At 37.2% G+C, this 144,179-nt stretch overlaps 6 protein-coding genes across 9 annotated transcripts in view; 4 read left to right on the forward strand and 2 right to left on the reverse strand.

The window, feature by feature from the left end:
• The first annotated feature begins 6,316 nt into the window (after positions 1-6,316).
• Positions 6,317-7,726, forward strand: LOC129739172 (protein hemingway-like). The gene is made up of 4 exons (XM_055730588.1): positions 6,317-6,541; positions 6,607-7,160; positions 7,227-7,307; positions 7,366-7,726. Exons 2-4 carry the CDS (start codon positions 6,639-6,641, stop codon positions 7,417-7,419), a joined length of 657 nt encoding a protein of 218 aa, XP_055586563.1. The 5' UTR covers positions 6,317-6,541; positions 6,607-6,638; the 3' UTR covers positions 7,420-7,726.
• A 29,049-nt stretch (positions 7,727-36,775) lies between these two features.
• LOC129748399 (NADP-dependent malic enzyme) lies at positions 36,776-92,787 on the forward strand. Of its 3 annotated transcripts, none has more exons than XM_055743025.1 (4): positions 36,776-36,955; positions 69,372-69,696; positions 90,512-91,445; positions 91,506-92,787. In XM_055743025.1, the coding sequence occupies exons 1-4, from the start codon at positions 36,906-36,908 to the stop codon at positions 92,183-92,185; spliced, it is 1,989 nt and encodes a 662-aa protein (XP_055599000.1). In that variant the 5' UTR covers positions 36,776-36,905; the 3' UTR covers positions 92,186-92,787. The 3 variants fall into 3 exon arrangements, with proteins under 3 accessions (XP_055599000.1, XP_055598987.1, XP_055598995.1); XM_055743012.1 differs by lacking the exon at positions 36,776-36,955 and adding an exon at positions 56,152-56,363 and having other exon boundaries at positions 69,369-69,696; XM_055743020.1 differs by lacking the exon at positions 36,776-36,955 and adding an exon at positions 56,152-56,363.
• Positions 92,788-99,171: 6,384 nt separating this feature from the next.
• LOC129739658 (uncharacterized) lies at positions 99,172-101,731 on the reverse strand. The gene has a single exon (XM_055731137.1). It carries the CDS (start codon positions 100,991-100,993, stop codon positions 99,209-99,211), a length of 1,785 nt encoding a protein of 594 aa, XP_055587112.1. The 5' UTR covers positions 100,994-101,731; the 3' UTR covers positions 99,172-99,208.
• Positions 101,732-109,499: 7,768 nt separating this feature from the next.
• LOC129751059 (uncharacterized) lies at positions 109,500-111,730 on the reverse strand. The gene is made up of 3 exons (XM_055746327.1): positions 111,551-111,730; positions 110,615-111,238; positions 109,500-110,559 (listed from the first exon to the last, which is right to left on the reverse strand). The coding sequence occupies exons 1-3, from the start codon at positions 111,584-111,586 to the stop codon at positions 109,543-109,545; spliced, it is 1,677 nt and encodes a 558-aa protein (XP_055602302.1). The 5' UTR covers positions 111,587-111,730; the 3' UTR covers positions 109,500-109,542.
• A 1,412-nt stretch (positions 111,731-113,142) lies between these two features.
• LOC129751068 (transmembrane emp24 domain-containing protein bai) lies at positions 113,143-132,264 on the forward strand. Its single transcript, XM_055746338.1, has 5 exons — positions 113,143-113,583; positions 113,666-113,786; positions 113,859-113,929; positions 131,442-131,568; positions 131,641-132,264. The coding sequence occupies exons 1-5, from the start codon at positions 113,401-113,403 to the stop codon at positions 131,757-131,759; spliced, it is 621 nt and encodes a 206-aa protein (XP_055602313.1). The 5' UTR covers positions 113,143-113,400; the 3' UTR covers positions 131,760-132,264.
• Positions 132,265-143,615: 11,351 nt separating this feature from the next.
• Positions 143,616-144,179, forward strand: part of LOC129756672 (uncharacterized) — a 1,493-nt gene continuing 929 nt past the window's right edge. Inside the window, exon 1 of one of the 2 annotated variants that reach the window (XM_055753614.1) lies at positions 143,616-144,179. This exon is cut by the window's right edge and continues 14 nt beyond it. In XM_055753614.1, coding sequence (XP_055609589.1) covers positions 144,064-144,179 — 116 coding nt within the window. In that variant the 5' untranslated portion in view covers positions 143,616-144,063. The other variant, XM_055753604.1, reaches the window with a different exon arrangement.

Here is a 144,179-nt window from a genome sequence, read left to right on the forward strand (position 1 = left end):
GAAATTTTACTATGGCATGGTAAATTTTTCATAGTTACTAGTGCTGGTAACTATTACTAGTGGCTAGAATATTTTTAACATTCATTTTAACAATCCTTGTGTAAAGCTCTTTCATTTGGCGTTTTTCGCGAAATTTTACTATTGCATGGTAAATTTTTCATAGTTACTAGTGCTAGTTACTATTACTAGTATGTATTTTAAAACTTCTAACATTGATTATTATAACCCTCCTCCCAAGGCTATTGCGTGCTTCTATCTGTTTTACCATATCTATTGATTTAATTATTCGCACAGATTATGCCGTCGGCCCTCAATAACGAAAACACGGCGAACACTCCGTGTGCAAAAGAGAGCCGCGCGCGCTGTCCGGTGAGCCGCCGTGTCCTCTCGGTAGATGCTCGGTGTTCCTACATGCACGCGGCAGAAAAACGCAAACGCAGTTTCCGAACCGCTCGCGCTCTCGAATAGGCGCGCGCGAATTCACTCTGCTCAAAAATTTTCAATCTGCGTTTTGGTCGCAAATTTCTCGAGAGAATTTCGAGCAATCAAATGTGCCCGTGAACCGAGAACGAAAGAGCTGCGTTTTATTTGCTCTTTCTCAATCGACGCACTCCTGCGTGTTGAACCCTGAGGCTACCATACACTTGAATGAGCGAAACATACCTACACTGCAAAAATTCCACATATTAGGAGTATGTGTCGGACTATATAGATTTTTGCAATTTGTCTCCCATTTAAAAACTATATGCCACACATAGATTTAGGAAATATTTCAGTGCTATATGCGATATATGAACATTATAAATTTCCACACATATATGTTATATGTGTGAAATATTCGTTTCAAAAACGCCCAAAAATAGGCAGGAATTGTTACCTATATATATTAGGAGTCTACTTTCCGGCGTTTAAAAACTATGGAAACAATTGTACACTTTTTCGTTTGCTAAATCTCATGTTTAAACTAAATTTATTTAAAAAAAATTAAATTGTAACCTATTTTTTTAATTGCTGTCTTAGGTAGAAAATCGTCAGAGATCTCTGTTTCAAAGTTTTGGTCCGTCTCCATGCCAGAAGTTTGATATTTGGATCTGAAAGCGTATGAACAGATAATTTACAGAAAATAAAAAATAACCAGTATAGAATTCAAAACTCACCTTCATAAATACCCTTTACAAGTAATTTTCGTTCCATCATCATGTTATTGTTGAAGAGGCGACCACTATTGCAATGGTGCATTTTGTGCAATATAGCTCACATACTGTGGGGGAGATATAAAAGTTAATATGCGCTTTGTGTTCTTTGCATAATGAAAAATGCAATTGAACTTTTAAACAAAAATTACTCACCATATAATGCCTTTATTCCTTTTGAAGTAAACAAACTTATACTTCTTCGGCAACACGTGTTTTTTTCCAATTGCAGCCATGTTTAATATGTGAAATATTTCAAAGATGAAAATCATAGTACACACTACGAAAAAAAACTGTAAAATCACATCACATATGATGTAAATAAAAAGAAGCATCATATATGACGGAATTTTCAGTGCTAGTTGGAAATTACACGTCAGTAAAATTTTGCAACGTGTAAAATAAAAAAATGATGTAAAATTGGCAACGTGTAAAATAAAAATGATGTAAATTATAAAATCACTGAATATTGGAAGAGAAACTTTCCAATTGGAATTTGTTTTGTTTTATTTTATGTTTATATGATTCAATAATGGAATTTTCTCAGCTCTCTTCATAAAAATTAAACCTTTTTATACCTAAATTAATTTACTTTATTTAGCGACAGAAATTTTTTTCAGCTCACATTTTTTTTTTAAGAATTCACTTCAACCTTTCGTTTTCTTCCCCGAATCCTAAGTTGAGTAACATCACAGAGAACAACATGGTGGTAAAATGGAGCCGCTTCCGGAACCGCATCCCTACATCATGAGATCTCCGGGAACCTCACTCGCGGGAAAGCTGCTTAAAACAAATACTTTGGTGCACGACTGGACTTGACACTTTGTTTACATTTGTCTATGGTTCTGTTCTTGACAGTCTGTATTTTTACATGACATCATCGCGTTCAGTGTATTGTAATATTAATTAAATTCAAATTCAATGTCCTATAACTTTCCATGTCGTGTAATTTTAAGATTTCAGTGCTGTTAAGAATTTTTTGTGACCAGAAAAATGTTATAAAATTACATCACATATGATGTAACGAAAAAGAAGCATCACATATGATGGAATTTTCAGTGCGAGTTGAATATTACACGTCTGCCAACTTCAACAGACGTGTAAATATGAAAGACATGTAAAATATTTAAGAAATGTAATGTTTAATTCGCACTGAAAATTCCGTCATATATGATGCTTCTTTTTATTTACATCATATGTGATGTAAATTTACATCAAATAATCGCGTTCCATGTCAAGTAATGTTTGTGTCATACGAATTCAGTGCTGTTAAGGATTCAACTTTTTTTATTTTGTAAATTCACATTAATAAATCGCGTTCCACGTCATGTAATGATAAAGGTTTTCTATTTCAGTGTTGTTATGGATTCAGATTCTCTTTCTGTGTAGCTATGTGTCAACTAATTAACTTCATATTATTTTCCCAATACAATCTAAAAATCAAACATAAATTTTATTTGTGTCATATAGTAGAAGAAATCAAAGAACGTATGTGTAAAGAAACATATACCATAAGTGTTGATTTGGTTGAGTGTATAATTCGCTCCCAACCTCCACTCAAGATAAAATCTAAGTTTGTGATCGAAATGTACAAAAACACCCCAGTTTGATCCCAAATCTTATGTTTGATTCTAAACACTTTCATGAAACGTTGTCAATATGTGTAGAACAACAGTGAAAATTAATTGGACACATGTTTAAGACATTAAGTTCTTTTGGAATCAAACTGAAAACAAATTTCAATAAAGCGTTGTGGTAATCTATTTAATACACATTCAGATCTTCCTATCAAAATGTATACTTAGCTTTTGTGTGTTCAATCCGTGTGGGTTCCATGGGCAGAAGCTCTTTGTTCAGCCATACCTTCGCTCGATTGTTATCCCATCTTGTTGGCCAGATTCACGCTTCCTCTAATTTCGCCATCCCTTTCTTTCTTTCACGTATCACCAACTTGCGATGAACACTGTCCATATTAACCCCATGTTTTCTTTTATTTCTATCTCACTTACTCTAACTATACACATGCGCAATAATGCTTCAACTCGATTCACTTTTTTTTCTTTCTTTCGCGCTAATTGATTAGAACGACGCCTTCGCCTAAGTTGGCCATGAACTTTTTCGATTCACCAACGCACAAATTTTGCCAAAGATTTCAATGATGCTTTGGAGGATTTTCACTTTTAATTTTCACAATCCACTCGCTGCCATTACACCATTTTTAAACATGATATCCTGTATCTACTCCCAATCAATTAAGAACCACACCTGGACTATACAAACCCCTTCCATTTACGGTAAACAAAATTGAAACGCGAACGAAGAACGCCGACAAAAACGATGCTTCTCCCATCATGGCTCGGTTGGAACTCCCACTCTGTTTCTATGATTATTTGGTATCCTCCTTTAATTTCCATGATGTAAAGCTTAGTTCTTTTAGAAATGGGACAGTTTCTTTTGCTAATAGCTCGGTTACTAGTAATCGGACATTCAAAATTTTGACAGCATTTTGTTGCCTGTAAAAAGTACTATTCGACCTATTTTTTTCAAAATTTAAAATTAACGCGTTTTTGAGATATTTACGATGCAAGATAAAAAGGAAAAAATAATTTTGCACAGTTTCATTCAAAATCCATCATTATCAAATTGATAGCCGACAAAACCGTTGATTATTCAAAGAACTATTGTGTGCAAGTGGTGGAAAAGTATGGAAATACTGTCAAAAATGTCCACAAAGTTCAAATCAACCATTGGAGTGAAGCATATGATCGGCAACTTCGGCTAAGGGTCATCAGGGAAGTCAAGCCTCATACCAGCATTTTTTAATTTTCAATAAGCGAAAAACTAAGGGTAGATCGCTGAAATTTCCATAAAAAATTTTCTCCGATAAGCTGAAAGTGTTGCCTCTTAATGAGTCATTCAAACATAACCTCAAACAAAAATTTTTTGCTTGATCCACAGCTCGTAAGCTGTATATCTGGTTCCGAGGCTATGGGACAGATGATTTTTGATGAACGACAAAACTCATGAAATACCCTATTTTAAACAAATTCCAGCGTTTGAATCCTATACCACTTCTGCTCGTGGGAAGGTCCCGAGTATATTAAAGTATGTATTTGCTGGTTATTTTGTATAAAATATAATGATTTGCTGAAATTCTGCTCCTGTGGAAAATCAACAATTTTCAAAACGAAAACTATTGATTTCAAAAGCATAAAAAGAGTAATCTTTTATGTACCCTTCATAACCTACGATCTAAACTAACCGATTATACTTTAAGTTCAATCTCCTCATGGTTTTACTTCGTTATTGCCAGATTTTGCCAGCAGAAATTCCATTAAAAACGCTCAAAAATTGGCTCAAAAATAATCAAACTTGTTAATTTCGAAACAGCTGTATCCACTAAAGTGGCCTCACTTTCTTTTAAAAGAGAAGTATTGGTCCGAAAAGTATCAGAAATTGAAGGAGGGGAATGTAGCCACCTTAAATACAGATTTGACGAAGTATTAGTTTGAAAAACTGATCATTATCATGACTGGAAAAAATGTGCGCTGGGCGAAGGGAGGTACCAAGAATAAAGTAGAATTTATTCTTAAAAAAACACGATAAATAATTTTTTTCAATTTTTTTCATAAATTATCATAAGATTACCTTCATTTCCTTCTTAGAAAGTATTTAGATCAAACGAAAGGTTTTTGAGATAAACGCATTCGTAACTGTCCCATTTCTAAAAGAACTAAGCTTTAATAGGAAGAAAAAAGGAGGACTCACATAATTTTTTTAAATAACTCGAGAGCTTATTTAGTAAATTGAACAACGGAGACGGACTTACATATATTTCGATTTCCAACCAAATCAGGAAAAGAAGGGTATTTGAGTAGAAAAAGATATTTTATGATTATTTGGCACCCCCTCTCTATCCTACTTTTAGTCGGAACATACAAAAGGGAGAGAGCGAATCCGAGAACTAATCAAGCAATTCAATTTGGCATGGGAATGTTTTTCGGGTAGAGTTTTTATGATTATTCAAGACTCTCCTTCACTTTTCCAGTGGGAAGAAGGAACATACATTTTTTGTCATATCTCGAGAACTCATAAAGAACATGAAATCAAATTTGGAATCATTTGAGGCCCATCAGCCTCACAGTGCACAGTGGTTTTAAACTCGAAAAACGTGATCATGGACTTTTTGATGCCTTAGATGTCAAAATAGCAACATGACATGTTCTGCAATGTTTCATTATTTTTAATTGCGCATATTTTGCCATTATTTTTTTTCTGATCGATCCACCTTAAAGTGAGATTTTTTTTTATTTTTTTGAGTTTGTCATCCAATCGAAATGATGTGTTCAAAAAACTTGTAGACAATAAAATTTTAAAAAAACTTTGTAAAAGACTTTAAAACTCCATCTTTTAAAACAACAGATTTATAGACATTTTTCTAAAAACTAACCTCCAAAAACGAAATTTTCGTTTAACTTTTTTCAAAGCGACTTTCGAGTCTCACTTTATATGAGAGAGTCGTAACAATTGTAAAAGTACATAACTTCATTCCAGGTGTCAAGTTTATATCTTGACGTTAAATGGTACTTTTTGTGTAATTACGTTTTAAAATTGCTTATTTTCAATGTTCCATATCTCTAAAAGTTGCAAACTTATGAAAACAAAAATTATATGCATTTGAAAGGCACATTTTTAAGCTTTAATGAACATATAATTTTATTTGTATGTATCAGGTTTTACTACTGAAATCATTGGAGTTGGAGTTCTTTAACATACTTATTTTTTGTACCTTTATTTATTATCAACGTTCTTCAATCACTTCGGTTATCGTAAAACCGATCAATTAATCGATTTCTTGTAATGCAAAACGAATCCCCCATTACCTACACCAGTAAATTGGCTATTAAGTAACCTTCTTTTGTAGAAATAAAAATGGCGCGAAACCCAAACAACCCACGTGTCCTGCCTCAGCCTACTAGGTGCGGTACTCATTCCACCCAAAACGGGGTTGATATCTGTCCTGCTTCGCACGTTCCCATGATTACCATTAGCGCCACAACAAAAAACCAGTAGCCATATGACTTGGATCGGTTTTGGGTACCCTTGGAAACACAACAATCAGTACCTCATTCTCGAATCTGCTCCTAGGAACTGGTGCTGCTGCTGGAAAGAGTTGATTGAAGTTCACGTTTCACAGGGCTCAAAAGTTTCAGGAAAATTTTCACCTTTAGCAGACTAGACAACAAGGATAGGCTTTCTCCTCCTGTCTTATCAGAGCAGACGAATCTCTCCCCGGGACGGAAGACGAGCGGAGGCGTCCTGATTTTTATTGTGTCGATTAGTTCAAGGTAGGTCAGAGCAATATAAACTTGTTTACGGATTGGCTATCAGCTGATGGATTTCTTTTTTCAAGTTTACGGTGATTAATTGAAGACCATAATCATAATGGCAGCGAAAGGCAAAAAGGGGAAAGCTAACTTGGTAACCACGGTCCAGGAACTTCCGGTTTCAAGGTCCCCTTCCGGTGAAAGCTCTTCCAGCAGTTGGGATAAGTCGCCACCAATTATGAACTCAATCAGGTTGAAGCCACGGAAGCAACTGTTGGGTCGTTCCGAGCTCGGCGGACTAAGTTCCCGATCATCCTCTTCCTGTTCCGGTCAAGAGGATCGTTATCGGCTGCATGGATCGGATGGCTTTGAGGTGGAATTGCTCAGTTCCGAACCGGAAGATTACGACGAAAGTGGCCATCTGTTCCACATGGATATTATGAAAAGCAGCTTGAGCGACATTTCTTATTCGTCAACCCAACGGCTCAGCTCTGGACGACCGAAGGCTCGGAATCAGAACATTTCCTTCTCGAGGGAACGGGTTCGAGAAATCGAGAGGCACAACCAAATTTTGCTGCAGCGGATCATGAGCAGTAAGCCCACGCTGAGAACCAAACCTGTGGTTCAACCGGTTGTTGTGGTGGGTCAATTCTTATTTTAAAAAAGAGTCTTTTAAAAAGTAACTTCATCTATAATTTTGTTTTAGCCAACTACCAACAATTCTCGTATAACAAGTGCCGCCGTGAACCGGAAGAAAAAGCAACGCCAAATCGAAATTGACAACCAGGTACTCTACCTTAAAAATTTTCTTGTTAAAAAGTTCACTAATATATTTTTTTCCTAAGATCCTCCGCAAGAAGCTGGAGAAAATTGAACGATCTCGTAGGAACGTTTGGTAGTAGCCGGGAGACCGAATCGTGTAGCCAAAACATCAACATCAACTAGTTGAAGCCGGGCACCTAGAATAGTTTATATCTCGTACTACATGAAGTCAGCAGTTTTTCATATAGTAAATGCTTTTAAGACTATCACAAACTAACTCCATCACAAACAGCATCGATCGTTGCCACCACATAGCGCCAAACATGTGGGATTGGATTTTCTTTTTTTTTTTAATCTGCAATTACCTAGAGACTTTATTCGAGCGAATCAAATTTACGGAACAATCAAAATTTTGCTAATAAATTATTGTATACTTCTAGAAAATGGGATGTGTTTCAATTGGTTGAAGTGAAGTGATTTAGAGTTAATAAACTTATGTTAAAAGACATACAACGTCTTAGCCGATTTAGGCATTACAGACTGAAAAAACGTGGACAATTTAAGATTTACATTTAACACCCAGTATCGAGATGGCCTATACGTGTTCACCACATGTAAACTTCGGACCAACCAGATTTCATTCTCCTCAATAATGAAATGTTGCGGGGTTGCGGTTAATAAGTTTTCCTCGCAAAAATGCTTTGTCGCTCTTTTCAACATCTGTAAATTTTCTCCTCACTTTTCTATCCATCTTAATCAATTTTTATTTCTGTTATCCTTTCTCCAAGAATATAAATTTCACCGATATGCCGAAAAATAAATTTACAAAAATCAATTAACGGTGGTTAACTTATCTTTAAAAAAAGAGCTTAATAATTTTACACAAATCATTTTTTTATGTTTTGGAAGAGCTTAATGAATCCCACCAAAACATTAGAGGAAAACCAAAAGATTTGATATCCCCGCTGTGACTAGATCCAACAGCTATATCTCATAGCCGGAGTTTTGGACAATGATAGAGTGTTTAAAAAAAAGTGCCAAATGAAGTAGAACAACTATTGGCGATTTGCAGCAGAACTTTTTGACATGCAGCGCCAACTGATTTTCACTTCTGGAACTAACAAAAGAATGATGATAGTTGTTTTTTAACATGGCAGTAAAGGGTGATACGGTCAAAATTTGGTCAATATCAACTTGACGTATTTCTTTCAATTTTGCATTTAAAAAACCTGAATACCCCTCATTTTGAAGGTGTGTGTGTGTAGAATGTTGCTCCTATTTTGATTTTGGAATTCACTAATCGGTTTTCAAAATGCCGTACAAGAAAGAAGAGCTGTTTATCAAAATTTTGCTCGCGCATCGCGAAAATCCGGCAAAATCGCTAAAAGTTGTCAAATCAACCGTTACAAATGTAATTAAAGTGTTTGGGGAACGTTTGTCAACAGCCAGAAAGTCGTGAACGGGAGCAAATCGAAAACCGGAAGCCACTGAGACGACAAAGAGAGTTGCCGGTAGTTTCAAGCGAAACCCTAACCTCTCTCTCCGAGATGCCGCAAATAAGCTGGGTGTATCGTCTACAACCGTGCATCGAGCCAAAAAACGAGCCGGACTATCGACTTACAAGAAGGAAGTGACTCCAAATCGCGATGATAAACAAAATACGACGGCCAAAGCGCAATCCCGGAGGCTATACAGGACGAAGTTTGACTGCGTGGTAATGGACGACGAAACCTACGTCAAAGCCGACTACTAGCAGCTTCCGGGACAGGAGTTTTATACGGCAAAAGGAAGGGGAAAGGTAGCAGATATTTTCAAGCACATGAAACTGTCAAAGTTCACGAAAAAAAATCTGGTTTGGCAAGCCATCTGTACCTGTGGCTTGAAAAGCAGTATTTTCATAGGTTCCGGGACTGTCAACCGAGAAATTTTCGTGAAAGAGTGTTTGAATAAACGTCTTCTGCCTTTCCTGAAGAAACACGGTTGTTCCGTACTGTTTTGGCCGGATTTGGCATCTTGCCATTACGGTAAAAAGGCCAAGGAGTGGTACGCCGCCAACAACGTGCAGGTGGTTCCCAAGGACAAGAACCCTCCCAACACGCCAGAGCTCCACCCAATTGAGAAATACTGGGCTATTGTAGGGTTACCATCCGTCCCGCAAAAGCGGGACATATCCCGCTTTTTTGGAAAATGTTCCGTCGTCCCGCTTTTTACTCAAAATGTCCCGCTTTTTTTGATTAATTTTGCTTTATCAATATTGTACGTCACACAAATAAGATGCTTGCTTTTGCTTTGATCCCTTATTTCTGTGGGAATGATCTTTCAAAATTTTCTACGCAAGTCCTTTCATTGTCAGATTTCTGAGACATTGAATTTAAATTTGTGAGAAGAACTGATTTTCCATTAAAAATATGTCATTTGCTTTGCATTTTTTCTTTGTCAAGCTCATTTGAGTATATGACAGTGACACATTGGGACACGCCTTATGATTCATACTATTTTTCTATTTTTGAAACTGGTGAAAATCACATGTAAATCAATGTAAAAAAAGCATTTTCTTTATTCAAAATAACATTTATGCAGTTCAGTGTTCAAAATTGAAAATTTGTACACTGAAAACAGTATCGAAAAGTGCTACATTTCAGCACGAACAAATTTATGTTGAGTTGTTTTTTAATAAATGAATTTTCAAGGGATCGTTGTGAATTTGCATAAAATTGTGTATGCAACTCGTTGCAAAACTCGTTTTTTTAGCACTCGACGTAATTATCCGACTCAGTAACCCTCGTTGGATAAATTTACGACTCGTACTGAAAAACCACTTTTTGCAACTTGTTGTATGGCAAAACTTATTTTCAGTATATAGACAAATTTCTTAAAAGATCTCATTTTGAGTAATGCCAGTGATAGATTAGTGAAAAATGACACACTGATTTCGCACTTAAAATAGATTCTGGAGAATTATATAATATAATTTTGAAATCTTCTCAATCTTGAAACGAAGCTGATGTGACTTTCAAAGTGAAAAAAAAATTGTGCTACTAAATATAGTGGAACTCTTTTCACAAACCAGAAATTTCAAGCTTATGAACATATCATAATCAATCAGTGAATGCCTACATTTAACAAATACAAAAATTGATTTCTTTGTATAAATCGTTAGCTGAATTTTCACCTAATAAGAGCCTTATCAAAGCATTTGTTTAGTCATGACATTCAATAGCAAGTATGTTAATTATCAAGAAAATATCTTGACATTTTGTAAAACAAAAAAAAACCGCTTGTAATGCTGTAAATTTGTTCACCATTTATTTAATTATTGTTTCAATCAATGTTGTTTTAACGTCTTTGTGTCGTTCGCAATTTTTTTACCAACGCAAAGGCACTGAAATGTTTCAACTTTGTTCTATGTTTACGACAGGTTGTGAAATCATAGACGTTGGTTCGGAAGACAGATGTTGTATTGACTGAAATATGCCTCCATTATCGATTTATAGAATTTTATACTTAAGTAAAAAAGCACCGCACTTTTAGAGAAGGAAAAAAACATATCACATATGTTACATACATTTCATGACTTTTTTAAACAAATTTTTAAAATGTCCCGCTTTTTTCGGCTATGTCCCGCTTTTTCCCTCAAAATGTCCCGCTTTTTTCAAAACCATCTGGCAAGCCTAAGCTATTGTCAAGCGGAACCTAAAGAAAACCAAAAAAACTGCTATGGACGAGTAGCAGTCCAAGGCAAACTGGCTTTCTGCGGCGAAGAAGTTGGACAAGGTGGCTGTACAAAATCTGATGGCAGGGGTTAAGCGTAAGGCCCGGCAATTCGGATTTGGAAAAGCGGGAGCCTAACTGAATATTTTTCTGAATTTTATACTAATTAAACTTGAAAAAGAAATTTAATTTGATTTTTTGAATAAACAGTTTCACCGATTTACACGCGTTTTCCCTTGACCAAATTTTGACCGTATCACCCTTTAAATACAAATTTTTTAGAAAATTTAGATTTCTAAGGAAACTCTCAAATTTGAAACAATGATGACAATAATGACTGAATCTGTTAAGAAAATCTCTAAGTACCGCAAACTGGGGGAACATTGATCTCCTTTTTAATTGATTTTGGAATATTTTGAAAGGGGTTACCTTTTTGCAATACTCAAAATTTTTAAAATAATTAGAGCAAGTTCACTTGTGTTGGGAAAAAGTGCTTGAAATTTTGACACTTGTTGCACATTTTGAAAATTATACAATGCAAAAACATTTTCAAGATCTGCGACCTTCAAGTTTTCTTGCAACACGTGTTCTATTTTCGCATGCTGTGATGCAAAAATAGCTCGATTTCTATCACATACGGCTGAAATAGAAACAGTGTTGTGAAAAAATTCATCGCCCAAAGATCTTGAAAACATTTTTGCATTGTAAAATTTTGTAAATGTGCTACAAGTGTCAAAATTTCTACCACTTTTTCCCAACACGAGTGAACTTGTTCTTACCCATTGATTGCAGAATATTCAAACGACATTAGAGCAAGTTCACTGGTGTTGGGAAAAAGTGGTAGAAATTTTGACACTTACGGCACATTTTGAAAATTTTGCCATGCAAAATATTTTCAAGATCGGTGGCCTTCTAGTTTTTTTACAACACGTGTTGTATTTTCGCATGCTGTGATGCAAAAATAGCAATATTTCTATCACATACGGCTGAAATAGAAACAGTGTTGTAAAAAAATACAACGCCACACGATCTTGAAAACATTTTTGCATGGTAAAATTTTCAAAATGTCAAAGTTTCTACCACTTTATCCCAACACCAGTGAACTTGCTCTTAGTGGCTATAACTGAATGTCTGTTACAATACCAGATTTCATGTTTCAGGGTAACTTTGATCACTATGGTTTTAACGTAAATATCTCAACATCTTCAAAATTATTTTTTTGATGCCATTAAAGGCTTTAAACATCAATAACAGTAATTTTTTGTTTGGACTCAATTGATTTTTTCAACGTTTTCTTTCAAATACAAATATCCTCAAAAGATAATGCTGCTGCATAAATTTAGGGACAAAAATAATAAACATTTCTCAATGTTTTTTGGTCTAAAAACGAATGAAATTTTACCTTCATGCAATTTTCTAGGTCATCCCACTGTTCCCATGTTTTTTTTTTCTTCGAACTTAACAATTTGATAGGGTTTTTAGCTATTTGCTCTATACAGGCTTTCTCATATAACCAAAAAATATCACAGAATTACCATAAAAATAACACTAAAACTATACCTATACACAGGAAAAAAGATAACTTTCACATAAACAACATATTTACTTCTTAATGTTATCATTTTATCAGGAAAGGTGTTTGATATTTTAAAACTTTAAAATTACATCTTAAGTTATATGAAAAATCTCCACTCACAAACCAAATTTAGCCTAATGAAAACTCAATTTATAGGCTTTCCAACGTAGAAAACAGTTTTCAAATTTTTTTACTTCAGAGTTAGTTAATGATGATTATCAGAAAAAAAATGCAAACCCTGGTGATCAAAGTTCCCTCAGCTTACGGTACTTATTTCTTTGCCATTCCTATGAGAAAGTAACGTTTTTCATGGTTTTCCAGGCAAAATTCAATTTTCAAAATTTAGGATTCAAACCGCGAATAAGCTGTATCGCTTGAAATCGATTTTGGTGACATCCTTATATGATTACATTACAAAACATAGGTTGAAAGCACACAATTAGTCCAAAGCTAAACTATTTACATCTCGAACTATTCAGTCCTCTGATCAGAAGATAAGTGCATATGGTTACGAGTATTCAACCTGAGCTGAATTTCGAAAGCAACAAACTATCGACAAATAAAAAGAATTAGTTGAATAACGATCGTCTGGTGCAATTCCTAATATTGCTTCATGAATCTTTAATTTCAAACAGTGATTCTTGAAGTTTGAGAATACAAAACTTATGATATAGAATTTGAAATACAAACCAAATAAAAAAAATTGAATAAATAAAATCATGAGCTTCTCGCATGATGTGTTTTTAAGTTTCCTACTCTGGGGAAATTTTTCCCTTTTTTTTCTTCGTTGCCATAAAATTTTAATTCATTCTTATTCCATTTTACCTTGCAAAATCCCTTTGCATGAAGTATACGTCAATTTACTAGCCTTGGTATCGAAGTTTGATACTCCAACAATCTGTTAAATTTCCTCAATAAAATAAAATGGTCGAGATTTCCATTTCAGCAATGATTCCATCATCTTAATTGATTGATTTGTTTTATTTTCAAATCTTGAATTTTTAATCAAACGTTTTACATTTTAACTCGGATACAATTTTTAATTTTGCAATTTTTATGACTTTAGACGAAATTCTTAAATTTTAATAAGTAGCATAACATTTGGTTTTTTGGTTGGTGAACACGTGCTTGTTTTCTGTTGCTGTTTAGTAGTAACTGACGAATGTTCTTATGAAAAAAATAAATTTGAAACGACATTCTCTCATATTTTTTTCTCTAGCATTTATGATCTGAATGCTCGTTGGTACGGCGTTTAGTCCAGAGTTGTATTTTTTCAAACTCGACGCGAATAGAAATATGTTATTCCTTTAAATTCTTCAGTATACTTATCAAAATGGTACGAGTGGTTTCTTGATAAGAATGAAAACTAAACTAAAAATAAACGCACATACAGAAACAGCTACTTTATATCAGCGAAGGTTAACGCAACAAATTTTTATAATTATTTTCCCATTTACCAATTATACTTTCGAAAAAGCTGATATTTGAAATATGTGTTCGGGCTCGGCCGATGGGGGGGTTCGGATTTCGGGGTATTTCTTCCCGTCTCTCGTCGACGGCATCCACCAGCAGCAAGAACTCAAGTAAGTCGCCTATTTTTCCACACAACAGCTGATCGCCCGCTCGGGGGGAAGATTTCGTTTGCACTTTCGGCGTTTGTTGTACGGAGTGCCACTGCGCGATTCGATTGCGCTTTCTTAGCCAACACTTAATTACCCGTTTTTAATTGTACTAACTGATTATTCCCGATTTCGGAGATAGTAAAAAGTCGCTTGATTGGACTTAACTTTGATTTATTGCGAAGAAGTAAAACCCGTGCGGTTCGTTCAACTCTAGATTCTATTCTAACTTAAAAATGGCTAACCTAAACTATTGTCTGAGTCTCTCTCGGCGAAAGTTTTTTATGCTGCGAGAGAGTACATCTTATGCTAGGGTACATACACAAGTAATGGTGTTTGCGAACAAATTTTTTTTTTTTTTTTTTTTTTTTTTTAAAGACATACACCGTCTTAGCCGATTTAGGCTTTACAGACTGAATTAAATGACGTGGACAACTTAAGATTAACATTTAACACCCAGTACCGAGATAGGAATCGAACCCATGCCATCAGTGGACCAGCGATTAACATCTTACCACGCTAACCACTCGACCACCGAGACGTACATTACATTGAGACGTACAAATTGATTAAAGTGTCAAGTGAAAATAAAAAGGACACATTACAAACAGGAATCAATTAAAATTCCTGATCGCTTTAGTATCGATCAATATGCTTTGAATTTAAAACTGATTCGAAAACTCTGGTTTTTTGTTCTTCTGTTATATTTTTCTGAACAGTGATTCGGAAATATCGTGATTATTTTATCCATTCTGAAATTCATTTATCATTGTGAAATATGTCAGAAGAATTTCAATTCAAAATCTAAATTTAATTCTGTAATAAAATAGGGAAATATGATTCTGAACTCTGGAGCTTTCGGAACTCTACTTTGATTGATTTGCCTTTGAATTTCAAACTCTCGTCATAGATTTTCAACTTTATTTAATCAGAAACGAACTAAATAAAATTCAAACCCCTCGGTTCAAAAAGTTAAAAACTTGCAACAAAAAAAGTATGATTAAAATAAAATATGGCTTTTCAATCCTTCAAAGGCACTTTAGATATTTCCAGATTTATAAAACGATTATGAGAAATAACTTTGAAAAATTACAAAATGAAGAATCAATTTCTGATAGCACAAAACAACAAAACTCACATTTTGCCAGGTGCAAAAAAATTAAGTGCTTATTTTGACTGATTTAGAAATACTGAATCCAAATATTCATTCAATTTCATTATGTCAGCTTCGTTTCTGAGATTCGAAGCAAGCATTTGAAAAAGGTAAAAATCCATTTGAATAATTTTAGCACTTTTTTCTGAGGAAAAAGTTAAATGGTTTTTTTCCAATTCTGACGAAAAATTTCACAAAATTTAAAAGAAAATTTGAAATAAAAATGACATCAACAGGCTTAAAGTTGTTAAATAAACTAAATTCTTGAATATTAAAACTTTAAAACGTCCTCTTGTGAAGTCAAAAATTGTTGATTTGTTTTCGATTAAATTACACTAGGGAACAGCATTTTTGTGCTTATGTATTAATAATTGTTTTTGGAAGATTTTAGCATTGCAGCAGTGTGGAAATTTTGAAATTGATCGATTTTGAGTTGAACCGGTTATTGATAACTGATCAACCAACAAAACCACATGAAAAACAATAACTGATTTTGAATCTACTTAATATCCTCTATTCAATCAAGGATTCAGATTTAGCTTTGCATGAAATTTAAATAGGATAACAGATAACATTACAACTATTTCTGGCTTAAGAAAGTCTGCGAGTATTTAATATTAAACATTTCAATTCATTCAACAACTTTGTTGAAGACTGGAAAACGATTGGACTTTTGACAAATCAATGATTCTATTTGGGTTAAAATTTCTTAAAAATTTCGTTCAAATTGCCTAAATTTTCAAAACTGCAAAAAATAAATAAAAATAAAACTTCTATAAAAAAATTTTATAACAGAAGTCAAAAATATTCGCGATCTTCGGAAAAGCTGATCATTGATTTAAAAATCCTTTAATTTCCAAATCATTGTAATCTTCTACAGTTTTACCAAAAAGTGCACACATTAACTAAATGAGTTTACTACACATTTTTCAAAGTTTTTTTGAAAACAAGAGCTTCTAGAAAAGTACTAATAGCATATTATGAATCAACGCCCTAAAATTAGTCTACATCAGTTCTTAAGTTCTTTGCACGTCGGAAAAATGTAGTGTTGTTGACTTGTGTTATCTTAAAATTTATGAATCACATTTAATTTATAAAGCATTGTATCTTTGAAACTAAAAAGTCTAGGAAAAACCTTGGAACGGATTTGAGTAGCGGATTTGAGTAGCGAGTTTGAGTAGCGGATTTGAGTAGCGAGTTTGAGTAGCGAGCTTGAGTAGCAAATTTCAGTAACGGAGTAGAATTGTCGAGTGAAGAATTGTCGAGTTTATTCGAATCGCACAGGGGACTTCGACAAGGTGATGGTCTATCCTGCATGATAACAAAGAGAATCAACTGCCCAATTCCCAAGAGTGAACTATATGTACTCATTTATGAACTTGAAAATTGCAAAAGTGATTTATATGTACGTTGTAAGAGACTTAAGTCACACAAAGGACACAAAAGTGCATTGAGGTGCTTTCAAAATCTCATCACAACTTCGAGTTTTAGTGTCAGTTAGAACATCATCGATTCTCACCACGAAGGAAGGGGTTCGATCCTCAATCCGGGCAAGCTTTTTTTCAATAAGTAATTTGGTACTTAAGTGACCATTCTGATGCGATATATCCGGCGCGTGGCGTCATGGGGGCACCATGTAGGGGAGAACTGTACAAGACGCACCAGCGAGGTAAAATGGCCCATGCCTTTCTTTCTCAAAAATACAATAACCTTTGGCTCCGAATGGTGTTTTTCTTCATTTTCATTGTAGCAAAGGAGCTTTTTCATCATTTTTTAGATGAAAAGTTCACAAAAACGACTTTAATTCTAAGAAACAGAAGGATTAATGGATTCTGCCTAAAACTTGTTATTTTTTTGGTTAACATATAAGGTTTTATGGTAAACCAGTCTGCGCTATCTCATCCAACTGCAGCTTTTCGTTATAACACTCGTATGCACTTTCGAATGACTTTTAATATTTTATTATATTCCACTAACTTCCCACAAATTTTAACAAAAATCAATCATATCAAAATTGGGGCAGAATGCCCGCAAAACCACGTGTTTTAAGCACAAATTTTGAACGCAGTTAACTTTTCAGAAAAACCAAATGTCGAAACAAAATGTCTTTCTGTTGATTTGCTGACTCCCAAATTACGATAAGAATGCATAATTATAACAAATTTCGTCCTTGTTTGAGTTTAAAAGGTGCACCAATATTTGACTCGAAGAAGTTATCTGCCGCCATGTTTGCCGCGATATCAGTCAAGAAATTGAATTCCGTTGCCTACCTGAAGGCGTTTTACCTATAAGGATATAAAAAAGTGAATTTTGAACAGCAACATTTTCGTTAAATTAAGCAATAATAAATGATTTTTTGCCAAAGTATGGTTAGTTTGCAAAAATACGATGAACATGTAATAAAAAATTTGATGTTTTAATTACTATATTCCGTATAATCATTGTTCCATTTCTCACCACTCAACCGGTATGGTGCTTTCTGTCCACTAGTTTTGGCGTTCTACCCCGCGGCTTGTTTTCTGGCTGTTTAAGATTTTCACAAAAATATTACCAAAATCGTGTTTTTAACATATTATTTCTTTTTGATAAGATGTAAATGTGATCACTGAATCGTCGTGAACTTTCAATTTAGTTCATAGATGATGGGTATCGTTGTAAATAGCGATTATGCTTAACTGGTGCGTCTTGTACAGTTCTCCCCTACTGAGCGTAGTAAATAATCTAGAGAAGGTGATATGAACCGATGCCAAGGTTGCAATTGAGATAGAGAGAGAGTTTTTTGCTCATTTTACGATTTTTTGAAAGCTCAATAGAAGATCATTAAGACTTGTATTGGAACTTGAAAGTATCAATAAGAACTTAAATTTTGAGCTGCATAGAACGTACTTCATATCAATGATGGGTCTGAGTAAGCTTTTTTGTACCTGTTTTACGGGGCTTTTGGTTGCTTGGGTATACCTTAGACTGCCCCAAATTTGTATGGGAAATTCAAAACCTGTGGAATGTTATGCGCTGCAGGCTGAAATTGATCCTAGTCCTAGTACAAGATCTCATGCCAAATTTGGGCCAGATCGGATCACGGGAAGGGGTCGCTCAACGAGCCTGAAGTTTGCATGGGATTTTGAGACATTTTGTTCGGGAGAAACATGAAAAACCAATTTTTCATCAATAACTTTGGTTTCCTTCGGCCGATTTAATCAAGCTAAGCTAAGCTAATAACTTTGGTTTCCTTCGGCCGATTTCTTTCAAAAACGGGTTTTCTTAAAGCCTAAATTATGAAAAATATTTCTTCCGAAGACTGCCTTTCAATTAGAGTTAAGATAAAAAAGTTATAAGGCTTCAAAAATGGGCTAACTTTTCTAAGGATGGTATTCATCACTGTTAATGAGTCGAGGTGGTCGAACATATTGACGCCTCATTAACACGTTCGTCGCCACGCTCATTTTGGTAGTTTTGCTTGCAGGGCCCAAAGAAATTATCGGAGAGAGAAAGCAAAGAGGGAGAACTCCCATATTTGAAACGTGTGGCGAAACTGAGCGGTAAACTCAAGTAAGAGAGCGTCACACGCTTTTTGATGTGACGGGGCCCCCCAGGAAATACACCCGTCACCCGAATATGGGTGCCGTGGCGACGAACGTGTTAACAGTGCTGAATACCACCGTTAAAAAAGTTAGCCCATTTTTGAAGCCTTATAACTTTTTTATCTTAACTCTTATCGAAATGCAGTCTTCGAATGAAATATTTGTCATAGTTTAGGTTTTAAGAAAACCCGTTTTTGAAAGAAATCGGCCGAAGGAAACCAAAGTTATTGAAGAAAAACCGGTTTTTCATGTTTCTCCCGAACAAAATGTCTCAAAATCCCATACAAACTTCAGGCTCGTTGAGCGACCCCTTCCCGTGATCCGATCTCGCCCAAATTTGGCATGAGATCTTGTACTAGGCCAAGGATTAGTTTTAACCTGCAGCGCATAACTTTTTCAATAGTCGGGTCATTTGGGGCACTCTAGTATACCTCCTTTGTTCTTCAAATGGAATTCGTAGAGCATGTGCCTCAAAGTTGGTGCCAAAAGAGAAAATATTACAGGTGTCAAAATGCCAAACAAACTTGGGGCTCGTTTAGCGACCCTTTAGAAAGTTAACCGAATGCGCTGGAATTCGGAATGGAGTCTTCTGGAAGTCAAGGAACGATTTCAGCTCCCGCGAATTTGTAACCCTATTTATGGATCACACTAGTATACATGCTTTGCTAAACTCCCTTCCCTGCACATTTCCCATTATAAGTATCTTTCGAAACTCTTTTATTACAAATCATAACCATTTCCTACCGTTACACAATGAATGTCTTCGTTTTTTTTTGGTTTTATAGAACAATTCATGTCCAAACCCAAAAATTTGGAATCTGACCGATTTCTTTTGAATTTGGGATTTTGTAAAGCCTGAACAACCCTGAACTATGACAAATATTTCATCTCAAGATTGGTGCTGAAAGTAATTTAACGAGACTTTTTTTTTTCAAGAGTTAATTTTTCGAATAGTTTTTTGAGTTATCTTGCAGAGTGATATTTTTTCAAAAACGTTTATTGTGCAAGATTTTCTTCACGAAATGTGACCTGTAAGACCGGTTGTTCTCTACGGGCACGAGACATGGATATTGCTCGAGAACGACCTGCGTACACTCGGAGTATTCGAGCGACGAGTGTTAAGAACCATCTTCGGCGGCGTGCAGGAGAACGGAGTGTGGAGACGAAGGATGAACCACGAACTCGCGCGTCTCTACGGCGAAACTAAATAGTATCCATAAGATGGTGAAGGCTGGCCGGATACGCTGGCAGGACATGTTGCGAAGTGCAAAAAGGTGTTTGCTACAAATCCGGTAGGAAAGAGACGAGCAGGGGCGCAACGAGCGAGGAGGTTAGACCAAGTGGAGCGTGATCTGGCGAATGTGGGATGTCCGAGAAATTGGAGAACGGTTGCCATGGACCGAGTGAATTTTAGGAATTATTTTTTTTTTTTTTAACTTTGTTTATTTGAAACGGCTCATACTGAAGGTTTTAAAGAGCCAAACCCTTGTTTTTGTATTTACAATTCATACATTGTGTAGTTAAAGAAAAAGAATAAAGAAAAGGGAAAAAGAATTTATACACGAAGATCTATAGATTTAAAGAAAAGGTATAATTCGAACATGTAATCTAGGTCCACCGCAGCCAACACATCCCTCACTGGAACATTAGGTGGTTTCCCTCGGGCCCGAAGGGAGTCTATTAAGTTCGCTCTGGCGATAAGGTGGTCCTCACAAGACCAAACAAGATGCTCGACATCATGGTAACCCTGGCCACAACCACACAAATTGCTGCTAGCGAGATTTACACGAAAGAGTAACGCGTCTAAGGAACAATGATTGGACATGAGACGGGAAAATGTTTTAATAAAATCCCGACTCAGGTCCAATCTATTGAACCAGGGTTTAAGGCTTACCTTTGGGAAAATCGAGTGGAGCCACCGACCCAACTCATCTTCGTTCCATTTGCGCTGCCAGTTGACAATAGCGTTTCTCCGGACTAAAAAGTAGAATTCGTTGTAGGCGACTTGACGCTGATAAGTGTCGCCTTCAACCGCACCCACCTTTGCAAGAGAGTCTGCCCTCTCATTGCCCGGTATCGAGCAATGTGAGGGGACCCAAACAAATGTGATTGCAGAACAGCGTCTAGATAAAGCACTCAACGTTACCCGTATCTTCTCAAGAAAGTACGGAGAGTGCTTTCCGGGCCTTATTGAACGAATAGCCTCAATAGAGCTAAGACTATCCGTTACAATATAGTAGTGTTCAACGGGACGTGTCATTATACAATCAAGTGCACAATGAATAGCTGCCAATTCCGCGATGTATACTGAGCATGGAGATTGAAGACTGTAAGAGGCACTAAAATTTTGGTTGAACACTCCAAACCCGGTATATTCGTCTATCAGGGATCCATCAGTAAAGTACATTTTATCAGCATCGACGTGTCCATACTTTGCATCAAAAAGCCTAGGAACAATAAGACAACGATGTTGTTCCGGTATTCCACGGATTTCCTGCTGCATGGACAAATCAAACTGGACAGAGGAAGAGTCGTAGTCAGAGTGAAAAACACGAACGGGAGAGAACGACGAAGGATTAACCTGCATAGACATGAATTCATGATATATAGTCATATACCTGGTTTGAAGATTGTGCTCCAGTAGCTTTTCAAAATTTGCAATCACCAATGGGTTCATGATCTCACACCTGATGAGGAACCGGAGAGATAATGAATAAAATCGATCTCTCAGTGGGAGTACGCCTGCCAAAACTTCAAGACTCATTGTGTGCGTTGAGGGCATACAACCCAGGGCTATTCGTAAACAACGATATTGAATACGCTCGAGTTTAATGAGGTGTGTTTTGGCAGCTGATTGGAAACAGAAACTGCCATACTCCATTACTGAGAGAATAGTTGTTCTAAAGAGTTTTATTAGATCTTCTGGATGGGCTCCCCACCAGGTGCCGGTAATTGTTCGGAGAAAATTAATTCTTTGCTGACATTTTCCTTTCAGATACTCAATATGAGCTCGCCAGGTGCACTTGGAATCAAACCAAACCCCAAGATACTTAAAACACCTCGATTGAGTGATCGTTCTGCCTAGGAGTTGAAGCTTAGGTTGAGCAGGTCTACGTTTCTTAGTGAAAACTACCATCTCCGTTTTCTGTGGAGAGAACTCAATCCCAAGCCCCAATGCCCAGGATGACAATCTGTCTAAAGTATCTTCTAAAGGCCTGTGCAGATTAAACTCTGTAGATCCTGTTACAGATACTACACTGTCATCTGCAAGTTGTCTCAGTGTGCAGCCTTCAGAGATACAACTGTCGATGTCACTTACGTAGAAGTTATACAAAAGAGGACTCAAACATGAACCTTGAGGTAGGCCCATGTATGAAGTCCTTCTTATTGCAATATCTCCTTGCGCAAAGTTAAGGTGTTTCTCACAAAGCAAACTGTATAAGATGTTGTTCAATAGAGGAGGCAGACCCCGGGAGTGCAATTTTTCTGACAAAACCTCTATTGAGACTGCATCAAAAGCTCCATTTATGTCTAGAAATACCGAAGCCATTTGCTTACGTTTTGCATACGCTATTTGTATCTCTGAAGACAGCAGAGCAAGACAATCGTTTGTCCCTTTACCCCTACGAAACCCAAATTGAGTATCTGATAGGAGGCCATTTGTTTCCACCCATTTATCCAATCGGAACAAAATCATTTTCTCCATCAATTTCCGTATACAAGACAACATCGCTATTGGACGATACGAATTAAAATCGGATGCAGGTTTACCAGGCTTTTGGATTGCAATAACTCTCACTTGTCTCCAATCTTCAGGAACAATGTAATGTTCCAAAAATTGATTAAATAAATTTAACAAGCGAAATTTTGCAATGTCCGGGAGATTTTTTAACAAGTTAAACTTAATTTGATCAATTCCTGGAGCCGAATTGTTACAGGAGAGAAGAGCAAGTGAGAATTCTACCATGGAAAAGCGAGAGCACTTTTTCCTGGAGGCACATTTCGAATTATTTTTTGCACAGGTGTGGAATCTGGACAGATTTTTCGTGCAAAGTTAAAGATCCAACTATGGTTATATTCTTCGCTCTCATTAGTTGAAGTACGGTTACGCATGCGTCGTGCCACTTTCCACAATGTACTTAAGGACGTTTCTCGTGACAAACCTCCCACAAAATTACGCCAATACGCCAGTTTTTTTCCTTTGATCAACTTTTTGAATTGATTTTCAAGGGAAGAGTACAGTTGGAAGTTGTCAAGTGTACCATGCTTTCGGAAGGCTTTAAATGCATTCGATTTTTCGGCATGCAATTGGGAACACTGGTTGTCCCACCATGCATTGGGAGGTGTTCGACGAATCGATGAGTTTAGGATGGGTTTCGTTTGAGATTGAACCGCACTTTCATAAATCAAGCGAGCAAGGAAGTTATATTCCTCCATGGGTGGTAAGCCAATTACACGATCTAGGACTGTCGTAATCGTATCTGCATATTTCTTCCAGTCGATGTGTCTTGTAAGGTCATATGTCAAATTTATTGTGTTTGAAGAGTTGACCCCATTGGTGATTGTAATTTCGATAGGCAAGTGATCACTACCATTGGGATCATGGACCACCTTCCACTGGCAATCCAATGATAGTGAATTTGAGCAGAGTGAGAGGTCAATTGCACTTTGTCTTGCAGGAGGTTTAGGCACTCGTGTTTTTTCACCCGTGTTCAATACAGTTAAATTGAATCTGTCGCAAATGTCATAGATAAGAGTGGAACGACTATCGTCAACTTGCTCTCCCCAGACAGTTCCATGTGAATTGAAATCACCAAGGATCAACCTTGGCTCAGGGAGCACTGAGCATAGGTCCTCTAGGTGACTCGGATCCACTGCAACTCTCTGAGGCCAGTACAAACTGACAACACATAAGTCCTTACCTCTTATAGTTGTATGGCAAGCAACCGCTTCAATTCCGCCTGATAAAGGAAGGTGGATTCTGTAAAAGGAGTGGCGCTTATTGATCCCCAAAAGCACCCCTCCATAAGAATCGTCACGATCTAGACGGACAACATTAAAATCGTGGAATAAGATGTTAGATTGAGAAGAAAGCCAAGTTTCGGACAAAGCAAAAATATCGCAATTAGTTCTATGAATCAAAAAGTTGAACGCATCCATTTTTGGAATAAGACTACGACAATTCCACTGTAAAACAGTGATATCTCTGACCTCTCGGACTTGATTAGTCATCGAGAGAAATAAACACTGAAAGAAGGGGCCAAGTTTGCATCAATTGCTGAAAAAATGTCTTTACCATGGGGAGCATTGAAGTAACAATACTTCTAACGGAATCAGAAACATTAAAGGACGAGAATATTCCGTTAATAATGTCAGATAGTTTAAAAATCCCGGATAGATTAGGTGTTGCCGACGAAACCACGTTCGATGTTGGAGTTTTTGATGTTCCGGCGACAGCTGGGTTATTTGGTGTCGAAATTGTCGCACGGAATCCAGGTGGAATTTCTTCTGGTTCATTTTTTTTAGTTGGTTTATTGGCAAAACTGAAGGCTGGGGAAACCGCGGGGGTTCGTCTTGGAATTTTAGCAGAAGAAGCTTTGGTACGCTTCCTGGAGTACCCTGATAGAACGAATGGGCGCCCTTCATCAGCCGAATCTGAATCCACTACATCAACTGGCAGAGCAGCAAAAACATTGTTAGATCGAGTGGGGGTCGGAGGAGAGGCGTTCTTTAAAATGGCTGCATAAGAACGATTGGATCGTTCTTTTAAAGAACGTCTCTGTTTATCCCAGCGGCTTTTGAATGCCTCGCACAAGGAGATATCATGAGGTGAGTCTCCGCAATATACACATTTCTGCTCTATTGCTGAGCAAGCTCCAACTTCATGACTCTCCCCACACTTGGGACAACGCGTCTTGTGACAGCAATGAGACGCTGTGAGCCCCAATTTAATGCAATTTTTGCATTCCATTGGACGACGCACAAAAAGCCGCACAGGAAGCCTTAAAATCCCGTCTATCAAAACATAGTGAGGGAGGGCGGTACCCTCGAAGGTAACACGAAATGAGGCTGACGGTGTATATTTTTTGACTCCATTTTCGGTGGTAGCAATCGAGAGTTGACGGCAGTCCAGGATTTTAACCGAGGTCGAATCGAGGCTCTTGAATTTGCCCATCCCTTTAGCCAAAATATATTCATACGTCAGGCTCATTTCAGTGATCACGCCCTCAATCTCTACATTTCGAGACGGGATGAAAACGTGATACTCTAGCCTGAAAAAGTCGCTAGCAACAATTTCATTTGCGGCCTTTAAGCTAGCCACAATGACACGCAATTTATTTGGTCTTATCCGAGACACTTCGGTTACGGAGGACCACCTTGCCAGATCTTTTGTGATCTGAATAAAATTTAAAGGTTTCGATTTGGGCCGGAAATAAACCACCCATGGACCAGAAAAAGACGAGCCCTCTGGGTAGACCCTGAGTCGGGAAGACTTCCCAGCAGTTTCGACAGAATTCACATCCATCAAAACTGCCTGGCGTGACCCCCCGCCTTCGGTCATAATTTATAACGAAGACTAAAAAGTCCACCGTAATAAAAAATGTACGAAGCTACACAATTCGAATAAAAGATAAAAGAAAGTAATAAAGGAAAAGGGAAATGAAATACCTGTAGATACAATTATGAATTGAACCAATTTGTTGTGGTTTGGGTTCCAGCTATGCCTCTGGTGATGTGACTTCAACCAATGCTATGGCAGCTACCTCGTTGCTCGTTGGCAGTGTCGATAGTGCTTCCGATCAGCAAAACACGATTTCCAATCGGATCTAGGCGTCCTCCGTCTTCGTAACCCGCTTGCGGCAACCAATTCCGAATCCTTCAGGTGTCCCGACGGTTTACACTCCCGGACGAGTGGGGCGAACAACCAGCACGTTTTGGGGGATGATTGCTTTGGAGAAGTTGTTGATGGCAACAAATAAATTTCTGCTCCGAGTGCCGTTGCTGTTCGGCAATTGACGACCGAACCAGAAGATAATTAACCACACTTTGTGGAAATTGCAGCGTTTATTGAAAACAAACTTAACTTCAAAGTTTTGCTACGGTAGCGAGAAAAAATGCGTCCGTACAAGTCGACCTACTGCGATCGAATGATTTTAGGAATTATGTTCGTTAAGTTATGTCGTGAGACTAAATACTACTAAAATAAAATAAAATGTTAGTCTTCAAAATAATCAGTCAAATAAAAGGTATCTAGGGGAGATGAGGGCATAACGAGCACCCGAGGCATAATGAGAACTACGCTTTTCTACGAAAGTGCGTATTTTCTTAAATAAATTTTCATGAGGATTTGTTTCGTACTTCCTATAGTATTAATTTTTCACAAAAAAAGGAATCTCCTTATCATCTTTACAGAGATATTTAAAAAAAACTAGCTTGGTTCTCATGTTACGAAAATATTATAATTTTTGAGCACCACGAAATAAGCTCTTATGATCTTAAAATAACCTTGATCTATAATGTACGCACTACAACATGATGTACACATTGTTTCTCAATTTTTACCATCATAAAATTTTTGATTTTTCACTTTTATCAATTTTAAAACACGTTTTTACTTAAATTTGTTGACTAGGGGCATATAGAGCACCATATTATCGAGGCATATTGAGCATTTTCTGCCGTAGAATCTAGCAGCGAATTAAAATTGATTTATAGCGCCACACCTTGACTAGTTTTCATCCGACAATTTAGCCTATTGGTAAGGTGTCGGAGAGGTAATCAAAAGACTAGAGTTAGATTTCTGTTCGAGGTGATTTTTTTCCATTCACAATTCATGATCGATTTTTTTTATTGTTACACTATACGGCTAGTAGCATCATCCTCCGAACAAAGCACCTAATGTATGAGCGTGCGTGAATTGTTTGTATTCTACAAACAGACCTAGATTATTTTGTTATTGCTTTGTTTGATGAATCTACGACTCACCTGACTTCATCGAATTGAATTCGCTGCTAGATTCCCCGGCAAAAACGCACATATTGCTCTGATTAATGGTGCTCATACTGCCTCAGGGGGGGTTCTCATTATGCCTCCACAGTGGCTGGTTTTCAGCTTTTGGCAAAATTTTTTAAAATGCATTTTTTAACGTTTTCATCTAGTTTTTCACGTTTCAGCCCGTTAGGGAATAGGCTTTTCAAGTGTCTGAACACGAAACAATAATGTAACCTCCATATTATAGCTATTTTCTATGGTTAAATAACCGTTTTCCTTAAGGTGGCCATTATGCCCCCATCTCCCCTACAGACCCCGTTCGATTTTGACAACATGCCCGTACATTTTGTGTTGCCAAAATCGAATGTTGCCAAAATCGAATGTTACCAAAATCGAATGATGCCAAAAACGAACGGGGTCTGCTATAAGACTTAAGAGACTCAAATTATTTATCTTGTCTTAAAAATTTATTTTATGAAGTTGAAAGCAAATTTAAGGAATCCTCGTTTATAAATCGTGACATGAAAAGCAATATGGCAAAAAGCGTCAATAATAAAGGACCATCGTGTCCCCAAAAAATAAATTATGTTTACATACTTGCAGTGGTCTCAAACTGTCATTAAACTTGTGGCCAGTAGTTTTGACTATTAAAGATCCCCAAATGTATGCAAAAATTTTTTTTTCCTTCTAAGTTTACCCAAACAACCTACCAGTATTGGAATTGTCTTAAAACACCACTGAACACTTTTACTAAGCAACTTAAATCAAATGTTTTATTAAAGTTTTAGACTTGCTTGTCTGAGAAACCAAATGATGAGGTTCCTTATGAAATTTTGCTCCAAACCTTAGAAAATAACGTTAAAATCAGATTAAGAGCTTTCAAAACGTCATATTGCACCCCGTGACCCTTTGTATATTTTCCTACTGAACAAGTCGCTTAATCATCAACTTCATCACTGAGGATAACAACATCAACAACAACAATAACAAGAGTTCGCTTTCCGCTTACCGATCGGAATAACACTCCGTGTGATGCAGCCGCTTACAAACTAAACCAGACGCAACGACGCGTTGTCAACGTCAGCTTCAAGTTCAACTGAGAACCTAATAGGTAATTTATTGTTTTGAAGCTTAGGGGTACCAACTTATAGGATTGGCTCTCTCTTGTTTTGTTTTTCCTTAGCTCTTCAGTCGAACAGACAGACACAGAGGTTCGATGATGATTGCTGCTGTGTTGATTTTCTTAACATTTTAGCTTCTTTTCCTGTTGTTGCTTCTGTTGCTAGAAACAGTAAGGTGGAATAACCCAGAAGTTTTATAAACTTCTTAAGACTTCTCAGATCTTACTGACTTCACCCGAGCTTAACGGATAGGTTACACTTGACACAACTACCCTAAAGCTCCGGCAGGTTGCCGCATCAGTGCTAGCTAAGGGTAGGTTAACTATTATTATTGGGGGCACGACAACGGAATAACGACTACCACAACACAACAACAACGGGGTGAACGCAACAATTCAACCTCACCAGCAGCAGCAACGGAACAACAAATCGGCAGCAAGCAACAAACAAACAGACAGGTTGAACCTCAAGCGAATCTTTGCCTCTAGTCAGTCCATCGTGTGAAGTCGCGTGTGTGATATGTGCGAGTTTGTTTGTCTACAACCTAGTGATCTGTATCGGTGAAGAAAATTGAATGCGTTTTTTTTTATATTTTATTTTTGTACCAGTGACCGTAAAGTGGAGTAGTAAATCAGTTACCAACTCATACCTGGTGGCAATTGAAACTGAAAGTGCGTAAACTTAAGTGGTAGGTAGCTCAAGATTTTTATATCTTTCCCTTTTCCGAGTATCATGTTTTTAGAGGATTACTAAACTAACAATCGACGAAGTTTACCGCGAGTGCAAGAAATACAATTTGTGGGGTTACATTGCCAGGGTATCAGTTTTGTTTATTGCACACCAACACGACAGGGAGCGGCTCACGTGGTAGACTCTAACCAAACTAGGACTTTGTTTGAAAACAAATTTGTTCAACGGTTACCACTGATTTGAAGCAGTGTTTTTAACATGTTTCGCAATTGTAAATAAGACAAAAATAATAGAAGCGTTTTAAAAGCAATTATCATTTATGGAAAGTTTTTTTTTCTGAATGTTTCCTATTTAAAGTTATACCTAAGCAACACAAAAATTCATTTGTTTGCAAAAAAAAAAGTTCATAGATACCCAAGTTTCAGAAGAGTACTAAACTCTTCATAACTTCCTTGATTCTTAATAATCATGCCAATGGCACGAAGAAAAAAGGAATCAGCTTAAAACTTTTCAGTTCAGAATATGCTGCATTTACAAAAAAAAATGGTGACAATCACTTGTCAATTGATTGGTATTATACCGTTTTTATCGTATTTAATGATTAATTATTCCAAACACTAATTGATAGGTACTATTTTTTTAATACATATCATGAATGTTGTGATATGGATATTTGAAATACAATCAACTGAAAAAAAACGACTAAATCTATATGCTAACCAGCTTTAAAAGAGTCATTTTATTAATCGTAAATGCCTCATAACTTGAAAAAAAAAACAAAAACAAATAGGTAATGGTAATCCGTTTTCACAAAAGATACGCATTATAGTCAGCTTAAATCTTGCTCGATAAACGTTATTGAAAAAATATCACCCTGCAAGATAACACAAAAAACTATTTGAAAAATGAACTCTTGGAAAAAAAAAATAATTTACCTAAGTTTCGTTAAATTACTTTTAGAACCAATCTTGGGATGAAATATTTGTCATAGTTCAGGGTGGTTCAGGTTTTAAGAAATCCCATATTCAAAAGAAATCGGTCAGATTTAAAATTTTTGGGTTTGGATATGAATTGTTCTATAAATCCAAGAAAATCGAAGACATTCATTGTGTAACGGCAGGAAATGGGTAGGCTTTGTAATAAAAGAGTTTCGAAAGATACTTATCATGGGAAATGTGGGGGAAGGGAGTTTAGCTAAGCATGTATACTAGAGTGGTCCATAAATAGGGTTAGCAAACCCGCGGGGGCTGAAATCGTTCCTTGACCTGCCAGAAAACTCCATTCCGAATTTCAACGCATTCGATCAACTTCCTAAAGGGTCGCTAAACGAGCCCCAGTTTGTTTGGCATTTTGACACCTGCTTACTCAGACCCATCATTGATATGAAGTACGTTCTATGCAGCTCAAAATTTAAGTTTTTATTGATACTTTCAAGTTCCAAAACAAGTCTTAACGATCTTCTATTGAGCTTCCAGCAGCCTTCGGCTTCCAAAAAATCGTAAAATGAGCAAAAAACTCTCTCTCTATCTCAATTGCAACCTTGGCATCGGTTCATATCACCTTCTCTGGATTATTTACTATGCTCAGTACATGGTGCCGCCATGATGCCACGCGCCGGATACATAGCATCAGAATGGTCACTCAAGTACCAAATTACTTATTGAAAACCTTCTTACTCCGTTGTGAGAATCGATGTTGTTCTAACTGAAACTAAAACTTGAAGTGGTGATGGGATTTTGAAAGCACCTCAATGCGCTTTTTGTGACTTAGTAAATTATGTGACTTAAGTCCATTACAACGTACATATAAATCGCTTTTGCAACTTTCAAGTTCATTAATGAGTACATATTTACAATCATTATACACTATACATTATACACTCATGGGAATTGCACAGTTGGTTTTCTTTGTCAGCCGATATGTAACTTTCAAAGCCTTCATTCAAGTAAATATATGACATTTGGCTGCATAGGATATCTATCTATAAGGTATGCAGAGCACTTTGGGCATGTTCATAAAAATTAGAGCCAGAAAAAGTGGATTTTTACATTTCGCTGGAACAAATGGTATCAATTTTCTATACATACTTGCTATACATACTCGGCATGGCTCATTATGGCTTGCCAACGAAGAATTTTAGCCCCTAAGACTTTGATTCCGGAACATACCCCTGTTTTTTGACCACTCTAGTGTGTAAAAAAGGCGATCGCAAAGTAAACGTACAATTGCGATAACCCTTTAGGCTGTAGTTTTTTTAAAACATTTATTGTAATTTATTCAAAACTTCGAAGAGGTTGAACAGATTTGCCAATGTGAGATTTTTTTATTAAACTTTATCTAGCAATTGTTTACTCTACATTCTGATACTTATTTTCCCTATCCCGGATAATGATCCTGAATCCTGCTCCTGAATCCTGATTCTGATTCTTATTCATGATTTTTTTTTTCTGAATTTTGGATTCTGAACCTCGAGCTCTGATCAAGAAACTTGATCCTGATGACCTGGATCCTGGAAGTCCAGATTTGATCTTGAAGACAAATTCTGATTGGATTGTCGTGGAAATTTATTCAAAATATTTAAATTATTAAATTATTAGTAAAATTTTTATCGACTGGTTGGGTAATGAATAAATTGATTTTCGGCGATTTCAGTCACGAAAAAATCTTAAAACGATTTTTATTTCTTCATCTTCATCATTAACAAAATTAATGATGTATATAAAAAGGTGTTACAATAAATGGTGTACTTACTGAAATTTCTCGTTTTAATTGTCCAAAAAGTTTTTTTAATCTGCTTAACTGTCTAATCGGGAAATGTAAGTCCAGTTGTTTTTGTCTGGTTGAGATGGATATAACACTTTGCAAGTTTTGATTGATTTTGATGATTTGCAATATTTTGGATTTTGTTTTCCACTTAGCCACTACTGATGTTTGTTGTATTTTGTGTGTTTGTTGTATTTTGTATATTTGGTGTATTATTATGTGTATTGGTGTGTTTTGGTGTGTTTTGGTTTGTTTTGGATGGAGTTGAAAATGCCGGCGTAGATGACACTAAGCCCTTCAGTATCAGTCTTCTTATTGACCGTGTTGCCATTCCTCGCGATGTGACACATTTCTAATGTTTGTAGACCGGAAGTGAAATTGTGACGATAAATTATTCTCGTGCCGTTCAAATCAAAAGAGTGATCGTGTTTTATGCTGTGATGAAGTAATGCAGTTTGTCCATTCAAATTTGCCATTCGGGGGTCCTCTTTATCCACTCCTTCGCTTCGCAGTTTGTCTAACGCCGTTTTGTTCGATTTGTGTCCGCCAATCCGCTCCTTAAGTGTGTTTGTTGTCATTCCAATGTATTGAGAATCGCAGCCATTGCAAGGTATCTTGTAAACGACGTTCGAAAAATCGTCCTTGCGTACCGGATCCTTTACTTTCGTAAAAATCTGCTTTATTTTAGAAATCGTTTTCGTAGCTAACTTAATCGATGAATAGTCTGTTTTTAGAAATTTTCCGATTTTGTCGGTTAATCCAGGAATGTACGAGATAGATTTGTATTTGTATTGTTCAGTTTCAATCAAATCCACTGTCTTTTTACATTTTCGACTGATAATTAGGTAAAATTTACTGAGATAGCAAGGTGGACGCTCGTGAAAGCCGAAAAGGTAACTTCTACCTCTACGAGGCGAAACTCACCTCACAGCGAGGTAAAGTTTACCTGAATCGAGCTGGAAAAAAAAGGTATAATTCACCGAGAAAAAAAAGTTAAAATTAAAAAAGGTAAATCTTAACTCGTAGTGAGGTGAAGTTCACCCGAATTTAGCTGAATAAGAAGGTACAAAGGTAAAACTTACCTCGTAGCGAGGTGAAGTTGACCTGGATTTAGCTATACAAAACGGTACAACTCAACTCGAAAAAAGGTAACAATTAGCCGAACCCCTTTTTTTTTTATTTTTTTTTGTAGCGGCCCACCACACTCCCCCACACCAAAAAGCTCATTAGAGCCCCCTGGTAATGGACGCTACTGTTCTCAGCATTTATTGAGGTTAAGCTATTTTGTCATTCAGGAACGAGTTTTGCTTCGTGCCCAATATGTGGAAATCGGAACAGAACGGTAGATTTTTTAAGTTGTGCTGGTTCTCGTCATAATACTTTGCTTTTGTTTCAGATTGGCCGACAGAGCTCCCAAGTGTTTACAACTTCATTCTGGAACATCCCTGGACCGGATTTATCGAAGTACATGAATGAGTCGAATTGCCACGAGCCTGGGGAAGAAAGTTAGCCTGGACTTGGCTCAACAATATTTTTTTATAAACACGGTGATGCATTCCAACATCATCATTGTTTTTGTTTTTATTTTTAATGAAGAAACCACCATACCAGCTAACATAATATACCTTTTAAATCAGAGAATGGGAAAACGGTATTATTTACTATTTTGCTAGGTAAATGCGAAAAAGGTTAATTTTACCTTTTTTTATTTTCCGTGCAACGATCACAAACCCCACTACACTAAGGAAGAATACCGCCAACTAAACACTGCACAGTGGTCCAGGACGGAACTTTATCGTGACAAAATTAATTTCGAAGATACTACAAAAGATAGACAAATGGTATCTTCAGCAAAAATGCTCATCAAACAATGGGCTTTAATAATCTTAAATCAAATACAAGGGTGATTCATTTTGCATGATTTACACATAAAACCTTGTGTGTGAACAGATAGAGCCAAACTGTCTTTTACAAAGTTGTAGCCATTGGTTTTTGAGGCAACTTTACCGAAGACTTTACATATATATGACGTTTTGTAAGCGAGTTATGATATTTTTAATATTTAAATGTTAAGGTGGTTCGAAAAAACAGTATTTTGGCTATAACTTTTGTGAATGAATTCATACAATAAAATTATGTTCTGGGCATTTGTATGAAATAAAAATTCACACAATATTTTTCTCAAAGCGCAAACTTGTATCTGGGGTCGTTCATTACTTCTACGGGATTTTTTAGCATATCTGGCATATCTCGGATTTATGCAAACCATACAATTATTTCATAACGGCATTATTCAGTTCAAATATGTATGAAAAATCAACGCACTTTCACTCTTTGTGTTTTAAAATATGTTTCCAGTATGCTAGAAAGCTCAGAATTTCAGGAATTGTAGTTCAAACAATGACAAATAAGTTTGTAGAAAATTGTGAAACGATACGAGTTGTCTGTGATGAGTTGCAATTGAATGTGTGATTTTTTTCGCATTTCATTGATAAACCGTGAACGGTGTATAGGTGGATTATTAGTATTGATCGACAGTCAACTCGTATCGACAGTCAACTCGTATCGCGTTACAATCTTCTACAAACTTGTTTGTCATTGTTTGAACTTTCTAGTATACTGGAAACATATTTTAGAACACAAAGAGTGAAAGTATGTTGATTTTTCATACATTTTGCCGAAAATCTCCATACAAATTTCAATTCCTTTGCCCCAGCTCGTGCTTCTGCCAAATGACCTGAAACCTTCAGAAAGTCATTTTTTCACCTAAAGGCACCAATCTCGGGCGTGCCGCGTGGAATATATCTAAGGATTTTTTTTGTTATGGGCCAGTGTTGTATATATATAATCCACCATGGGTGCACAGACTCACCGCAGTTTCGCCAACGTATTGCATTGTAATTGCATTCTTGAGATCATTAGTTCGGCAAATCTATAATGCAAATCACCACATACCCAACACCCTGGCTTCGTTTGATCGGTTATGGAATGAATGTATAACGCGTATGTGTTATATGGAAGAATGAGCCAATCACTTAGAGTTTGCTAAAGCCAAAAACTTAATAAACAATAAAAGAAATTTAGTTATTTTCAACTTGTTTTTTTTTTTAAATTTGAATAGATATGCTAAATCGCTTATTTAAGCATTGCAATGAACTCAGACAATACCAAAACGATGAAAATTGCTCGAGAAATGCGAATGAAAATTTATAAATATTGGATTTTTTTCCTTGAGTTTAAAAAATAACTTATCACCCATAATTTTACATTCAAATATTTGATATTTGAACTAAATAATGCCTTTATAAAATAATTTTATGGTTTACACCAATTCGAGACATTATAATTTGAAAAGTACAAGTGACGCCTCCAGATACAAGTTTGTGGTTTGAGAAAAAAAATGTGCGAATTTTTATTTCATGCTAATGTCTAGAAGACATTTTTATTGTATGAATTCATTCACTAAAGTCGTTGTAAGAATAGTGTTTCGGCACACCCTAACATTTTCATAATAAAAAAAAAATCATAACTCGCTTTCAAACGGTGTCTTCGGCAAAGTTGCCTCAAAAATCGATTGGCTCTATCTGTGCACTGTAGAAAGTTTTTAAAGGGTGATACGGTCAAAATTTGATCAATATCAACTTTACGTATTTCTTTCAATTTTGCATTTAAAAGGTAGTGACTCCAAATCACGATGATAAACAAAATACGACGGCCAAAGCGCGATCCCGGAGGCTGTACACGACGATGCTGACGAAGCTTGACTGCGTGGTAATGGACGACGAAACCTACGTCAAAGCCGACTACAAGCAGCTTCCGGGACAGGAGTTTTATACGGCAAAAGGAAGGGGAAAGGTAGCAGATATTTTAAAGCACATGAAACTGTCAAAGTTCGCGAAGAAATATCTGGTTTAGCAAGCCATCTGTACCTGTGGCTTGAAAAGCAGCATTTTCATAGCTTTCGGGACTGTCAACCAAGAAATTTACGTGAAAGAGTGTTTGAATAAACGTCTGCTGGCTTTTCTGAAGAAACACGATTGTCCGTACTGTTTTGGCCAGATTTGGCATTTTGCCATTACGGTAAAAAGGCCATAGAGTGGTACGCCGCCAACAACGTGCAGGTGGTTCCCAAGGACAAGAACCCTCCCAACACGGCAGAGCTCCGCCCAATTGAGAAATACTGGGCTATTGTCAAGCGGAACCTAAAGAAGACCAAAAAAACTGCTAAGGGCGAGCAGCAGTTCAAGGCAAACTGGCTTTCTGCGCCGAAGAAGGTGGACAAGGTGGCTGTACAAAATCTGATGGCAGGGGTTGAGCGTAAGGCCCGGCAATTCGGATTTGGAAAAGCGGAAGCCTAACTGAATATTTTCCTGAATTTTATAGTAATTAAACTTAAAAAAGAAATTTAATTTGATTTTTTAAATAAACGATTTAACCGATTTACACGCGTTTTCCCTTGACCAAATTTTGACCGTATCATCCTTTAGACATGTTTTTTAGGGATTTCATCCCTTTTTTTCACAGATAAAACCAAAAATAACTTCCAATATTCGCAAAACAAATTGCAAAATGATCAGATGAGAGATCCTTCCCTATGGCGCACAAAAAACATGAATAAAAACCTCTTTTGGATTTTTTTTTTTCAACTCCTCTTAAATTTTCTCGTCAAAATTTATCATTTTATACAGCCGCTGTCGTTGCAACTTTGCCTGCTGCTCTTCAATATTCAATGTTAAAATTTTGGGAAGGTGTGGTCTGATGCATAAATCTTAGTAAAAAGCCTGGTTTTGCCAGATTTTTTTTTTAATTTTGTTTCCGAAACCATACAAAAAAACTGGAGTTCAGTTGTTATAATCTTAAGGTCAAACGACAATCTTGAAAACTTTGCCTTGGACACTCAAAGTGTTCCTCAATCCAAGCCTATATTCGATCTACAGCGCTTAGATTAATATCCTAAATAGATGTCAGTTACTCAAGCTCCTCAAAACGACTTATCTTGAACAACCAAAGATGGCATATGGCAAGATTGCGCTGCGTGCTTTCATCGAGCAACGTTATCATCATGGAATCACTTTATTTCGCATTTTTGTGGGAGCAATAATAGGTGTTAAATTCTCTACCGAGCTGATTTTTGTTGAACTTTAATATCAATTTGTTTCGGTTTTGTGAGCTTAGTTTTCAATGGAACGAGCATAGATAAATGATTATTTTGTAAAGCCAAACTAACGTTGGATTTTCTGTTTCTCTTTTCAGATATTTTATATAAGTTAAGGTGAAATTACAAAAGTGCTATAGTGATAAAGTGTGATCAAAAAAACACAAACCCTTCAGCAGCCAAAGCCAGCTCTGGCCCAGCGTGACGCGTTGCGTTTGTGAGAAGAAGTAGAAAAAAAAACAGGTGAACCGACTGCTTAATCATGGGCAACGCTTGCTCCGATCACTCCAAAGTTCACTCACAGCTACCCGGGTAAGTCGCCGTTTTAAAGCCTTTCTAGACACCAATATGGGTGCGCATTTACCTACATCAGACAGATACCTATCAATTTGTCCGTTTTTGAATTTGCTTTGTCTAGGAACCGAGTGACTCTGTTCGGTCTCAATCCAGACACTTCCGGATGCCGATGATTTGTGACGTTTCTGATTTTACCTTGTAAATATAACTGCTGCTGATTCAAGAATGCTTCCGATTTCGGAGACTGGCATAATTTAGTGGTTCTCAAGATATTCAAGCTAATCTTTTGAAAAATCGTTATTATTTCGACAAAAAAAAATCATAATGCAACCACCGTTTTGAACTATGAAAATTGTTCAAATAACTTCAGCATGTTGAGCATCCCTATCAAGTAAGATTGAGAAGGGCCACGATTTCCACCTGTGTATGCAACCTTTAGTGAGAAAAGAAACAGATCAGGTAAAAAAACGAGAAAAAACAATACAAAACAAACTACGCGATCTACTAATTTGTGTTGACTCAGCCTTATTCTTGCGCCTTAGTAGCGCCAATTATTCTTCAAAGTTCAGGTATTTGGAGCCGAAGATTTGTTGCTGCGCCGAAAAAATTGGTTACGCATCAAAAATTTTGGCACGCCACACTCCTAATGGTGTTCATCCTACTGAAAAACTCATCAACGCATATTACGAATTTAAATTCAATTTCAACGCTTCCTGTAAGATAATTTGCAACATTTTAGTTGGGTTCTTTAAAATGGCAGGTCTATAACGGAGACAAAATCGAGATATACCGACAGTTGATTCCATTTATCAAAATGACTTCGATGATAATGTTTTATGTATTAAATTAAATTTTTCATCCTCGTCTGACTTCTGACATTTTTGTTACTTAAATCCTAAGTATTCTTTAAAAAAATTCTAACCTAGACAAAAAATTGTATTTTGAAAGCAAGTGAACGCTTCTGTTGAACCAGCAAAGGAAATAACGTTTATTGATTTAAGTCCAGCGTGGATTTTGATCATGCTGAGCCGGTTGAGGTCTTTCGGCTTATGGACAGGCCCGGACACCAATCCTTTCCATAATTAGGACTGTGATTCACAACGAGACCTAAATCTAGAGAGTGGTGTCATGGTGGGATGAAAAAAAAAATCAATTTGTCAAGAACGAACTTATGAACGAGAAGCATTAAATATGTGCAACAAATGGCCGGTTTTTTCCAATGAACTTGGCAATGCAGCTGCACAGCTGATTTATAGAACATTGTTCGTCTTGCCTTTTGAATCCACCTTTTGAAGTAAAAAATAAGAAATATAAGCCAATCTTGAAGGTTCCCTCAACAACAGACTCCACTCCTTAAGAATGCAGTAAAGCTTTGTAATTTATTTACGTATTCAAAAGTCGAGGAGAAAAAAAATGTTCCCATTGCAGATAACTTTGTTCATTTCATAAAAACTATCCAGTTTAGAAGCGAGTTTTGTCCAGGCAAAAATATACATTATATTTTAATGTAAAACTATGTGAACTGATGGTCAGAAGTGTTTGACATAAGTTTACTCATCACGTTAAAATAAAATTACTCTTAATAATTTGTAATATTATTATAATTTTTATGTGAGTAGTTTCTATGGAATGTTCTCTATCTAAGCTTTCACTAATAATCTTTCTCATTGAAAACCAGCAGCTCTTCACTCACTTTTGGAGGATTTATTTATAAGTTTTTTTTTCTGAAAGAGCTCTGTGAGTTTCTGTTTCGTGGTTCGTGGTTTTACTTTTTCCACTTTAGTTTTGATTCTCATTCATTGTTTGTTATCAGATTTTAAAAATCTCTGAGTCAAGCTTCGTACTTGAATTTGGAAAAAAATAAGAATTAGGAAAAATGATAAAATACAATATTAAATAATGAAATTTGGAATTTTTCTCATAATAGCGAAGAAAAAAATCTTTTCAAAATCAAAGGATTTTGGATAATTGTCTCATAAAAATTATGATTTGTAAATATTTGTCGAAAGTTTGATGGTATGAAACGTTACTTTAACATTTTACCGATTGCTTAACCCATATAAGGCCTTCTGAACCAAAGAGGTAAAAGTACAAAAATGGTCTATTTTGAGTTTGTAATGCATAACGAGTTTTCATGTTCCAAATTATATTTGGTGGTTTTTTATAGGTTTAGAAAATTTTTCCTTCATACTTTTTCGATCGAACGAAAGTTACAACTTTTTGAAAAATGTATGAAAACCGAGAACGAGAAGAACGAGAAGAACGAGAGTAGCGACCGTAGTACTATCTAATGTGAATTTAAATGTTATCCCCAGTGTTTTGCTTCTTAATATTTTAGAACTTAGTAAAATTCGTATATGTTTCTTTAGTAAGTTATGGAGGCATCTGAGGAAAACGTTATTAAAAATTTATGTAATACCATCGAGTCGTGGACCATACGGTTAGTTACAAATCCTGAATTAATATATATTTGGGGGGGGGGGGCCCATCCTAGTTTAAGATTTCATAAATTTTGGACTTTTAATATAGTTTTCTAGTTTTGCTAACTGTTTAGAGCAAAACTTTTAGATTTTTTCTACACGAGGAGCCCGGAGCAATTGCCCCCCATTGCCCCCCCCCCCCCTTAATTTGGCCTTGACTGCTAGGTGTAATCCTCTTGAAAAGGCTACTTAAGTTTGTAAATAGTTGTCACAGATCGAAGCATTTTGGAATTTCCGACAAATTTTACAGATACAGAAATTTTGCACACATTTTCAAAATTTCAATGTATGGTGCCTCTATTAAATTTTATTTTCTGTTCCTGAATCATGAAACTGTTATAAAATTGATAATTTCTACCCGTTTTAAAAGTAAAATGTAGGTAAAAATAAGCCGATTTGTGACATGTATGAAATGCATGAAAAAAGCGTCACAGGGTTAAGGAAACCGTAACAGAATTCATGGGTAAAATCACAAAATTATAGAGTTCTGTTGGTAAAATTGATAGTTTTTTATAATGTAGCAGCCTTGCTCGATACTTATGCAATACATGGATGCCAAAAGCGACTAACATCGATTAGTATTGTTCGGTTTTCAGGAAAAGATCGATCTCCTAGATCGATTCAGACGAACGATCGTAGAATCGTCCCACCTAAAAAAATCTGAGCTGGAGGATCGATCTCTGATGGATCGATCTTTTCCATTTTTAATAAGGGACGTTTCAATGCACTCAACCCCATTGTATCGAAATCTGCAAACAAAAATTTCGCAAAAGAAAATCTGATTTTAAGTACCAATATTGACTATATTTAGGGGGCCAGATTTTTTCCCATGGGTATCCGAGCCGGGCAAATCCAGGCAATAGTGATTTCAAAATTTTGAACTCAAAATCTGGGCAAATTTAAGCAAAACCCATGAGTTAATAATTATTTTTTATTTATTTTTTATTTATTTGATCATTGGGATTTTAACAGCTATAGGGTCATTCATCCCTCCTTAATAATTAATAAACAGCAACACTTGAAAAATACATCAGAAGATTTCGGATCGTACTTTATGTGGTAGATCTTGGATCAATCCTTGGAAGATCGATCTTCTCAACTGAGATTTTCGATTTTTTGGATAGATTCTATGGCCCGGAAAAAATCGATTAGATCGGTTTATTCTCGAATTGGTCTTTCGATCATTTTTCATGTTGATCTGGAGATATTTAGATACGAGTATTTGGAGTAGGTACCGTCAAACGGGACATCATGCAACAGCGGGGTTAGATGCAACATTTGTATATCTCAGCACTGATATATTTTTTTTTATTCTATATCACGTGATCGAGTTATCTTTTAATGAATACAAGATAATGATGACATAATTTTCCACATCTTAAGCTACTATTTTAAAGTTTTTTATTTTATAGAGAGAGATTTGTAGCGACTCATACGCACTCACCCATACCAAAAAACTCATTTGAGCCTTCTGTTAATGGATGCTACTGTTTTTATTCGAAATTTTATAAAATCCATCAATTAATGTACCTACAAATTTTAACATTTTTCGACGCCGTTTACCCAGTATGACGGATTGGCTTAATGATATCATCTACAAACCTTTTACTGGTTTAATCGTCCTATTCCAACACTGTTGGTGTTAAAAAAAAATTCCGAACAATCACCAAATTTTTATATAAAATTTTTTTGTTTGCATCACGCATTTGTTAACATTGAAATTTCATTCATCCAAAAATTTATTTTTATAATTTCAGCCAGTAAAAATTTTCGTAGTATTTTTTCCCCCCTAAATGTATGCAATATCTTATGTACAGAAAAATGTAAAAATTAGTTTCAACAGAACCAGAAATTATTGCAATTGTTGTTTTTATGCGTTATGGTTATTATGGCATCAACTATTTATCAAAAACTATACATTAACTCACATACGTTTTCATTAGATTTTTCATAAAAATCAAAGATTGTTGCAAGTTACCCCTTTTTTCTAAATATACCTATCTTTAGTGAATTGGATCCCTGCCGTCGGGGCTCTGCACAGCAAATCTTAAATTGCTAAATATGAATTTCTGGACACAATCAGCAAACTCAATTGCTGAAAAAACAGCATTATGAAAAATATGCTTTTCTGGAAACCTACAAATGATCGGCAGAAATTGATTTATTTTAATGCTTTATAATTGTTTTTTCCCAAAATAAGGAATGTCTGCATTGTTTTGTTACCAAATATTAATTTTGCTGATTGCTGATTTTTCAGCAATACGGATCGTTTGCTGAAAAAACCAGCTAAATAAATAATGTAGCTGGATGTTATAGGGAATAGGACTGTAATAGAAAAAAGTATTAGTTAACAAGAGAAAACTAGATGCTTATTCTTCGAAGTGTGTAATAACGATTGACTTGACGAAGAGAGATTGAGTAGGTATTGTCGTGATTTTACGAATCTCAATTCAGAGATTCACTTACACACGTCTGTCGCTCGCAAGAATAGATCAATGACTGACTTCGTTTTGTTTGTTTGTCAAGTGCTGCCAAAATAGCAAATGTTGTCATAGAAATTTATTTTATTTTATTCATCTACAGTGTTGCCGAATACAACTATTATTTTATTTTATTCCTAATTAAATTTGATTCATTTTCTGTATATTCTTCATCTCATCCCTACATTCCTTCTCACCTCTATTCTTAATTAAAACTTTTCACACTTCAACATTTGTTTTTTTTCTCTTTAGAGCAAAATTTCATTTACCAAATATCCTCAATTTTTATTCCATATTCCACATCTTTATTCTCCATCCTAAATATTTTATTTAATTTCTGCTTATCCTTCATCATATTTCTACATTCCTTCTCAACTCTATTCCTAATAGATTCTTAATTTACCGACTTTTGTTTTTCTAAAATACAAAATTTTATATCCCAAATATCCCTCATCTCAATTCTACATTCCATTCTCTGTAAAAGCTTTTCAAATCTTTTTTTTTTGGCATATTCTTCATTTCATCCGAAAATATTCTTCACAAAAGCCTTCCCAATTTGTGCTTTCTCTGTCGCTCTGCTTTTATTTACCAGAGCCGGAACAATCCGTAAAAAAAACATTCTTAGCAACAGCTTTCTCGAACTGTGCTTTCCTTGTTACTCTGTCTCTGTTTACCAGAGCCGGAATAATTCGATAGTATTCTAAGAAACAGCCTGCCCAACCAGAAGGCTTATTAAAAAAAAAACAATCAGCAGCTGCAGCCTTAAATATCTGCGCTTTCAACGCCAATTCCGTCTTATTTCCACCGGAAGGCCAAATCAAAACAATCAGCAGCAGCAGCCTTAAATATCTGCGCTTCTAACGGCAATTCCGTCTTATTTCCACCGGAAGACCAAATCAAAACAATCAGCAGAAGCAGCCTTAAATATCTGCGCTTCTAACGGCAATTCCGTCTTATTTCCACCGGAAGGCCAAATCAAAACAATCAGCATTCCGTTTTATTTCCACCGGAAGGCCAAATCAAAACAATCAGCAGCAGCAGCCTTAAATATCTGCGCTTCTAACGGCAATTCCGTCTTATTTCCACCGAAAGGCCAAATCAAAACAATCAGCAGAAGCAGCCTTAAATATCTGCGCTTCTAACGGCAATTCCGTCTTATTTCCACCGGAAGGCCTTGCTAAAGTGAGACCACCATATCTAGATCTCATCATGGTTAGAGCTATCAGGTATCAGGTATCAGAAAAGGGGTAGGCTTGATAGCGGCACGTTATCCAAACAAACGGGAAAATTGTGCCTAGCCTTTTTTTTTTACAGATTTCATCATATACCTGAGAAACCTGAAAACCATAAAAGGATTAGAAAATAAATAAATATTTAGGGCATAAAGCCGATCCACGTAGGAATTTTGAAGCATTGAAGCTTATAACCACATTGGGTGAAAAATGACAGATTGTTATTTTAGTTTAAATTCTTAGAATGAGATACACTTATATCAGGATAGGCGAGAGTACATAAAAGCTTTCTAGCAATCGAATAACAGGCATATATGAGCTAAAAGAGTCATACATTATTGATTCACAACTACAAAATTCAGGAGATTTGAGTTTACAATGATCAGAAAATGTTCTAACCAGGATGCTACAATGAGGGCAAATAAACGATTTTAGAATGGCAAAGTTGGCATTTAGCCTGTCCACATAGGGATTTTTAAGCAATGAAGCTTTTTTTTTTTTAATCAAAATATTGGAAATAAGGACTTTTTTAACTTCCTTTGTTAAATTCTGACATACATTAAAAAGAATGAAGTCGGGCAAAAGAGGGACATGTACACACTAAGTGGAAGGTAAATATAGGTACAATAGTACCTCTGAATCATAGCTTAACCATACAGGAGATTCAGAACACAAAGTCTTGATTTTATATATTTTTATTTTACTGACCAGTTAGACTGGTTAGACGACTACAATGAGCTTCTGTGACGCCAAATTTGATACAAGCGATATTAACACTGCACGAAGCTGTAGCAGTGGATTCCAGAACCAGGATTGACGTATGATACGAAATATCAGAGTACGATATTAAAGGAGCTTTGACTCTTCTTAACACTATAACCATTCTAAAGCTAAGGGAACATGTGTCAATACAAGAGAAGTGACATATATTAGGTGAAACAGATATGACTGTCGACATGCGATACAAGTTTTGATCAAAAACTTGATTTAATAGGGAATATTGAAGCCTTTTGGCAACCCTAAAAAAAAAATATATATATATTTTTTTTTTTGAATTTTTTTTTTTTTCACGGAAACGATATTTGTACGGCTCAATGATTGAATAACCATGATGCAATTTTTACAATTAAATATCTTTATATGAACGGACATTTACCTCCACAAAATTCTGTTGCCAATCCAAAGATAGAAGGGACTGAATACTTGTCCATTATAAGGAAAATACACTTATTTTGCGCTTGACGTAACAGATATAACTGATGTAATTTAGATCATATTCTTCTATGATTTCAGAAGCAATGGGACCGTAAGCGATGCGTTTGCGATTCACATTTGAACACTTGTGAAGAGATTTTATTGAATGGAGTTACTAGGAGAGCAAAGAGATTTGTTAAATGAAAAATCATATTCCAATTTGGTAAAACGAGAAAATATGGAAGAATACAGCTTGTGCAAATGCATATACTACATATGCACTATTGGCATACCCTTCTCGAGAGAAAATACGTACAAAGGTCAAAAAATACTAGCAAGAATTTAAAACTGATTCAGATTCAAAACATTTCCTTCCAATGTTTTGAACTTGAAAAACTTCTAAACTCTGCATGCAATAATTGACCTTGACCTATTTTCTCCCCCGCCCAGATACAGCCTCATTGATTTCCAATAGACAGAAATATGAGATAAACGTATCTGGGAAGTACTGGATAAGTCGCCTCTTACGACATGGACCAGTATCCCAGTGGCAGTATTCTTTAGGCCACTGCCACACAGCACCGCGCTTCTGCGCTTCTAACGGCAATTCCGTCTTATTTCCACCGGAAGGCCTTGCTAAAGTGAGACCACCATATCTAGGTCTCATCATGGTTAGAGCTAATACTCTCACAAAAAATATCCTCAAGAATCGCCATTTTTATGGGTCATACTGTAGAGGCAGGGAGAAATGACAAATGATAGAATGATTCAAACTTTCGCTCGATCTGATTTCCGTCATACAGCTTTAGCATTCTCTATATTGTGAAATAGATAAATGATGGCATTCAGAACAAAACAACTATGTTTCACAGTTTCATTTCTTAGGCTCACCGCATTTCCTGCAAAAGCGAAATATGTTGTATTTGAGGCTCTTGGAGCAAAATGGGTATAAGTGCATGAAAGCTGATTTCGAGAAAAAAGCAATTTAAGTTTGTTGTGTTTCAACAAACTCCATAGATATTTTTTATGAAATTTTTCAATGAGTTTGATCTTTTAAAATTAAAACAAATCATTTGGCATCAATTTTTAGAAAAACAGCGTTTGTTTGACGTTAATTGAGGCGACACTTGATTTTTGATTTTTGCACTTATACACCTTTGGCTCCAAACACATGCACTTATACCCCTTTGCCACCAACAAATTTCCATTTTCAGGTGATTTTGTCTTGTTGATATGATTCAGAAAACAAAGGGATTTAACAAGGTGAAAGTCAAATAATTTATTAACATATTAATTTTTTACTGTTATGATGGGCAATGTACCCTGGGGTAATTAATCGAGAGATTTCATGTCTAAAGATCAACCTTGTTTTGTCAGTTGGAGTAAATCTCTTCAAACAACATTTTTTTCATCAGAATAATTATAAAAATAATTCATGAAAGATATTTCTCTATGAATTTCCAATCATTGCATTTTCCTGCCACTTTTCCTGATAAATTGGACATTAGAAATGGACTTCCGCTTCTTATGAGTTGATGTTTACCAGTACACTTACGACTAGCGCGTCAACGTCAACCCAATCATCTCATACAAATACATATTGAGCCAAGCCCCAAATTGTTGGCATACTCCATAGAATTATGACCAGAAATCAGGGATTTGAAATTCATTTATTGGAGTTAGAATAGATAAAATACAAAATTTGATAATATTTTGTTCACTAGAGTTATCACTAAAAGCATTGAAATGATTTACGTTGATGGTAAATTTTTAAAAATGATTTACTTTTCAAAATCAAATAAAATTTCCCTTTTTTTAATTTTTTGTTCTAATGAAAAAAAACGCTTCTTACTGGAAATGACATTTGGGTTTGTGGCAAAGGGGTATAAGTAAATTACTTGGTGGCAAAGGGGTATAAGTGCTGCGCTTTGGAAAGGAAATTTCAGTTAGCAGGATTTTTTCAACGAGATCATAACGAGAACATAACAAAATGGTGAAATAAAATTATGATTAAAATAGCATATGATTATTATTTTAAGAGGAGAAATCACCGTGAATTTGTTTTTTTATGAAATGAATTTGCGGCTTTATCGGTGAGGGTTAAAGAGTTGAAATGAAAGACGGATAGAAGATCAGAAGAAAATTCTAAGGTGGTGAAAAGAGCGAAGAGCATTTGAAATAGAAGCTTGACCACATGCTAAATTCTTTGTCCCGCATCAATTAACTGTATTGAAGAAGTAGTACCCAATAGAGAAGGCACTACATTTTTCGATACAGTTAATTATGGATGGTTCGACCGCCATGTGAGTGTGCACATGTGCCGAACGGACGTCCGTTCGGGACAAAGAATTTAGCATGTGGTCAAGCTTCTATTTCAAATGCTCTTCGCTCTTTTCACCACCTTAGAATTTTCTTCTGATCTTCTATCCGTCTTTCATTTCAACTCTTTAACCCTCACCGATAAAGCCGCAAATTCATTTTATAAAAATAGCATATGATGTTTGATAGTCAAGGATTCGTTCTAGATGGTTATCTCGATTTTTTTCATTTTGTCAGTTATACCCCTTTGGCTCCAAGAGCCTCGTTTTATATTAGAGGCTCGAACTCTTAAGTATGAGTTGTTTATTGTAACAGAACTGATAATGTATCGCATTCAATTCACATGCATTGGAAGCGAAAAAAAACTTTCCATACCGATAGGGGAGAGTGGGGATACTTGATCCCCTTTTCTTATTTTCACCATATCTTTTTGGAAAAATTTAGCAACTCACCGTCTTTTACATTATCTGACAGCTTGTAACTTCAAGTTTCTATGCTCCAAAAATTAGAACCCGTTGATGAACTAGAAGCATTTTCGTGGGAGTAAAAAAATGCGATTTTTCTAAAGTTAGGGGAGACTTGATCTCCTATTGAAGGAGACTTGATCTTTTATTCAGGAAGCCCTAATCCTTGTATAAAAATCAAACAAAACCCCAAGATAGAATGTTAATTGACTATATTGTCATGTTTGTTCTCATTTCACAATTTATAGCAGACATGAGAAGAAAATTCTATAAGTTTGTCTCAACGCTAATAACATTGCATAATTAAAGGCGCTATTTTTTTATAATTAAGGGGCCGTTCACATACCACGTGGACAACTTAGGGGGAGGAGGGGGGTATGGAAATGTCCACGCTTGTCCACGGAGAGGGGGGTAGGGGTTTGGGTCATGTCCACGTGGACAAATTTACTCTCAAAATATTTTCTAAAGGTGAATTAATATTCAGATTTTTAAAACAAAATTTTAAAATGGCATACCTTTCCAGTTTAAGTTTAAACAAAAAGTAGCTACTCAAAAGCAAGTGATAAATATGATAACTAACAAGTTTAAATTTTTATTATATCAGTAAATTCTTATTCGGTTTTACAAAATCAGCCATTTTCATAACAAAAAGGCAAAAAAATGGTGTTTTCTAACTGTCAAATTATAGGTATTTAAATAAAATCTTTTCCAAATCTGTCCACGTGGACATCCGGGGAGGGGGGTAGGGGTTTGCCAAATGTCCACGCTTGTCCACGGAGGGGGAGGAGGGGGTCAAAAATCTAATTTTTCTGTCCACGTGGTATCTGAACGGCCCCTTAAGAGAAAATTAATTATTTTTGCTCTTTTCTTCAGACAATTATTTGATAAATATTAGTTTTTGGATAAATATTAGTATTTTCGTAATCAGCAATCATAACGATCAATTCAGAAGAAGAATATGCCGTTTGGAAGAGGGATCAATTGTACCCAACTCTAGGGGATCAATTGTACCCATAATCAACATTTTAGAAAACTTTTTCTGAAAAAAGTTGAGAGTTTTCCATTACTTTGAAAATATGGCAATATGAAGTTCATTTTACGCTCGAACGATTGATACATTGGAACAAATATATTTTCATGATTTCCCATGTAAGGAACATTTTAAAGTGATGAAAAAAGATCTTCAAGTTATATTTTGTGACATTTTTCAAACAAAGTTCAATTACTCAAACAATTATTTTGTTAAAAAAATTTAAACTACAAACATTGTTATTTTGCTCATTTTGGCACATTTTTTTAGAACATTTGATCTTTGTAAGACAATCCAGTTTCGAGATATAGCTAAGGAATCAAGTATCCCCAGGAATCAAGTATCCTCATTCTCCCCTACTGTTTGGAACCTAGCCGGACTAGACATGATGTACTGGCTTCCTCCACGCGCATTGCATGATGTTCATCGTGTGTCATCCCGCGATTACACGTTCAGCCGGCAACATTCTTATCGGCGTGGAAAATTGCCGTGTCCGACCGAAAACGAATGAACGAAGCCAGCGATCGATCGAGGGTCGAAGTTTCACGCTCTCAACGACCCGAGAGGATCCACTTGGATGATCAACGCCGTTGTGAGGCAGTGGTGGTACCAAGAAGCGGTTCGCCGGGTCATCATCGGGCGACTTACTCGGTCAGTCGGGCAGCTGCAATCGTGTTCTTGGCTAATGAATGACAGTCGGCGAACCAAGTTCTTCTCCAGATAACCGGTTCGCGGTTCGTCACGACGCCAAACAATGCAAAAAAGTCATTGAGCATAGTTTTTTTTTTTTCATTTCGTTAACGCTCAGCTGAACGATCGCATCGGTCGGTAGCAGCGTCATTTTCCTTCATACGAGCCGAACTAAGTGAATGGATTTTCTGACACTGACTTTGCTTCTCGGAATGCCTGTGGAAATTAAGCAATGTTTTTTTTTGTTAACAACCATTAAAGTAACTTGATTTAAACCAATGCTATGTCAGATCATGCGACATACATAGTTATGAGTCTAATTCAATCAATTACTAGCTCATAACTACGTTTGAAATGCATCTTTCAATCGAATTAGTAGGACCAAGCTTTAATGAAAACAAAACGATCGCACCTCTCGAAGGCACGGACTCATGAAGTGCTTTTTGCTCTAAACGAAGTTCAACCTTAGAACAGGATGGAAAGCTAAACAAATAATATCTGCGTTCGTCTAACAGAAGAGATTCCTTCAGCGTCACAACTTGGTTGCCCGACCGACCTGTCAGTTTAACCTTGAAAAGTAATCCAAATCTCTACACGTTCATCATTCGATCGAAAGATCGTTCCATCGATTTGAAGGTTCTGTTGTGGGTATTGATTTTTTGTTCATATTACATACTACTAGATTGTCGATCACGTGGCCCGTGTGATGAATCGTTCTTCTCAGCAGTGAAGCTAGTGAAACCAATTAGAGCAGTCAGAGCTGTGGAAATATGGGGGTTGTTCAGGCATGGAAGAAGATTATAATTCCTGAGCCTTAATTATTTTTTTCACTGTAGCCTATGACAATAGGACCGGCTTGATGAAAATGACCACCTTGTAGTAAATGGCCAATCATTAGATATAAATTCATCAGTATTCAGTTTGAATTGTTGATTGGGCGCATTTTTTCGTCGAACAGCATAGTTTATAATTTTTAAATTTTACGGGTTTAAACAGAGGAGTTCCCTGCCTTGGTAGAGATGTCAGTTTGACCATTTGTTATATTCCCACTCAGTGGAAAAAATGTGTGCGTTATCTTCATCAGTCTAACATTCAAAACATTTTTTCCAAAATATAATGTAATTAGAAGAAACTTCGCAGTTTCTTAGCTTAAGTAAGCTAAATAATTTCCAGTTCGCTTACAAAAAAGGATGTCTGAGGTTACGGCCTCACAAAATTAAACATAAAAACCAGAAAGAACTATTGGGGCAAAAGAAACTTCGTGGACAAACAAAATTTTGGCGAAAACCGGGTCCGGTGGACAAAACATTGGACCGGAAAGTCTTAAATAGTCGTGATAAAGCTAATAAAACACTGCCCATGTTCAGGATGTGGTAAAAAATGTGGATCCCTTATCAGCATTGTCCATCGTGCCAAGATAAGATTGGGTCTAAAGACATAAAAGAAGCAGAAGATGCCTAGTTCGAGTCAAAAACAAGCTCTTTCTGCCAAACCAAGAGCTCGTTATTTATATGATCAACTGCTGTGTGAAAAATCGGCGTGAGTTGAGGCTGGGTCATTCGGCCGAAGCTCATTCGGCCGATGGACGTTAGGCCGAATGGGTTATCTAGCCGAATAGACCAATAGGCCGAATGGGTTATTCGGCCGACAGTTATTCAGCCGAAGGCTGTTAGGCCGAAAGGACGCAAGCCCGAATGGTCATAAAACCGAATGGTCATTTGGCCGAATGGTCATCAGGCCGAAAGGTCATAAGGCCGAATGATTATTAGGCCGAATGGTCATTAGGCCGAATGATCATCAGGCCGAATGGTTATTAGGCCGAATGGTCATTAGGCCGAATGATCATTAGGCCGAATGGTCATTTGGCCGAATGGTCACAAGGCCGAAAGGTCGTTATCCCGAAAGGTCGTTAGGCCTAATGGTCATGAGACCGTATGGTCGTTAAAACGACGGGTCGTCGGGTCAAATAGTCGAAAGGCCGAATGAATGCTAGAAAGGCGTTAGGCCAAATGCCACTATGCCGAATGGTTGTTAGGCTATTATGCTAGACCTATAAGACATATCATCGCTTTTTTGCATGTTAGGCCGATCGATAGCTAGGCCGACTATTCGTCGAAGGTCGAATGGATGCAAGAACGGATTTGACAATTCGGCTTTGCAATCATTGGACCTATTCGCGATTCGGCCTAACGACCTTTCGGCCTAACGACCATTCGGCCTTGTGATCATTCGGCCTAATGACCATTGGGCCTTGCGACTTTTCGGCCTTACGACCAATCGGCCTGATGACCATTCGGCCAAATAACCATTCGGCCTAATAATATTCGGCCTAATAACCTTCGGCCTAATGTCTCATTCGGCTTATTGTCCTATTCGGCCGAACATCCTTCGGCCTTTTAACCCACTCGGTCTAGCGACCTTCAGCCTAACATCTTTCGGCCTGTCGGCTTTCGGCCGAATGTCCGGGCCCCGTTTGGGATGGCCAAAGTAATGATGGGAGGAGACATCAATTCTTACCGAAAATTCGGTAGTAAGGCAAGGGTGTGCTGCAAGCCATATGTGAGTGTGGCATGATTTCCGAGCTATTCGTATCTACTGACATAATGGATACATCTGTTAACGTCCGAGAGGGCTTAAACTGTCACCTGCTGCCCATGATCCGCAAGCATAATCATCCAGTACTGTTTTAGCCTGAGTTGGCATTAGTTCAGTTCATCAACAAAGTTCAGATTGAACCGAATGAAATGAATCCGCCAAATTGTCCTCAAGCGAGACAGATTGAAACTTTTTGGGATCTTACCAAATTTTATTTAAAAAAAAAAACATGTAAAACCTGCTGATTCTATCGAAAATTTCTCTAAAGATTGGAAGAAAGTGGCCAAAATCATCGAAAATCAGTCTGTGCTGAAGCTTATGAACAGTCTTCGATCAAATATTCGTTCAACGATCTACGATTGACTGGAATCCAATTTTTATTGATTCAATGGAAAAGAGAAAATAGAAGTGAAAAACAAATTGATTTGCTCCTTAATTGTGTTTATATTGTTTATTTTAAACCGTGATTAGACATAATGGGACACCCTATTCCTGTTCTTTGCCGATTTTCGTAGGTTTTCTTACGAAAAACTTTTGAAACATTCATAGAAAATTCATAGACTTATATGTTTATGCACAAATATGATTGGTCTTATGAAACAGACTTTTCCTTTATTCGCGATTTTTCTTTAACGGTCGAAAATAATAGCAAAAATCCACAAAGTCATAACGAGAACCTTCTCCTTGATCTAGTTTAAGACATTTAATTTTAGTTTCCGACACCGAAAATTTCAATTTTTGAAAGGCACATTTTCACTTCTTTGTTTGGAAAGAAATACAAATACCTCAGCCCTAACCTCTTAACAAGAATGAAACGATTATTTTCTTCAAAACGACGCATCCAATAGGCAAATTTCCCAAGGAAAAATGCCATTTTCGTCTTTTCGAGATACCGGTTGAGTTTTCAATGTTTTGATTTTGAATGCTAACCAGTGTAGCCAAATCAAATAATTTTCAATATTCGCACTGATTTTTCTAAACATCATCTGACAATCATAATTTAAAGCAAATTTAACAATGTTTTAAAAAGTCCTCTACAAATTTCCAACGATACCAAGCTTAAAAATGTAACATTTAGTTAAACTACTGGACAAGCGTGGACATTTGGTAAACTACTACCCCACTCCCCGGATGTTCACGTGGACAGATTTGAAATTGTTTTTTTTTCAATCTTATTTGGCAGTTAAAAAACACTACTTTTTGCCTTTGTGTTTTTTGGTTCCTTTGAACAATGAATAGGACCACTTTCGATACAGACACATCCATATTATAAATAAAACGTTAAATAGTAGGTAGTTAAAAAGTAGAGACCCCCAAGCAAAAACGGCCCTTGGCACCCCAAAGACAAAATTCGTTTTTTTTCTAGATCAAACACCAAATTTGAAAATTTGAAACGATACTATTTTCACCGAAATTAGCGATCATTATCAAATTGTTACGGCCTTAGATCTCAAATCCGAAAAACAAAATATAATTTCCAAAAAAATAGCATCAATTACTCCCAACTGAATGAGAGATTTGGAAACTTATTAAGAGGAATTCATGTCGTAACACAATATCCACCTATAACTCTTTGCTCTCATCTTGTTCAAAAACAGTGCAAAAAACTTTAAAAATTAAAGGTATTGTCCGTGGATAAGTTTTGATCTTTGGACCCTTATCGAAATAAAACATGATTATCTTAAAAGAGTGAAAAAACATCCAGAAAATTTACATTCAAAAGAAATGCTTAACCACATTTCCAAAAAAGTAGACCTTTGCAAAATGAATTGAAAAAGATCCTGCTACGAAAATATTCTGAGTAACACCAGATTAAAAATTATGGAAAAATGTCAACTTAATACTCGGAAAATCACATAACAAATCTGAAATTAACCTAAGAGCTGGTAACTCCATTCTAGAAAACCAACAAGAAGTATGTAAGACCATTAACAATTGTTTCATCAATATCGGAAAATCTCTCGAAAATCATTTCGCAAAAGTTCTCTCGGAATGCTTCAACAATATTTTAGGAACCTACCATGAATGTCTCAAGACAGCTAGAGTTATCCCAATATTTAAATCTGGAGATACTCTCGATGTAAATAACTACCGCCCCATATCATCTTTAAGCATTTTTAGTAAGGTTTTTGAAAAGCTTTTTAATAACCAGAACGAACAGCTTTCTGAACGAAAATAACGTTTTCTACAATCTTCAATATGGGTTTAAATCTGGAACAAGTACGCTTATAGCCATCTGCGAATTGCTGGACTCTGTAATTGAAAAAATGGATGCCAAAAAAATCGTGGGTGAACTCTTTCTAGTCCTTCAGAAGGCCTTCGACACTCTTAATCATGGTATATTACTGAAAAAATTGGAGTGTTATGGCATAATAGGCCAAGCCAACGACTTTATACGCAGCTACTTGGCTAACAGCAAACAATTTGGCATCTTAGGTGAGGCAAAGAGCTCTCTAGAGAGCTTGGAAGTTGGTGTCCCACAAGGCAGCAATATAGGACCTTTACTGTTTTTACTATACTTCAATGATCTCAGCAAATTACCGCTACGTGGTATACCTCATCTATTTGCTAATGATACAGCTTTATTTTATCCTAAAAACTGTCCAAATGCTGTTATAATCGACATGGAAGAAGATTTAAAACTCCTTTACAAATATTTTTCAGCGAACCTCCTGCCTGACCCTCAATCTTGCTAAAACGAAGTACATGATTTTTCACTCTCCGAGGAAAAAAACGAACTTAATTCTAGACGAAACTCTGTCATGGCTCTGCCACATTGAACAACTTAAAAAAAAATTCATTCCTGAGCGGAGTCTTATGGAGGGTGAAAGCTTTTGTTTTATGTCATATTTTACTTGAGTTTTACTTTGCGTTTGTATACTACCGTTTATACTATTTAATAGCTGTTTGGGGCAGAGCGTCGTTATCCCTTGTTTCTCGTCTACAAACCCTTCAAAACCATTGTCTGAAAACCATATTCAATTTTCCTTTTGACTTTCCAACCAATTTAATTTATTCTAATCGCTCTCACAATTTATTACCTTTTTCCATACTTTGTGATCTTCAAACTATAACCTATGTTTTTGATAACTTAAACTCTTCAAACAATAATCAAAACTTAAGATTCAATGCGGGTTACAATACTCGTCAATTTCACCATTGGATGCGCAGTACAAGTTCAACTAATTTTGGCCAACGTCGAATTTCCTTCATTGGTCCAACAAAATTCAACAGCCTTCCTGAAGAAATTAAAAACAGGTCCAATAGAAATATTTTTAAGATCAAACTTATGCAGTACTACAAAGATAACCTAAGCCGACGATCAACCAACCACTTATTTCAGTCTTTGTTTTTAATTTTTTTTAGCGATAAATTTAGTTTAAATTATGCAGTTTTAGTCGTAATCTTAGTTACTCTTTTTATATGTAAAAAATTTTTCTAAATCTTAGATTTTTCATTAGATCAATAATGGATCTCTTTAAAGGAATATTCTTCCACTTAGATTCATTTCAAACAAATATTATTATATTTTCTCATTACATGCTGCACTGGGTAAGGTATAGGACTGGCAAGCCGAGATGAGATGTTGCAGTGAGTTCGATTTTCGCTTTATTTTTTTTAGGGATGAATTTTTGTTTTAAATTCATTATTTGAAACGGACAGGGATGAATTATTCAATAGGATGAAAATCCCATAAAACGTTTTTCTTGTTTCGCTCGGATGTAGTGGCCATGCATAATTTTGCTTGGAAGCTCGTGTCTTTACACCAGTAGTGCTTTTCCAGTGCATGAGTGTAGAAACGTTTTTTTTAATCAGAAGAGTAATTCGGTGTACGAGGGTGATCAGAACCCGAATTATCTCGCTCCTTCGTTTCACTTTATCGCCATTTCGTTTCCTCGCAGACCAAGAAACTGAAGTAAAAATTCTTATCGGTATCATTTGGACAGCACATCTACAATGCTATTCGGAACAAAAGCAACGCATGTTAACACAACTGTTATTTCTGTTTTGCTTAAAATGTAATAAAGAAGGAAGATCAATATCCAGCTAAGGTCTAAAAAGACATCAACTCTTTTAACACGCACCACTAAATATTCACCGACAGCCAATTCTGTGGCTTAACTCTGTGCGATGCTATTATTTCCAACAACACTGTATGATTAGAGTATTGAAAATGAGTTTTGGAGTTCATTTTAAAAAGTATTTGCATTTTTCTATTTTCAAATCTTCAAACTTTGAACACTTATCGTATCACTTCCACCGCAAATGTGCACGTCCTGTTTAATGATCAAGATCCTCACCTCCGTAGCGTGTCATAACCCAAATGAACTTGGCCGTGAAACGTAGTAGGCAGATCATCAACTACGCTAGCGGAAAAGTTCGCGAGTCAGCTCACGTCGCTACGTCATCGTTCACGTTGTTCTACCAACTACACCGATGTATTCCTAGCTGTACAATCACGATGCATCATTCTCGACAGAAGTACGCGATGTAACGCGAACGTGATCGACCGGAGACGACTTTCGTCTGGTCGCATGGTTTAATCTGTAGACTGATAGCAGGACTATCAGCTACTCTAGTCGATGAAGCCCGGAGAAAGCAGCGTGTTCAGCGTGTCACGACATACCCGCGTCTTATCAATCAGCTGTTCATAACGTTTCGTGGTTTAATCTTTTGGGCCTTGGGCCGTAGGAAGCGATCGCTGAATTTAAAACCGGCCTGCTGCCGGAGAAATCAGTTCAGTTCTGGCTGCAAAGTGATCCTAGAAGGACTCTCCTACCTCGCTTTTCCTGTTTGCAGGAAGTGAAAGTTACGTTGATCGTAACTGAAACACAATTGTCGAAAGAGAAACCGGTGAAAGTTCGCGGAAGAACCTTTTCGAGAAGATGGCTACCAAAGTTTACAGCAACTTCGGCGCCTCGAACGGTGCAGTGATGAAGTAAGTGTTTGTGTTGTGGGAAATTGCCAGGGGAACTTCCCTAGGAAGTTGAGTGAAAAGACAGTGACTTATTATTCATCGCCTTCTATGTTTAGAAAAAGAACAAGTTTTTAAACACCTGGTTAATAATGATTATTTTCTATTATTACTTGAATAGTGGTCAAATACTTTTTTAATTGAGTTCAAAATCGATGGACTTTAGTGAACAATTAATAATTACCCAGCCAATGTGAAACTTTAAAGTTCCATATTGGCTGAATAAAGGATTTCAACAGGAAATTCTTTCAATTTTCCGTGTGAACATTTTAGAATTCAAAACTAAACATTTAAAAAATGTAGAAATCTGCATGCTTTGAAAATATTACTAAAATCTTAAATGTCAAGAGACGTAATTAATATGAATCACATTTTTCAAAGTCAAACTCACTAGGAAACAAATAATGTAACAGAATTATATTAACAATTAAAACTTTAACACCACGTGACTAGCATAATTTTTCCAACCCAAGGATCAAAACATACATTCAGTTCTTTCCTTCGATAGCGCCGCTTGGTAACTGTGAGGAACTAAAAAATGCTATCGGTTTTCTTTCTATTTTTTTTTTATTGTTTCGTTTGCTTCGACCCTAGTTGTTTGGCATCGTTTTTTCACCTTGTTCCGCGATTTTTTTGTGTAATCTCTCAACGAACGATGATCATACGATTCGCAACTCTTGAGGCAAACAATCATTGAAACGACGAGCGAATGGTGAGCCAATGTTTTGGCGTCTTGCACCATCCTACAATATGTTAGCAGAGCAACGCAACCCAACGCTAACACGTGGTGGAAAGGAAGGAACTAACGTTAATGGTGTCTGTTTGCCAATAAAACTTGTTTGATTTGTTCATTTCAAAAGAAAATCGAATGAGAAAAGTAATTTAACTGATTTTATTAGGATTGTCAAACAACATCATTTTCAAATGTGTATAATCAATAGTCGATTGACGAGAAAATACGTCAGAAACTGACGAGTCATTACCTACGTCAAGTTGTGACGTATTTGTTCAATCATTAAATAATAAATTGTAAAGATTGATTCGATACAACCTCTACAAGTTCAATACGTTTGACAATACTGCTCATGCTTCTAACAAAATAGTTTCAACATGTTTGTAGGATCTTTCTAAACAACATTTGTCTAGATCGCATCGAATAAATCATCAAGAAACTAAGATGCATATGACCCTTAAATAAGATTTAAAAAAACTTGTTTTCGATCAGTTGAAAAAAATCCCCAACCTAAACAAACCAGAACCTGCACACCACATGTGTCATGCGTATTTGCGTATAAACACATAGATACGCAAACATGAGCAGAACTGAATGAATCAGACAGAAGCAAAAAAAAAGCGTGATAACAAACTAAATACCATACATGATGGGGAGAGAATCAAAACAGACAACCGGCGACTAACTGCTATCGAAACGGGTTCAAGTTTTGCGTTTCAACACTTTGTGATACACAACAACCCTGTATTCTCGAAATGATTCTGTATCACAACATAAAACTGTAGCACAAAGTGAGCTCTGTTCATTGAGTGAATCGTTGACAGCCTCAAAGAAATTTTGGAAATATATTTTAAAAAAAATTCAATAGGTATTTTATTAAAATATTTTTTTCGGATTTGAGTCGTCAAAAATACAAATTTCATATTTTGTTATAAAAAACCTACAGATATAACTCAATTTTGGCACACCCCAATTTAGCATATCTCTGGAAATGACAAAATCGAGCACTCTTCTTTTTTGGTACTCAAAATTAAGTTTGACCGATATTCAAACATAGTTCGATTCTATAAAGTTAAAGTTGAGTTCTATTGTTCCTGCTTGCGATGGTTCAAACAGAGTGCGAACTCAAATTTGATTGCAGCCACTAAAGTGCTTTTTTGAACCAAAACAACTTAATTTTGAGTTTGGCAAAAGGAGCGTGAGTTATTTCTGTAAACCTAAAAACTTAAAGGGGTCCACGTTATTTAAGTCTGTAGAGCTTAAATCGCCTAAGAGCACCTGCAACGGTTAAGGCGTAAATATTGGTTTTAAGTATACCAGTTTTAGCACAATTTGAAATTTTAGAATCGGCTAAAACACCCACTCCCCATCGATGTAGGAGCTAATTTAAAACGGAAACACTTTCATTGCAGACACTCAATAATTGAGAAGAAAAAACCCATTTTATTAGAAAAATTGCATAAGTTTTGAGTTTCACGATTAATTGTCTTAAAATGAATTTTACGAATATTCTTTTTGACAGAAAATGATTTCAACTATTCTACCAGGATTTCATTAATTTAAAAGCAAAAATGACTACACAACGAGGAACAAAAGGTCAATCGAAACAATTCTTCAAATAATTCAATCAAATTGCTTTGAATCAATGGAATAAGGTTTTGTTGAAATGAAATGAAGAAGCAATTTTTTTTTTCAAGTTATTGCTGACATTGATAAAGGAAACGAGAAATGTTCATCCCATAGTCAAAGGAAATTTTCCTTTGATTTGTCGACATTTTTGTTTGACAAAAACTTGTTTCACTATTTGTAAATTTATGAAAAATTTATGTTTTAAGAAAAATATGCTGATATTGACGCTGCTGACGACTCCAAGCAATCCATACGAAACTAAAAATCTCTCAATATCTCAAATAAAACAAAAATTATAGAACAAACAATAAACATTTATTTTACCTCATCGAAAAAGTATTAAAATTTTCTTTTCGTTAATTTTTTTCAAATTTTAGAACGCTGACTGGATTCACTTATTCGTCGAGCCCAAATGAAAAGCTTTTTATTTAATTATATTAAATCAAGAATAATGTGACATCTATTATTTATACTTGATATGGTTTTTATTAACATCTTTCCTCAATTTATGTTACGTATAGGGTGGTTGAAGCGAAAAAAAAAACATTCAAATAATATCTCAAAAAGAAACTATTATCACACCCAATGTTACCCAAACATGTGTGAAAGAAATCATTGTTGGCTAAAATTTTCTCACCGTGAACTAAATCGGTCTGTCATATATTTTGAAATCCTGTTCCTGTTTCCAAACTTGAATAATTAAAAAAAAATTAAACTTGAATAATTAGTATAAAATTCAGGAAAAATATTCAGTTAGGCTTCCGCTTTTCCAAATCCGAATTGCCAGGCCTTACGCTTAACCCCTGCCATCAGATTTTGTACAGTCACCTTTTCAACCTTCTCCGCCGCAGAAAGCTAGTTTGCCTTGAACTGCTGCTCGTCCTTAGCAGTTTTTTTGGTCTTCTTTAGGTTCCGCTTGACAATAGCCTAGTATTTCTCAATTGGGCGGAGCTCTGGCGTGTTGGGAGGGTTCTTGTCCTTGGAAACCACCTGCACGTTGTTGGCGGCGTACCTCTCCATGGCTTTTTTACCGTAATGGCAAGATGCCAAATCCGGCCAAAACAGTACGGAACAACCGTGTTTCTTAAGGAAAGGCAGCAGACGTTTATTCAAACACTCTTTCACGTAAATTTTTTGGTTGACAGTCCCGGAAGCTATGAAAACGCTGCTTTTCAAGCCACAGGTACAGATGGCTTGCCAAACCAGATATAACTTCGCGAACTTCGACAGTTTAATGTGCTTGAAAATATCTGCTACCTTTCCCCTTCCTTTTGCCGTATAAAACTCCTGTCCTGGAAGCTGCTTGTAGTCGGCTTTGACGTAGGTTTCGTCGTCCATTACCACGCAGCCAAACTTCGTCAGCATCGTCGTGTGCAGCCTCCGGGATCGCGCTTTGGCCGTCGTATTTTGTTTATCATTACGATTTGGAGTCACTACCTTCTTGTAAGTCGATAGTCCAGCTCGTTTTTTGGCTTGATGCACGGTTGTAGACGTTATATCCAGCTTATTTGCGGCATCTCGGAGAGAGAGGTTAGGGTTTCGCTTGAAACTACCGGCAACTCTCTTTGTCGTCTCAGCGGCTTCCGGTTTTCGATTTCCCCCCGATCCAAACTTCCTGGCTGTCGACAAACGTTCCCCAAACACTTTAATTACATTTGTAACGGTTGATTTGGCAACTTTTAGCGATTTTGCCAGCTTTGCGTGCGAGTAGCTCAGATTTTCGCGAAGCGCAAGCAAAATTTTGATGCGCTGCTATTCTTCCTTGCACGGCATTTTGACAACTGATGAGTGAATTCTAAAATCAAAATAGGAGCAACATTCTACACACACACCTTCAAAATGAGGGGTGTTCAGGTTTTTTGAATGCAAAATTGAAAGAAATACGTCAAGTTGATATTGACCAAAATTTGGACCGTATCACCCTTTAAATTTAGTGATATAAATAGTGTGAAAACTCAAAAATTTATCAGTTTAAAGAACAATCGATCTTTGATAACTGATAAATAAATTTGTAAACCAACGTGAAAGCTGAAACCAGATTTTGTATCTTGCTTGGCTATTTGTTTCAGAAATACACTTGAAAAATTAAAGCTCACAATTTTTGGAACATGGAATAGATAAGATTACAACTACTTCATAAAAGTATTAAGGTATTTTATTTTGAAGATTTAAACTCATTTAAGATTTTTTTTTGCAAACTGTGACACGTTTCGACTTATGCCTAAATTCAAATTGGCTTAAATCTTTTTTTTAATTTCCGTCAAATTTACCGTATTTTTGCAGGATTGGGAAAAATTGACAAAAAGAAAACTACTGTAACTTTTTACTCAGAAGACAAAATTTGAATTGAAAACTTGTTTTCAAAATCTTTGAAATGTTCAATAGTTTACCAAAACAGAACACAAATTTATTTAATGAATTTTTCCCTATTTTAAGGAGTTATCTCGAAAACAAGAGCTGATAGAAAAATATAATTGCATTGGAATCCAATTAGTGAAAATTAGCTCTTAAAGTTTTTGCACCTCGAAAAAATGTAAATTTTGTTGATTTGTGTTATCTGCACTTTACATAACATAGTCGTCCAATTTTTTTGATTATTTTTGATTATTTCATACCTTAGATTTATTAGACACCTTGCGGCATGGTGGTAAAGTGTCATAAATAAACCGACGAAAAAATACCATAGATTTATGAAGTGGTCTCTACAGTTGTTTGAGCGTTGTGAGCTTTCGAACGGATTCTATCTTTAATTTAGGGGAGTTGTTAAAGCCTCAGGAAAACAGATCATATCCAACTTTAAAATTTCTCGAACCACATTAACATCATAATAAAAATAGAATTTTAATTTTTTTATTCTAAAAACATCAAATATCCATCAAAAATGTATAACATTCAATAATAATAAAATTTAAACCAAATTTTAAAAGCTTTGTATTGGTCCAAGAGGGGTGGAAAACAGAAAAAAGGCGCTCAAATGTCAAATTGATTTGATTAAATCACCGACCAGTGAGCAGGCATCAAATTTTGTTTAACTAGAATGACCATTCTTAAAACTTTTTTTAAGTCGTTGAGAGAGTTTTGCATTAGATAAGTTGATCATAAACGATTACAAATCTTTTCAAAAAGTGCTCATTTTTTGTAGAAAAGTAAAAAATGCTGCAAAAATGCTGCAGCAAAATTTCTATTTGTCTGACCTAGGTATTGGTAACGTGTTCTTAAAAAAATAAATAAATATGAAAAATTCCACTGATTTTTTTTTCTGTGTGCAATAAAAAAGGTTTAAATTTTGAGATTCAACTCGAAATAATACAGGAGGTCCGTGCATAAGTAAATAATTTTTCAAATGCCGAAAGCTTATGAACGGTATAATTTTTCGATAATTCCATTCCATGTAATGTTTTCTATTTTAATTCGAAACACTTACAAAATTTTTCAGGGAGACCAGTAAACTTAAAAACTTTGGAAATGGGCGGCAATTTGATCTTTCAAAAACAAATTTACTCAAAAGATGGACAATGTTACTGCATACATTTAGGGGCAAACAATATAAATATTTCTCTATGTTTTTTGGCCTCAAAAGCAAATGAAATTTGATTGTTGTTCGGCCTCACCACATTAAGTTTTTTTTTGGACCACGAAGAAATCTAAACCAAAAAACATCGAAATGAAATATAATGTAATTCACTGCACCAAATCAAAAAAAAGCATCTAATTCTAAACAAAGTCGAAATAGATATTTAAATTCATTTAGATTCCCCTTAACAGCAAAAATAATCGAAAAATATTGACAAAATTGATCAATTTTATCCCGGATTACGAGCTTAGCTTGAGCTTAGATAAACCGTACATTTCAGTAGTTGCTTCTCCGTGATTGACAAGAACCATCAAAATTGTACATAGATCCAAATAAATGGGGCTTGGGATTAGCTTACCATTTTCTGTGTACAGGTTTCGAAGGTTCCTTATCTTATATGGTCAATAACGGCGCCGGCCACGTCCTTACGGTTCATCGGGGAAAGGAAAGGATTGTTAGTTCGACTTCCGTTGCTACTAGAGACCGAATACACCTCTAAATCTCCACGGTCGTCACAGGAAGGGTGGTTTGTTAGTGGGGAAGGTAAATTAGATCTGGATTCCCTTTGGGAAGGGATGTGATCAAAGCAAAGTTAAATATTTAATGTTCGTCGCGTCGCACACTATCGAGTTAACCGCGTTTTTATTTAGAGCAAATACATCCTAACGTGGCATTGTCATACACATACAATGTACTTAGCACCGGTGCAACTCACCGAATTTTACCGCGCGTTTATGACGAGGAGAGCAAAACGTTCTAACGTGACATTGTCATACACGTACAATGCACAATTTTATCGCGCGCTTAAAATGAGAAGAGCAAAACGTCCTAACGTGGCATTGTCATACACGTATGGCACCGGAGCAACTCACCGAAGATTATCGCGCGCTCAAAACTAGAAGAACAAAAACGTCCTAACGTGGCATTGTCATACACGTATAACGCACTTGGCGCCGATGAAACTCACCGAAGTTTTTCACGCGTTTGAACCGAGAAGAGCAAGAACGATCAAACGCATTATGCAAACGGGGAGAGAAAGAGGAAAAGAAAGGAAAGAAAATACGCATCCGATCGCGCCTCGCTTGCCGTGATGTACACTTTTCCCAAGCAACAGAACGGAGGAGGAAATCACCATTGTTGCCCTCTTGCTCCAGCAGCATTAATACACTTTATTTATTAACACCGACGACCAACCGAACCTAATCACGTCTATTTTCACCACGCTAACACACACACTCACACACACACACACACACACACACACACACACACACACACACACACACACACACACACACACACACACACACACACACACACACACACACACACACACACACACACACACACACACACACACACACACACACACACACACACACACACACACACACACACACACACACACACACACACACACACACACACACACACACACACACACACACACACACACACACACACACGCAGAATTATGTTAACTTGATGATGATTGAGGATTTTTGAATTTTGTTTGCGTTTTATGACAAATATGTTTCAATCTCTTTACCTTGAAAAACAAATAGTTTTATCATTTTTATCACACATCTTACAGACATTTTAAAAAATCATTCCCTAGATAGCGCTAGCTTAATAACAAAATTACTCACCAGATGTCGGTAGCACAAGGTACGCGAACCTTTTCTAAACTCTACTAGCGACATCTGTATGTCACTAGCGGAATTTTTTAGAACCACCATGCACTGACGCGTCATCACACAACCATTGCAAAATCGAAAAATAGAAATTTTTAAATTACCTGTTATCTGCGACAATTTTACCTATACCTCCATAACCGTCAGTAGCACAAACACTTCAGCCACGCTCCAAATGAAATTATTTATCAAAAGCACATATTTAACATCTGAAAATCGTCTAAATAAAATCTGATACTAAAAAAACACTTTCAGCTTGAGCCAGGGGTGCCAGCTCTCCCCTGATCAATTTTATCCCGGATTACGGTACTCGAAATTTTTCTCACTTAGGGCCAAGTAAGCTGAAGTTGCACATATGAAAGTTTTAAAAAAACAAATGAGCTCATGAGTCATGGCCACAAAAAGTGTAAAAAAGTGGTTTAAAACCCGTACTTTTCAATCAATCAATCACCAAAGCTGTTCCAGTCACAGTAGAAAATTTAAAAAGTCCATTGGAAAGTTGACGTAATTTGTCACATTTTGGCATCTTTCAATTTTTGAAATACGAAACACAGAGTTTATGACGACTATTCTGGACGGTAGCTATTTTTCGAACCTCTTATCAATCTGCATTTTCTGAGACAATTCATACACCTGTATTCAGCAATGCACTGGATTTTTAGTATGTTAACGTAAGGTTTAGGCAATGAAACTACAGTTGCGTTAAAAAAAGAAATGAAATCGCGTGAAACAGCGCACTGGCTTCCAACTTTGACCAGCAGCCATTTCTGTCTGGATTGATATTTTTTCATGAAATTTTCACAAAATCTAGTTCAACTATCCAACTAACATTTCACAAAATTAAAAGACTGTACTATGACTGGAAAAAGAATACAGCTATTCTCGTAAAAAAAGGAAATTTGAGATTGCTTCACAAAATTCTCTGTATTTTTGAAAATTTTCATTGAAAATACTTAAAATTTAACCAAAAGATGTAAAATTGTTTTTAATTGGCCAAGTTTCATCAAAATCGATTGACGTGATCATAAATGGAACTGGTTTAAAAATGAGGTTGATTATTGTCCAACAGATGTTTTCATTCTTTTTTGGACGGATGTATGTATGGAAAACATCGTAATCAATGTTTTTTGAGATTTTTCTTTCACATAACCAAAAACTTACACCAGGCATGTTGATAATTGATAAAAACTTCATTCATGATTAGTTTGGGAACAGAATTTTTTCAACCGAGCTCAATATAAGAAGAACAGAGTTTCAGAAACGACCTGCAAAAAAAAATGATCTACGAATTTGATACATGTAAACTTGAAACGTGTAACATAATCGCTTTTTCGTTAAAATCTCTTCTTAATTGAATATTTTCTATTTCTAATCAAATCAGGACTTGAAGTTTCTATGAATTTACTGAATTTTAAGTCGCAAATTTTGAAATTGTGGAAGAAAAATCCAATAAAAACATGATTACGATATCTTCCATACAAACTATCGTCCAAAAAAGGATGACTTCGCCTGTTGGACAATAATGAACCTCGTTTTCAAACCGGTCTTATTTTTGATCGCGTCTATCAATTTTGATGAAACTCGGCCAGGAAATGGATCAAACATTTTTACATATATTGACCAAATTTTAAGTATTTTCAATCAAAATTGTCAAAAATGCAGAGAATTTTGTGAAGCAATCTCAAATTTCCTTTTTTTTACGAGAATGAGCGTACTCATTAATGAACTTCAAAGTTGCAAAAGTGATTTATATGTACGTTGTAAGGGACTTAAGTACAAAAAGGTTACAAAACTACTCTAATCAAGATTTACAAAGTCACAAAGAGTGCATTGAGGTGCTTTCTTCCTGTTTTCAGTTAGAACAACATCTCGGCGTAGTCTTGTGGTACACAGAAATTTTTTCGACTATTACGTGTCACTGAAAGCAACCTTTGTTGCCAGGTTTTGTTGAATATAGGTTGATTTATTTCAACCTATATCCAACAAAACTTGTAATTTTAAATTGTTTTCCTTGAAAGTTAACGAAGATTCATTTATTATTACAGCAAATGTCCTGTAGAAAAGTTGTACACTGAAAATTAAGTGTCACGTAATTTGTTTTTCGACCTGTAAAATAACGGTAAATGTCCTGCTCCTTTTTGTTACAGGACATTTGCGTAATTTTACTGGAAATAATTTCTGCTGTGTAGCCTGTTGATTCTTACCACAAAGGTCGGGGTTCGATCCCCAAGCCGGACAAGTTTTTTTTTCAAATAAGTAATTTTATTACTTGAGTGGTTATTCTGATGCGATATAGAAGGAAATGTAGCAAAGAAGCAATCGAGCAGCAAATGGAACAAATGTACTGAACATATCAAATAGTCAAGAGAAGGGTGAAATTGAGATAGAGAAAGAAAATTTTTCTCATTTTTGGAAGCTGAATGAAAAGACCGAAGGAAGCTGAATAGAAGGTCATTTAAACATGTTTTGAAACTTGAAAGTGTCAACAAAAATTTAAATTTTAAGCTGTATGAAACTATCTTTAGATCAATTATGGGGCTGAGTAAGCTTTTTCGTACCTGTTTTATGGGACTTTTGATTGCTTGGGCACAGACGGCACAGATGAACAGATGTACAAGCTCAAACGAAAAATTTTCAGAAACCTGTGTAAGATTTCAAATGCAAAAAAGCCGTTGAAAATTGACAAAAACACAGTGCCATCTACTGCTTGATTTGTAACTTTTCAACGGCGCAATAGATGGTTTGTTTCTACATAGATAGCTCTTTAATAAGTAACAACAAGTATAAACTCATAAATAATTAAACTAATATACTTCAATAGATTGTACAACTTCACATTGTTGAATCTTACCTACTTTTAGCTGAGAAAAATTGCATCATCATAATTTTTCACTTCACAGACTGCCGAATTTACAGCCTTGGATAAATTTTGAAACTTTTTGAACGATCATGGGAGTCACCTAACCTAGTTATGTCTAATCCAATAGAAACATTACATACGAACAGTCCCACATAGCAGTGCCAATTCCATGCAACATGAACTTTCATGTGTGACTTCTTTGAGCATTTAGTACTCCTCGCAAGTTTTAAAGAAATGGCGAAAGTTTTAGACTTTTATAGATCATTTGCCAAATAATAAATGTGTTTCAAAACTACATCTTTAGTTTTATCGAAACTCTTAAACTACCTCAGTAAAAAAAAACATTTCTAAAACTATTACCTCATAGGAACCGTTGAAAACTGATTAGATTTTTGAATTTGTTTTTGTTTAGACTGAATAAGGCATTTCCCCACTTGTCAAACGAACAGCTGATTTATCATGTTTACATTTTCTCAGCATACTGTGGTAAAGTAAACATAACAACAACATTACGCATTGATTGATCCTAGGCCTAGTACAAGGTCTCATGCCAAATTTGAGCTAGATTGGATCCAGAGGGAGGCAACGTTACACGTTTTGTCTATGTATCGTGTGACCAACATCTTTTAAATAAGTGGTCGTGAATCTCGTTTTTAAGCTTTTTTTCCTCAGGTTTAAGCTTTTTTTGCCTTGAGAGCATAGGAGACGAAAGCTTAAATGTGAGGAAAAAAGCTTAAATCTGTCAAAACGAGGGGAAAAAAAGGGGAAATCCGAAAGATGTGCTCCATACGGTTTGAATAGCGTTGCCGCCGCCTGATTGGATCACGGCAAGGGGTCGCTCAACGAGCCTAAAGTTTGTATGGGATTTTGGGACATTTTGTTCGGGAGGAACACGAAAATCCAGTTTTTCATCAATAACTTTGGTCCCCTTCGGCCGATATCTTTTGAAAACGGTTTTTCTTAAAGCCTAAACTTGGGCAAATATTTCATCCGAAGACTGCATTCTGCATTTGGACTGGTTTGGAGACATGATTTTAGGGCTTTGTCAAAAATCCTTTTTTCTCTATTTTGAATCGCCGTATCTTTTCATAATTTGTTTTTCCGATGTAAGGATTGATTCAATGTAGAATTTGTCGTCGTGAGCCAGCTATTTTATGAGAAAATTGCCGTTGAAAATGATGCTCATCAACTCGACATCGTAGCCAGAAATTGAAAGTAAACAAAAAGTCGCTGTAAGCATCCGTTATTGTTGGGTTGCGACTGTTGGGAGCGCATCTTTTTTACTGCTATTGGATAGATTACAAGTAAATTTAACATTCTACATCAAAAGTTTGAAATAATAGTACACAGTATTGTTTTAATAGCCATCGTCCCCGCCCCCGACCCGTCGTATCCCGGTGTATCTTACTTTTTAGTTTTTCTCTTTTTGATGATTTTTTTTCTTCCTTGAATTGAGAAGCACCATTTTAAGCAACTGTAAGCAATGTAATATTGTATTGGGCATCAACAGAAAATACAACCAGGTATAACTTTACTTCAACTTTCGAAAACACTAATCGTAATTTTTTTTAGTGTTTGGAAGCTGGTCTAAAGATATTTCCTGCAGTAAGTTTTCCAATCGAAACAATATTGCCTGTGTTGTCCAGATTGATTGGTACATAATTTAGAGAAAGCTTCAGCGAAATATTACTCTCTAGTGTTAAAATGACTCTACATAATTTTCGAAGAAGTGAATTGTATGGGTTTCAAAGGTGAGCTCATAAAAAAGTAATGATACAACTTTGAAGAATTTTCAATTTATTTGGGGTCCCTGAAATAATATCTTGACTGAAAGTCCCAGAAAAAAATTACAAACCATGAAATTCTCAACAGTGTCAAATTGACACTCTAATGCTGCTTGAGGGTTAAAAATGTTATTTTTTGAATAACGCTACCGACAAACCTAATCAATTCAAGTGCACCAGCAAGATCCAAACAAAGCACCAGCTACCCTTCGAAACATTTTTTACGTTATCTTTTTTCTAGAGAGTCTGTCTGTCGCGCGACACAGCCCCGCCATGCGCACATGCGCACCAACTTTTCTCACATATCATATGTTCCGATGATCCGATATAGCGAGAACCGTAACAACCAGAGCGGCTTGGGTGCATGAACTTGAAATCTCTTCTTGGTGGTTTGGTTTCAACCACACAATGAATGAAATAATGACGTCCATTTGCATATGTAGAGTGATAAGCAGGCTGTGGACAATCAATGTTGTCACCTACTAATGCTATTGTCTCCCAACTGATTTGAATGGTAAATAAGCATCTGATTGACTGGACAGACAAGGGTCACTGAAGTTGTGAACACTTTGCATTTTGGGTGGAACCGAGTGGACTTAGTTTTGCTTAGAATCGATCGTGATGTTTCCCAACCGAATAACCCGTCTAATTCGCTATCCGGTTCTCTTTTTTCCTCCTACTTCGACTCGTTTCAGCAGTGGTAGATACCAGCCTGAGGGTGGCAAAACGACGCACACCACAGCAGCAGGCGGCGGTCACGGCAATCGCAGTAATACTCGCAGCGGACCAGTCTGTAGTGAGCTGTCAAACGGCAAGGAAGCGCTTGTGAACGGTGCCAGCAGCAACAACAAATCGGCAGCAACAGCAGGTGCAACCATCTGCAGTAAATTCGGTATCAACAGCCAGGAATCTTCGGTCGATATGAGTCGCGATCGTCTCGGGCAGTGGCCGACGGAATCGGACGGCGAAGTTGCCGGCGGTGTTACCGGGTTCACCCGGATGAGGAACGGGCGCTACAATAAGGTAGGACCTTTTTCTACTTCTTTCTATTTCGTTTGCTGGTGAAAATCCAAGTTAAAATATGATACGCATCAGTATCGTTTCGTAACAATGGAACTGAGGCAATTCCTTCCGTCATTGCCCTGAATGGCGAGAATCATAAACCCATGCTACCGTGAACTCCGAAAAACGAAAAAAAAAGTAACAAGTCATTGTTGAATTTTACTCGAACGAAAAACCGACACTCATCATCGGGTCGCGTATTTTCCCTAATCGATACCATCACGCGTCACTCTGACGGCAAAGGCAAGTTGTTTTGGAACTTCCCCCTAGTATTCCAGTCTTGTCTTGAGCCGGCTTCCCGTATTCAATGACATGGAATTAAAAATTGATATCTTCTGAGAATTTTTGCTCCCCAGAAGAAATCGATAAGTTCCTTCGTTCTTCCTCAGCACGCGGTTTAACCTTGACCTAGAAACGAAGGTTAGACGACGAAAGCCCATCATCCTTGGTTTCGGTTTGAACGCTTTCCACCTTAATCCAGTGTGTCTTTTGGCGGCTTTGACTTGATTCGTCACCGAACTTCTACAAGACTAACCGAGCCGTCATCAAAAACTCATCAACGTTACGATTTGTAGCAACTAGGCTTTGTGTCTGTTTCAGTTGTTGTTGCGGAAAAAAATAAAAGAAAATTGCAACAATTCGGCATTGCTTTGGCGTGATGAAAATGGTGAACTGAAGAGAGACCGGTTGAGGTTGGCGGTCGAGCACACTATAGTGGGCCGAGGTTTTTTTTATTAGTTGGACTGAAAATTATTCTTCCTTTCCCGATATACAGGTACTAGACAAGATTTAATAATTGGACCAGTTTATTGTGCAGCGTAGAGAAAAAGGCAAAGAAATTGAGCTTTACCCTTATTCTGAATGACGATGGTGTAAAAAAAAATCACATAAACCACATCACATTTTCTCACTGATATATTAACATAGGGATTTATTATGCAGCTAGTAGATAACGTACTCGAAGCTCAAAGCTTTGTTGTAATACCCACTTCCGCTGAATTTGAACACCCACATAGAGAGTCTTTGAAAAGCGTTTCGAAAAGAAGGAACGTAAGAAGCTCTCGGCACAGTCATCTTCCAATTTATGACACTCGCTGGGTACCGACAATGGAATCGATATTACACCGATTTGTCGCTCCTATTTACTACGGCATTCGAAAATAATGATGCTTCTTAAAAATCGTTAAAAAGGATTTGACGGTTGATTTAGGATTTTATACCTTCTACCATCTGAATGAACAATCCCCAATCAAGTAAAAGGCACGAATTTACTTGAATAAGAGCTTTAAAAGTCACATATTGGCTGAAAAAAATAGAAACAACTGCCCAGATCCCTTGGATAAATTAACATTAAATGAACATCAAAATTACGAAAGCGATTATTATGTGCTTTGAAAGTTACTTCCAAAACGAATTTGCAATCGAGTTCTACGAGTCCTTCAAATAAGGTACTCTATGCGAGATTTGAAAGTCACAAAAAGTGCACAAAATTATCCAAAACGGGATTTAAAAGTAACAAAAAGTGTCTTTTTTAATCTTTTCCTTCATTTCCCAGCAAACATAAAATCGTATCTGAAATGATAACTTAAGTCGTTTACAAATCGTGTTTCGAATTGCAATTCTAACTGCATATTGAAACGATCGTATAAAATGTTGTCTGAAGTCTGTTTGAATCGGATATGATAGAGAGTTCGCCTCTCGCGCGGGCTTCAAGTGAGAAAATCAACGTCAACGTTCTCTTTGCAACCAGCAGTGCATCCAGAAGGCTAAAAATCAGATGGAAATTGAGTAATATTGACCAATGAGAGAACTGGCAAATATTGTCGCTGGCAACGATTTAGAGACTATGAGAGCAAAATGTTGCACTCTCTTGTATTCTCCAATTGGTACAAATAAGATGTCGGATAGCACCCAATTTGTGTAGTTTACGTCGCTTTAGAGAGAAATGAAATTTATATTTGTATATTGCCCCTTTGTAGGTAAAAGATATTTTCTCAGCATTCATACGATCATTCTATAATGTATATATGGAACGTTTTTGATATACGCATAGAAATATAGCTACCAAAATGTTTGCTGGGTTCGTGAATTATGAAATCTGGTATTTTGAGATTAAAAATGTATAATTGCAATGGGAACTCCCCTAGCAACCGAAAGTCACGAATTCATCCAAATAAAAGCTTTGAAAGATACATATTAGCTGCCCAAGGAGACACAACTACTCATTTCCCTAGAGCGAATAACATGTACTCAATAACGAATTCTGTTCAATTATTGGGAGTGAATAATACGTACTCATTAATGAACTTGAAAGTTGCAGGAGTGATTTATATGTATGTTGTAAGTGATTACCGAATGAGAGTTCCCAAAAAAGAATGTTATGTACTCAATTTTTTTAAGATATTGGAAACATACCTACTAAACTTAAGAACTGATTCGAAAAAAAATACAACACTTTCATTTGCGAACAGATTTTGGTCGGATGAAATTTTCAGGGATAATACCTTGTGGTATAATTTTTACATGTGCCAAATTTTGGGACGATCTTTTAACAAGTTTTTGAGATAGCGTATAATGAATAAGTTTATTGACTAAAATGTTTGGGAAACATCTCTATTGCACACTATTGACTACCATTTTTCTAATTCAAGGCTATTTTTTTTGACGTTTTTCATTTCCTGCAGCTTGATTTCTAAAATAAGTCCAAATTGTTAGTTTTATAGAAGTCATGACAGTTCCACCTTCTGCAATAAAACAACATTATTAACTTTTAACACTTTATCGCAGTTTTTGCTTTATAACACGAATCCAGATCCAACCGAAACAGAGTTTTAGCTTTGAGAAACCTTTTAAAGTGCCATTAAAGGAAAACGGTCGCTTTTGTAGGCATTCTTTTGGTTTATTTGGTGGTGATTTGTGCAAATTGTTAGGTACCACTCATCGATTTGCGTGTTCCACAGATCGTCAGCCAAATTTAGTACTGAACATATTTTGATTTTAATTTTCTTCTCGTTTATTTCCGGAACATTCAAGTGAGGCTTTTCAATGAAAAATTCCTCCAAAATTGGCCAAGTGCCATCTACAAAGTTCGTATCTATTTCCTTCGGGTTTTTTTTTACTTTACCCCGCTGATGGGTTTTCAATTTCGCGCACGTATTATGTTTATTTTATCGGTAGACAGCTTTTTTTATCAATAAGACACGATGTTTGTTAGGCTAATCAGACAGCAAAATTGACCTGCTTTACCACTTCTCCAATTTAAAGGTTCGGATGGCGCTTTATTAAAACCCTCACTTCCTATACCTTCATGGAACATATCATTCCTACTTTTATTAAAATTTCAGCTTATTGTTAGATCTTCTAGGACTTCTTAAACGATTGACTATATAAATGTTGGTCTCATAGTTGATTTCCAGATGTTTTTGTATCTCTCAAAGGGACTTTCCTAGATTTTTCCCGATCCTGCCCAAAAATGTTGGTCAATGAATTTATTAATTATACGCTATCTCAAAAACTACTTAAAAGATCGACACAAAATGCATTTTTTCGAATACAGTCCTAAGCAAATGAACGTAGATATAGAAACGCGCTAAAGTGACTAATAGTGTTTTCGTTTATTGGCAGTGGCAACCTAGTTACCCACGAGTTTTGCCCTAACTGCTGTTATTATGTTCGGTTATTAATTCAGAAGTCCACTACACAGTAAACGAAAACTACCGAGTTCGGTAATTTTTTTACCGAAATCCTAACATGTGTAAATCGTTAAACTGTTCGGTTATTTTTTCGGTAAAAAAAACCAACATCGGTAAATGAAGAATCGATTAACCGATGTTCGTTTATTTTTTACTGAAAACATTACCGAATAGTTCAACGATTTACACATGTTAGGATTTCGGTAAAAAAAATTACCGAACTCGGTAATTTTCGTTTACTGTGTAGCTTTGCCCGAGATTTGAACCTCAAGCAGGCGGTTTCACCCCGTAAAAATTGGCAGTGTTGGAGGTAAGCATAAGGGTGAGTATAGCAACCATATATTTGCATCGTCCCGGGTAACGATTCTGTTTGTTTATTCAGAAAAAGTTTTGCCCCGCGCGAGTGGAGATAAACGAAAACGGCATAAATCTTAGGACTATCACCCTGAGTGACTGACTGTCTGACACCAAGTCATTTCTATTGATTTCCTCGTTCCTCAACTCCATTCAACGGAAGCCTACTGTCCTACCTGCGTTACAGTCTTGAGAGTCCCGTCCCTCAACCGAATCATAAGCTGATCCTAGCATGAGATTGCCAGATTGACCGGTTTTTATCCAGGTTTGTCCGGATATCCAATACAAAATTTAATAGAAGTCTGGCACAACCCGGATTCTCGGATTTTATTGAATAAAGCCCGGGTTTATCCACTTTATTTGCCAAAAGTTTTGGCCCGGATACGGACTGAAAAAATTCTGGAAACCTTATCTTCCTAGTTTTACACTCCAAGCACATTGCCGCCAACAGTTCGTTCTCCTTCTTGACCTCTAGTACTCACCCTCTCGAGCTACTCCTCAGCTGAAAGATCATTTCACGCCCTCTTGACGTACTTTTGACCATCATGTTTCAGTTGGTTAGAACGTAGTTTAAGAGTTAGTTTGGCTATCATAGCCACAAATTCACAGTCTGCAACTCGATGAACGCTCCTACACCCAAAATTCAGCCCCTATGTCAATTGCGTGTAATCAATCACATAGCATCATTGGCACAAGAAAATAAAGCGAACCGAGCTCTGTGCGTGTGTATGTAGCAAAAGCAACAAAAAAAAACATTCGTTTAATCCAATCCACCGGCAAACAACCACCGGCCAAGCTGCCCGGCTTAAGCGTGTGTACGTAAGGTACAGGTTTCTGGGATAAATTATCCAATAGGAAGAAAATCCCATAAAATGTTTTTTTTTTGTTTCGCTTGAATGTAGTGGTCATGCATCATTTTGGTTGGGAGCTCAAGTCCTTATGCCAGTAGTGCTTTTTTCAAATATATCATTTTTGGTTAAAGAGAAGTTCAAGAGCTGCTCGATCTGGTCTTGGACCGCTGTCATGGGATCTACCGGAGGCGCCTAACCGAGTAACATCTCGATACGCATAATTCAAGGGGATTTGGGAGTGCTGCCTCCTTCGCTCCCGCATCCCTGTGTTCAAGAGAAAGTGTACGGTTGACGAAGACACTTGTAACATAATCATCGAAACGGTAGACAGTCACCTCCTTCAACCATTGGCATTTTCAGATAGATTTATTCCTTCACAAAGGTAGTAAAGGAGTGGCCACCAGTTCTTCCATCGAATCTCTAGCAGGGAAGCAAATCGAGCAGATCTGATACTGATAACTGGTAATTCTCAGTCATTTCCAGTTCTGAGAATATTCTCCAACAAAACTGGAATCGAGAAAGAGAACAAATGCACAGAAGAGTAAAATTGAAATTGAGGAAAGCTAGTAAAGAGTGCTTGCGGATTCTATCGAAGGATAGCGATTTTTGGATTCCCTGATCTCTAGACGGGTTCCATGAGTGTATCAAACGATCATCAGCTCAGACGAAAAAAAAATTAAACGTCGGGATGATTCTTCCCAGAATTCCAACGCAATTTTTTTTTCTTAACATAGAGTCCTGTTTTATGGCTAAAATTTTATTTCATTTTATCAAAAAGGCTTTCTGTATAGATTTGCCTCTAGACGGTCGACAAATAGATTCGAATCTGTGAAATAAAAATTGGTGATCAAACTTTGGCTGGAACTTTCGTATGAATTGTTGGCCGATAAAATCATTTTGACGTATCAGGATCGAGATCGTTTCTAAAGATGTAAGTTCCTTGGTGATTCTTGATTTGATTTAAAAGAGTTTGACGTTTGTTCATTGTTTTAATCCCTCAATGGGTATATGATTTGTGACTTATTGAATGGTTCAAACCATAGACGAAATTTTCCGAAAAGGTACCGAAAGTACTATCAGTACAAACACCAGATCACCTACCCTACTGTACCTTAAGGGCACGAAAAGTGAGGGTTTCCCGTTTTCGGGGCCTGGTCAATTTAATTGCTCGTTGCGATACGGCTTACAGTGTGTCCGTCCACACACAACTATCAGCAAACAACAAAAAGTCAGTAGGCAGCTTGTTTCTTAGTCCTACACGTAAACCTACTCAGTACAGTCACTGCTGCTGTCACCTTGCCGGGTCATTTGGGTCAATGGACTCGTTGTTTTCACCGGGTCATTAGCTGCTTGCTTGATACAACCGAAATGTTTCCTTTTTGGACAAAAGCGGTTAACCGTTTATGATTATTTTGAAATCAAACATTTGGAACATTCCGCCTGAAACTCCAGAACTCCAAAAAGTGACAGATTGATGTTGTGTATTCTACTATGGCTAAAATTAGCACTATATCGCCACCCTTCGAGTATCGTTTCCATTCAGAGATAGGCAGAGCAAATTGACAATCATTTTGAACTGACGACAAACAACAATCTGATCAAATAAATAATCCAAACACTCACGCAGAGAGTGCGCTGATAAAGAGAGTAGGTATCAACGTTTGATGGAATCACAACAGAGTAGATCTTGGCGAATATGAGTTGACTCCAAAAATGCTAAAATCCTACACTAACAGCTTCCTAAAAGCGTTTCGAACGTTGGGGATGTTCGTTATCAAACCAGCTTATCTCTAATTGTGGTTTGTTAGATTAACTTTGAATATCAACAACTCAAGACATTTGTTATGTCAAATCAATGTGACATAAATGCAATCGATTTTTGTTTTGTTTTTTTGAATTTTGCAATAATGTAAAAGACGTTTACAATGACATTTAAAATTAAGGTTTAGTCATTATATTACCTAATGTTTATCAGGAATGTTAGGATTCCATCATTATTTGATAGCAATACTTCACCGAATGACCTTGCAGTTTTGCGCATTGTTATCTCCTTATCACCTCTTATGTATCGATAGAGTCATCCAAAGTCAATGTCAGCTGAGCGAACAGTCTCTCGCATGAATCTCAACACGTATCGATCCGACTAGGGGAACATGCCCTATTATGCGCCACCTAAGCGAATCGCTGATTTTCTATGTATTCCACGTACAAATTGTGTTAAAAATGGGTGCAATCGTTGAAGAAAATTGTTTTCTACAAATGCCTATGATTTTTTATTACTCAAATTGCTATAGTTGCTTCAAAAACTTGATTTTTAAAAACCTTATTCAAAGCCACAGAACAAAACTGTGTTGCAAATACGCGCCGCCGTGTATTCAATACGCGCCTAGCAGCCGAACACACCCGAAAGCAGCCGAAGACCGAAAACATACCAATACTTACAGACACTTTGAATGAAAATAAAATCAAAATGGACTAATCAAAATTTAAAAAAAAATAAAAGTAGATTTTTTTGGGCTGAATTAACGCTCAAAATAAGGTTTTAGACTTTTTGTTCATTTTCAATGAAAATTGGCCTTTTTGAAAAATTAATGCTATTTTTAGCCTACTACGATTGGCGCGTTATAACGAGCGCATGGGCCGTGATAAAACATACCCATAATAAGCATACCATAGCGAGTTCGGTATAATTTTTTAGCATTAAATCGTAGTTTAGATTCTCCTCTATCGATGTGTCAGAAAATATTGTCTTATTCGTTTTTCTCTGCTTGGTGACACCTTATTGAAAGTGTTTTAAAATTTAGATCGAAATGAAGAAAAACCTAAATTGTGTAATTATCACGACACGGGAGCATTTTAAGGAAAAATTCATACTTGCAATGACCAATCACAGCATTTAGAACAAATTGGTAATATTTTGCAGGCTTAAAATGCTTCAGATTCTTCAAAACAAGGGTGGCGCGTATTAGCCACATGGGGCGTTATATGAACTTTTCCCCTACCTACTTTCGGTGCTTGTTCCCAGGTCAATTGTGGAGACCCGCGCCGCCGGGTTGAGTTGCTACAGTCGCCACTTGCCAATTATTCCATTTAGCCGAAATCGGCAAATCAGCAGGGATTGGCCGGCAGACAGATACAAATCAACGCAACGACGACGACGACGGCGGTGTGCCGGCACCTATCGTATGATATTCGGAGGCGTTCTAAACCGCTCCAAATCGGTGTTGAATGACTTGAGCTTCTGGCTGGCTGGTCACTCGTGGCTGGTGGCCGATCGCCTTTTACCCTGTGACCTCTAAATGATCTTTACCACAGACTTATTGCTGCGGCGCGCGGCAATAAGCCGATATTTCGAACGGAACCCCACAAAGGTACCTACGCATACGCATTCGCTCGAAGCGTAAAAAACCCCACTTTGATATGGCGTCGTCGACTCGAGTGTATCCGCCGCTTAAGCTGACTGGCTAGGTGGATCGTCTCTCTGCATCGTCTCTCGTAAATCCACACAGCATTCCCGTTGTTGCCCCCGTTTTGTTCGAGTGGTTAGGCGATTTGAAGTGGCGACGGCGTGTCTCGACTTTTATTCGATCGCCGAATTTCAACAACCCCGAGAGCAGTTGGGTCGAAAAATAGATTGCAGAAGAAAAATAGAAGCACTTCCACCCAACTGGAGGTTGCAAAAAAAACCGCACAACTTTCCGATGGTGGAAGAAATCACTTGAGGAAGGTGACCTTGAAGAGTGATTTTTTTTCCTTGCACCATAAAAATATCAGAAAGCAATGTGAATTGCACAATTTTAAGTCAGATTTATTGGACAATTGATTTATTTATATTTGTAAACTTTTTTTAATTTCCGAATCCGTTATAAGTGCCTTTCAAAACTGCAACAAATCTTTTATAAAACTCTGTATAGAACTTTTTACAAATTTAACCTTTTTACGAATTTTGCGGTGTGCTATAATGTATTTGCAATTTGCAATATGTACACAACAGTTCGACAACAGTACAACAACAGGTCGACAACATAATATCCTTATTAGAAGACTTTATACAATCTTAGTGGTTTAATAGCAGTTACTTACCGTATTGAAGGCTTGATTGAGGAAAAATAATCTCAAATGAAGCCAAATGTAAACGAATCCGCTGAAAATTGTCAATTTTTGTCTGTTTTGGCAAGCTCATCGTTTAATATCCTTGTATTGTTTCATTCTGGTGTTCATGCTGCTTAAAACCTATGAAGAAAAAACATTTAGATGTGAAGGCTTGAGTTCATTTTCATAATTTTTCAAGCAATGTCCCATTAGTAGTCTGATAAAAAAATAAGATGAACTCAATGAACTTCACAGCATGGTCGGATCCGCTAAAACAACAAAGAGCCCGGAGAAAATAACAATTTTTTCAGTTCGGCTTCCGAGCAGCGTTGCCAGATTGCAAACCACCCTAATCCGTAGATTTGACGAAAAAAAAAAACTGATTTTAGCGAAATGAAATTTGATGACTTTATTTTAGTCGTCAGTTTGAACTTTTGTCTATACCTTGAATCCCTCTTCAATTTTTTCAATAATCCGTAGAAAACCGCGGGAAATGCTGAAAATCCCTATCACACTTAATCTTTTCGTATGTGGTCGGGACGATTTCATCCTGTATTTTCAACAGCTGAAAATTACAGGACGATCTCAGGACAGAAAAACACTACAGGAAAATTAATGTCAAAATCACCTGTAGATTCGAAACGGTTTTCTCCTGAGGAGTGCAGGAACGTTTCGTAATCCTCCTGTAGGCTCAAGACTGTTCTCTTTCGATATTTACATTAGAATTAGGGATTTATTTTGACAAAATAACACTTATCAAATGAAAAGCACATTATTACTAAGTACAGCATTATTAAGAATTTTCTGATGGTCCTCATGTTTGTGTTTATTTGCCCGATATTTCGCCTGAAAAAAGATTGGGATTCTTTTTTTTAATTCGTTGTGCCTTATTTACACAAAATTACCTGCTTCAGCACCACGATAATGCTGCTGATTCCAGCGGTAATTTCGATGTTCAGTTGGTTCTCCAGGTTATTTGGAGTCATTCTCTCGCTGTTCTGCTCCAGCAATCCGGTTGATTTTTGAATGCTGCGAAGCGACGGTCAGTTCCTCGACCTGCTGGATTTTCATTCAAACATTCAACTCCTGCTTTTCCAACTTAGATTTACCGCCCGGGCGGAAATTATACGAAATATCACGGTTGACAGCTCAAGTTTTCCCATGATACAGGACGATTCCCCAGCAACCAAAAGTCGCGTTTTTTGCTTAAAGATAGAACCCCGAAGTTAACATTTGGCTGAGAAAATGTTTTACTGGAGCTTCAGGTGATTCTTGTCACGTGGAAGTTACTAAGAAACTTCAATCGCCCTTTGAAAATGATATTATCGATTAACGGAACTTCTAAGCGCTTTTAATATAACTTCTATCAAGAAGGTCGATAACGTTCGTTTAACACTTTCTAACGCACCATTAAGATACTTCAAGGTGTTTTGAAGAACCTTTATGGAAATTCTTAGCAACATTTAAAAAATGTCTGTCAATTTCTTGTCATGGTTTTTGTTTGTCAGAGCAATCTGTCAATTGATTTTTTTTTCGGCGTGTAGAAGTTTTTTGACATTCTCTTAGAAGCTGAATAGCATTCTCTTCAGCCACCTAAACGAACTTCAAAGTAGCTTCAAGAACTTTAATTTTTAGCTGATTAGCATTCTCTTCAGACAGTAACGAGAGCTGATTAAGCTTCTATGAAACCTTTTTAGGGGAATTGTGGTTGCTTGTGTTGTTCGGGTACTTGTGCTTCCGTGAAAATTCGTGAGATTCGGGAAGTTTCCCATACGAACTTCGAATAGATTCAGAAATATCCCTGTGGTTCGGAGAGTCATTATCCCGATAAGGATTTATCAGAAAACCACTGTTTTGGTGGAAATAAAATACAGCTCTTTCGCATAAATGAAGGCGAAATAACGGTACTGTAAATCCCTTAATTTATGCAAAAAAGTTATCCACTTCTTAGCTGGCTTGCGATTATATAGAAAAACACCGACCTAATATCATCTGAACCGAAGATTATCATCGGTTTAGGAGGTTAAACTGTTTTATTACAGATTCGTTTGGTGTTCTCGTCATTTAACTACTCTGGTTCGGAGAGAAGCATCTTTTCTCGTGAACGTACCAAGAAAAAACTGTGTTAACTCTCAGATTTCTCCTCTACACAAAGCGCAATAGATTTTTCCGAAGAAGGGAATTCTCTTTATCATAATGTGAATGCTCTCACTTACTCTTATGTGTTGACAATTTCACTCTTGATTACAGTGCGATTTATCTCTCCCTGCACAGCCTGTTGGGAGCAGACGAAAAAAAATGCACTCTCTTTCACAGGACAAGCCGATCTGAGGAGTTTTGCCATCCATGCTCCCCAGAAAACACTGGTATTTCTTCTTCTCACAGCTATTATTAGCTTTCAGCGAGTTAGTTCAGCTCTTAAGTACAATATTGGAAACTTGAATAAACACATTTCGAAGATTCAAATACGAAATATCTTGTATTACGTTTTTCGCGAGTGTTCTACACCCTGAAGATCTACCGAAGCTGTACCTCTACAACAGTTCAACTTATTCACGTAAATATCAAACTCGGCAAGGCTAAATTCATAATTCCCCTGTTTGAACCCTGTCACTTGAGCCGTGAAAAACTCGTGATTCGTGACTCACCTGTTGCAAATGTCACCCCCAAAGACACACTTCAATCGAATGGGTGCAAAACATTAAATCGGTTAAGGTTATTGAGTCCGATGTGTTTTTTTTTTCGATGATTGTTGCGAATGTAAACAATCAGTTTGATCTGAATCCTTCACTCAGCTCAATTTAGCCTGAGAAAAATCCAAACAGAATCGAACTTTAAGAAGAGGGTGCCTGACTGCCTGTTTGCCTGCCGATAGTAACGAGCCTGCCCCCATAAATTGGGTTATAATAAGAGACAAAGTGTCAACAGCATCGCCTTTGGGTGAGGACGTATAAAAAAGACATTATGAATAATCATCACCGCATAGCCGTACAGGCTTCAGTGGACACGGCGGCTCGGCGGCATGTTTACTCTCAATACGGTTGGTTTTATTAACTTAAACCCAACCGTAAGTACTTTAGGCGAAAAAAAAGACACGCATCTATCGCTAACCTAGCTTCGCCAAAGTGAGTGAGCTTATAGCGGAGGTTGGTCGTGGTGATTGGTTTTTAAGGCGTGTTTTCGCTAATTGATCACATCATATGAAACCTTTAGAACGTTTTCCAATCTATAGCAGGGTTCGTGTGGGTTTTTTATTTCTTATGCAGTGAGGACAAAAACGACCGTTAATTAGGAAAATCGTAGATAATATTTACCATAATCGGCAGTTGTACTTGCTTCACTGTTTTAACCGCAAGATTAGAGACCCCAAAATCGGTGAGGGTTGAACGTGGTAAGAAACTTTATGAAATAATAACATCCCTTCGAATGGATTTTTTTCTCTCGAACGTGTGATGATCAATAATCTTCTACGATTAATGTTTATCGGATTAGATCAGGAGCAAGTGGCAATTTGAATACCCGTATGATTCAAATCAGGTCGTACACACAAAGCCCTTGATTTGAATTCTAATTTTTTAAATTCTTTCTCATGATTTTTGTACCCGGCCATCGACTTAAGATAACCTCCTATCACAGAGGGTGCAAATTTTAGCAAATATGTGATAATTTGAGGCCTAAGAGGCAACACAGGGCTTATCCCAACATACCTAATGCTAACCACAAAAAAATTCCATCATATCTCTCCCTAATGGTGATTATCGCTCATCCACCCTCTGATGAGAGAGAACAGGTGACACTTATTCCCCGGAAGCAGATTAGCGTTTTATTTCTGCCCCAAGATTGGAGAAAAAATCGATTTAACTGGACGTATTTTTGGCGCATTCGATGGGGAAAAAAACTCACAAGATGTATGAAACAAAATCTAGGAGAATAACCTTTTTTAAGAACCCACGCAAGATTGTTCAGAAGTATTCAGTAGGAACTTTGATGTCACGTTCAATTTGAGTCTTTAAACTAGCCACATTTTCAAAGATCCTTCGGCCTTTTGCTACCGTTTATTTTTGTATTTTTTTTAATTGGTCATACTGTAACATTTTCCCTTTCAAAAGTAATTGGAATGTACCATTAGACTGGCCCAAATTTGTATGGGATGATATTTACAACTTTTTTTTCTAAAACAGGGGTGAGCAACCTTTTGAACCAACGGGCCAATTTGAATTCCAAATCTTACCGGCGGGCCGCACTCACAATCAGGGTTGGTAAATTTCGCCTGTCACGCTTGACCCGACTAGTTTTTTTTTCATCAAACGACCGGCACCTTACTCAATTGACGGAGCCTCACTACTCGCATGACGGATAAAGCACGACGACAATCAACATTTCTCCGTCATGCGACTGGCGAAGCTCCTACACATCCTCGATCGGCTGCTGCCGGCAGGTACAACTATTTGAACGACTTGCTGGCAGAGAGCAACAATAGCAATAAAAAACTGAAAACGAGCTTGCTGGCAGGAGCAACAATAATAATAAATGCTTTTCTTGTTCCTTTTCGGTCGTCTTCGGCTTGCTGGCAGGAGTAACAATAATAATAAATGCGTTTCTTTTTCGTCATCGGTCGCTGAAATGCGATTGCTTGACTAGGTTATTATTTACGCTTCAAATGACTGGGGAACGAATGACTGGCAAACGAATTGACTGGTTGTTAAGGAACAGTCAAATGAGTTTGAAGGACCATTTTACCGTTGACCGTTGAATTATGCCAACCCTGCTCACAATATCACTTAGTAAAAATTTAAAAAAAACTGCATGGATTGTGCTCGATAATATTCAAATTAAACGTCATTCTTTTAAAACAAACTTTTGACAAATAAAAACTAAAAAAAGGAAAGAAAACAAGAATTCATATATTATTTATCAAAAAAGTTTGAAGGGAAGTTCAAGCAGTTTTTTATACACAAAACAGACAATACCAACCAAAGTTTATCAGGTACTTAATTTTTATGAAAATTTTGGAATACTCCAATTTTCTGCTTGATTTTAACTTTTTAACAAAAATTTGTCCTTTCGAAAAAAGACATCATTTGATTTGTTTTTTTTTTAATCAAAAATGAAAATTTTTGAGGTCTTTGTAAAATTCATGAAAAATTTGAACCGTTTTCTTGATAAAAAAAAAACTTTCCAAAGTCTTCTGGAGATATATCACAGTGATAAGTTAGAGAAAGAAAACATATTTTTTAAATCACTCTTTTTTAAGCGTTATATTTAGAATCTTTATAAATATTTATTTTCTAAGCGTAACATTGAGAATCTGTATAAAAATTTATTTTCTTAAATTCCTTTTTTTAATGTATTTTTTAATTTTTTTTCTATAATTTAAATCTCTCTATAAAACCTCATTTTTACGCTACAAATGATGAGATTAGAAAATGAAAAAAAAAGTTGAAATAACATAAGAATTCCCAAATTCACTGATTTTTAGTTTCGTGAAGCTTCCAGTTCTCAATCTTGATTTCTTGAACCCCAGTCAAACTTTCCTGCTGTTTCCTCTTAAACAAATCACCATCAATAAACTGAGTGACTGACTGAACTAAACGTTACTTTATCGCCTTTGGAAGGGTTTTACATTAAATCGAATGCTTATCCATATTTTTTCCTTTCTTGATAGCCACCATTTGCTTTCTTCTTTCTTTTTAAACAAACGGTTAAAAATTTGTTTTAGTTTGAAGTTTTGTAAAAGATTATTGCATTGAGATGTATTGATCACAGAAAAAATCATAATTTTGCAGATTTAAAATTTTACAGATTTAGATGAAATTATTTTACAGTTTATTAAACATATTTCGTCAAAAATTGCATTTTGAATTTTATGTTTATTCTAAACTTAATAAAAATACCACTGCACTGGGATAGGATTCCTTAAGCAAATCTAACTTTGATAATGTGGATTTCAAAGTAATTTCAAAGTAAAGTGACTGAATTTAACGATGTTTGGCATGATTTCTATACAAAATTTCTGGAAATAGTCGTCCCAGATTTTTTCAAACAAATCACTGATATTATTTTTGTCGAGAACTCATGTCGAGTCATGTCGATAAGACCACTCACCATTTTTTGTTGGTATTTGAGAAACGGACTTAGAAAATTCATCTTTACCCTTCCAATTTATTGTTTGTTCTTCCGTCCAAGTTTCATATATTGTGCATTTTTAAGTGCTTATTAAATAAAAAGGAAAAATGTAATATGAATTTAAAAGCCTATAATATTTTTTGCAAATTAATAATATTGCACGTTTGTTTTAAACAGACCACAATAAATGCTAAAAACGCTTTAAAAAAAGTACTCAAATAATTATGAGTCAAAGGCATATTTGATAAAGTTACTGACATACATTTTTTTAATGTTTAGTATGGACTAGTATTTATTACAATTAAAAATCTATCGAAGAAAAAAAATTGAAAAAGCTTCGCGGGCCGCACAAGAACCTCTCGAGGGCCGCATGCGGCCCGCGGGCCGCGCGTTGCTCACCCCTGTTCTAAAATATGTTTCCAGTATGCTAGAAAGATCATAATTTCAAGAATTGTATTTCAAGCAATGACAAACAAGTTTGTAGAAGATTGTGATGCAATGCGATTTGAATGTGATAAGTTATATGCAATTGAATGTGTGTTTTTCACATTTCATGCTAATAATGGGCCAGTCTAATGTACCATGTATAAAAATATTGAATAGAAGTGGCCCAAGAACAAAACCTTGAGGTACGGTGTGGAAACAGAGACTTTTTTGTTCAAAAAATCCTACAGCCTCACTGTTGCACTCAACTCAATTTCTTCAAGCTGAAAAAATAATAATACAAATAATACCTAATAGCACAGACAAACAGACGGGACACTATTTTTTCATTCTTCGCAAAGCTTAAAACGAAAGCCAGAGTGGTAGGCAAAGTCGCCACCAGGTAGCACTACTTTACCTGTTTTTGAAATGATTATTTTCATCATGGTAGCCATTTGCTTTGTTTATCTTTTCGTGACAACCAGAAACTCTTTAAATAAAACAACTGGTCTAGAAACACTTGGAATGTAAGTTGATTCACTTTTCAATTATTTCCAATAACTTTTCACAGTTTTACAGTTTATGTTTAAGGAATAACCTCCATAACGAGTTGATGATCAATACTCTCCATTATCATGATAGAAGAAGAAATGCTTTCAATTTGCTTATGTTATGACGATTTAATCCTGGAGTTATCGAAATGCAATAGTATCCCAAACAGACTAAAACACCCATGGAACACCAAGTCGAAATGGATAAGAAACAATATCTTAGGATTTTTTTCCTGTTTTGTGTATATTCCCCTGTTCTGTTAATACAAATTGTTTCTAAGAAGACCACCCACTGAATTTAGAGAGGGAATATCCTTTACAGGAACAAGGCATCGACCATCATGAACAGGTGTATTAGGTTTCAATGAGAACATATAACAATAAAAAAAACTTTTTAAATGAGTGATCATTTAATTTCTGAAATTAATCTATTTTGACCAGTTTCACATCCTAACCTCACATAACGTTTGAGACTTACGTTGCTCTTTCTTACTGTGATTTTTTTTTTTGCAATAGGTTATTGGTGCAGCCCGAGAAACATTATAATTGATTAGAAAACTTCCACTTAAATAAATATTTCCAATCCAACTTGTAAGTTTCTGTTGTGTACACGAGCTTCGATCTCGCCTTGGAAATGTTCCTACAGGATCACGAAAATTGCTGGTAGTCAACGGTTTAGTTTTAGTATTTTCCTAATTTGCTCCTGAAATATAAAATTGTAAAATAAATAATTTTAAATATACTTACGAAGCATTGATGCAGTGATAAAATACATAATCCGATTTCAGAAACTTAGCTTAAAGGTCTGCTGGATATTGTTCATCCTCTGTTTAGCTACTATCGTTAATCACAGTTTCAGAAATCTCTGTATTATTTCGGTCTCAACTAGGACACCACCAAACTCCACAACACTCGTGAATGGCAATGGCCAAATTCCTACATTTTCTTCAAAACAGTTGGATTAGATTTCTTGTTCCTTGATCTCCGATGATTAAAGCTGTCTGGGTTACGCTTAATACAAATAAATTAAGAAACAAATCTTGGCACAAGTGCAAAAAATATTTGTTTACTGTTTTTGGTAACATCACAATATCATAGGCTACCTAGATAAGTTTTTATTATAAATAGCTGATTAGTAGGCAATACCGACGCTAGATGGCAATGTAATCTCTTGCGAAAATTCTTACGAATTCTCTTCTGAGTGTCTCGTCTGTTTCTCTGTGCTAATAGTTTTTAGCATTTTCAATGAACTTTCAGGAAAATATATCCCGTAGAACTGAAAAATATCTCAATTCTTTGGAATGCTCATTTAAACAGGAATGCTTGTACAATTGTGTCATATTCTGCATTCATTTGCTATGGGAGCCCACCTTGACCGTGGCGGGAGGGATTAATGTATACGACGCATGAAGTTGCTGTAAAATAAAAAAAAACGTGTTCCAATTTGATATAAATCACTTGGAAAATTATCGATTTCTGTCATATTTAACGTTGATTTTATATGGGACCACCCCACCCTTTTTCCGAGGTGGGAGTGGATTGCTACTTATCAGCTGGGTTGCCAGGTGCCCAGATTTTTCTGTAAAACCAAGACTTTTGAACCTTTGTCCAGATCAGACTTTTGAACCTTTGTCCAGAATGCCTTTTAAGAAAACAAAATATATAAAAGAAAACTGCAACATATTATTAATCAATTAAATCTTTTAACGTTTTTTCTATAAGTAAAATAGGTAATTTTTACATAAAATGTGTATTTTCAATCATTGTAATCGCTACTAGTTCCACCGATTTCCGCGTCAATTTCAAATGGAAATGGTTCCGCTTATCATCAAAAATAATCACAAAAAAGGGGGTGTTGCGAAAATGTGCACTTTTCGATGGACGAGCCTTCCAAAATTGCCAATAAAATACACTAAATGCTTTCTATAGAGCTTCAGCAACTTCTAAACCCATCATAATGTATGAGACAAATGTAGATCGTGAGTTGTTACAACTTTGTTTTAAAGACAGCGAATCATTTTCTCCAATCTACAACGTGTCTGGTTCAAAAAACCGTTTTTTCAAGAGATTTTTTTTTACTTTGACTGTAACTCCAGAGGGTGATGTGATAGGAGTTTGACATATTCAACAAACTTATGTATTTTGATCAGATAAACAACTTTGTCGAAGACATCAAAGCTCTAATTTGAAAAACAAAAAAGTTAGGATTTTTATCTCGCTATCGGTGGACCCCTTGGCAAAAATTTTGAAACAAGAATATGCTCCTTGTAAAACTGAACAATGTTGCAGAAGACATCAAGTATCTATCTCTTCATCCCTGGGCGCTATTAATTTCGTACAGCTAGATTGATGTTCTGCACCACTGTGCAATGACACGAAAACACCCCAGCTAGCTTCCAGCGTATAATAGATCTTACACGCATAAAAATCTGCGCGTAGCGGCTACGTGAAAACCTACATAATTTTTATCCCATTGATTTAACTCGTAGACTTTATTTCCACAATATTTCAATCACTGTTCACTTACACTACACATTTTTAAAACACTTCAATTCCTGCAATATATTTTTGGTGTGTTGAATTCTGTAGAAATTTGAAAGTTTAAATTCATTAAAAAATAAATAATTAAATCGAAAATTTTCTACCTTGTTCGTTGTTGCGTAATCGGTGCTCTGATATACCCGGACAATCCGTATAGGTAGAAGACTCCTAATAAAAAAATGATTGAGTGACTGTCACCAGTTACATCGGAAGGGCACTTGCATCCAGAGCGATTGCCAATAACCAAGGATGAAAATCAAAACAATTAAAAATTATCATTTAACATTACCACTTACCAGGAGATCAAGTTAAATCCAATAAAATCCTCCTTGGCAATGCAGTTTCTCTTCTGGGGAAGATAAAGAACTATTGAAAAATCTACTACAACAGCATAGAAAATCAACTGACTGACAATTCATTACTAGTTAACTAGAAGTAAAGGAGTTACTACAAGACATACGTAGAATCTACGATGCATCAAAATCTTAGTTTACGTGAAAAATCCCGTGGAATAAATTTCTAAATTATTTTGCGTGTGTACCCAAAATTTAGTGCAGGGGTGCCATTTGGAAAGATGTGGAATAAACTAAAATAAATTATTGAATTTTGAAATCGTCAAAACTTTTAATGTGCACTTCTTAGAGGTCCCTTTTGCGTGCCACAAGAAATTGGTTCTATACAAACTTTGTTACAGTAGACTGAGTCGATTTGGGATTATTTTTGAATTTCTCAAACCCTGGGGTTTGAAAAGCTTTGCTCATCCATGATTTTTTGCAGAATTTTTAAGTAACGTTTACATGAGTAAATTTGAACTTCTAGGTTTGTGTAGGAAAATTGATATTTTGTACTGAAAAATCTACATCGTTTCTGTTTCTTTTATGGAACCGAGCCTGCTAATAGATTTTGTGTCCAAATTTCTCAAACCCTGGGGTCTTCAAAGCTTCGTTATGGCTCAAAACTGATCCATGTTTTTTGTAGATTTAAGGTAACGTGAGTAAATTTGAACTTTTTTGCTTGTATGGGAAAATTGAATATTTTTTTCTGGAAAATCTGAAAATGTTCTTCACTGGAACCGAGCCTGATAATGAGTTTAGTGCCAATTTATAAATTCATATTTTCCACTAAAAAACTTTGTCTCACGCTAAATTGACGCAACAGATTATCTAACAAGACTAAATCTTACAAATCGAAGTAATGACGCAATGACGGGGTTCAATTGGTTTCCCATTATCGGCATTAGCAAGCAATGTTTTTTTGTTAAAGAATTTCCGTTCAACCACTCGAATTACGATTTGCGCCCAACGACCTTCTCAGCTTGCTTACGGATATCTGAAATTCTAATTTGTTAACGGTAGGCAGCTGATTGTTAAAATATGCAAAAAAAAACCTTAGACTCCCTGCCACAGTTGAGTCCGGCAACAAGATTCAATTCCGTCAATCATTAGACCTTTAGTATGATGCAATAGACATTTGAAAACAATCTTTTTTATTTGGATTCAATTTTAAAATTAGAATTTTTAGTCAAATAAAAAAATATATACCTACTATTGTTGTGCAGAGAATCGCAGGCTTGTTTTCCTTGTCATACAAAAGTAACATCGAAACGAAAATGCATCGCTCACTGTCAAGCGGCGCCAAACTACCGCTTTCCGTACCTTTAGATAAACGCGAAATGCAAATTTTAACCTCTTTCGAGAAGTTTTTAACGTTAATTTGAGCGACTAAATTACCCGGGTGCAAGGGCTTAATAGGATTATGATTTGATTAGGCTCGATTAAGACAAATTGCGCGATATTTAATGCCATACTAGTCATACCGAAACAGAAAGTATTCGCACCTCACGCGGCTGTCACACGACGACTTGGGTGGTCTGCCTCGTGCCCGTGTAATTACAGAATCTGAGCAAATTAGTACCTTCTGTAGATTAGAGCGGCCGATAATAATGCCCAAAATTAGTCATTTGTGATCGAACCTATGAGCCAGCAAGTTTACTTGTGGACATCATTAACATTCACTTAAAGTCGACAGGAAACGTTTTAGAAAAATGTGATTGAATTACATTTGCTTGTCTCACGTAGTCCGAATTGCTCCAATACATCCATGAAACCGACTCACTCTAACACGTATTTCTCTTCATCCCTTTCAGGGTCTTGCATTCACCATCGAAGAGCGTCAAGCCCTCGGTATCCATGGTCTGCTGCCGGCTGCCGTTCGCTCCGAGAAGGAGCAGGTCAAGCACTGTTTGACCCTGCTGAACCGGTACGAGAATGATCTGGACAAGTACATCTATCTGATCGGCCTGATGGACCGGAACGAGCGCCTGTTCTACCGGGTGCTGGCTTCGGACATTGGCAACATGATGCCGCTTGTCTACACCCCGACCGTGGGATTGGCCTGTCAGAAGTTCAGTTTGATCTTCCAACAGCCCAAGGGAATGTTCATCACCATCAACGACAAGGGACATGTGTATGATGTGCTGAAGAACTGGCCGGAAAAAGATGTTCGCGCCATCTGCGTTACCGACGGAGAACGTATCCTGGGTCTGGGCGATCTGGGAGCCAACGGCATGGGCATTCCAGTGGGCAAGCTGGCTCTGTACACCGCCCTTGCCGGCATCAAACCGCACCAATGTCTGCCAATCACTTTGGACGTGGGAACCAACACCCAAAGCATTTTGGACGACCCTCTGTACATGGGACTGAAGCACAAGCGTGTTACAGGAGATGCCTACGATGAGTTCATCGACGAGTTCATGGAGGCTGCGGTTCGACGTTTCGGCCGTAACTGCCTGATCCAGTTTGAAGATTTTGGAAACTCCAACGCATTCCGTTTCCTGGACAAATACCGTGATAACTATTGTACCTTCAACGATGACATTCAAGGCACTGCTTCGGTGGCCGTCGCCGGTCTTCTAGCATCTCTCCGCGTGACCAAAACCAAGCTCAGTGAAAACACTGTCTTGTTCCAGGGAGCTGGTGAAGCAGCCCTTGGCATTGCCGAACTTTGTGTAATGGCCATGCGTAAGGAAGGTCTCAGCGAAGATGAAGCTCGCAAGAAGATTTGGCTTGTTGATAGCAAGGGTATGTATTCATTTCTCAACAAAACAAAACAATAAAATTAACCCCTCTTCTAATCGACAGGTTTGATCGTCAAGGATCGCCCGAAGGGTGGAATCAGTGGTCACAAGCACCACTTTGCCCACGAGCACGTCCCTGTTGACACTCTGGCCGAGGCCGTCAAGGAATTGAAACCAACGGTCTTGGTCGGCGCTGCCGCCATCGCTGGAGCCTTCACCCCGGCCATCCTGCGTACCATGGCAGAATGTAACGAGCGTCCAATCATCTTTGCCCTGTCCAACCCGACCAGCAAGGCCGAATGTACCGCCGAACAGGCCTACGAAAATACCGATGGCCGTTGCGTCTTTGCTTCCGGCTCTCCTTTCGCACCTGTTACCTACAAGGGCACAACATATCACCCGGGTCAGGGTAACAATTCGTACATCTTCCCCGGTGTAGCCCTCGGGGTCATCTGTGCCGGAGTTTCTACCATTCCGGAGGACATCTTCCTGATCTCAGCCGCACGTTTGGCCGAAATTGTAACGGAGAAGGACCTGGAGATTGGTAGTCTGTACCCACCGCTGGAAACCATCCAGTCCTGTTCGATCAAGATCGCGGTCCGCATTATGGAGTATGCCTATGAAAACGGACTTGCCTGTACGCAACCGGAACCGGCCGACAAGGAAGCCTTCATCCGCTCCCAGATGTACACTCTGGACTACAAGAGTTCCTTGCCAGCCATTTACCCGTGGCCAAAGCTGTAAATCTGTCCGCTGGTCGGCCGTTCGCTCACCACATCACATACACTATTGTATATTTAACCCCCTTTCTACGTGTATATTCGATTCAACGTGTCTTTCATCAAAGGATGTATTTTTGTGTATAGAAAAAAGAAGGATTTTACGCGGGTTTCAGTTGTAAAATTATCGGTAAATTAAGCAACCGGTGTTCGAAGTATTTCAAAAGCTTTCGAAAAAAACGAACACGTTCTGTGTTAGATATTGGTCAGCTCATCCAATGACCAATTTGTGTTTTTCCTAGTTTTAAGTTATTATCATTTTATTATTTCATTTAGTCCAAAGTTGCGTTTACAGGCACCAAATTTTTCAGTGTTCACACGACATGCTTGAAATGGAACCATTTGTTTTGCATCGCCCGTTTTACTACATTCACAACAAGCAAACTCTAGAGGAAGCATGTAATTTATTCAAACCACTAACGTGTAAGAAAAACAAACGCTAAAAGATTACCGTTGATGATTACTGATCAGAAGTGCAACAAGTGTTATCAACGGCTAGCTGATTATGGTACTACAAATTATTAAACAAAATATATTTAAATTTTAAGTGGCTATAGAGTTGGTAAATCGATCTGTTTTAACTTCATAATCCGAATTCTAATTTTCCTCTTTTTTTTTGGTCATACGTTCGACAAAGAAAGGGTACTCAGAGTATACCTCAAGTGACCACATACAACGATGGAACTGCCGAAACGCCAAATGCTGTTGCATTCCAATTCTCGACATTCTTTCAGAGTGTTCTTAGCACTAACTCACCACCTTTATGCGAATCATACCTAAGTAGCTTGCCGAATCGTGACTTCAACCTTCCTCTGCTGAATTTCTCCTCAAACGACGTCTTCCGGGAGCTGTCTACGTTAGATGAAACAAAAGGACCTGGACCAGATGGCATTCCTCCAATTCTTTTTTTTTTTTTTGTATGGGTTTATGAGCTACCTGGCTGACCCGGAAAGGAAAAACAGATCGGGGGACAGAAGAGGAAAATTTATATGAGAGTAGAATAGCTTAGAGTAGGATAGCGGCAACAGAGCCCGAGAGTTCTGAAGCACCAGTTTAGGGAAGCGTTAAGATAGTGCTCGACGGACTGGGACAATTGGGCCCTACATGAGCTTCGAGTTAACCCAACCTCCAATTCAACCGAGCAGTAACAGTATGGTAGCAAAAGTTATCATATGCTAACGTCTCAATATCATTGTCAGAAGGGTTCACTATCTTACCGTAGTTGAGTTATCCCTACCTGTCACCTAAACTTACTCGATTTAATGAATTTATGATCGTTTTTAATCGAGATTAACATAGATTGACTAATAAAACATATTCTCGAATTCAGAACAAAACATCTAAATAATAAGCTATCTCTCAATGCAGCAATTATAGAGTTTCGCTAAACACAAATATTAATTGTACCAAATTTTTGGAAAATCATAAAATAAAATAGAGATACAATTATGAATTGCATGATCAATACCATTTGTACTATCATTGATTTATCAAAACAATAGGATTTAAACCATAATGCAAATGGCGATTCCGTTCTTCTAAAACCTCATTGCTAATTTCGAACAACTTTTCAAAACAACCTTCCTCGATCTTTGGTTTAGTTAAAATGAATGTCAATATTTAAAACCCCGATATTATTTTCATGGACGAGGAGGTTCTTGTTTATCAAAATCATACCTTCTATCTTCTACATCCTTATTTGAATTTCAAACCTAATCAAGCTATAGATCGAACTACAAAAAAAAGTATAAAAACGAGAAAGAACTAGATTCAGATGGACTGGGTAATTAAACATGTTTCCTAATGTGTGATTCCTTAGGAATTCAAAATAAATACGAGGCTACCCTGTAATTATATTAACAACTTGGATACCATAAAACAGAATTTCTAATTGTCTATCACTCCAACTTTTGTATTAATTTTACGTTATACAAAGAATAAAATAAATAGCATGATTGAATTCATAATCGGACCATACTGCTAATGACAATGCTGTTCTTCTAAAATCTCGAACTCTTAACAACTTCTCAGAACAACTTTCCTCATTGTTTCGGGTGAAATAAATTACACTCCTATTTATAAACCTCCAATATTATTTTTCTGGACTATAATCTACCTTTTACTTCATCATTTGAATTTCACACCTAATAAAAATTAGGCAAATCTATCAAAAAGTATTGAAACGAAAAGGAATTATTCTTGACAGGAAACTGTCTAAACAGTATCTTGATCCAATTAGCCTCTAGTTCTTGTAAAATGCTTGATTTAAGAATGAGCCTTCGAAATTCATAAACCACAAATGCACACTTACTAGAGCATTGGGGAGAAGAATACTATTACTTTATCTTGCCTAGTAGCACATTAAACATTGAATACCTAACCATGTGCCAATTGTTAACATCCTCATCCAACTAATTCTTGTACAATTAAATTGCCTATCTTTTTTAATGTCTTTATTATAGAGATTTTCAGCTTTCAGCTGATTCATCTCATTGCCTATCTAATTTTGGCAGTTATCATTCATTTACAATACTGTCTATTCTAATCTAACTTGCGCATGGTGGAAAAGTGGAAATATCAACATTTAAACTGCTAATTGTGATACATATTTCCACTGCGCAATGCTGTTGTTGTCCAACGGAAGGGAGGGCAAGTGTTTCAACTCCCATTCACCTTATCAACATGGATCATCAAAGAAAAAGTATACGATATTGAACCACCTTTTAATTTACTTTCTATGATCTCATATCGAATAAGGCTACGTGCAACCGCCCTTTCAGGTTTATGTTAGTTTAGTCTGTTTCCAAACCGTCAACTTCCATAAACACAGTAATGCACGCCGTCGCCGTGACCCATTACAGCCTAGGGTACGGGTCTACGTTAGATGAAACAAAAGGACCTGGACCAGATGGCATTCCTCCAATTCTGATTAAGATATGCGCCGATCCGTTATCCGTACCTATTTCGATTATCTTTAACCAATCGTTAACGGAAGGTACTTTTCCCACCGCATGGAAAATCGCATCGATCACTCCAATCCTCAAATCCGGCGACTTGCATCGAGGGGAAAACTACCGAGGGATTTCAATTCTAAGCTGTTTGCCTAAGGTATTCGAGAGCCTCGTTTATGACGTACTTTATCAATCGGTGCATCACTGTATTTCTGAAGATCAACATGGATTCATGAAACGTAGATCTACGACCACCAATCTTATGACGTACGTTTCAAAATTAGTTCCTAGGCTGGATAAACGTCAACAAGTCGATACAGTTTATGTAGACTTGAGCAAGGCTTTTGATAGAGTACCGCACACATGGATCAAATGGATCAACTCTTATCTCGTAGACCGAACTGCTTACGTACGACTAAACAATGTGAATTCGACGCCTTTTCGAATCACTTCTGGAGTTCCACAAGGAAGTCATCTGGGACTTTTGATCTTCGTTCTTTTTATCAACGATCTATGCGCTATCATTGAATCGGAGAAATTATTGTACGCCGACGATCTAAAAATTTTTTCGTACCATAGCTTCACTAGTTGACTGCTGTGCTCTCCAAAAAGACATCGATTCAGTTCTAACGTGGTGTCATCAGAATGGTATGGCTCCTAATATTTCCAAATGTAGTGTCATATCTTTTACTCGTAAACGTCAACCTTTGAACTTCGAGTACAAAATGTCATCGACTACTTTAAGCCGCAATTCCATCGTCAAGGACCTTGGCATAATGTTGAACACCAAGCTCACTTTCTCGCAGCATATCTCGACTACAACAGCTAAGGGCTTCGCGGTTCTTGGCTTCAAACGACGAAACACGCAATTCTTCAACGACTACTACAGCCTAAAAGCACTTTATTGTGCTCTTGTACGCAGCATTGTCGAATACGGAGTGCAAATCTGGGCTCCATACCAAGTTGTACAGGCAAATCGGATCGAAAGAGAACAACGATGCTTCCTCAGATACGCTCTGCGCCAGATACCATGGAACGACGCCACGAACCTCCCGCCCTACGAAGAGCGCTTCTTGCTGCTGAATCTACCGACGCTGGCATCAAGGCGCATTCTTCTACAACGGCTCTTTTTCTTTGATATTCTACAGAATAATGTGGACTGTCCAGAATTGTTGTCGTTACTTCCGTTTAACGCTCCTGTAAGATTAACTCGAACGCAGGAATTCCTCAGACTTACTACTAGACGAACCCGATACGGAAAAAACAACCCTTTGGATACATGTTGTGCTCGTTTCAATGAAATAGTTAGTAACTTTGATTTTAATATTCCTAAGGCTGTGTATTGTAGAATAAGATAGTATCTTTTTGTAATGTGTAAACATTAGACTGCCCCAAATTTGTATGGGAATTTCAAAACCTGTGAAATGTTATGCGCTGCAGGCTGAAATTGATGCTAGTCCTAGTACAAGATCTCATGCCAAATTTGGGCCAGATCGGATCACGGGAAGGGGTCGCTCAACGAGCCTGAAGTTTGTATGGGATTTCGAGACATTTTGTTTGGGAGAAACATGAAAAACCAGTTTTTCATCAATAACTTTGGTTACCGTCGGCCGATTTCTTTCAAAAATGGTTTTTGTTAAAGCCTAAATTATGAAAAATATTTTATCCGAAGACTGCATTTCAATTAGAGTTAAGTTAAGAAAGTTATTAGGCTTCAAAAATGAGCTAACTTTTTAAAGGATGGTATTCATCACTGTTAATGAGTCGAGGCGGTCGAACATATTGACGCCTCATTAACAGTGCTGAATACCACCGTTAAAAAAGTTACCTCATTTTTGAAGTCTAATAACTTTTTTATCTTAACTGGAATCGAAATGCAGTCTTCGGATAAAATATTTGTCATAGTTTAGGCTTCTAGAAAACTCGTTTTTGAAAGAAATCGGCAGACGGAAACCAAAATTATTGTTGAAAAACTGGTTTTTCATGTTTCTCCCGAACAAAATGTCTCGAAATCCCATACAAACTTCAGGCTTGTTGAGCGACCCCTTCCCGTGATCCGATCTGGCCCAAATTTGGCACGAGATCTTGTACTAGGTCAAGGATCAATTTTAGCCTGCAGCCCATAACATTTTCAAAAGTCGGGTCATTTGGGGCACTCTAGTAAACATCTCTAAATGTCTGCAAAGACTAAATAAATAAATAATTAAATAATGAAAGTTCAAATTAAAACGAATACACAGGAATCTAATTTTTCTTAACTCAACTCAAGGTCTAACCTCTTCTTCTCTTCACGGATTGTATTTCAAGGCACGGCAAGCGATTGCGACTTCCTAGTCTGCTACTCTAGGCTTGTGAGTATAATAGGATGACTTATGGGGTATACCGTCCAGTGTTCCGAAAATCGTTCATTTCCAATGAATGTCACTGATTACAATTCGCACGCAACTGAAGGTTCTTGTTGTTATTTGTCCCATCGATTGCTACGATAAGACAAATCTCAACAAAGCCTTCAAGGACAATGAACCAGGAACTATTGGGAGGTCATCGAGGCAGGAACCAGAGCCTCTGGAAGGTCGTCGATGCAAAACCATACGGAGGTCATTGAGCCGGGACCACTGGAAGGTTGGCGAGCCGAACACCATGGAAAGTTGTCGGACCAGGACCCAACCGGAAGATTGTCGAACCGGGAAGCCAGGTGGAGGTCGATAAGTAAGGAAACACGGAAGGTCGTTCGATCATCCTTAGAAGGTCGGCGAGTCGAGAGCCAGCGGAAGGTCTTCGTGCCGTTGGTGAGGCGTCGGGCCAAAATAAGAGCGTCGAGCCGGAACAATTGAATTGACAGAGCCACTGAGAGGTCGTCGGACAACGAAGTAGTCATCGGGCCAGATTCACTGATAGATCGTCGCACAGAAAGCCATAGACGGTTGGTGGCCGTTATCATAGAACGTCGTCAAGTCAGGAACTAGGTGGTGGTCGTCGGGCCAGGAGCAACTGGATGACTTACAATCGGGGTACCACGGAAGGTCGTCAAGCCGGTGCCATGGAAGACCGTTGGACTGGAAAGCCAAGTGAAGGTTTTCGATTCGGACCACAAGAAGCGTCATGCCTCAGGAAAGGCCGTCGAGGCGGAAGGGAAGCTTCGAGGCGCAGGAAGAACGCCGACGACCTCCCAATGTCTCTGGTCATTGGGAGGTCGTCGGACCAGAAACCACTGGAGATCGTCGTGCCAGATTCCGGTGGAGATCGTCGAACTGGTGCCATGGAAGGTCATCGAGTTGCAAGATCATGTTACGGTGCGTGAGTTGAAAACGAATAGAGCCATCTCCAGGAGGAGCCGCCGCAGGCAGTAAGGAGACTGCGATTGTGTATGTTGAGGAGGAGTGTTAAGATTTGTCTCATCGTAGCAATCGGCCTTCTGGACAAAACTTCGGCTTAGGTGCAGCTTCTTCTTAGCCAGGTTGAAGGCCCCAACTACGCGGCTGTGATTTTTGGTGTTGTACGGAATACTTTTTCCTTCACTTCTGGGCTTCCGGGCTGCCAGAGATCCTTGTTCTCGTGATGAATGCGCAAGATTTTATCTCGCACGAGCTGTTCTTTCGACTCCATTTTCGCGAGTTTTTATCACAGGACTTTAAAACTGGAACTTTAAAGGATGTAAACAATGCACTATGAAATAAATTCACCCAAATTTTCATTAAATTCTACCCAACGGTTAGAACAATTTCATAGTGTGGCAATTTCATCGTGGCCACCCTTTACAACACATGAAGAAGACGGAGCCTTGTTGGAAGTGTGTTGTACCGGATATCGGGATTTGTGCATCGATTTTAGGTAGCAACTCAATATGATCAATAGGAGATATGGAGGTTTTCGGACTGTTGATAGATAAATTGGTCGAAACGTCATTTAAAAATTCAAAAAATATTTTAGTTTTTGTATAACGATATCAACTTAACTATATTCAATCATCATGAGCGCAGACACACACTCATATCACAGGTTGAAGGTACCTTGAAGACTCAAACATCTAAGACGTCTTATTCGGCAATTTCCATCCGGTGGAACTGCAACCGGTCATAGTTGACATGCTCCGTCCTTTCGGGAATTTCTTCGTAAATATTAATCATATCTTCATCGTCACCGGAACGTGGCTGTTCGTAGAAAAACGAGTACGATCGGGCCGTCATCGTTTCCCGTGTTGCTGCTAGCCTTTCATGAGTCGTTTCCGAGGGTAGCTTCCGGTAGAACGGATCAAAGCGTTTCCGTATGTAGCGATTGTAGAGCAGCAGAAGCGTTTGCGAAATCAGAAGACCGATGCCTATGGTCGCTAGGATGGTTTTACCCCGGCTTGGAATTACAAGGGGCTCTGTAATGGTACTTTTTGGATAGGTTTGGATGAGGCCGGATGGATGATGTGGAATCGTTGATGTGTCGATTGACTCCAGGGTTATTTTTGAATCGGAATTATCGTTCTGATCGATAACGCACGGTAGACCTTGAACGGTAAGGCCCGTGTATGATTTCGTATATTTGAATCTTGTAAACATTTCCGGATTGTCTCGAGCGAATTGATGCAACCAAAAACAATTCCAGGTGTTGTTGTTAACTAACACTTTGAGATGAAAATTCGGTAACGCAAGAGCCATCGAAGAAAGCAAATTGTATGAAAGATCAAGGATTTCCAGATTAGTCAAACCTAACAAACTGTCTCGCTGAAGAAATTGCAAGTGGTTGTGACTAATGTCTAACGTTTTAACATTCGAGCAATTTCGTATCAGTTGACTAACCAATGAATTGAACATGTTTTGGCTTAAATTCAAATATTTTAGGGATGGCAACATTTCAAACTTCACCGAGAGTTCGGAAAGTCTATTACATGACAAATCTATCGTGTGAAGTTTGAGATAGTTGCGAATTGTCGCTTTTTCGATATTCGCTTTCGTCAAAACTAATTGCTCCAACAAACTTTCAGTGCTTCCATTGATGTCTACATTAGCAGCTATGATGCTAGTTGTATTTGAAACTTGAATCTTTCTAGTGCGTTCTGTTACATTTTGAAAGACACCGTGAAGGGCCCTGAAGTTTGAATCTGACAAATTTATTTCCTCCAGGCGTTGATTGTCGATCAAGTTGAAATTGATCAATCTACTATCGACAATATCTAAATATCTCAATCCAGGAAAACTATTCCACGTAAATTCCGTCATATTGTAGATTGAAGTTTTTTTGAACTGCAGAGTTTCTACGCTCCATAACCCTGCAAAGCTTTTCTCGGAAATGATCCCAAAATCACTTTCCTGGATCGTTAACTGCTTGAGGTTTTTAAATTTCTCGAAGGCTTTATCAGCAATCCACTCGGAACAAAATCCGTAAATTTCCAGCAGCTCAACGTTTTCTGGAAAACTCAAATAGTTCAAACCCAACCGATCGGATCGCATTTTTCTACCGCTCAATTTGTAGCTATTCACATGCCGGAAAACTTTCAGTGAGTGATGATCGAACACCGGTTTCCGAGAACAGTCTAATTGGACACTAAATTCAAATCCCGGTTTCCTATAGTTAACCACCACCTCCAGAATACATTCGTCAGAGGAATTTTTCGCCGAACGACAAACCACTTCTTCTGAAATCCGGGTTTGATCCGAGGGTAGTTCCAGATAATCACTTTCCTGCACCAGGTATTTAGTTGCAGCAGTTCTTAGACATAGAATTACTATTGCAGTATTCAAAGCAAAGGACATGATGAACCGCAGAACGCTTTCCAATGCAATGCAACACCGATTTTTGCAAATGCGAAACTGAACACCGCCGATGATGATCATCACCTGTGTCTTCGAACCATTTTTGAATCCAAACCGTTTTTGAGCGCATGCGTGCCGGCCGGGTCCATTCGGAATTTGTTTATATGGTCGCTGGAGGAGTAATTAATTTCCAAGCGTTGTCCATAGCCGATTCACATATTGATCGTAAGGGTTTGGCGAGGTTTGGCTAGCTCCCAGTGTGAAGTGATTGATTATCGATTGTGGGAAAAGTCTGAATCATCATAAGGTATATGTATTACTTTTTTCCTGATTACATCGAATTCGTCAAAAAACTTAAGATATTATAAGTTGTTTTTCAAAATATTTTAAGCACCGGATCTGAACTTGCATTGGTTAATTTCCCGAACGATTTTTCCAGCTTCAATTTTTTTAACTCAATCGGATCTTATCTGAACCTCAACGTGCCTCAACTCTCCATAATCCATCGCCACTATTCAGAGGTTGAGGATGTCCAACTAATCTTGTGCTGGGCTGAGGCGATATGGAAATATGAATATCCTCGATTTTGTTAAGTTGTTCAATGTAGTGGCAGCTGAATGATCAATCACTGAACTCTGGACATCAAGCAAATTACAAGAGAACAGCGCGAAATTTGTTTGAAAACAACAGATTTTTCTGCGGTACAGAGAAATATTTAGCCATTCAAATCTCGTAACACTCCTTTGTTCCTGAAATTACTTTAGTTGAAACGGCTCATACCTTAAGCCTTTAAGGAGACAAACCCATTTGTGTGTTTACAATTGTTTGCTTAGGTCTAGATCATCACTTTTTTCACTTTATAAAGAGAACAGGAAATAGATAGGGAAATATGAAAATAAAAAGAATTATAGATGAAGATCATTAGCTTTTAGGAAAACGTATTTGTTGAACTTGTTGAAACAAATATGTCTATCGCAGCTAGTGCATCTCTTACTGGGGTGCACAGTAGACCGCTGCAGGCTTTGTATGGGAAATCTGAAATTTATAAGTTATTACAACTCCCATACCATTTTTTGATGGAATTTTCACACACAAAAATCTCCGTAAAGTTTGGAAGCGATACAATGAGTCCTGATTTAGCGCAACGAGTTTTAATTTTGTATGGAGATTTTTCATTCAAAAATCGCTACAGATTTACAGAAACTTCGAAAAAATTAAAAAAAGGCTGAATACTATTCCTCGAATTAATCTCTACAAATGATGTGAAGGTACTATGATGCTTAGTTGTAACACAACAAAGATATTTGGAGTTTAGAAAAGATTTATTAAAAACTCAGACGAGTTTACTTCACTCATGGCATCGCTGGCTGAAAACTTGCATGCAAGTTATTCCTTCCCAAATCGAAGAAACGGTCCCGAATCGGCCCGAAATCGGTCAGAAATTAGTCCAAAGTCAGTCCGTTTAACATGTGAAGATTTATAATGTTGAATTCTTCTCAAACTAGTTTAATAACTTTACTTTACACTATGGTGGAATTATTTAGAGAAAAAGCACCATTATTACAGTAAAAAAATCATAACTTATATAATTTTCATTCGATTTCGGTAAAAAACCTCTTGAATCATTTGTTTTCACTGATTCACAGAATCCACAGGAAATGAAATTTTTTCAAATGTTAAAATCAGGTAAAGTTATTTTTTTCTAAAAAAAAAAAGTTATTTATCGTGTTTTCACAGAGAACAGACATACAAGCAAGCCCACGAAACTTGTGTAAAATTTCCAACGATAGTTTTGAACAATTTTTTTGTTTTTTGGCTGGGCCTTTTCGAAAACTGGCCACTTGAAAATTTGATTTGTAACATTTAACGGCGCAATATATGGCACTATTTCAAGTCAATTTCTAACGTATTTTTTTAATGTCAGCATTTCAAATTTTACACACTTTTTGGAAGATTTTTTGTTCGAGCTTGTACATCTGTTCTCTGTAGTGTTTTGTATCATTAATTCACAAATGTTGTATGTATTGTGTTAAATTTATACAAAAATGAAGTTCAGATGATCAATTGCAAATTTAACACTCAACATACCGACATTTTTTATATACCTATTCATACCGCGAGAGGTCATACCTTTTCCGCTAAAACTCTCTTGTTTCTTTACCGATTTCTACAAAGTTTATAGTTTTGGAAAGCTCGTAATGTGACTCAAATACGGTTATTCAAAGTCGAAGAAGGAAAAAACCAAAAAACAGGCTTCAGGAAAAGGCTATAAATCAGTTATTAAGTACTCGAAAAAAAAATTCACTAAGTGCCTGAGAACGCTGAAGTTAGATGCTATATTTTACACATATGGAAATATTTTTTTGAAAATTTCTTAAGACCATGGCCACTAAAAATGTAAAAAAGCGGTGTAAAAATCGTAATTTTTATTAAATCAACCGCCAAAGCTGTTCCCGTTACAGTAGAAAATTCTTGTTAAGTGAAATGGAAATTTGACGTTATTGACATTTTGGCATCTTTAGATTTCTAAAACACGAAACACAGAATTTTTGACGACTTTTCAAAGGTAGCTGTTTCTATTTTTGCTTTTTATCAATCTGCCTTTTCTGAGACTATTCTAGCACCTAGATTTGGCTTTGCACTGGAGCGCAGCGTTTTCAGGCACTAAGTGAAATTCTTTCCTAGTACTTAATAACTGATTTATTGCCTTTTTCCGAAGCCTGTTTTTCAAATTTTTTTTCTTTGACTTTAACTTTGAGAAAAATAATTGTAGCTAAATTTTGTCTGAAAATCGTATTTGAGTCACATTACGAGCTATCCAAAACTATAAACTTTGTAGAAAATCGGTCGAGAAACAAGAGAGTTTTAGGGGAAAGTGTTTGCCGTCATTTGACCGCTCGCGGTATGCAAAGGTATACCACATGCGTAACTTAATCTTATTTTTCAACTTGGTTGTGAATTTCGGGATCGTTTCACCACATCTATCACCGCGTATCTCCAATAATCTCAAAAAGTTTGTATCTTACTTTCTACATAGTGCTGTAGTTTTTTTCTATCTGCGTTACCCGATTTAAAACGCCTTTGTGTATGCCACGCAGTAGCTTGTATTCAAGAATTCAGATAGGAATATTGCATGCAAGTTCAGGATTCCAGTGCTGCTGACAGTTTTGACTGTTGATCTACTAAGAATGATTTTTTTTTTACAGATTGCTTTAACTTTTTTCTGGTAGCATCTAGCTGAAAGTAACCTTAGTAAAAATTGAAGTTTAAGAATGCAGTAACCCATTGAAAAAGTTATTTTTTGCATAAAACCCAAAATCGCTTCCCTAGCGATTTTAATCTGAAAAAAAAACTTTCCCCATACTAATTTCTATACAAATTTAAAACCCGTGGCGCTAATTCAGGGATAAACCAAATCATCTGATATTTAACACAGATGATTGGAGAGCAAAAAGGAATCGGAAAAACACATGGGAGCAAAAAGTCAGTTTTTGCAGCGGTCTAGTGCACAGGTTGGTTTTCTTCGGGTCCGGAGGGAGTCTATCAAAATCGCTCTAGCGGCCAGATGGACCTCACATGACCAAACGATATCCTCGATGTCGTGATAACATTGGCCACAACCACACAAATTGCTGCCAGCAATATTTATACGATAGAGTACCGCATTCAACGATTAATGATTGGGCATGAGCCGGGAAAATATACGAATAGCATTTCGGCTCAGGTCTAATCTATTAAACCAGGGCTTAAGGCTTACCCTTGGTTGGAATAACCGAGTGGAGCCACCGACCCAGCTCATCCTCGTCCCATCTGCGCTGACAGTTGTTTTTGACATAGAGTTGTTTTTGACATTTCTCACGCACATTAACTGGCGTGTGTGGTATCTTGATATTAATCGTCTTTGCGCTCCCACCATACAGACAATGTATGAGAGCCAAACTCAACACAAGATGTTGAAACATCGCTAGCAACACTGACCCTCCCAGAGTCTAGGCAGCTATCAGGTCAACTGTGCGGGGGCCTGGATTATAACCCCTAAAAGGTTAAATACCGGGATTCCACATTGCAGGGCTGGTAGCGGTTTGACTATGAAAAAGTAGTGACTTTAGTGACCAAAACTTGAAAAAAAGTGACCAAATAGTGACTTTGAGGACCGAAAAAAGTGACCAATTAGTGACTATGTAGAACGAAAAACGTAACTTTGAAGTACAAAAAATGTGACCAAATCAGGCCCGAGCGAAGGATCCGTCCATGGGAGGGTGGGTTTCGAAATTCAAATTTAGATAAAAATAAAAACAATACCAAAAATAAAAAATTGAAAAGGAAAGGGTTTTCTTACACCGTTTGTCACTCATGTTCAACACACAAACTAAAAAAATGACTGATAAACCCAATTTTGGAAACATATTACAATGAATGTTTCAAATTTTCGATAAGTCAAAAAAGTAAGAAATAAATTAGTTTCAAAAGAATTTCTTAGCAAATTTAAAATTAAAAAAATCTGAATTATAAAATAATTGTCCATCCTTGTACAAAACTTACCATGAATAGATGTTAGGAAAATGATAAAAATTGTTTATTTTTATTCATCTAAATTTGGAATTCTTTTCTTCATTTTCAACTAGAAGTTAAGTGAGAAATTCCGCTGTAATTTTTTAACTTAAACAAAAAATATTTAATCACGATTTAAAATGTGAATTACCGATTACTGAATAAAAAATCAATTTTGAACAGAATTTATTCAATTTTCGATGGTTTAATTTAATTTGATAAAAAGAAGAATATATTTATAATTATTTTAAAAGTGCCAGTTATATAAGCCAGACATAAAACCTTTAATAAAGTAAAATCCTCCAGTTATCAAAATTTCATTATTGAAGCTTAAATAATAACTTCATGTTCAACTACACTGACAAAGAAATGTTAGAAAATGAGTAATAACGTGAATGATAAAAAATGATGAAAAATTGAAAATAATGAGTTCAAAACTTTTGTTATTAATATTGAAAGCACAAATCAAATACAAAGTTAGTTAACACTGCGTATTAAAATTTATTTTTAAAGTTGCTACTTAGAACAATTTTTCAAACCTTTTAGATTAATTTAAAAATGATTTCATATAAAAAAATATTAATCAAAAGTTTTTAAATTTTCAATCGCAGGTTTTTAAGCTTTAAATTACAAGCTCTGAGTTTTTTGTCACTTTTGATTAAAATATTGGGTCCTAGAAAAAGAACAGAAGGTTGAAATTATGTTTTATTATTAAAAATTTGGAGTTAAAGGCTTATGGTTGAAGAACACGAAAATTCAGAATTTAAAAACAAGGAAACAATTTAAAAAAATCCGGCAAGTTGATAAGAAAATTGAAAAAAAACTGTACAATAAAATTCGGTAAAATTATTTGAAAATTGAAAAAACAATATGGAAACAAAAAATATTAGTTTTTAAAAATATTTCAGGAAGAGTTTTTTCAATAAACATGTTTCACCATAACCATTTTGGTGCTTATTTTTTTTAAACTATTGATTTGGTAAATAGTGTCCTAAACTAGAAATTTTGTCAAATTCAGCTGAACACATTTAGTTTTGGTGATAAAGAGTTTATTACTAGTAAAATCAAACATTGATAGATAACTGACTATGGGAAATTTTTTTAATAAAAAAAATGGTTCGTTTCAATCTCAATCTTAGTTACACTTCTTAATAAAAACCCATTCTAAAGGTGAGATAGGGTTTTTGTATCATGTTTTGAGTTCCAATACAAAAGGTTGATTGAACTAAAAATTAAAATCTACAATCAAAGTTAGTTTCAATTCATGAACGTCAAATAATGTCGTAGATCGAAATGTCTCAAGCCAAGGGTGATTCATGCCGAAATTCCGCCGGAGGCGAAAAAAATTTCTAACTGACTGATCAAGTAATTTACCTTTACTACCGTCAATATTAACACGCGCAATTCAAATTACTCTTCCATTGGTTTATTTTTGGTGAAAAAAGTGACTTTTGGTGATAAAAGTGACCATTTTTCAGAAAATAGTGACTTTAGTGACCAAATGATGAAAAAAGTGACTTTTTAGTGACTGACCCAAAAAAAGTGACCAAGTCACTAAAAAGTGACTCGCTACCAGCCCTGACATTGGCGATCCATGCCAGTGTGTTTTTAGCATTTCCCCTCAGTGAGGAGGGAGGAATGGAGCCAGTGCTTCAGGGAAACCCAGCACTGGTCATACAAAGCCGTATGGGCAAGACGGATTCGACCGCCCGCCAGGGCATTAGCGGTGTATGACTGACCATTAAGGCAAAGAGGGATCCGACCGCCGAAAAGGGCAATTGTGTTTTATATTTGAGAGCATGCTTGTCCAACACCTCGCAAACAGAACAGAGCAGAGAACGAATTACACTTTTATCATTTCGGTTTCCGAGTGCACTGCTCAGCCGATCAACGTTCACAAATCTTTTTGCCGAGTGCGCCCGATTGCGGTTGCTCTGACGGTCGGGTGGACGTCGCTCGCTCTAAAGAAAAGAGAAGGAGCTGTCTAGAAAATTGTGCTCTAGCGACGCTGCTGTGTCGCTCAGTGTATCAAGCCAGAAAGATTTCAATGCAGGAATGTTTTCTTTTAAAAGCCGCTATGTAGTGCGGAACAGTGCATCAGTCGAAGAGGTTCAATGTAGGTTTATGTATAAAATATTTTGGTCCGTAGCCGGGCCGGGCACTTCCTGGAAAATTATTTGAAAAACATGGTGAAAACCGGGTAAATAATCTGAAATTTTCCATTCCAAATACCGAGCAATATCCGGCCAAATCTGAGGAAATTCCAGACATTTATCTAGCGAAGAAAAACGACTTACATTTTTTTGTCGCAACACATCAGCAGTGTTACATTTATGTTCAAAGCATACGAAGGTAAGTTTTGTTTTGATTTTTGATGAAACAAACTTTCACAAATCCTATTTTTGACAAACAATTTTAAACTGAATTCGATTTTCTTGTTTCATTTTCCAAATAATGTGGATAAAACTGGGCAAAATCCAAGTAGTTTTTTCACAATATCCGGGCATCCGCAAATTGCTGTATACTTAGGTTTATGTACTTTAAATATCGTACATGGGTAGCATTAATTTACAAAAGCAGCAATTCGCAAAGTAATATTTACTAAAATTATCCAAAAGGGATCTGGGACAAATTTTAGTAATAAAACTGCAAAACTTTCACAAATCGTAAAATTTAGGATTTATCTTCCTTTACCGCTATGCTTTTGATATTTTTTGACAGAAGAAAGCTTTTGTAGCTAATCATTGGTCCTGGTGCAGAACATCAATCTAGAGTAGAGGACTCGCTCAGGAATGACCGTGTAGGTGTTTTGGGCAAAGTTGTTAATTCGCATATTTTGATATAAAATTTAAAGTGGAGAGATTAAAAATAGCGTGATAATAACAATAACTTTTTGTAAAGTTGTTTTTTTAAATTTAACCGTATCTCCTTGGGTTAAGATTGTAGAACTTTGACATGTTAAGCAAAGTTGTGTGTTTTATTGAGATAAATAACTTTGTGGAAGAAACTAAAGCTCTAAAATGCTAAACAAGAAAGTTATGATTTATATCTTGCTATTGGTGGACCTCTAAACTTTATATTTCATATCGAAATATGCGCTTTATTATACAGAGCAATATTGTCGAAGACACCAGCATTCTATCTTAACTATCTTTGGCGTTATTAATTTAGTTCCGTTAGATTTATGTTCTGCCTTGTAAATTCTGACGCACTTCGAAACATGGATCCAGACGCAACCGATGAAGACAAACCGAGTTTTCTGTAAAGCTTCTCTTTCGCCCGAGTGCGAACGAATTTATTTGCACCGAGAACGCACTTCATCAGTTTGCTTGCTTCTCTTGTCCACACTTGGGTGGACGCTTGGTCGCTCTGGAGGTAACTGAGCATTTTTTAAAGATTCTCCGTTTGGGAAGAGCACAGCGAAAATAATACACGCTCTTACTCTGAACGGGCAAATCTGAGGAGCGATGCCATGCATGCTTTTATTTATAACTTTACGTTCTATTTATTCTAGCCTGTTCCCTAGATATTCATAGGGAACCATAGATACAATAATTTGTTTGTTTGTTTATTAATTATGTGTATGTTGTTTTTCATCTCACCGATTGCAACGATTAGACAAATCAACCTGTATAAATTTCTATGTACCTACCTCATTGGAGACAAATCTCCGCAATAATCCTTCAATTCATAAGAATAAAAAAAAGTTTGAATAAAAAAAGCCTGCATGGCAAAATAAAAATCAGTGAGAAATCATTGGCAATGAATAAATTATATCACTTACCATTTTGTTGCTTGGTTTCAGTCTCGTTCCATTCCATGTTCATGTGGTATTATCACTGACAGTGATTCACTGTTGCTAAAAAATGAAATAAGGCAAAAGTAAATTATTTTGCTCAATTATAAAACAAATATTTTAAGGACCTTATCATTTTCATCAAAGTTTGAATTCCGAAATCATCGAATCGGATTTTGAATATCCCTGAGATTTTCTACAGGTATCAGGCTTTCTCGTGATACAACTTGGAAGATGCAATTCTTGACACTAGCAATAAATAATTTCACTTTTATTCTTAATCTCATTCTAAAACGTCCTCACTAACAACGCTTGCCATCGGAGGCAATCGGAAGATGTTCGTTTGCTGCTTGGCAGCCAAAAACTCTCTCATATCATCGTAACGTTGAACACTTCGTTGTAGCTTGCGGGCATTGCGTTCTTCCACAACAGCATCATCATCATCATCGGTTCCAGATTCTTCACTATAAGACTTCCTTCCGGATCCATTTTCGGTAGCATCATCGAACTCTTCCACCTTAATGCCTTTGTCTTGCAGTGCCCGGCGTTCCTTCTCCCTGAAATCCAAACCGATCGGTTCGATTCGTCCCCGAAGTTGCTCCAACACCGGTTTGAAGTGTCGCTTGACTATTTTACTGTTCAGAGCTTCGAGATCGTCGCAGGATGGTTTTCGTTTATTTGCAAGTTCTTCTTCGGAGTCTGATTCATCCGGGAGGGTTCCGTCAACGGCGAAGAATTCGTCTGTAGCGGGCGGTTTGAAGTTTTCTTGAAGGTTGTTTTCTTCTGCATCAACAGATTTTTCCGTAAGAATGGGGGCAACCGGAGGTATTTCGTCAGGTCGATTGAGAAACTTCTTAACGAGTATAAGAAGTCGTTGACACTCCTCTTCGGAGGCCGCCAGTTCCTGGACAACAAACTCCAAAGGTTTTTCCGCGTGCTCTAGTTTTTCCCCAAAATCCTTTTCATCGAAATTATGAATGGTGGCGCCTAGGTATTGTTCGTAGTGATTGAAACAATCGACGGTTTGCAGAAGCTTCATGGATAGGGCAACTGACAACGTTTGAAGTTGGGCTACTTCAGGAGGAATCGCAACGGACTGAATTATATTCCTGGTTATCGAGTTACGTTTTGGTTGAACAATTCGATTGAGATATTTGAGGCATTCATCTCGTTGGATGTTGATGAGATTGGGTAGCTCGGTGAGCCCATAGCCCGATATATCTGACTCATCAGATGCAACTGCCAATGCAAGTCGGGTAAGAAGCTGTGACTGGACATATGCAAATATGTTGTACAGATCCTAAAACAAAAATTGGTTAGTAAGTTGAAATTGTAAAACCTAAATTGAACCACACTTTTATCATCTTAGAGTCCATTCCATGCTTGGACAAGGGCTCAGAAAATAGCGCACAATCTTCGAGAGGTTCCATCGGCGAGTAAAAGTCTTCCCATTGTTCATGCAAAGGACTATCGCTTTCCAACTGCTTCACCGAACTATGAATAAGTCGAACAGTTTCTAAGCAGGATTGCGCGCAACTGCCGACAAAGTCCTCCATTGGACCGAACTTTTCCAAACGCAGCTGCACTGTCCGCATGTGTTGGCTTTCGTTTAGGAAGAGCAAATTTTTCTTAACGGCCAGTTCAAAATTTTCCAAGGACTTTAGTAACGATTCCAGAAGGCTAAGCCGTCTGCGGAAACGATAGGCATAGATCCACTTGGAAGCGTACAGTGTACCGTAGAAAAGTGATGCAGTCCCAACTGTGAATGGTATCCATTTCAGGCGATTGTTCCTATTAAATAGAACCAAACTGGAACTAGTTAAGGCACTGGCGAGGAACAGTTTGCTGGAGGTAATCCGATGAGGTTCGCTTCCGGTGGTGAACTTGAAATGCGATAGGCATTCTTCAAGCAGTTCGACGTGATCGATTAGCAGCCGTTTGGAGTTCAATATTTTCAGCAAAAAGTTTTCCTGAAACGGCTGGAAAACAAACAGGTTTGTTATATTTAAGGGAAGCAAAATACAATGTTTGAATCCAAAAACTAAAATTAGGAAAATTATTGTAACGAAAATTCCGGAATCATTCTTTTTTTTTTTTAATTTATTGATCCAATCTCCAATTTATTCAAGAAATAAAACGCAATTCTACAACTAACGCAAAAGTAATCCAGCAAAAATTGTTAATACTGGGGATAACCCATTATAAAACCAAGGGGACAGTTCTAGAAGACCGAAGAACTGATGCAAAATCACAACAGAAACTGCACCATATCGCAATAATCATTAACTCACCTCAAAACCAGTCAATTCCGCTTTTATGCGCTGCATCTTTGCTCACTTCTCTTTACGAAAGCCTCGAATCAGATAAAATTTCGGTAATTCCATGAAGAAACAACATTATTATTTATTTTCTTGAAGCAACATTTTCAAACTTCGCTTTCGCATTCTTTTGACGTCGCTGATGATGGACCGGAATTCTGATATAACGTCATCTGAAAACGAGCATGCCAAAAAGTGCTGCCAAAATAATCGCAGGGTTTTTAAGATGTGAAATGTATTTTTTAAATTTAAATTCCTCAACTAGCAAAAGAACAGCTATTAGTATATTTTCTTCAGAAAATAATCATGAGTAATAATAATCATAACAATTCAGTTCAAAATATGTGTGTTCGGGGAAGTCTAAACAAAAGCAAAAAAATCCAATTTTTTTGATTGATCTAGTTTCAAAGAGTTTATTGGGGAATTCTAAAAAAAATGCAAAACGAGTCACTACTATACACGTAAAGCACCGTTCAGATACCAAGTGGACAGAAAAATTAGATTTTTGATACCGCCCTCCCTCTCCTTGGACAAGTGTGGACATTTGGAAAACCCCTCCCTCCTCCTCGGATGTCCACATGGACAGATTTTAAATTGATTTTTTTCTATATCTCATCTGACAGTTATATAGAAAACACTACTTTTTGCCATTTTGTTATTGGAATGGCAAATTTAAAAAAAACGAATTCGCATCTCCTGATATAAAATATTTTTTAAAAATTTGAAATTTCTTAATTATCATATTTATCACTTGCTTTCAAGTTGCTATTAATTGTTTAAACTTGAGCTGGAAAGCTTTGCAATTTTAAGATTTAAACATCTTAATTCACACTTAGAAAATATTTTGGAAGTAAGTATGTATGTCCACGTGGATATGACCCAAACCCCTAACCCCCTCACCGTGGACAAGCGTGGATATTTCCACCTCCCCCCCCCCCCCCCCCCTTACTTGCCCACGTGGTATATAAACGGCCCCTAATGAGATCTGAATAATACCGAACATTCAGTTTATACACACTGAATGGTATTCATTTATGCGATCAGACCCTTAATAGATTTCATGGGGCTTATTATCAAATATAAAGGATTTTCAATCTTATAATATTTATTTAAATATTTTTTTCACAAAAATTCAATTCAACTTCTGGGAATTAATGCATACCTTTATCTTTCTTCACAAAGCGTGTAACAATTTAACGCGTCGCTTCAAAATGTCAGCGGCGTTGCGAGAAAAAAACATTAACTGCACGTTGAGAATAATGCAAGTATTCTTGTAATATTTTAAAGGAAACCGAAATGAGATATTCTAATTTAAAAACAAAATTTGTTTTATTAAATTTTAAATTTAATATTTATTCACGATCCTAAAATTGTTCCAAGTTTAAGAAATAAAAATTTTCAACATATATTTAAATCTTGAAACTTGGTTGATGCAATATAATTCAAACTTGAAAATGTTATTTTGAAAGATGAACATGCAAGCTAAAACTACCCCATTTATTTTTAAAATTTCGCCCAAGAGCGCTTGAAAAGTCGCCGTCATGTATCCGTTTTCTTTTGAGTCTCGTTTCGGCCAGCTCATCTCAAAATTGCCGAGTTTTGCTTTCGTGTGCTGTCAAAAAGAGGAGAAAAGTTTTTCGGGTCTGGAAAACTTTCTATCCGCGCCAGGAATTTTCCCGATTTTTCCCTAAACCGAAAATCCGCTTGCTCGAATCTATTCGCTGCTCCTCGTACGGGTACGGTCACGGTTTGCGTGTGTGCTTGACTTAAGTCAACATTTAGCTAGTTGTTAGAGAAAGGAAGGGAGCAGCAGCAGCAGCGCGATGCAACATCCGGTGCTCGGTTTGATTCTAGGCCTGGTGGCCGTTCTACACCAATCGCAAGCCATCATGTTCCGCCTGCAGCCCAACATGCAAAAGTGTCTCAAAGATGAGATGCAGGGCAACCAGATCGTGGCCGGGGAGTACGAAATCACCGGCGCTCCCGGACAGAAAATCAGCTATGTGGTGAGTTTGCTAGAGAACAAGATTGATAAATAATTAGCTACTAAAATTATGAGTGGTAATTTTTATTACTAACTCGTTCCAGGTTCGAGACAGCAAAGGTCACATCCTTTCCCAGAACGAAGACATAAACAAGGGGAAATTTTCCTTTACCTCCGAAGTCTACGATACGTTTGAAATTTGCTTCATTTCCCATGTCTCACCAAGTAAGATTAATTATTATTCATGAAATCAGTTTAACAATGGAGTTTTAACAAAAAAAAAATCCCCACTTTCAGCTCATCGAGGCGTAGATCAAGACGTATCGCTGGACATCAAGAAGGGCATCGAAACCAAAAGCTACGAAGGTGTAAGTATTTTTCCCTGCATTCTTCCCCCAATGCCAAAACTATCGAGAAAAGATCAAAGTTCTTATCAGTTATTTCTTTTTTTTTTCGTTGTGCTATCTTATATCCATCGATTCGATATGTTCTCCCTTAAATTGGTCGTTGTTTTTTCATAAACATGTACTGATAACCGGGATACTTTTTTTTCTTGGAGCGTGAATTGGCCAAGACTTAAAAATGTGTCTTGATTTCAGCTCATGAGCGCCGTAAGTGTTTCGAAAAACTTTTAAGATATTCTTTGCTTTCCCCCCTTTGGCTTACCGAAACCTGTGTTCTAGAACTTAAACAGATCCCTGATGTCCTAAGATTGCTATAGCTTCAATCCTTTGCCGTGCTGATAGATAGAAACCAAAAATCACTCCCAAAACTTGTGTTTTTAAATGATTGAAAAATGTTTAGGTTTGGATTATAATTTCATGTTTTTTTGTTTCAATTCGTTGGAGTATTTCATGATATGTTTTGCTAGTCGATCTTTTTAAATCAACACTAATCAAAAACCACTCATGCACACTTTTAAACAAATTTCGAATGAACATTTCCAAATTTTTAAGACTTCTCAAATCATCAGTTTAATTAACATATGTTACAGTTCTGTGATTCGACTGAAAATTATGTTTTTTAAACCCTTCATATACTTCGTTTTAAAAAGTGTAGAAACCACAATTTATTGGAAACTCTGATTTCATTTTGTGGTTTCAAAAATTATACCCAAATCAGCTTTCACTGCCAGTCAAAATAAATCGATAAAATCATTCAAACTTCAGACAAGATAATTCTTCAAAAAGAATTAAAAAAAAAGCGTTTCTTTAGTTTCTTAAAAAGTGTCCGATGGAAACTTTTCAATACTTCCAAATAATATTTCATTTAGTTCCTTCTAAGTCCATTTGCAAATTTCTTGAATAAGTCCTTTGAAAAGACATAGAGTAGTCTCGTCTCTTTTATGTTTCCTTCAAAAGCTGACCTTGAAATATCTTCTATAAATCCATTCAACGTAGTGTAATAATTTTAGAAAAATTCCTACAAAATTTCATTTAACAACTTCAGTACAAATTCCCTTTGAAGTCCGTTCCGGAGTTACAGTTGTTTTTAAATTTTTTAAAAAAAAATCTCAGGAATTTCTCTAAATAGTTTAAAAAATCTTTTCAAGAAAGCATTTTGAAGTTCGTCTCAAGTTTTCTTCCAAATCTCATTATTTTTTAATTATTATTATTATTATCATTAAAGACATATTACCATTAATATGGCTTTCGTGTCTCAATAAGGTTTAAGTTTACAATTCATAGCTTATCCGTAAGTTTACATATTTTGATAAATTTTATAACATTATCTTCTCTATCTGGCATTATTTTTTAATGTATTTTTGAAACCCCTGAAATGTTTATTTTACCTTTTAAAGTTCCTCGAAATGCCCACTTTAAAATTCCTTAACGCCTTAAAAGCCTTTTAGAGAGTTTTTTCAATAGTCTCTACAAAGTCATTTCGTTAGAGGTGCTTTTTGAATAAGGAAAAAAGCGTTCTGTTCATTGGTACAAAGAAGCATGATTATCATTCTTTCTATTGGTAGAAATTGGTAAGAGCCTCCGTCTCATCCTTTTGTTGTATGTAGCCGGGATCCATCGGAATGCTTGACCCTTTCGCATCGCTCAGGTTGAACCTCTCCAGCAGCTTCTTCATGACCCAGATTGAAACCATTCCTGGATTCCACCTGGATACCAAATAACTACTTCACATCTTCAAGGGCCGTTGGCTGGAAATTCGTCTTCAAGTATTTGAAGACCTGTTGATACTCGGCTACGCTGAATATTGCTACCAACATATCGTCCACTCATGCGAATATGTAAGCCAGCTTCCCCTTTTTTATTCCGAACAAAGAAGCACGGATCCGCTTCTAACAGTTTGAATCCAGCTTTCCGCATAACATTGTCCTTGAGGTTCCACTAGTTCCACACTCGTGCTGACTTCTTTAGGCCGTAAAGACTTTCAAGTAGATGACTCACCTGTTCTCGTCTTCCTTTCCCTTAAAGATCCATCGTCAATCAATGACCGTTTTCCCGAGAGGTAACGAAGCCAGCTCCCAGACACCGTTCTGATGAAGCGATGCTTGTCTGCCAGCAGACTTTCATCGGTATCGCCAAAACCTCGCCGTTGCAAACTGCTGCAGGATTCCCTCGCTTCTTCCCTCGCCACCTTGATCGAAACTCATTACCTTCGGCGGCCAGCCGAATTGCCTCTTCACCTCACGGACAAAATCTTGGATAGCTTCCAACGTTTCGGACTTTTTTCTCAGAAAATACAGTTTAGTGTAGCGGCTGAGTCGTCGATAAGAGTAAGGAAGTATCGTCGTTCTCCAGGCGTCTAGAACTTGTTTCGATTTCCTCTGTGCCTTCTTGGGAAAAGGTAGCCTCGCCATTTTTCCGCCGAAACAAACCTCGCAAGTAATTTGATTGCCACAATCGTATACCTCCATGCCAAAACTCAGATTTGCCAACCTCTTGACGTCGTCAATGTTTCGATGACCCAACTTGCGATGCCATTCATGTACGCAATTTTTCTTGCTGCACTGGTCTGAGACCGCATTAGCCCGTTTCACTATCTGAATGTAGTGACCCGTTTGTCTTTCTTTCTTTCTTTTATACAAAATACATCTCCACGGTTACTTTACTAATAATTATGTGTGAGTTGTCATTTGTCCCATCGATTGCTACGATGGGACGAATCTCAACACCGTTTCTGTGTTGAGCGCATTCGGAGTGTAGATTTTCGTGCGACAAGTTGATCTAACGTGATTTCGGGAATTTATATTCAAAATTCGAGCAAAAAACGGTGTTTCGAGTCGGAAATATTATTTGAAACGGTTTCAAAGTTAAGAACAGTTTGTGAAATAGTGTTAAATAGGAAAAAGCTAACTATTTTAACGCCAAATCGGGCGATAGAGACGCCAGTGAGAGTGAAGTGGGAAAGTGAGGTTATATTGAGAATCGAAAAAATGAAAGTGCAAGAAAAATAAAATGGCGAACGTTCCAGAACAATATTCTTTACCGGAGGATCAAGATATGGCTCACCCACAAAATCCCGTTGGACGTTTACCGGCGGAAAAAATTAAAGAAAAAATTAATTACCAATATACGGCTGGAGATCAAGGGCCGTTCAGGGTATTGGTTGAGAAAATCGACAGAAATGATGGTAACCAAATCAACAAATTATCGCTTGCTAACACATTACGTAAAATGATGTTGTTTAAAGCCCACATAATCGACCTAAAAAACGTAGGAAAACACAAAATTATGGTTTATCTCAACAATTACCAATTAGCAAATCGGCTTACAGTTGAAGACAGTCTCAAGGAAAAAAACTACAGAGCTTACATTCCCCAGCACCTGATAGCAGTTGCAGGAGTTATTGCGGACGTCCCCTTAGACATCTCGGAAGAAGATTTTCTGGAGGGAATAGAATGTGAATACCAAATAATGAAAGTGCAACGACTCACAAGGTGGGTTGAGGAAAAGAAAAAAAAGGAACCAACGCAGCGGGTAAGTGTTCTGTTTAGAACAAACAAGTTACCGGATTCCATTAAAGTTTTTCACTGCTCGATGAAGGTACGTCCCTTCTTTAGAAAAACTTATATTTGTTTAAACTGCCTTCGTTATAACCACCGCACTGATAATTGCAAGGGAAAAAGGAGATGTCAAAAGTGTTCAAAAATCCACACAAATATCGTCGAATATAACAACTGCTCACAAGGAACCAAATGTTACCACTGTCGAACTGACCATCCAACCACAGATGTGAACTGCCCTGAACGAGCTCGTCAGAACGACATACAGGCGATTTTGGCTCGCACCAACCTGACTTCTGTCGAAGTCATCGAACAGTTCCCGACGAAGACGCAGAATTATTACGAGGCACTCGTGGATGCAGCTCAAGACCCGACCCCACAAGAATCATACGCTAGTATGACGGCTGGGAAATTTCAGCAAAAGAGGCAGGAAAGCAGAATTGTTCATCGCAAACGAGAAGCAGAAAAAACCAATCCGACACTCATCAGCGACCAGGTGTCCATATTTGAAAACAAAAGGAAGGACAAAATCGAACACCAACAAGCACCGTTTGCACTGTTCAATAAATACAGGACCACGGAAGCAGAACGATTTAAAGCAAATCTACGGAAAATACAACCAGGTAAGACCATATCCAGTAAAGATAACGAGCCCACCCCATCATCGAGCAAACAGCTTCGTCTCGATGACGGCACACACAGAGAAAAATTTTCGTCTTTCATTAATGATATGATAGGTAAAGGAGAAATTAATCCAAAAAGTTTAGAAATTCTTAAAGATAATAAAAAGCAATGCTAATGATACAATCATGAAAATATTACAAGCAAATGTTCAAAGTTTAACCAAGAATAAAGATGAAATTCTCCGGATACTTTCGGAGGATAACTTTACAATCGCTATTCTATCAGAAACTTGGACCAAACCGGGAGAAGAAACTAGTAGAGCATACAATATTATTGGGTTCCATAAAATACTCGAATCGAGGCACGACAGTTATGGTGGTGTAGGAATTTTGCTGAGTAACAAGCTAAATTACCTCAGGCTATCCACGTCAGTCCCATGTGACAACATTCAACTCGTAGCGATCAAACTTATTAAACTAGATCTTGTGGTAGCGGCAGTATATGTCGCACCTTCCATTGATAGAACCGACTTTGAGACTAGTATGCATTCGATTTTCCTTCAACTCAGCCAGTATAGAAGAGTTATTTTCGGAGGTGATGTAAATTGTCATCACACGGCGTGGGGTGACGATAAAACTGATTTAAAAGGCTCGCTGCTTATGAGTATGATTAACTATTCGGACATGCTGTTACTAAATACTGGCGAAAAAACATTCAAACCATTAGAATCAGGTAGGAGAGCGACTGCTATTGACATAACGTTATGTTCAGCAAGCCTTCTCCAAGTTGTTCAGTGGAAATTACATCAGCAAACAATAGGATGCAGTGAACACTTACTTATCGAAGTAAATGTTACCAACGAAAAACACAATGAGTCACAATATTTTACTAACCACACGAAAATTTATGAAGATATTTCTAAATTAGAGAGTGAGGAAATCCTTAATTTAGAAGGTCTCAGAAATAAAATAAAAGAGAGTATTAAAAGAAACACAAAAAAAAAGTAAATACATTCCGAAACAATGGTGGGATAAACAGGTTGAAGAATCGTGGATACGCAAAACCGAGGCACTGAAAATTTTTAATAATAACAGTACACTTGAAAATGCTATCATTGTCAGACGAACAAGAGCGATATTTCTTCGTAAAAAGAAAGAGGCAACTCGGAAAAATATTGAAAACTTTGCTGCCAGTATAGATCCACAATGCAGTTCAAAAGAACTGTGGATAAAGATCAACAGAATAGCTGGAAACAAAAACAAAAAAAGGGTAAATAATCCAGTCCAGGAAGATTTTCGAATGGCTGATCAATTTTTAAATTTACACTTCGGGAAAAACGATATCGATATGGCTACACCTGCGTCGTTTGGGCCTGTCTGCGATTACAACCTAATTAACTCAGAAACATGGGAAAACATTCTTTCTAAAAAGCGATCAAATTCAGCCCCATCTAGTGACCTCATTACGTATGGAATGCTGAAAAACCTAAAATCATGCGTTAGAGATGTCATTATCGACGATTTGAATAAAATGTTCATATCAGGATCCCTATCTGCCCGTCTTAAAGAAATTAAGGTGATCGCTATTCCAAAACCTGGCAAGGACCAGTCCACCATTGAAGGGAAAAGACCAATCTCACTGGTACCAACTTTAACTAAAATAATTAACAGTGCGGTTCTGGTTAAGATTCAGGAACATATTGAAGCACATGCCGTACTACCTCAGTTATCGTTTGGGTTTAGACAAAGACTTTCGACTTCAACTTGCGTTAATTATTTAATAAACACCATCAAGGAAAACAAGAGAAAAGGATTTATTACAACAGCTACTTTTATAGATTTATCTAATGCTTTCAACGCTATAAGAACCACCAGACTAGTAGAAATAATGATATCCCAGAAATTTCCATTTGAAATTGTTACCTGGGTAGAATCCTTCTTGCGAAACAGACAGCTAAGCATGCAGGTGGGGCAGCAACAAGTTTCTAGAATCATTAGCAATGGTTTACCCCAAGGGGATGTGCTGTCTCCTACGCTGTTTAACCTATACACCACAGGTCTCCATATATTGGACGACGAAAACACCACGTTGTTACAGTTTGCCGACGATTTCGCTTTGATTACCAGAGCAAAGACGATTGAGCAAGTAGAAATCAAAGCCCAACAACAACTCACGAGGTTTGTGACAAAGGCCATGAATCTAAATCTACAAGTTAACCCTACCAAAACGAAAATAATCCTTTTTCATGGCGGTCGAAAGAAGCTGAACATTAACGTAGGCAATCAACAACTAGAAGTAACAACGACTCATAAGTACCTTGGAATCCAAATTGATCGTTTTCTTAAGTTTGGAGGACATATAAGACAAGTCCAACAAAGTATACAAGAACGACTCAAAATGTTAAAAATTATTAGCGGAGCTCGAGGAGGGGGTCACCCACAAACGATGACTCTTGTGTATAATGGTCTTCTTCGCAGCTACGCAGAGTATGGATCCTCGATAATAAATAACACTAGCCAAACACACAAAGACAAAATTCAAGTCACGTTAAATGCAGGCCTACGAAAGTCAACAGGTTGTTGCAAAACCACACCTCGAAACACTCTTCTAGCGATAGCAGCCCAGGAACCATGGGAGTTCCGAAGCAACTACGTGGCCAATAAAGAAATAGCAAAGGCCATCTATTACAAAAATCCGCTCTACAGTCAACTTGTGAAAGTTATTGATTACAATGGAGACCTACGAAAGTTAAGCTTCATGGAACAACTGTTTCTTGAACATAGGGAAATTTTCGAAAGCATAAGTCCCTTGATTCAGACACCTATAAGAAATGTATCGATATCAACCGACATAGGAATCCGAACCACAAAATCTAATACGAACACCAGAATCCTCAAACAATCGGTACTGGGTATTCTTGTTAGTAAATATCAAAACCATCACCGAGTTTACACGGATGCATCCAAAACCAGCAACAGTTGCGGAGTAGGTATTTACCTAGAAACGAACAAACGCAAAATCTCTCTTAGGGTACGAACACAGTGAGCGCGAAGCGAACTGCGAAGCGAAATATTCATTCACCGGATGAATTTCGCAAGTTCGCTTTTGAAGGCCGGCCACAGTGCACGCGAATTGCGAAGCGGTTCAACACTGAAAAAAACCTTCGGTGTTGCAAAAATTAATCACATGTGAAAAAATCTTTGCAAATTAACAAAACTGTGAGCGAGGGATACGCACCGCGCAAAAAAAAAAACCAATCCGCGTTAATTCCGAAAAACTCAATCAATTAGTAACAGTCGAATTTTTCTGACGCTATGAAACGCCATCTTAAAATCCAATACGGCGGCTTCCGTTCAACTTTAAAATAATTTTAATGACTGAAAATCGCAAAAAAAATCTTCTAAAACTATGACATAAATATAACAAAATTTTGAAAAAAAAAAATACAATATAATAATAACAAATATTACGAAACGCTGACAAAACTTTAATAAAAATATGGCAATGGTGATAAAAATATTAGAAAAATATACCAATTCTATGATAAATTTGACATTGAAATGGCAAAGCCATGACCAAATTTAAAAAAAAAACTGACAAAAATTAATAAAAGTTGACTGAATAATAACAACAAATTAGTAATAATGCCAAAACTCGAAATTAAAAACTTTGACAAATATTTGACAACATTATGGAAAATATGAAAAATGAAATAAAAATATGACAAATATAATAACTAATCAAAAATTACAAATACAGACCCCGTTCGTTTTTGGCAACACGCCCGAAAATTTTATGTTGCCAAAATCGAACGGTTTTTTTTGTCACTTTTTCATTTTTGATTTTTAATTCAAATTAGTCAAAATTTATGTAAAACCTTATATTAGCATACAATTTTTCAATTTGACTCAATTATATTAGTTATGAGCATTAAACATGGAAAAAATCATGTTTTTACTGTTTAAAACTATCATAATTAAGCAGAATGAAAAAATGTCATGCTAATATTACGTTTTACATTAATTTTTATTTGTTTAAAATGAAAATAAAAAATAAAAAAAGACAAAAAAACGTCTTTTTTGGATGTTGCCAAAAACGAACGGTTTTTGCTCGGATGTTGCCAAAATCAAGCGGGGTCATAACATAAATAACATAAATCTGGCAATACTATGACCAAAATCTTACAAATGTGTGCACAACAAATATATGCAACAAAAGTATGAAAAAATGTAACAAAACTATGATAAAACAAAACTATGACAATTGACAAAGGTTGTCATAGTACTGTAAGATTTTTGTCATTTTATTTTAATTTTTGTTATAAATTTGTCATGTTTTCGTTTGTCATATTTTTGTCATAGTTCTGTCAGATTTTTTGTTCATTTGATTGTAAGTTTTTTTTATAGTTTTGTCTTTTTTCGTTCGATTATATTCGTTTTACCACCTTCTCTTCATACTGAAAGTCTTTTCCAGTACAAATGCATTCGATGATTACTCTTGTATTTGAACTCACGGACATTGGCTTAGGAGGGAACTAACATGCCAACTGAGTTACACATATCACAAGCCCATAGATTTTTATAGATTGTGTCATTTTTTCGTCGTATTTGCGATATATTTTTTTACATATTCATCATTAATAAATTATTATTATTATTATTATATGTTTGGATTTGTCTTTTTTTTTTTTTTTAATTTTGTGATTTTTATGTCGTATTTGTCATCATTTTGTCATTTTTCTTACATATATTTGAAAGTATTTTGTTATATTTTTATCTCATTTTTCATAATTTTGTTAGATTATTATTGCAAACAATTGGAAAAACTCTGTTGTAGGGCAACAGGCTAAAAAATTTATCCAACCAAGTATTAAAAAATCAGAAATAGCTCTTAGCTTATCTAAGAAAGACCTTAAAATGTTTACAGGGCTCGTTACAGGTCACTGTGAATGCAGATATCACATGAAAAAAATTGGCAGATTAAACTCTGACGAGTGTCGTTTCTGCAGTTTGGAGAAGGAATCGTCAGAGCATCTTCTTTGCGAATGTCCTTCTCTTATATCGAAACGGATCAAAATAATCGGCTGTGGTATATTAGATCCCTCCGAAGTTTTTTCAATTGGTCCTAAAAAGGTGAACAGCTTCATAAGAGCGGTTATACCAGATTGGGAAAATGCTAAATCTCAAGATAGGGACACTATCTAATATATGAAAGTGATCCTCCTTGACTTAGCATACATTAAACAGGGGACATATTACAATAGATCAACTAACTGGTCGCAGTGATAGGTACCCAACAAAAAAAAATAGATTATTGTCATTATTTTTGACAATTTTTTGTCATATTTTTTTCAAAACTTTATCATATTCTAGCCATTTTGCCTTATTTTTTGTCAGATTTTTGTGATTTTATTGTAAATTTGTTGTTATTATTTTGTCATTTTTGTAAATTTATTGTCAAATATTGGTCCTTATATAAGTTCTGTCAGGTCATTTCATTATCAAATTTTGATTATAATTTTATCATAAATTTTTTTTTCTCATTTGTCATAGTTTTGCCATTTCTGTGATTTTTTTCTCATATTTTTGTCTAATTTTGTAATATTTGTCATATTTTTTGGCTTAATTATTTAACCACATTTGGCGTGTTTTATCCAAAGTTTTGTCATTTGTCACTATTTTTTTTGTCATATTTTTTAATTTTAGTAATAGTTATTCATATTTTCCCACAGCTTTGTATTATTTTTGTCAATATTACTTTAGTTTTATAACACTTGTTATATTTTTGTTTTTTCTTTTCAGTGCTTTTTTGCAGTTCTTTCAAAATTTTTGTTAAATTTTTGTCAGTAATTTTTCATCTACTTTTTTATCCCTTTTACTGATTTCTGATGGACCTTACGATTTTCAGTTATTTATTGCATTTTGAATTAAGCGAAAACCGCCATCTTGTATTTCAAAATGGCGTCGGACAGCCAAATTCGACTTCTACTTATTGAATACTTTCATCCAATACCCATATTGTGGGAGTTTCATGTGATTTTCAGTCACTTCCAGTATTTTAAAGTTGAGTGAAAGGGGCCATATTGGATTTCAAGATGGCGTCGGATAACAAATTCCAACTTCTATCCGTTCAGCCCCTTCACCCTATACACATATTGTGGGGCTTTCATGCCACCGGTCGTTTATTGCCAGTTATAATTTGTTTCAATAGAAAAATACTGAAACCGCGTTTGTTTCGAAAATCCGCGCTAAAAAACCGTGCATTTTTCATTACCAAAACAGAAACGGCAATGATAATTAAATAAATAAACTTTTGAAAAAATTTTTTTTGATAAATCATTTTACGATAAAAAATATCCGAGAGAATATTTTCAGTGTATGTCCGGATGAACAGGATGAATTCGCGCGATCCAACCAGGTGTTCGCACGAAAATTCGCTTGCACTGTGGCCGGTCGATGTTTTTTTCAACGTGTTTCAATGAGAAGCGGTTTTTCGCGCGAATTGGAAATTCGCTTCGCACTTCGCACCGCGCTCACTGTGAATTCGACCTTAAACTCGAAAAAGAAACCTGCATCATGACGGCTGAAATAATAGCAATACGTATTGCAGTAGATGAAATCACACGTTCAGGACTGCAAAAATAAGTCATTCTAACTGACTCACTTTCGTCATGCAAAGTGCTAGAGAACAGTTTGAATACAAAACACTGCAGTGCAATAATTGACAACATTAACGAAGCTTGTGAAAAACAAGATTTTACTGTGCAATGGATCCCAAGCCACATAGGACTTGTTGGAAACGATATCGCTGATGAACTGGCCAAAGAAGGTGCAGAGAAAGCGGACGTTGGAAAAATCTCTAATATTCTACTGCTAAAAGATGCATACTTACATTTCAAGAATCTCAAAAATCATAAAACTAATGAATGGTACAAAAACTATGCTGAGCATCTCTCAAAAGGGAAAAAGTTCTATCACATTCAAGACCACTTTAATGAGAAACCATGGTACTATAAAAAAGATCTAACGAACATAGAAACACGTACAATAAACAGGCTCATGTCAGGGCACGACAACAGCAAATACTGGCTCTTCAAAATGAAACTTACTGACAATCCAAATTGCGATTTATGCCTCCAACCCGAAAATGCAGAACACATTATTTTACAATGTAACCGTTACAATTCTATTCGAGCTAAATTTAGCTTCAATTCCAAATTCCAAAACCTATCAGAATTACTAAAAATGAAAGACCTAACATTGCTTAAAGAAGTAGTTGAATTTCTAAACCAAACAAACACTAAAATTTGAACATCAAAATTAAAATGAAGACAACATATTGACGGGGTGGGCCGTCACAGAAAACGCTGGATATATGGTCTTAGTCACCGGTCCATTCAGTGGATCTTCGAAGAAATCCACGATTAGAGGAAGAAGAAGAAGAAGAAGAAGTGTTGAGCGCCGTGGGTTGGACGACTATTCTTCGAAATGGCGCAATCGTCTTGATTGAAGGATACCTTGACCCCTCTCTGCTTGCCAACCGAAACCAAGTTCATATGAAGATCAGGAACGTAAAAAACCCAACGCCATAGTATTTTCGGTACCTTGGTAGCCATAGCAAAGAATTTCCTCGGAATACTGTGTGAACTTGCACCCGAATCGACGATTCAGTTCCGGACATCTCGTACCGAGAACGTAAAATCTTCGTTGCCATTTGAATTAAATTTCGGTTTCTCAGTTGCCTTGGAAAAACCTTCGCATGATTTTTGTGCGTACAGTCCTTTTTAATTTTGAGCCACGCCGCGCAATCTCGTTTTCGATGACCAGATTCATCGCATGGATTGATTGATTGCCACGAATTTTGGTCTGCACCTTCAGGACCGATGTACCAACCGTGTCAGTTTCACGTCTTCAGTCGTAATCGTAACAGCTCTCCAGTTGATCGTTTTTGCAACGTCGTGGTTAGGGCATCGAAAGTAGAACTGTATCAAAAAGTAAGTAGATTTTAAAACTAGTTGGAGCGATTTGAAAATCGGATCTCGGATTTCGGACCGTTCAACCCGTGAATCGGTTAGAAATCTGACCAGAAATCCCACCAGAATTCGGACGGATTCAGTGACCTGGTGACACAAATTTCCTGACGACGATAAGTTTTTGCGAGTGAGCTGTCAAAACAACCGGGTCGTTTCCAGATCAAAATCGGTTCGTTTTCCAACTAAAATCGAAAATTTTTCGGACGAAAATTGGTTTGTTATCGGACGGAGTTCGGTTTGTTTTCAGTCGGAAATTTGTCTGTTTTACTTTCCAACCTTGTTTCGATCGCCATAGAGATATCAGAAGGGATTTGAATTAAAATGGCTCATTCCCTTTCGGCATCAGGATTGGTTTGTTGACTGTTGACGAAAATCCTGTAATTTTCTGTGATTGGAATCATAAACAAATGTTTTGTTTTCAGGTGATTCAAGCCCGTCAAGTGTTTTTTCATCTTTGCATGGTTCGTATTTATCCTGAAACTACACCCAAAATAATCCGCACGTCGTGGCTACGTGAAAAACTACATAATTTTTATCCAATTGATTTTCACGTAAATTGTACGAAAAAAATAAGTAAACGCTCCCCTAATAGGAATTTTTGCTTGGTGTATATCGCGTACAACTTACGTGAATTTCAAGTGAGTTCAACGCAATGTAATGATGGAAGCTACGTGAAATGCGTTTAGTATTGAAATGATGTTTGAATCTTTTCTATTAATATATTCTCTTTTCTACTTTCGGTAATAAAAAAATAAAAAAATAAATTTAATTTTATCGTAAACATAATTTATTTAAACTACCGTCACTGTTCATACACGTAAACTATTTTAAATTGTCATTAGAAAACTCAACTCCGGGACCTCTTGCCATTTTGAATCCTGTGGAAACGGAATTTTTTTAAAATAAAACTGAAACTACCTAATTGATGAATAATTTACTTTGTGCGCCATTCCATTGCCACTTGAAATATACCTCGTCTCCTCGATGCCGACGGCTCCTTCTCACGGTCCTTCCTTTTCTACTCGGCAGAGCTTCCAGAAGCTTTCTCCGAAGCTGGAAACAAACACAAATCTCAGCTTAGAATGAATTAATTTCCGACGGGGAAATCAATATACACTTACCTCCACGCTGACGACGCTCGGATTTGCATTGCATTGCTCGGCCCCGCAGGATGACAAGTGTGGTCTATACTGGTCGACTTCCGACGACAGCAAAAAAAAAAAACAAGTAAGCTGACTGTCAAGAAGTCCCTTTTCGAATAAGAATTTGATACCATTATCATCCACTTGAAATTTACGTGAAATTCAAGTGTAAGTTATGTGAAAGTTAAGTAGCTTTTACCAGGGGATACTTGATACTCTGTGGTTACACAAAATTCACGTAGAATCGATAGGATGCAACAAAATCTTAATTTACGTGAAAAATCCCGTAGAAAAAATTTCAAAATTATTTTGGGTGTAGAAAGAAAATTCTGCACACTTGGTGCACTGAAAAGGGTGTAACCTACAACCAAATCGCAAAACGCTTCAAAGTACACCACACAAACGTGAAAAATATCATCGACAAATATGGCAACGCGTCTTCGTTGAAGAATCTGCCTAGATCCGGAAGAAAACTTTTTTCCAGTCAGCCCCAGTTGGATGCTAAAGTAGTCACTCATATCAAACGTAATCGATCGGTATCAACGCGCGATCTGGCTAAAAAGTTCAAATCCAGCATTGGGATGATTCAGAGAATCAAGGCCAGAAGCTCCTTGAAGACGTACAAGAAGCGAAAGATGCCTAAGAAATCAGTAGAGCAACAATCTCGAGTAAAAATAAGGGCACGGAAACTTTAAGAACGGACTCTGGATAACAGCAACAGGCGCATCTTAATGGACGACAAAACCTACGTCAAACAGGATTCAGGAACGCTTCCCAACACAAAATCGACGGACGAGGAGGTGGATTATTCCAACTGCACGATGGCGGTGGAAAAATTTAAGCAGGAGGTTCTAGTATGGCAAGCTATTTGTACCTGTGGTCTGCGGTCAAGTATTTTCTTCACAAAAGGTACAATAAATACTCAAGTTTGAAAAGATGAATACTTAAACAAAAGATTGCCGGCCCTCTATAAAAAGCATTATCGACAGCCAGGAAGTCTGGATCGGGGGGAAATCGAAAACCGGAAGCCGCTGAGACGACAAAGAGGGTTGCCGGTAGTTTCAAGCGAAACCCTAACCTCTCTCTCCGAGATGCCGCAAATAAGTTGGGTGTATCGTCTACAACCGTGCATCGAGCCAAAAAACGAGCCGGACTATCGACTAACAAGAAGGTATTGACTCCAAATCGCGATGATAAACAAAATACGACGGCCAAAGCTCGATCCCGGAAGCTGTACACGACGATGCTGACGAAGTTTGACTGCGTGGTAATGGACGACGAAACCTACGTCAAAGCCGACTTCAAGCAGCTTCCGGGACAGAAGTTTTATGCGGCAAAAGGAAGGGGAAAGGTAGCAGATATTTTCAAGCACATGAAACTGTCAAAGTTCGCGAAGAAATATCTGGTTTGGCAAGCCATCTGTACTTGTGGCTTGAAAAGCAGCATTTTCATAGCTTCCGGGACTGTCAACCAAGAAATTTACGTGAAAGTGTGTTTGAATAAACTTCCGCTGCCTTTCCCGAAGAAACACGGTTGTTCCGTACTGTTTTGGCCGGATTTAGCATCTTGCCATTACGGTAAAAAGGCCATGGAGTGGTACGCCGCCAACAACGTGCAGGTAGTTCCCAAGTACAAGAACCCTCCCAAGACGCCAGAGCTCCGCCCAATTGAGAAATACTGGACTATTGTCAAGCGGAACCTAAAGAAGACCAATGAAACTGCTAAGGACGAGCAGCATTTCAAGGCAAACTAGCTTTCTGCGGGGAAGAAGGTGGACAAGGTGGCTGTACAAAATCTGATGGCAGGGGTTAAGCGTAAGGCCCGCCAATTCGGATTTGGAAAAGCGGAAGCCTAACTGAATATTTTTCCTAAATTTTATACTAATTGAACTTGAAAAAGAAATTTAATTTGATTTTTCAAATAAACGATTTCACCGATTTACACACGTTTTCCCTTGACCAAATTTTGACCGTATCACCCTTTAACTGACATGTGCTGTTTATAAAAGGTTGCTATGATGTACTCCATCACGAAAGTCCATTTAAAATCTGTTTTAGTTCATTTCATAGGGTATTTTGAGTCATTTTGGAATCTCCTCAAGTGTCACATTAATGTTCTTTTTAGAAGTCCCATTGAAAACCAATTTAGAAATCCCTTAAAGTCTATTTAAAAGTCATACGAAACTACTATGAAGTACATTTTAAGGCTCTTCAAAAATATCTTTTAACGTCCCCTTGGAATTTTCAATAAACATCCCTTTAAAAATCGCACTTAAACCCTTTGAAAGTTCCATAACAATTTCTTCAAAGATATCTTAAATCATTTGAAGGCTCCTATCAAAAGAGTTTATTCAAAGAACCTTACCTTATTCAAAGTAACTTACGATTGTTTTCGATTTAGAAATCTGCCAGTAGATTAAGATAAAGATAATTAAGTATTTCTAGTTGTAGACAACTGTCCTAGATTGAAATCTCGAAGAGTATTGAGGCCTCTGATTATGGAAAATTATTACGAATAATAGAGATTTGTGATGCAAGAAACTGAGATTTTTGGCATCACATAAATAGATATTTCCGACTGTTAAAACCCCTTGTTTCTGCTGCAAAATTTACTCACCAAAAGGTTTTAACTCAACAATCAATCGAAGACCGCGAGTAATTTTTGGCCTCGCTTCTGTGAGTAGCAATTCTCTTAGCTGATTTAGGCTTCTACTTCAGGAAAACGTATACAAATCCCCACGGATTGAGGAAAAATATTTAATACTTTTTGTAAATTTTTGACCATCAACTAATAACAGGCGATTAGTTTTTGAACGCACCTTTGAAAACTTTGTGACCCTTCTGTAGATTGGAATCAAGTCGATTGAAACTTCTCCCTGGGCCTATGAAAGAGTTCTAGGTTGGGTTTGAAATTTTCAAAGGTGATTCAAAATTCATTCCAAAAAATGTCCTTACTGAATTTCTTTTTCTTCCCTAGAACTGGATTGAAACATCCGCTGTCAGAAAGTAGATTGAGACTTCGGCTGGTGGAAAGTTGTGACAATGGTTGAAACTTCTGCCGATGAAAAAAATGTTAAGTTGATTGAAACTTTTGCTTTAAGAAAATATTCGAACGAAGTACTAATTGTAAATTGGATTTATGATTTTCATTGAAAAATTGATTGAGACTTCAGCCTGAAAGTAGAAATGCTTTCATTTTAGAAAAACCGCTTCAGTGGAATCTAGCCAATGTTGCAGCAACTGTGGGTGTTAACAGATATGTAAAGATGACAAGGTAGATTGAAACTTCTGCTTACAAAAATTTGGAAAACTATTTACAGCGAATTATGATATTACAAGTCTAACAGGTTTGATTGAGACTTTTGCTTCATTGGAATGTCCAAGTAGAGAGAAAATTTGCCTGGTCGAACAAGAAGAGCAAAAGAAAAGGGAGCAGTAAATCTGATCATGAACAGACTTTTGTCCAATTTTTAAGGTAGATTGAGACTTCCACATTCAGAATACGTACTAGTGGATTGAAACTTTTGCTGAAAATTAAATTGGAAGTGGTTTTTTGATTGGAAATAAATGACTGTATCCCAAAGTATTCGTTCATCGTTTGACATACTTCTGAAATAAGTTTTTGTCAAACAAAATTTAAAAAAAATCCCGAATAAAGTGGATTAATATTTCCCAGTAAAATAGTTTTTACAAACGAAATGTTAGGAACCCAAGACTGCTGTATTATTTCTCAAAAAATAGATATTTGCTGAAAAAAACATGACGCCATGCGTTTCCAGTTCGTCGCGATTTGTTTTTCAACTTGTTCAAATATTAAACGATGCAAAGTTTCAGGTCTGTATCGCTTTTGGAAATTAACATTCGTTTCCAGCACATTTAGTTTACACAGATTTTTTTTGTCCGAAGCTGCCAAAAAGAACTCGGTCAGCCATTATCGACCTCGCGATCAGCTTTCGTTACAGCTGCGTGTGCCTTTTTTGTTTTACCGTATATGTACTGACTAACCCTGCGTCATTTATTTGATTTTTTTTGTTGGTTTAGTTTTCAATTAAAATCTCAAGAATGAGTTGTCTTATTATAGAAATTTTATTAATCAATTCGATGTTTGTACCCTGTTTCTAGATTGGTGAAGCAGCTAAACTGAAACCGCTGGAGGTGGATCTGAAACGTCTGGAGGATCTGTCCGATGCCATCGTGCAGGACTTTGCGCTGATGCGGAAGCGCGAGGAGGAAATGCGTGACACCAACGGTAAAATTTTTTAAATATTTTTTTATTCCGAAACATGATTACAATATTCTTTAAATATCTGTCCCTTTCCAGAGAGCACCAACAGCCGGGTGCTGTTCTTCAGTATCTTCAGCATGTGCTGTCTGCTCGGTTTGGCCACGTGGCAGGTCCTGTACCTGAGGAGGTACTTCATTGCCAAAAAACTGATCTAATTCGGGATTGGCAAGACGCAGGTCCAGCTACTTGGCTTGGCTGGGTGGGCGTTGAAAAAAAAAACAATGCAGAAGAGCAGGGGACAGACGAGAGATCTTTTGTGCGCGATCGGTATGCTTCGATGAATAATAACGTGTGTGGACGGGTGAATGCGACAGTTGTGTGTGCGTGTATGTGCGTGGATTTGATGACGCATACACTCAAACACTTGAACAATAGACAGCTTGGTGAACTTCAGTTGTTTTTTCGTGGGTAAACTTTTGAAGCGATTTTCCGTGCCTCTTTTGCAACGCGTGAGATCTACCAACAAGATTTCCCTTTCTATCGGACAATGTATTAAGACAGTTTTTTCTTTCTGGTTTATCGTTTAGCTCCAACTTCATAGAAGCTCAAATTTGATTAGTGAATTTGTTCCGTCTGGATGTCATAAATAAGTTTTTAATAGCTTAAATTAAATCATCGACCCGTTAGTTTGAACAAAGTAAAAGAAATACAATTGAGTAAGACTGGCGGTATTTATTGCCTATGGAATGCTTCGAAAGGTCATTGGTTGAAACTAGTTCCAGTTTCATGGTAATCTCACCGTAGGGCGTAGAGAATTTAGGTAGAAAATGTTAACATTCCTCAAAACATTTGGCGTTCTGGTCAGACAACGGAGCTTCCTTATATCCATCTTTTGGCATACACTACGACAAAATTGAACGAGGGAAGAAAGTAACTTAATGTACAGCTACTGTGAAGAAGTGTTGAAAAACTTAAACATTAGTTTGATTATCCAAATCGTGCGGAAAAGAGTTTGATGATCGATTTGGTTTATATTTCTGCGAGTAAGCAGAATGACTTTCCGAGGGTCGAGCTGCTAATTGGAAAGAAATTTGGAAAAAAATTCTAAAGATTTGTTTGTTCTGGTTCTGGGTTTAGAACGAAAAAGGTGGTTTTTAATGAAGTGATGACGTGACGATTTCAAAATATATGTGCACGGATGGAATCATCACCCAATGTTAGCAGAAAGCTTATGTGTTTTCCATGAAGTGTGAGGGAAAGGGGCGGCTTTAAAGCGGTACACTATTCCCTGTTGTAATTCTCGTCTTACGAGCTGCCTGGCAGAAGGATAGATAGAATTGTTGTTGGAATGGATCGGTTGCTGCGATTGACAATAATTTTATAGAAAACAACGGAAGTGCGGTATAGTCGTTTCAAATCTAAAATTCACAAAACATCGGAAGTGCGGTAGTTATAAGAAATTAGTATTAATGAAAATATTCAGTAGCAACCCAATTCAAGATTACCAGTACCAGGAAGAACTGGGAGATAACAACGGCGGAAACCTAACATCTTTTGATGAACTTTGGTGAGATCGTTTCTTTGTGAAAATATATGCTTTTACATAATTATGTTTTATTTTTGCTGGTTGCAAAACATGTTTTTTAGTAGTTCAATTATTAGATTGTGTGAATTATTTTTTTTATAAATGCTAAATTCTTTAAAAAAACCTTTCGAGTTCTAAACAGGACCCGAAAGGTTTTATGTTTTTTAATGTTTCCCGTTTCCCTTTTTATTTTCAAGAGCGAGTAAAGGCGCTTTATCCTTGGTCGATGGCCAGAAATGATTGTACATTGAAATTCAAAACAGTTGTACGAAGAATAATAATTCTTAGAATTTTTAAATCATTATATTTATAACATCCCATTCTGTAAGATGTCTCTATTCTCAAGATTTTGAGATTTCTATGTACAAAATAAGTCATTTCCAGCCACTGACGAATGGTCCTTGCGATTGGTGGAGCTACTTTACATAGCGCATAGTCATCATCATCATCATGATCATCAAGGAGCATTTTTCTTAGCATGCTTCCAACGATATTGCCCATTTGAAACGTATGGTACTGGTGGTCCACGTTTCTTCCTGTTCCTGTGTTCCAGATATCTCTGCGTTCTCTGCTCCATGGTAGGCCCAACCACTTTATGTTTTTGATAATTTTAATATTTTTATGTTGAAATGATTGAAAGCATGAATAAAGACAAGATGAACAATAATTAGCTTTTATTGTTCTTTGGGACTCAGACATAAGTTCTGGCTGTGGAAGTATGATTAGTGATTAGTGATTAGTGACACTACGACAAAATTGAACGAGGTTGGATTCCAGAAAGATAAGTAAGAAGTGGCAGATTGTGTGTCGAAGCTTTGCTGCCAGAAAATTAGGCTGGCGTCAAGAGAACGCGAAAATAGCAGGCCGTTTGGACCGGACAATTAGCCCGCTGGATCATTTGGTGAGTAAAGTTAAAAAAAATTCCATTCTTTTTGACAATATTAACTAAAGTATCCCAACAAAAATCTTTGAATTTTTTTTTTGAATCGTTGAGGATCGAAATCGCGAAAAAGAAGCTTTCACGAGAGTGAAACAAAATAATCACAACATGTAGTCCAAGTCCATTACAGTTAACACATCCCTTATGCCGAACGGTAGACAATGTGCAACTCGAAACCCCATACACCCAACCTTCGGATAGTGGTCATATCACCTATTGTCTTACAACTTCGATTCTCTCGTGGTGCTAGCTGGGGTGCGAGCAACCTTGGCGGAGATGGGGTACCCAACCCCGGTGAATGCTTTGGTCTCATGCAGACTGAGTTAGAAGGCTTCGTACGCGTCTGTTCTCCATGTCAGGGGCGGCATGCGGAGTGCAACAACGTCCTGGTGGTGTTCGGGATCCAAAACAGCAACATCACGACGGTCCTCCTGCGAGATAGAGGGTTTACCTGCGGGCCTTGCGAGTCCGTGGCACACAAGCAACGATGGAAATCAAAGACCCACGCACACTTGGAACATGGAACTGCCGATCTCTAAATTTTGAAGAGCCGGAAATTCGACATCGTAGCGCTGCAGGAGGTATGCTGGAAGGGCTCCAAGGTACGAAAATACTCGTATGGTTGTGCCATCTACCTAAGCTGCAGCAACACACACGAATTTGGAACAGCTTTTATAGTGATGGGAATGATGCAAAAGCATGTGATCGAGTGGTGGCCAATCGATCCACGAATGTGCCGGTTGAGGATCAAGAGCCGCTTCTCCAACATCAGTATCATCAACGTGCACAGCCCTCACCTAGGAAGTATCTGTGACTACAAAGACGAATTCTACGCGCAGCTAGAGCGTGAATACGATCGCTGCCCAAAACATGATATCAAGACCGTCATCGGGGATTTGAACGCTCAGGTCAACCGGGAATTCAAACCGACAATTGGAAGTTTCAGTGCGCACCAGCTGACCCACGAAAGCGGCCTCAGACTAATAGATTTCGCCGCCTCCAAACGAATGGCCGTACGTAGTACCTTTTTCCAGCACCGCCTCACACACAAATACACCTGGAGATCACCGTACCAAACGCAATCACAGGTCGACCACGTTTTGATAGGCAGCCGGCACCACTATCTGGTGATGGTGAAGATGCGCCCAAAACTCTCCGTAGTGAACAACATACGAAAGCGACACCCGCCTCGGTTAAATATCGCACGACTAAAGCAACCTGAGTTGGCGGCAGACTACGCGCAATCGCTCGAAGCAGCGCTGCCGGCAGAGGGCGAGCTTGACGAAACCTCTCTCGAGGACTGTTGGGATACCATCAAGACATCCATCAATGGTGCTGCGGAGAACGTCATCGGGCATGTGGAACGAACTCGACGGAACGACTGGTTCTTTATGAGTTTATGAGAGTGATGGACGAAGGAGGCACCCGTCGAAATGTGGAAAATCGCCGACAGCGGAAGAGGCAGCGGGTCCGAATTTTCCAGGAGAAAAAGCGCCGCCTAGAGGAGGAGGAGCTGGAGCAGCTCCATCGTTCCCAAGAAACACGAAAATTCTCTCATCAACTCAACGCATCCCCCCTTCGTACCGCAAGCCGAAATGTGCCGGGATAAGGACGGGGGCATCCTGACGGACAATCGTAAGGTGATCAAAAGGTGGAAGCAGCACTTCGATGAACACCTGAACGGCGCACATGCAGAAGATCAAGACGGTGGGGGAAGGTATATCGCCGGCGTCGCCAACGACGTAGAGGAGCCACTCCCAACGATAAGTGAGGTTAAGGAAGCCATTCGCTAGCTGAATAGCAAAAAGTCGACTGGGAAGGATGGCATCGCAGCTGAACGCATCAAAATGGGCCCGGACAAGTTGGCCGATTGCCTACACCGGTTGATGGACAGAACAGCTACCGGAGGAGTGAAAGGAGGGTGTAATATACCCTATCTGTAAGAAGGGCGACAAATTGGACTGTGAGAACTACCAAGCGATCACTGTCCTAAATGTCGCCTACAAAGTGTTGTCCCGAATCTTACTCCGCCGCCTAACGCCACAAGCAAACAGATTCGTGGGAAATCACTAGACCGGTTTCATGGAGGGACGGTCAACAACGGACCAGATCTTCACATTACGGCAAATCCTGTAAAAATGCCGTGAACACCAAGTCCCCACGCATCATCTATTCATCGACTTCAAAGCCGCTCAGACAATGACACCAGCCGTGAGATCCGGCGGCGAATTATCAGCGGAAGTCGTGCCTACTATGGACTCCACAAGTAGAAGTGTAACCTGTATATGACGCTCATTAGACCGGTTGTCCTCTACGGGCACGAGACATGGATATTGTTCGGAGAGGACCTGCGTACACTCGGAGTATTCGAGCGGCGAGTGTTAAGAACCATCTTTTGCGGCCTGCAGTAGAACGGAGTATGAAGGCGAAGGATGAACCACGAACTCGCGCGATTATACGACGAACTCTGTATCCAGAAGAGGGTTAAGGCTGGCCATATACGCAACACGCAGGACATGTTGCGAGAATGCCGGAAGACCTTTCTGCAAAACAGGTGTTCGCTACGAATCCGGTAGGAACGAGACGGGCAAAGGCGCAACGAGCGAGGTGGTTAGACCAAGTGGAGCGTGATCTGGGGAATGTGGGATGTCCGAGAAATTGTAGAACGGTTGCTATGGACCGAGTGAATTTTAGGAATTATGTTCGTCAAGTTATGTCGTGAGACGAAATACAACGAAAAAAAATAACATCCCGTACTGGAAAAAGGGCTCGGAATCCAAAGATCCTTCGACCATAATTGCATATTCTCCTCCAGCCAGGTTTGGGCCCGTTTCGAGGTATGCCATATATGGGCTCGATCTATAGTTGGAAAACAACATTCTTGAGTTCACCGAAGTTTGCCGGAATCCGCGGAAGCACCTGATTCTTCAAAATGTCCATGCAGACTTCAGTACTAACTTTTACCACTGACCACACTGACATCCCAAGCAACCAGAATTCCCTTAAAAAAAGTTCCATAGAAGCTTAATCAGCTCTCGTTTGTGTCTGAAGAGAATGCTAATCAGCCCAAAATTTAAGTTCTTAAAGCTACTTTCAAGTTCGTTTAGGTGGCTGTAGAGAACGCTATTCAGCTTCTAAGAGAATATCAAGAAACTTCTACGCGCCGAAAAAAAAATCCGATTGACAGATTGCTCTGACATTCAGATGTCAGATTGCTAGGTTGCCGGTCTATCATGGTCTATCTCATTGATTTTAATTTTATTGTTTTGATTACAAAAGCTGCTTACGCCTGTATAGAGAATTGAACCGCTGCTCTCTCGGTTGCAATGAAACTCACCAGCCTCTCGACCAATCCAGCAATATAAATCATAACAAAAATTCGCATCATCGAAAATTTTATTCAAATATCTTAACATTTATAAGAAAATTCGAAAAAATCTTTAATTCCATTTGTAAATATCAGTACAGATATAAACAAAACAAATACCATGACATGAAATTGACAGAAATTTTCGACATGTCGCTTAAAATTCCCATATAGGTTCTTAAAAACACCTTCAAATATCTTAATGGTGCGCTTTAGAATGCTACGCGAACGTTATCGACCTTCTTGAAAAACATTTTTGACATGTCGCTTAGATTTCCCATATAGGTTCTTTAAAACACATTCAAGTATCTTAATGGTGCGTTTTGGAATGTTACGCGAACGTTATCGACCTTCTTGAAAGAAGTTCAATTAAAAGCGCTTAGAAGTTCCGTTATCAATTGTTTAACCTTTCAAAGAACGATGGAAGTTCCTGAGTAACTTTTACGCGACAAGAGTCACCTAAAGCACTGACCATACTGACTGGACACTCGATTTCGTTTTCTGGATAGTTTTTCCAACAGTACGCAATGTCGATTCCAGAGTGCGCATCGATCGATTTGAAGAAATGCTATCCCAGTTAGGAAATGCCACCCAACTTTAAAAATAAAACACGCAATTTCTACGATAAAATCGGACTAAACAGGACCATTTTTCCTACAGGGGATTTTTTGTCAAATTTTTCAGGTTCGCCACCTGCCGTCGGTATTGCGAACCTGCAAAATCTACCAACAAAAAAAATAGACAGAAAATGGTTGAATTTTTGTTCTAAGTGTCATGTCAGTGTGGTCAGTGATGTCAGTGAGTCAAAATTGTAGAAGTTATAGGCCTTTATCTCCTCCTATCTAATACTGCAAGAAAGCAAGAGCAGAAACTTCAAACGCGTTTTTCTCGAAAGCACATTTTTGAAGTCCGTGGACATCGTCATTTGAAAACTACTTATCCGATTCTTTTCAAATTTGGAACATATTTTCTACATATAAAATAACAGACCCCAACGTTTTTCTTTTTTGATTTTTTTACTTTGGGGAGATGTTAGAGGTGAAAAATGGCGGATTTTAAGTGAAAAATCGTAGTTTTTACTTCAAAGAGCCAAAAAAATTTCATAAAAATATTTTTAAGTTAAATAAAAACGTTGGGGTTCAGAAAAACATCTATTAAAAATATTTTGCTCTGATTTTTTGACTTCAGATGATTCTGTGCTGAGATACAGTGTCCACCGCAAATTCTGTTTTCTAAAAGGCATCCTCGAAAGTGTTCCGTCACCGGCTCATTTTTCAATATTTTTCTACGAAAAAATTACTGAATGTTCTTTTAACAATGCTTTGTATAATGCAAAAAAATTGAATACATTTGTTTGAACGATAGCTCTAGAAAAAAATCGTGAAAATGGTGTTTTTTTATACCCGTTAGACCCTACCCCCCCCCCCCCCCCTTAAGTAAAAACGCGACTTTTGGTTGCTTGGGATGACACTTAGAACAAAAATTCAACCATTTTCTGTCTAATTTTTTGTTGTCAGATTTTGCAGGTTCGCAATACCGACGTCAGGTGGCGAACCTAAAAAAAATTGACAAAAAATGCCCTGTAGGAAAAATAGTCCTGTTTAGCCCGGTTTTGTCGTAGAAATTGTGTGTTTTATTTTTAAAGCTGGGTGGCATTTCCTATTTGGGAAACAATTTCTTCAAATCGATCGATGCGCACTCTGGAATCGCATTGCGTACTGTTGGAAAAATTATCCAGAAAACGAAATCGAGTGTCCAGTCAGTATGGTCAGTGCTTTTACTTCAGCTTCAGCTCACCGCACCCTGTCTCGATATTTCAGAGCTCACTGCCCCCCTAAGAGTATTTTCGAACAAATTTGTAACAAAATTGGCAGTTCAACGCCTCCCAGGGAGCGAAAGAGACCACTTTGAAATTCACTGATTTAAATCATCTTCGACCAATCGTTTCATGGAAGAATTCGAAATATTCGCTTCCTTAGCCAGCCTCTGGATTATTCTTACTAGCTTCACTTTTGTCTTGACCAATTTTACCACTTTTACCGTGCACGATGACCGTGCCCTTTACTACCCAGCTTCCGTGGACATGGGGCATTGAGGAGAAAGCGTTTCATGCAGTTAACAGTCGCTAGATGGTGTGCGGTATAGGATTTAGATACAAGGTGGATTAGATATATATCTGGTATAATTACGAGGACGCAGCCACTATACAAGACATCACACATGCTATCTCACTTACAGCCAACCGGTGGTGCCGGTGAAAGTATCAAATGCATCGCGCGTCATTGTACATTGGACCGTAAGGGAGAACACTTGTGCCTGTGTCAGGTGAGCACGCGAAACCAGCTGTGGACCATCGGGCGATTCCTGGATGCAGAACTCTGAACACGCACAATGGCGATCCTTCCAGGTTCTGGCCATTATGGCCAGAAATTCCGGAATCGCCTGGTGGTTCGCAATCAACCAAAGTATGAGTGGAATAAAACATATTGTGCCGAACAGTGAGAAAAACGAAATAAGTGAAAAAATCAAAATGGTGTTTTCAGATAACGGGTTTTGAAGCTTCATACTACGAATGTGTCCACAATGCAGATTTCATGTTTGAGAAACAGCGCTGTTACCTAGAAGTCGAGTGATTTTATTGAAGGTGAGTTTTACGGGATTATCTAGAATTGTTGTTTGGTGAAGCGAGAATGATGAGAGGCGCATGGAGGCTTGGCGACTCAGCACAACTTGCGAGACCGAGATGCTACCTTTCTGCGGCTTAGCACAGCACGCAAATACGACATGGTCGATGACATTTGCTTGATTGCGGCTTTGCACAGCTTGCTGGAACGAGAGGATGAATGAAGTTGACCTATCGCGGCTTGGCACAGCTAGCTTCAAACACGATGGTTTCTGATATTATCTTGTTGCGGCTTTGCACAGCTTGCAGGAATGAGAAAGAGATCGATGTTTTTTTGTTACTGCGGCTTGGCACAGCTTGCTAGAGCGAGATGGTAGATGTTGTTCACTTGTTGCGGCTTTGCACAGCTTGCAGGAATGAGAAAGAGATTATGTGTTTTCTATTGCGGCTTAGCACAGCTTGCAAGAATGCGATGGCAACTAATTTTGCTTTTTTTCCGGCGGATTGCGGCTTCGCACAGCTTGCAAGAATTGAAGAAAGGGTGATTTTTCCTGTTGCGTCTTAGCACAGCTCGCTTGAACGAGATGGCATCTGATTTTGGCTTGTTTCGACTTGGAGCCACTTTCTAATGGATTGCAGCCTCTTCTGTTTCATTTTCTGCGGCTTAGCATAGTTTCCAATGGATCGAATCATATATCTACTGTTGCCAACAAGATTCATGAGGATCCCTACTCATCATCTAGCCAAAGTCACGAAACGTCAGAAATGAAATGATTAACATTAGTATTCATTTCTGGCACAATCAAAAGGTGCATTTAATAGTTTAAAGTATCAAAATCTATTTGTTGTGGAATAATACTATAAGGAGACATAATGTAAGTTTATAAATCAATTTATACAAAAACTGGAATTATAATAAACCACTGTTTTACAGCTTTGAGCTTACTGCAACAGAAAAATATGTATGCGAGTTTGCTACGAAGACCCCGAAAAATAGTATCCACAACATCTACATAGATGCCGGCTTCGATGATTGCTTGTTGGATGCATTGCAGGACTGGCCATGAAAAGTTTCATATGAGCATCTTTGATAATCTCTTGCAGCTTGGTTCAAATGACTAGTTTAGTCAAAATTGACGTAACACAATGCAGTTTTACTACACAGACAGTCGTTGATAAGTGAAACGTTATTCATGATTTAGTTGATGATACTCAGAGAGTTAAATTTTCTAGAATGGTGTCCTCTTGACTTAACTGACTGACAAAAAAAGAAAATGAGAAAAATAAGAAAGTACGACGGACTGTAATCTGTTCGTGGGTATCTGGAAGGACAGCTCCGTAAAGTGTGTGGTTCTATAGGGATTCAGAAATTTATTGGTTGTACGATGAGAGTTTGAACAGTTGAATTCAATGAACTGATAACTGCATTGAAATATCAAAGTCCTAGAAGAACCAGTGAAAGGGTTGCACCATTTTGTTTGACTACTACGGGAATGGAAAAGAAATGTCAATGATAACATTCAACGAAGAAACGACGACCAACATGGATTGCGGAAGATGTGGCTTCTGTCCATCTTTTTAGAAATGTCAATTTTAAGTCCATTAAGTTGTAGTCCTATCTTTTTCGAAGATTGCATATTGGCTTAAAGGTTTTGAGAATCTTGGGAAATGAAGTGAACGATGGAATGGAATCGATTGGAAAAGTAATTGATGAGTAAACTGAAAAAAAAATAACAGGTAGCCTTTAAATCAATCACTTGAAAAACTATATAGAATCGTCAGTGGCATCATAGGTATAAATAATACGTGAGACAGAATCTATCGTGATCAAAGTCGGCTGGGTTAAGTGCAGATCAAGTGCACTAGGATGAGCGAAAATAATAACACCTTACTGCTTTTTTTGTTATCTACGATTCTAAACTTAAAATGAAAAAAAATGCTGATCATTCTAAACCGAATAACTTTTCACGACAATTTAACTATTTGCTGTTCAAACCTACTTATAATAATTTTCCTTATGATTTCCGCGGCAGCGACTGCGAATCTCTTCAAAGAGAACTTGCAATATTGTGCGTCAAACTCGAATCAAGAAAATTTCTAACCGTGATTAAAGGTCAACAGGTCAGTTCAACTATAAATTGAATTATCAGAATAGATTTGTTTTACTATCTGTCTTAAAATAAAACTATTTTAAAAATATTTGTATTCGTTTAAAGCTAACACTAGTAGTGAGCTAGAAGTTCAAATAAGACGAATATTGAAGTCTTATATCAATTCTGGGTTGTTGAGATACAGACGTATGAATAGAAATATTTGTATTTGTGTTTGATAGTTGTATCATGTTGAGCAAGCAAAATTTGAGACAAAGACTCATGTGTTCCATTTCAATAAAATTTTGATGTTCACCAATGTAACCAAACAACTATAGGATGATTTTTATAATTTTGAAGAAACACAAAAATTAGCATAGCTTGTTCAAGAAAGTTGTTGAAACTTTTATTTGCGAACCCACAATCCTAAGGTACTCATTATTAGTCCAATCTAGAGAGTTTTCAAAATTAGAAAAAAGAGACATTGGTAAAAGCGAACAGAAAAAGCAAAAGCATAAAATTTCGTACACCTTTGTTCATGAAATTAAAAAAGATTTTAGGGTTATTCTGGGGATTGATATGATAATTCAGCGAATAGTAAGCTGCGTTGATCTTATTATTTTCGACTTTTTTTTTTCAAAATACCGTCCCTTTTAATCCTACCTCGGTAACGACGTTGTGGCATTATTTTCGTTCTTTTCTTTTTCCCGGAGAAGAAGGGGGATGTGCGGTATAGGATTTAGATACAAGGTGGATTAGATATATATCTGGTATAATTACGAGGACGCAGCCACTATACAAGACATCACACATGCTATCTCACTTACAGCCAACCGGTGGTGCCGGTGAAAGTATCAAATGCATCGCGCGTCATTGTACATTGGACCGTAAGGGAGAACACTTGTGCCTGTGTCAGGTGAGCACGCGAAACCAGCTGTGGACCATCGGGCGATTCCTGGATGCAGAACTCTGAACACGCACAGATGGCATGCTACAGCCGCCGCAATTTAATTGGACGATTTTTGGGCGAGAGGAAAGCTGGTCGATATCTCGATTACGTACATATATCTTGCCGTTATAGCGTTTACTGTTCTACTGCATTGCTTACGTTAATTAACTGATAAAGGTTAGAGCTAATACGTCCATAAAAGAATGTCCTCGAGATATGGACTGCTTTCTTCCTGTATCTCGGGAATGTTTCTTCCTGTATCTCGGGAGTATCTTATCTTATCTAAAAGTTTTCCTGTAATTCGGTAACTCATGGATGCGAGCAGAAGTGTCTGCAAAAAACCATCTTAATTTTTTTGCAAATTTTTGTTCGTTAGAAAATATTAACTTTTTCAAAGAATTCTGAAGAAAATTCGGCAAACAATATTTTATACCTGGCATCGCTGATGGAAGGTAAACAAACGAACCTTTTCTCTTCTTTCGAGTTTCAAGGCGAATGTCAAAAATGGTAAACTTTGATAGGGTTGCGTGGTGGCAATCGCGACCCTGTTCTCATCATAGCCACTAATCAGTCCGAATACCTACCTCGCACCAAATTATTACGTGTAACTATTGCGTACATGAGTTCACTAGGCGAAAATCTCATAAGTTGAAAAACAAAAGATTGAAACATACGTATCAAGAAATTTGATTAACTAAAAAAGATGGCAAAACGTTAAAGGCTACCACTAAGTTTTAAACGAAAAGTGAAGTACGGTACCCTATTGCCAAGTCTCTTGGAAAGTTTCATAAAGTCACAGAAGTGTTTTCTTTAGGAAGTACATAATTTTGAAGTTCAAATCTCAAGTTTAAAATCTTTTTGCTAAACATATGCCACTAAACGAAATCTGTCGACAATAGGTCGCTTTGTGTTGTGTGATAGATAGTAAACAAAGAATCTTCGCTGGAACCCGGAAGTAGGAAGCAATGCGCAAAACATGGGTCAAACGGGACAACATCTACTACAAGCCGTTCTACAAGCAAAAGCTGAAGATGACCTTGCTCGGGGTGCTGCTCATGGCGATTGTCTTCTTCGGCTACCA

The sequence above is a fragment of the Uranotaenia lowii genome, chromosome 1, assembly GCF_029784155.1.
Source record: "Uranotaenia lowii strain MFRU-FL chromosome 1, ASM2978415v1, whole genome shotgun sequence".
Taxonomy (NCBI): Eukaryota; Metazoa; Arthropoda; class Insecta; order Diptera; family Culicidae; genus Uranotaenia; species Uranotaenia lowii.

What these genes read in the sequence shown, in the direction of transcription:
- LOC129751068 (XM_055746338.1), top strand. Translation starts at nt 113,401, where the DNA reads ATGCAACATCCGGTGCTCGGTTTGATTCTAGGCCTGGTGGCCGTTCTA. An exon ending in GACAGAAAATCAGCTATGTG is followed by an intron (nt 113,584 to 113,665) that starts GTGAGTTTGCTA and finishes AACTCGTTCCAG; the next exon opens with GTTCGAGACAGCAAAGGTCA. An exon ending in GGAAATGCGTGACACCAACG is followed by an intron (nt 131,569 to 131,640) that starts GTAAAATTTTTT and finishes GTCCCTTTCCAG; the next exon opens with AGAGCACCAACAGCCGGGTG.
- LOC129739172 (XM_055730588.1), top strand. Translation starts at nt 6,639, where the DNA reads ATGGCAGCGAAAGGCAAAAAGGGGAAAGCTAACTTGGTAACCACGGTC. An exon ending in TGGTTCAACCGGTTGTTGTG is followed by an intron (nt 7,161 to 7,226) that starts GTGGGTCAATTC and finishes ATTTTGTTTTAG; the next exon opens with CCAACTACCAACAATTCTCG. An exon ending in AAATCGAAATTGACAACCAG is followed by an intron (nt 7,308 to 7,365) that starts GTACTCTACCTT and finishes TTTTTTCCTAAG; the next exon opens with ATCCTCCGCAAGAAGCTGGA.
- LOC129748399 (XM_055743012.1), top strand. Translation starts at nt 56,311, where the DNA reads ATGGCTACCAAAGTTTACAGCAACTTCGGCGCCTCGAACGGTGCAGTG. An exon ending in GGAACGGGCGCTACAATAAG is followed by an intron (nt 69,697 to 90,511) that starts GTAGGACCTTTT and finishes CATCCCTTTCAG; the next exon opens with GGTCTTGCATTCACCATCGA. An exon ending in TTGGCTTGTTGATAGCAAGG is followed by an intron (nt 91,446 to 91,505) that starts GTATGTATTCAT and finishes TCTAATCGACAG; the next exon opens with GTTTGATCGTCAAGGATCGC.
- LOC129739658 (XM_055731137.1), bottom strand. Translation starts at nt 100,993, where the DNA reads ATGATCATCATCGGCGGTGTTCAGTTTCGCATTTGCAAAAATCGGTGT.
- LOC129751059 (XM_055746327.1), bottom strand. Translation starts at nt 111,586, where the DNA reads ATGCAGCGCATAAAAGCGGAATTGACTGGTTTTGAG. An exon ending in CGGAATTGACTGGTTTTGAG is followed by an intron (nt 111,239 to 111,550) that starts GTGAGTTAATGA and finishes TTTGTTTTCCAG; the next exon opens with CCGTTTCAGGAAAACTTTTT. An exon ending in TGGACTCTAAGATGATAAAA is followed by an intron (nt 110,560 to 110,614) that starts GTGTGGTTCAAT and finishes TTTTTGTTTTAG; the next exon opens with GATCTGTACAACATATTTGC.